This window comes from Podarcis bocagei (genome assembly GCF_964188305.1).
Source record: "Podarcis bocagei genome assembly, chromosome: 3".
In the NCBI taxonomy this organism is placed as follows: Eukaryota; Metazoa; Chordata; class Lepidosauria; order Squamata; family Lacertidae; genus Podarcis; species Podarcis bocagei.
Genome location: NC_138127.1, coordinates 30,360,183 through 30,504,361, shown reverse-complemented (window position 1 = coordinate 30,504,361; position 144,179 = coordinate 30,360,183).

Sequence of the window (144,179 nt, the reverse complement as noted above, 5' to 3'; positions counted from 1 at the left end):
TCCTCTGCAGTTTCATGTCAGCAAGTGGTCCACTGGCACAAGTCTAGTTTGCAGATGGACTATTCCCCATCATTAAGGGAATGGGGGAAGTCCTTGCCTGTGCAGAGAAGCACTGCCTATTATAGCTCCTGAGTGCACACTGGAATTGTTGGCTGAGTGACAGACTGCAATTCACAAACCCACTTATGCAAACAGATTGGTCTCTCTGGAGTCCTTAGGGGTGGGGAACTGCACAGCCATAGAATCTCTTTTGCATCAACCAGTGGATGACATTGCAGACAGTCTAGACATAGATCACAACCAATACAATGTGGCATTTGAGGAGTTGGTAAAGACCTGGTTTTAACAGTGTGTGCACAGATATAAAGGTTTATTTATCTTTTTACCAGGTTGGTGGTTGAAGACCAGGCCCCTCTTTATCTGAGGTGGTTGGCATCACAACAAGCATCAGCTCACCTTAAATCTCAAATTGGATGACAGCAAAATAAAAGCTCTCTCTATATTTATTGGTGAGGGCATTTCCCATAGTAAGCTGCACAGCTACTTTTTGACCAGGCCCCACTGGAAACTGCTTAGATCAGCAGTTCTCAACCTGTGGGTCCCCATATGTTGTTGGACTACAACTCCCATCACCCCTAGATAGCAAGGCCAGAGCTCAAGGATGATGGGAGTTGTAGTCCAACAATATCTGGGGAACCACAGGTTGAGAACCATTGGCTTTGATGTTTTAATGGGAATTGCTACCGCAACTTCCCTTGAAGACTTCCATAGAAATGATTTTATGGCTCACACAAGTAGATGACTAACATATCAGCCAGCTGAGATACTATATTTTATCAACCAGTTCAAGGGTTGCAATCCTATACAGACTTACCTGGAAGTAAATTCCACTGAACTCAATGGGACTTATTTCTGTGTTGACATACACAGGGTTGTGTTCTCATTGTCCTAGGCCAGGGGTCTGCAACCCACGGCTCCGGAGCCGCATGTGGCTCTTTTACATCTTTGCCGCGGCTCCGGGGCGGATACTAGCGAGGGGAGGAGGTGCATTGTGCGCCCTGACACTCCCCACTGTGGCGGGTGCTGTACTGGCTGTGATGTCGCATGGGGGCGGTGCGTGCGTTAGTCACGCACCATCCCGACGTCACCTTCCCGCCAGCTGTCAGATCGCGGCTCCGGAGATATATTTGTTTTAAATGTTGCAATGGTTTTGCGGCTCCCAGTTGTTGTTTTCTTCAAGAACGGGTCCAAGTGGCTCTTTTTGACTTAAAGGTTGCAGACCCCTGTCCTAGGCGAAGGACACCAGGAATGCTTAGCTAAGTAGTGGACTTACCAAAGTTCATCAAAATGTTCCTCAAACTATGGAGACAGTTCTGTGGTTTGTCCAATCTGGTTTCTCCTGTTTTAGTTGCTCAGGATGTGGTGCGTGGGCACTTTTGAATTATGTTTCTAGTCTGGAGATTTTCTCTCTTTTAACAAACAATAGGGCCGATGTTGAATAAGACAATCACGTCTAAGTCAAAAGGCACCAAATGTGATTGTAGCTAGTCTTGTATTACAAAATGGATTTCTGATTCGCTCTTGTTAAATTACACATTAACCAAACATTAGGTCATCTTGTAGCTCTGCTTTTCTTTGCATGTAGGTTACAGACTTGAAAGACCAAGACAGCTCTCTGTCAGGCAAGAACCTTGCCACACATTATTTTTGGCTGGGCTTGCAAGATTTCTTCCCTCTTCTCTCATTCGTCTTCAACCAACACAAATAAAAGAGACATGCCAATATTTATGTTCCTCAATCTCCACCCCTCAAAATGACCAAACTGGTGGGGGTGGGATGAAGGGGAAGACCGCTTGCCCCATGCAGACAATTTATAGAGCTGAGCAGATGTCCGAAACAGCTGACAGGACGTGAACATTTTTAAACAGTAACAATGCAACAAACAAGTGGAACAGAATTTTCTTCCCGGCAACGAGTCTGCTCAGCCAGAAAGTTCAAGGAGTTAACAGCAAAACTGCTGCATATATTTAAACTTTGTGCTAAGGGTCATGTAAACATTCCTTTCCCAGACACTCTGCTGTGAATACAGAATCTCACTGACCCTGCTGTGTCTTCCCCTATAAGATTTACCACAACGCCATAACAAAGCTACACATTGTATATGTCAAAAAGGAAAGGATATTTAAAGGGGGGGGGGAGAGAGACACCATCTTGCTATTTAAAGAAACTGAGCCTGTTTTTTTTTTATCAGTAGCATGTGAAGCAAAACAACTGAGTGACCAATCCTCTATTCAAAACATTTCCCCTCTTTTTAAGTACACATCATGTGGACATTTCTGCAAACTCCAAGCTGTCTTCTATTCTCCAGTGAAAGTGTGCCTTAATATATATGAGTTGTCATGGACTGTTATGTGGGAGCAGCATGTATCACAAGGCTTGTAGGAAAGGAACCATCTTGAACCATTACCAATAAAGTAAATTGTACTGTTAGCTTGTCTGCATGTTCAAGGCAATATATCGCTCTTCAGATGGAAAGCAGGGATGAAGAGGTAGGTGGAGGGAAGGAAAGAAATGGAAGATGATGATTTAAAATTCTAGTCATTTCGCTGTTGTCCTGAAGAGATATGTCATTGTCAGGCACTTCATCCGTCAAACTGTATTCTTGCGTTAGACAGCAGTGGGCCTGTGGGAGATTTCATAGTGTAGGAATTTGGGGCGGGGGTTGTTGTTCTCTTTCCATGGTCAGGCTGCGGTAGCAGCAGGTGCAAAGTCATCACAACTCTATTAGCTCAACCATGGATGGCTATAAAGACATGCTATTGTCCTCAAATTGCATGTCAGCTCATTACCGGGGGAAGCGACTTGTTTCAGGCTTTGCCCTTTCTCTAGGAAAGTTGCATGTCCCTGCCAGGTCTCTTTCACAAAAGACCTCAACACAGAGAGAGAAAGAGAGAGAGACAGAGAGAAGAAGAGAGACATCAAACACTTAGCTGGATTCCAACCACATTCCACTCCTCTAGCCTCATAGAGAGGACCTGAAAGGCTCTTCTGCTCTTATTTCACTCCTGACAAAAGCTGAACAATGGAGTGGCTGTTGGCAAGGCCCCCTTTCTTCCCCCTGTTAAGAGCTATATGCATTATCTCAGGAATCTCCATTCATATTAAGATAATGCCCAGTCACTCTCCCCTTGTTTAGATTACAGCTCAGCCTATCCCAGACCACCTCTCATTTTCTTTTCTTGCCTGATAATCCTAGGCTTTAGCCACTGAGCTACCCCAGAACTAAACAGCCTAAATGGGAAGATAATTGCAGTAAAACTAATGCAGCAAAGCCCTACACACAGATGTTGTGCCTTTCTCCTGCCTTCTGATCCTAAGCTACAGATTTGGTTAGCCTTCCCAGAATGCATCAGTGAATACCGTCCTGGATCCAAGGAAGGAAAAGGTTTTATCGAGAGCACCATTAACTATTCCCAAAGTGAGAATTCTTAATAATCAGCCTGTCTAGTGATCAGCTTCAAATGAATACTTGCATACTAACCATTTATCCTTATTCTTACTGTGAAGGATTGGCAACCTAGTTTGGCTGGAGAAGCCCAGTTTAGCACAGGCTTTTCTAAGTCATTATGAAACTGGGGTGGGGGTGGGGACTGACACTATGTATGGGGGGCCAGTTGTTGAGAAAGGCCATGGTTTGCCACTTGAATTTACATGTCTTGAATTAAAAAGAAAGGAAGAAGAAAGAAGGAAGTAAACAAAGATTTCTGGATACAAATAAACAAAATATAACAACATACTTTGTTTGGGTTTCACATAATCCCAATAGGATTTCATTTGTAAACCTTAAATGCCAAGGCATTATGGTGGTGACATCACTTCATTCCAGTTGAGGAGAAGTTAAAAATGTGTACTTGATTTCTTAGAATTCAAATGGAATAAAATACATAAACAGTGCAGTCCTATACATGCCTACTCAGAAGTAAGTCTAATTGAGTTCAATGACACTTGCTTCTAGGTGAGTATAAGATTGCAACCTAAGAGAGAAATAAAATTGCCTTTTAATTTAACATTGAAAATGCAAAAAAGTGCTTATTTAAATCATAGAAATACCTATTATAAATGAGAACTCTGGCTTGTCATAGAGGAGGAAAAATGTAAATCATTTCCTACATAGTACGTGCAGAAGGATACAATCTACTTCCAGCATCTGACGTGTTAGTAAATAACGTCAGCAGAGTCTATGCGATGCGGTTTGCAATCATTTACTTAATTACAAAAATATGTGCCACAGTTGCCGAACTTCGCTACTGTCATAACTTTCCTTGAAGTTCAACCAGCCAATGACAGTAAAGCTGTCAGGTAGATTAAAGAGGGCTGCTTGTCATTGCTTCTGGCATTTATGTGTAATATGCAAAATGCAAACAAGCATGTCGAATTATTAGCCATATTATTAGTGTTATCCCTGCACATCTTGGACATCTGCCTTTGCAATATGGGAGAGAAACTAGATAGCCATATTGACATTGATGAGACATAACTGCTCAGGTTCAGTTACTAGCTTTATTCGGGTGCCATTTCCTCCATGTAATAAGATCAAATGGTGAGAGAGCAGAGCTGACTTCATGGAACATTCACATGGAGAGAGACAAAGAGGTGTGGTCTTGGTAGGTAGATCCTTTCATGGATCACTGCCTTGCCGTGGCGAAGGGGCTTGAATAACTCAGGGAAGCTATGAACTATACCGAGCAGGGCACCCAAGATAAACAGGTCATAGTGGAGAGTTTTGACCAAACGTGATCCACCTGGAGGAGGAACCAGCAAGCCACTCCAGTATCCCTGCCAAGAAAACTCCATGGACAAAGACAACAGGTAGTGTGTACCAAGGCACAAACAGATGAATGACCAAAGTATTCTCAGCTTAGATTTTTAGTATTATGCATTGTATTCAGTGAAGTTTTACTCAGAGTAGACCCACTCTCAGGAGTGTGGAACCTGTCCCCCTCCCAGTGATGTTCTTTCTGACAAGGCACCCAAGGCAGTCCACAAATTTAAAGTATTAAAATAAAATACAGATATAATAAAACTTGCAAAGTTGGCTGGGCAATGGAGGTGAAGGGACAGTCTGAATGGAGCAGATCCTTATGTGGTCTTTGCTTCTGTCGCTCTCTTCTTCCATTTCACAAACCAGATGGTGTATGCTGGCTCTTTGTTGGCGAGAAGTGGGCAGTCTGACTGGAGCAGGCTCTGGTGCTGTTCTTATCTCCCTCGCTCATTCCTTTCCTTCCAATGCTGCCTATTGGCCCTGTGAGAGGGGTGCAGTTTGACTACAGCAGGTTCTGATGTTGCCTCTGCCTCCTTCCCTCACTCTCTTCTTCCTTCTCACAAGGTAGATGGCATCCATTAACTCTGTAGTGGGGCTGGGGAACCATCTTGGTGGAGCAGGTCTTGGTGTTGCCTTTGCCTGCTTCCCTTGCTCTCTTCCACAGGGGATGATGCAAATGGGAGTCCAGCAACATCTGGGGCCCCCAAAATTCCTCACACCTTTATTTATTACAAAATAAAAGGTGTCTAGGTGGAGACCACCCAGCAGGTGCATCTAATTCTTCACCATGAGCCAGGCAATGCCAACGAAGAAATGGGGGTGGGGAGAGTTCTGCAATAAGTATGGTTGCTAGGTTTCTTGGTCTTCAGTATACAGATACATTGCAAATAATAGACCTCCATTTTGTCATGTAACTGAAAGTAGCCATTTTTGGTCTAGCTTTTCTTAATTATATTTTAAAATAAATTGGAATAGATATGTACTAGCAAGGATTTGCTGGCTCCCCCCCCCAAAAAAAAAATCATTATTAGAGTTTCTCCATGTACCACCATTCTAATCCTTGAGGGGAGAAATGGAATTTTGATGATTGCTTTCTATTAGATCCCGAATATGTCTTTCTACAGGCTATGCCTTTATAAAGCTTATGGAAATACTTAAACCAGTATGTGCAGTGGTTTCATCGGCAAATGGCATAAGTAGCTGTACGGTGCATTAAATAGTGAGCATAAGACTGATTGATGTCTGCATTGGCTTCCCTGAGCTTGACAGTAGTTTTTGTGTTATATTTTAGTTCCCCGTGAGACAACTTTCTCTCTCTCTCTGCCTTAGAAGAGTGTCTCTCCAGATCCCACACCATGAATTTGGAGCTTGACGGGGGAGTGAACTGATGTCTTAACAGTAAATTGTGACAGAAAACACAGTAAACTCTTGACCCCGGCAGCTCTTATCACAGGCAAGTGGAAGGAGGTGTTTTATTTTTATAGTTACAAGCAAGTTATCTGAAATCTCAATAGGGCTGAAAAGGGAAATGGATACTAAATTATTTTGGATTTAAACTGGCCATGATTCTACGTTATTGTGTAGGCTTAGATCATTTGCCTTTGCAAAGCAAAAGTGTGGGATGCTGAAGAATTGGGATGGGAACTAATGTCACAGTAGTGGCTGCCAAAAGCAGCTGACTGTCTCCTTCTCATTTCCTCGCCCTGGTAACATTTAGTAAGACAAAATGCATGACATGTTCCAAATATGCTTCAACTTGACACCACTGAGTGTCACTTGTGGGGAGCTCACCATGGTGTTCTTGCTGTTGCCATACTAAACTTTGTGGGGAAAATAGGAGGCATGCTATCTACTGGGATAGAGGAAGGAGAAAAGAGGCAGAAATGATACTGACAGCCCTGTTGTGTTGAATGTTGGGGTGCACAAGATGGCTGTAACATCTAGTTTCAACCTAGGACCTCTTTATATTGCAGTGCAGCCTCTCCAAACCTGGCGCACTGCAGATGGTTTGGACTCCAACTCCCATAAGCAAAATGGAATGATGGGAGTTGGGAATGATGGGAGTCCAACAATATCTGGAGGGAACCCTGTTGGGAAAGGCTGCTGCATTGTGATATTGTTCAGTTATACACAGTCTAAGATTGTGCATGTTTCCTGGAGAATGTAGAACCCCTATCAAGATATACAGATTACTCAAAGCCTGTTGGAGATTATGCTTATTTGCGTGTCGAGGTCCCCAAGCCACCCCCCAAATAACTCACAACGCACACTTAATTTTTGTTTAAGGTTTTTGGCATAATTTTGGCCAAAACTTTATTTAAATACAAAACCGTGAGTGGTTGTTTAGGCATTGGTTAAGACTATCTGTCCCCCCGCCTGGGGACAAAACTGATTTCCGGGCACCACCGAAAGACAGTGCGGGGGAAAGCAAGTCGGGGAGAAATGGAGCTGAGTCACAGACCCTCACCTCTCACCCGCCTGCTCCCCGAAGGCTTGCCGGCCCTAGTCCCATTCCAGGGATTGGACGAAAAGATGGCAAGCCCCAGGATTCCTTTAACGGAATTCCCTTTCCGCAGCAACCATGGAGGGGCAGGCCCAGCCTATCCTAACCCCTCCATGGAGGGGCAGGCCCAGCCTATCCTAACCCCTCCTCCACCAATTTATAACCAATGCCTAACCGCAACCTTACAAGTTGTGACGATTTGCTACGCAGTAGGCAAAAACCAAATGGCCCAGCCAATCAGCCAGATGGACAAAATTCCTACCAGGCCCCTGCCCCAACGGCAGACGACCCCATGACAGGCATAGCAAGGTCAATGCAACAACCCCTTACTCAAGGGCGGGTGGGCGGGTGATCCGTTGCACGCAGCAAAGAGAAAGCTCCAGGTTGCGTGCAGAGTACTTAAACATTTTACCCCTCCCACCAAAATTGCAACATAACTTTTACCCCAGCAACCCAGTGAACCTATCACTGCCCCAGGCCATCTTTAGAGACCCTGCCTGGTAACAGAGGGGTGGCTCAGCAGACCCCACCGCAACACGTGCTCTCCATGAAGGAGAACACGCTTTCCTGGAGAATGTACAATATGCATTGGTCTGTTGGGCTGTATGTATACCAGCCAGGAAAAGAGCCCAATTCCTTCTTTGAGGAAGGTTGTACTATAATGTGCATGTTTTCCGGACAATATGCATTGTTTCTAAGAAACAGTCCCTTGGTTTCTGTCTCTAGTTCACAGAGTCTTTTCAAGACTCCGGCACTGGATGTAAGGCCAGTAAGAAATCCCTTTAGCTAGCACAGTCTCATAAGTGAAGCCAGAAAATGTGAATTTATATTTATTTATTTTTAAAGCAAAAAGGGCAATTTTGAACAGCAGTGGCAGAATGATCTCTTTTGTCTTATATTTTTAGATCATTTTCAAAAACTATAATGGAAACCTATATGTGAAAAAAGAAGCTGGCCAAACAAAATAGAGTTGTGCATTCCCACTGGGGATGGGGAATGTGATGTTTCCAATTGCTAAGAGCCAAAAGTACTAATGGGGGTAAATCGTAAAGCTACTAACATAGAAAGCCTTGACTTTCGTTGACATGTTTGATGTGCGTTTTCACATGACCTTTTGTGGAACAGGTCTCAAACTTAAGCAGTTTTACAAACAGGGAGAAAGAAAAGAGGCGTGTAGAAGAACAAAGCAGAAGAGTAAACAGAGGGAACAAAGATATTTGAATCTGAATATCCAGTTAATGATTCAATTAGTTTTGCACTTTGTTAAACCAGGGTAATCCTTCTTTACCACCTCCCCATACTGAATACTGCTGAATGGAAGAATGCAAAGGTTCCTAAGAAAAACCATCCTATAAAAGTAAAATCTTTTGTAAAGTATTACAGCCCCCCAACCAAAGGTTGTTTTTTGTTAGCTGAAACTGATTATAGCAGATAGATAGCTAGATAGATACAGGGGTACAAATACATTATTCAGTCTCATCTAAATTCCTTTCACTATAAGCTGTTGAATGAACGCAGTTCATTTTAGGATTAGAGAGTGGGGAGCGAGCAATATCGCTTCCCCCTTGAAAGATATGTAAGAACCTCATAACCTCTGCTCAGAGCTTCTCCTATTGCCTTTTATCTATCAGTTATACATAATACCTAAGCATTTTTCTTCAGTTTTCTTTTTCTTTCTTTTAGTTTTCTTGCCTCATCCTCAGAACAAGGACTAGATTCTGCAAGTACTGTTTAAATTTGGGCTCACCGTAAACATGTGGAGAATACTCTGGGTGGGTTAGACACATGCTTCCCTTTCCATAATTTTTGGATTCCTTCTATTCAGGCCAAAAACAAAGACTCTGCAGAAGCTGTTACTAAGGGAAAGGGAGAGAAGTGGGTGAATTTAATTTTTTTTTATTTGCTGGGTTCCTGATTCTGCCTACCCTCCCACCCCCCACCCCCCCAAAAAAAATAATAATCAAGAAGGTGATCTAACTGCCTGGAGCAGGCTTTTAGTGGGCTATAGGAGAACCAGCCCCCTTCTTCTAGAGGAACATCTCATGAACAGAGTTCTCCACCACGAGTGGAGGATCCACTCTGGATCCAACCCACTAAAATGACAAATTTATGGACAGCTGTGACAAGCTCCTTGTTTCCCAAGGGCAAGTCTCACAAAAGAGTTTCTCATAAAAGTTTCTTGGAAGGTTGGGAAGCAATGCAAGAATAAATAAATAACCAATTTGCTATAAATGAAATATCATGAAAGCAATAATGACGATGAATAAATCAGGAAGAAATGAAATTTGTCGCTGTTAATATTATAAAATAATAATAGTGCATAAATCAAAAATCAATTTGCTATGAATGAAATATATCATTATTATTGATTGCTGTTGTTGCTACAGCAGTGACCAGAGAAGGAATGGCCATTGGGAGCAGCACAGAAAGAATAAACACCATGTTGTACCTGTAGCAATGAAACACATTTATCTGCCCCACCTGCAATAAAAAAAAATGTCTCTCCTGTATTGGTCTCACAGCAGGCGCTGTAACTCTCCAGGGGTTTGACATTATCCCCAAACATGTATTCTACCATTTGCTCTCGAGAAAGGTGGATGCAAAGTCCAATTAAAAACAACAGCAATACCAATAAAAATGTAACAGTTGTCTGCAGACTCATTGGCTGTCCAGTGCGTTGCACTGACTAGTGGAGATCAGTGCAGGATTGGGTTTGAGGTAAGCTCAGGGTGACATGACCATTTCTGAAGAATGCTGCCTGCTGACTGTGAGATAAAGTAAACCTTGTCAGGCCAGGAAGGAAGCCCAAATCTGATGCATCTTAAGTATAGCCAAGGTTATTTTATACAAGGCTATGATGGCTGCTAAGTTGAGAGTTAACACCGCTCATTTGTATAACCACTAAGTAATGACACTGAGCAATTATTAAATCATAAGTGATGAGACAAAGTTAATGAATAGGTAGGTGTATGTAATGAAACAACTTGCTTATGTTAATGGATTACAAGACTACATCTCTAGAAATAATTAGATTAGTTTTCATGTCCTGTATTGGCAATATTTCTTTGCTTCACAGTCCCATCACTCCAAGCCTTGTCAATGATACCATAGCAGAATTCATTACACCGATAAAGTACACCGTAAGTCCAGTCTAGCTGCTATGCTTGATAAGGGTAGCTCACTGGACTAACGGCATTTAGTGCAACTACCCAAGTTTGATCTGCATGCTCAGTGCAAATGACATTAGACGTTTGGGAGCTTGTTAGAGAAAACAATTGCCAGAACGTAATTAGTAATGGTGAAACTTTCAGTGGTGTTTAATTGATAGAGAGTGCGGGCCACAAATAGCTCTGACAACTCTGCTTCCAATTAAACAGTCTTAATGAATGTCTGATTAAGTGTTTTGTGGATCACACTGAAAGGAGAGGAAACTCTACAAAGCAGATACATCTGGCAGTGAATGGAGTCCTGTATGTCTCCCATAGACTCATCCTTGTGCTTTATGTTTATGACAAAGATGGGTAGCGTACTAGTTCAAATGGGCTTTTTATAGTTGGTTTAAGTGCTTTTGCTACATGAGAGTTTAAATTGTATTTGTACATTCTTAATGTTACTTTAAACCGCTCAGAGAAATAAGTATTACAACTTGAACAAACAAATATTAGCTTTTAAGGATTGGTAAGAACTGAACATCTTGTTTTGGTCTTTGCTTAATGGCACCCTTCTATTGAAAAGGAATCCAGTGTTCTACAGCTCCCAGTTACAAATGGAATCTAGAATGGGGCTAAGCACTGTGCAAGAGCACATACATTGCATGCAGAGGATCCCAGGTTCAATATCACACATTTCCAGCTTAGGACCGAGAGCTGGGAAAGATCTCTATAAGACACCATTGAAATCTGATGCAAGGCAGCACTGAGATATATGGTTCAATGGTCAGACTTAGCCAATATAAGGCAACTTCATACGGGCCAAATATGTTTTGCATTTAGAACCTAAAAGAGCCTGCTGGATCAGATCAAAGGCGTATCTAGGCAAGCATCATGTCCTCACATTGGCAAACCAGATGCCTATGGGGAGTCCACAAGCAGGACCTGAGTAGAAAAACACTCCCTGCATGGAATTCCCAGCCACAAATATTCAAAGGCATACTGTCTCTGAAAGTAGAACACAGCCATTGATAGCTATGAATTTGTGCTCTGCACTGCTTGTCGTGTTTGTCTTAAACATCATATTTCTGTATCCCTCACCCTTTTGTTTTCTTTCCTCTTGTGTTACAGTTTTCCTCTTCTTGCTTTTCTGTGTATACTAGTAGGTGTTTTCCAAATGCTGTATATGCAAACTTATTAATAAACAAGAATTCTTTAAAATGAGCACAAAAACAATCAAGATTTCACTGAAATGAGGAAAAGCAGAGCTTCATTTTGCACAGGACAGTCCAGGAGCCAAAATGCAGATCAAACAACTCCATGATGGATCAGATATTTAAAGGGACGGGGAAGAAATCAAATCAGTTTGCATTTAAAGGTGAATATCTCATTTGTACTTTTGGAGACAATACACAAACCTAAACTCTGATTTCCATAAAATTCACACTTCTGAGTTTTGCAATGCAGTTCTCCAGCCAAGTAATGTGTACAAAACAGCATACACTATGGTAAAGTATGAATAAAACACACTTTACCATAGGCAATAAGACATTAGTAATCTCTCTCTCTTGAAAGTTTGAAAGCTATTTGGAATTAACTCCACTAATGAAATCATTCTACAGCATAAAATCCCTGCCCTGTGTTGATAGTGGATTAATTCAAGTGCCTAATACACTTGTGAGCTATTATTAAATAAAACACCAACAATGGCAAACAAGAGCCGTACAGGAAATCACTAGCTCCTTGTCTCACATTGTCATTGGGGGTCTGAGTTTTTCAGCCCAATTTAACAGCACCAAAGTGAATGCCTCACAGAAAGGAGCTTCTCTTTTCCTGCCGTCTTGTTTCTTAAAGCTGCAATTGTCTGATATTTGGTGCAGTAATGCTTTACATGCAAATGGCAGTTCACAAATGCTGGCAAATGCGACTAAATGCTTCTGACCCATTTTTAAATGCCTTTTGGTGCACTGCAGCATAGATAATTTAGACCCGAGCTGTTCTAAGTGCATACAATTAGATTTGATTTAGGTCAGCCACCCTACTGTAGGCCAATGAAACATTTTCACTTTAAATCAAAACAGAATAACCTCTGGTGCCAAACCTGTCATCATAATGCGGATGCGCTGTAATTCCTTTGTTTGTGATATGGGGGGAAAAAGAGAGATTTGGATCTATCAATCCTGGAGCAATTGTCTGGATTCCGTACTTTCCTGCCTTATTTACTGCAAAATTGCCTCTGTGATTAGGTTCTTCTCTTGCCCTATAATCTTTTGGTTATATCCTCAGGATCCTTGTCACTACTAAACTGGATTAAGTCCTTGATTCCAGATGAGATAAAGACTAAGAAGCTTGAGGATATAAAGATAAACATGTAGTCGTGTGTGTGTGTGTGTGTGTGTGTGTGTGTGTGTGTGTGTGTTTCAGAAGGTGAAATGTGTGAAGCTTTAAGCACACAGAGATGTGGGACAAATATAGCTTGGCAGCTGTGTTAAGCTTGTAAAGACTGACAGAATCCAGTAAAGGAAGTAAGCCTTTTAACTGGTGGTTTGGACCATTTATATAGCACTGGATAATTTTTTTTTATCTTTTCCTGTGCCTTAAGGACAATGACCTTGGCTGATAGAATGAGCCAAGCAACACAGCTCTGGCACTTTTCCTAAAATCCTTCTACAAAGTGACAGCCTGGTTAAAAGCAGAATCAGGAGGCGGGAGAGGAAGCAGCAGCAGCAACTACCAAGAAAAGGGCAAAGATCATCTACCCATTCCATATTCATAGTTTTGTTTCTATATCCCTTTTGTCACCACATTTGCACATACACAACAACAGAGTTTGGGATAAATGACAACGGCAAGAACATGCAAATGCAAGGAGAGTCCTGCTTGATCACGCTAAAGGACCATCCACTCCAGAATCCTGTTTTCCTAGTAGCTAAACAGATGCCTGTGAAAAGCCTGGAAGCAGGACAAGCAAGACTTTCCTGAGCACGATCCTAAGCAACTGCACTTTCCAATAGTGGAAGTAGCACATAGCCACCACGACAAGCAGCCATTTGGCTCACCCTCCGGGAATCTGTCTAATCTCTTTCTGCTTTTGTTGTTGTTTTTGTTTAGTCGTTTAGTCGTGTCTGACTCTTCGTGACCCCATGGACCAGAGCACGCCAGGCCCTCCTGTCTTCCACTGCCTCCCGCAGTTTGGTCAGACTCATGTTTGTAGCTTCGAGAACACTGTCCAACCATCTCGTCCTCTGTCGAACCCTTCTCCTTGTGCCCTCAACCTTTCCCAACATCAGGGTCTTTTCCAGGAAGTCTTCTCTTCTCATGAGGTGGCCAATGTATTGGAGCCTCAGCTTCACGATCTGTCCTTCCAGTGAGCACTCAGGGCTAATTTCCTTAAGAATGGATGCGTTTGATCTTCTTGCAGTCCATGGGACTCTCAAGAGTCTCCTCCAGCACCATAATTCAAAAGCATCAATTCTTCAGCGATCAGCCTTCTTTATGGTTCTTTTCTGCTTTTACCCAGGGAATATTATAGTGAGACAAGAAACCCACAAGGACATGAAGAAATACCTTACAGCCCCTTGCTGACCAACTTGAATTATTCATATGTTGTTGTGGGCTAATTAATACATGTAAGGTGTAATCCTAACCATCACTAGCTTGGGTACTGCATGTAGAAAGCCAATGAGTGAATCTGTTGCCATCCAACTGTTATTGTTTGTATTCCGGCAGCATCATTCATTAATGTAAGAGAAGATAGGTGATTTTTGCTGATCCCCTTGAAGACTGGGAGCCTTCCTCCCTCCCCCCCCAAAAAAACCCCAGGATGGAAGAGGGCAAGGGGGGCATTCAGAGCGAGAGGAATTTGTGGAACTTGCTTATGTTAGCAGGCACTTCCATGGGATCGAAAGCTATTCAATGAGCAGAACAGCAGCACCAGATTTCACCCATAGTATCAAGATACTTATCATTGAACAGTACAGAAGGTCACATCTGCTTGTGAAGTTGGTTATAAAATCATTTTACAGATTAGCCTGTAGGTATCTCCTACCTTGCAAAGATTTAAATGCCTAATGGTTAATTATAAAACATTATTTTGTGCACATTAAAAATAGCATGTAATTTATAGTCTTGTACTATTGGAATAGGGCCAAAAAGTCATAAACCTCCAAGAACGTTTGGGATAGCAGTCAAAGTGAAAGGCACATTTTGTGATTAGATGGGCCGAAGCTTCCAACTTCTTGTCATTCTAGAGAATAAAAGGGAAATGCAAAGAAAAAGAAGGCACAGATTAGGTAATTCTTATTCTTAAAGCGATGGCATCTAGTTTATGCATGGAAATTCAGCAAAGCTACATCTGTGCATGCTTGATTTTGCATGCTTGATTTTACATTGTTTCCTATTCAGCTGTATATGCTTTAGCCTAATGTTTCTATGGAATATAGTTGTAGATTCTACTTTATCTACAAATTCTTTGATTTAGGTCCATTTTATTCCACCAAGACCATTGAACTACAGTCATACCTTGGTTTTCAAACAGCTTAGTTCTCAAATGTTTTGGCTCCCGAACGCCGCAAACGTGGAAGTGACTGTTTCAGTTTGCAAACTATTTTGGGAAGCTGAACATCCAATGGGGTTTCTGTGGCTTATGATGGGCTGCAGAAGCTTTTTGCAGCGAATCAGAAGCCATGCTTTGGTTTCTGAATATTTTGGAAGTCGAACGGACTTTCGGAACAGATTCCGTTCGACTTTCAAGGTATGACTGTAATGGAAACTCTCCGAAGTGCAACATAACAGCAAAGTATAACATATCAATACTGGTATGGCAACATTCCCATTGGATCCACAGGTTTACGACCCCTGGAAGCAGCAATGAAGCTTTTTGATTTTACAAGTTACCGAAAAGCAGACCTATTGCTGGCCTCTGCCACCTTGCACTAATCAGATAACCCTCTAAGCAGCCTACTCCCCCAAAACAGTATTAAGAAATTTACCCAAACACAAAAATTCATTTTATGTCCACCGGATATTGCTCGCTCTAGAAAAGCAGGGGGCTCTTTTAGCTGAGACTTAGTTTCAGCCCAAATGTTTACTTAGGACTCAGGACTGTTTCTCTTTACCTCTCCACCCACAGTTAGATCTAGTCACTGGACCATGAAATATTTTGGTAGGTACTTGCTCCTATAGTACTTATCAATTCTAAAGTTGTTTTAACCAATCCATGCTCAACTTAGACAATTCTCTGCATTTTCCTGGCCCCTAAAGCACAAGAGGCCATTCTTTTGGAATATAGTGAAACTTTTGGAATTGTCCTGGACTGACAGTTCTAGTATCAGGGAATCTCCCTCTCTTCGTCAGGTTGATAGCAATTCCTAAATATCAGCAAAGATTGGGGTGACGGTAGCAATGGGTTATTTCTGCATGGCACCTCCCTGCTTTGATAGGCACAAAATGATGTAGACAGATTCAACATGGCAGCTTAATTTTATATGTCAGCTCTTCTCATGTGACTGACATACAAACTGGGAGTTGTTCAAATAATCAAACATTGGACTAATAAGGAAATAACAATGCACTACAAAATTCAGTAACCATATAAAATATTCCACAGAATATTCATTTGTGTTTTGAGATTGTTTCTTACAATCAAGTGGTAGAATAATTATAATGAAATAAAAATAAGCTTGGCCTTAAGAACATTGTATGATTTGCCTGCCCTTAAGAGGTCTATCTAGTCTGCTAATAGCAAGCGGTAATGGACTCCTTTTGATAAAGACAATGTGCACACATTTCTTATTTAAAACCCATAATCCCTTGAACTTGGGCTCACAGTGAGAGAAAGTGTTGCACTTGGGTTCATTTGAAAAGAAGCACTGAAATAATCTGCCTTGTTTCTGGATTCAGAAGCACTTGATGGACGTGTGTATACCCAAGTTTACTGCAAGTGCACACAGGACTGCAACCCTAGTTAATTAAAAACTCACACAAACATGAATTCTTCCCACCAACATGAACCCCCCGACCCCATTTCTTGCCACAAAAACAGCAAAGAATACTTTTGCTGTTCAGGTTAATCAGTATGTTTTTATGAGATGAACATTTCAAAGCCCTCCCAGAAAACCTTTTAAGCAGATGCTTGGAAATTTACTAGCATACTTTCTTTTGGAAAGTAGTAAAATATTGGTGGGTTAAAAAAAAAAAAGAATAAACTACAAGTCTTAACACCAAGATTGCTTCTTAATTTTATGTTTGTGCTTGGGTCTGCTTCCTAATTCCTAGTGGTCTCATTGGATTCTGCCCCCCACCACTACCCCAGCTTTAGTGTTATAAACTATCAAAGCAAAAGGTACAATTTGAAACCATTAAATCAGTATGAGGTACAGCACTGATTTTAACAACACATGGCTTACACCTAAACTGCCTAAGAATTAATGACACTACTTACGTTTCAGTCTTACATAATCCAAATAAATTACTTTTGCGTATTGTATTAAAACCTTGCTTTTCAACATAACTGGTGTGTGTGTGTGTTTGTATGTGTGTGTGTTTATATGATTTCCCAAATTGTAGTCAAATATATTATTACTACTTGAAATTAAGGAACTATTTTTAGATCTATAGTAGGTCAACATCCATAGGTGTGAGCAGGTTGACATCATCTTGATTACAATGTGCTTTGCCTTTGTGGAAAGAAACAAGTCTATCTAAAAATAGATGATAAAGTCTAGGAGTATCCTCCCCCCGGAAGTTCAGTGGCGCAGTAGACTTAAGCCCTATTCAAGCATTCAGCTTGATCATGTAAAGATACATGTAGGCCACCCTTGAACTCAGTGCTTCCCTCCATTCCTTGTCTTTAGTGCAAGAGTCCAAAGAGGGCTTCTAATATGAATATGGCTAGAAGCCCCTACAGAACTTTGTGCGGAACACACAAAGGATGGGGTGGAAGGGGTGGAAGGGGTGTGCTCAGCACAGAGGATGAGGAGAGCAGCACATGCGCACATGGCCCTGTACACACAATCAACTCTCTTGCGATCAGGCTGAATGAGAGATTCAGGTTAGGGGTTATTTTTATGCACAAAGGGAAAGGAATAACCCACTCTGACAACAGTCCCAATCCAAATCCCTCCCCTCACACTCCTCTAAAGGAGTGTGACCATTAGGTCCCCTGACCATTAGGTCCAGTCGTGGCTGACTCTGGGGTTGCGGCGCTCATCTCGCTTTACTGGCCGAGGGAGCCGGCATACAGCTTCCGGGTCATGTGGCCAGCATGACTAAGCCACTTCTGGCGAACCAGAGCAGCGCACGGAAATGCCGTTTACCTTCGAGCCGGAGCGGTACCTATTTATCTAATTGCACTTTGACGTGCTTTCAAACTGCTAGGTTAGCAGGAGCAGGGACCGAGCAACGGGAGCTCACCCCGTCGTGGGGATTTGAACTGCTGACCTTCTGATTGGCAAGCCCTAGGCTCAGTGGTTTAACCCACAGCGCCACCCGCGTCCCTGTCACAGTCCTCTAGCAAGCTTTTAAAACAGTAGGAGACCAAATCCCAGATCTCTCACAATCCCCTCTAGTTGCACCCTCAAAAATGAATCTTTGCTGATGGCCTTGGGTCAGCCACTGTCTCTCAACCTAACTATCTGAAACAGTCCTTGTAAAGATAAAACGGGCAAGGAGAGTTAATGGATTATAAAACTGGCAGCAAATGCAGATGAATTATGTGCAGTCTGAAAGACAGTGGGATACTTTCCTTCTTTCTGTATCCCATAATCTCCTTTTGGGAGAAACCAGGATATGGCATGGAGCTCTTGTAAATGGCAAAAACAAAAGAGTATAATTTCTTATGCCCATTTTACCCACAGATACTTTAACACCTTAATTTAAAGAAGCTGCACTTTAAAAAACAACAACCAAGAGGATCTCTGTGTCTCATCCATGAAATAACGTTGTTTCCCATGAATCTGAGCTAATGGTTCAGCCTGCATCATCTGTTCTGCTCCAGAGTAACCCTCTTCACTATGTAAATAATATCCATGAACTTTGGAAATGAATTGTGTTACTGGTTCCATTTCCTATGTTCTGGGCCAAATGAAAACACAGGCTTCTTATAATGTAAACATTGGCTTGTAATAAATGTGCAACATTGTTTTAGTTTATCCATTTCTGAAGTAGCCTCCTTCAACTTCATCATCCTGCAAGGAAAAGTGAATTGGCAGAGATGCAATTAAGCAACTGGCACAGAAGATAAGTACTACACATCCTCTAGAAAGTCTGCTCCTGCTCATTGTCCTGAACCCCTGGCCAACTTGGAAGCAAGTAGTACATCATGTCCAAAGTCCAAAGTCTGGGGGTCAAGCCACACAAGCAAGTCCCAAGACCAAAATCCAAGAAATGCAGTCAAAAGTCAAACCAAGTAGCCAAGTCTGAAGTCTAGCAGTAAGAATATATTCCAGTGTCAAACCCAAAGTACAATCTCATAGAGGTCCAGGAACATCCAAGCTGAGGTCCACCAACATGGGTAGTTGAGCAGACACAGCACCTCAGCTCTGCTTCCCTTTTGTACATTACATGCTGATTGCAGCATCTGGGCTTGATGAGGCATGTGACCCTCACCTGTTCCAAGTCTACTCCAGCTGAGGAATCACTTCCCCCTACAGAGTTAGTGAGTACTACCTGGCTAGCTAGGGAGTTGGGATGTGGGCCCTTGTTTGCCTCAGTCTCCTAGAGCACCCCTCCCACTGCTCCCTATGCTTCAGAGCCTGCAGTGTTCATAGGGACAGGGGATCCTCTGGTGATGGGTCCTGCTGCTCTGGTCCCCATGCATTGACCCAGTGGCGTAGCGTGGGGGGTGCAGGGGGGGCCGGCCACACCGGGCGCAACATCTGGGGGTTAGGGTTAGGGGGCGCAAATCCACGGGTTAGGGGGCGCAAATCCACGGGTTAGGGGGCGCAAATTACTTGCCTTGCCCCGGGTGCTGACAACCCACGCTACGCCACTGCATTGACCTCCATCCCATTGCCATCCTCCATCACCCTGTATTTCCTTCCCCATCCTCTGCTTGCCCCAGTGTGTCCCAGTCCTGGCTACACCCTCGCTGGTATCCTCTTCATCTTCCCCATCTCCGTCATCCTGCCAGTTCATGACACTCATTAGGATTCCTTTTTCTTCTTCTCCCTCTAAGATACTCTCCTGTTCCAGCCTCCTTCCACTACTGCTCCACACCAACACATCCACTACTGTCTCAAAACACCATATTTTGTGGAGATCCAACATACAGCCTATTATTTTTGAAGCTCTCCAATGTGACAAATGTGTGTGTGTGGTGTTTAACAATCTGAAATAGACTGCAGATTCATCACTCAAGTGCTGTCATACAATAACTGGCACATTCAGGGCAGGTTGCAAAGAGCTTATTTTAACAATGGAACATACAAGTACTACAGCTATCTACTGATAAAATGTAATTAAGGACTTGTCCTTAAAACACATCCTGAAGCATAATAGAAGAGTTCAAGGCTGACTGGGCTGTTCCAAGCTTGCAGCTCCAGTAGCTCACTGTATTTATGCTAGCAGAACATTGGCTAAGCCTGAAGATGGAAGATAGGGTTTTGTTTTGTTTTTTTAAAAGAACTGAAGGTGCCATGATAAAACTATCATTGATCATTATATGCACACTTTTTTTTGGTCATCTTACCAGCATATGCTCCAGTTGAATCTATTTGCCAGGGCCATTCCTTTTATCTTCTCATTCCTGTCCATGGTAAATTACTGTTTGTAAAAGGATTTATGAATGCCTTTTGAAAATGTTAGTGTGCACACAGGACTTGATATTTGTGCAGAGTAAATAAGAACAGTTTGCATCAGAGAGAACATAATAAGAGTCTCCTGGATCGGGCACAGCCAGCATGCCTAGGAGCCAGCGATAGCTTTATCCTCCAATCCTGATTTTTCTCTCTCCTCTTTTAAAGTCCTCCAACTTGGTGGCCATCACTACCTCTTATTGGAGAGAATGCCAAAGTTTAACTATACTATGCATGGAGAAGTATTTCCTTTTTTCTGTCCTGAATATGTCATCATTAAGCTTCATTGGCTGTCCATGTCTTCTAGTGTCATGAGAGAGGGATAACCCTAATCTCTATCCACTTTCCCTACGCCATGCATAACATTATATACCTCTACAATGTCCCTCTTGCTCACTTTTTAGTTTAGAGAAAGTCCCAAATACTGCAACCTCTGCTCATAGGGGAGTAACCCCATCCCCTTGATAATCTTGGTTGCCCTTTTCTGAGCCTTACTTATGTCCATTGATTTCAGTGGATCTACTCTGAGTATGACTAACACCCGATATCATCTGTTGGGTGGTAGTCAAGCAATTTATATTCAGGGTAGACACGTTGAGATTATGGGCCTAAGTTACCCATGTCCATTACTTTCAGTGGGTCTCCTTTGGGTATGACCAGCACTGGACACAACCTATAATTTATTGGGGGAGGATGGAAATGTGTGTACACAGCCCTTTTTCAATGTGTTTCTTGGGATATTCTCTGCTGTTTCTGAAATTTTATTAATTTAAATAGTTCTATCTTTCACCTGCCCTTGATCATAAAGATCCTAGGGGAGGATACAGCAATAAAATTTGAGAAGCTATTTGAGAAGGCTGGCTCCTCCCCGATGAATTCTTAAATGAACTAAAAACTGGGCACATTTGAGAAAACAATACTATCTCTTCATACCTAGATCAGATGAAGAGAGGACAAAAGAGCAATGTGAACCAAATTATATTCTTTTAAAAATATGTATAATATGACATTGGTCTCTATTTGATCTGCATATTGAATGATATTAATCATGTCAATAATCGACAGCTTAATGCTAATAAGCAGGTAAAAAATAATAACTAGCATTTGTGATGAGGTATTTAGAGACAGTATTCAGTCTCCAGTAGTGATGGTAGAGCATAGCCATTGGGCCTAGTAGCCACTGATAGTCTTATCCTCCATTTTGTATTTTGTGCATGCGCGCACACACACACACACACACACAAATGGATAAACACAGCAGCCTGCATTTTTTCACTGTCCTTGGGGGCTATCATGAGGAACCCCTGCACTTCAAAATTTACTACTACACCATGGCTGTGGGAGTTTTGGCCAGCTATATATTACTGAACTCCAACTCCCATCAGCCCCATTCAGTATGTCCAGTGACTAGGGATGATGGGTGATGGGAACTGTAGTGGAGGAGTGAAGGTTGCCCAGCCCAGAACTACATCATTGGCTTTTATTCTACTTTTGTAGTTTATGAGCATCTACATATCTGAGATTAGGAGTAAGGAATCCAGGACAGAGACTATTATTTTAATTTGGGCTAGAGTCCTGACACCAAATATTATCCACTAGACATATACTGAAAAATAGTCAATGGGAATGATCTAGTACTCTCTTAGGCAGTAAACCTATGCATGGACTGTACAACTTCAGATGCAGGTTGGTTCTCATTCTCTCCCCCCCCCCCAAACACAAATACTCCCTGCACACAGAAAACTAGAATACATTGACATGCTGCTTTTCTATTTTCAGGGATTCATTTTTAGTGTCATATGAAGCAACATTATATAATGTGAATCAGGTATCTTGTGAAAAGTTATAAACCAATGTAAGGCGTTAAAAAAATGAATTTAAACATTTTCCCATGTCAAGGTAGAACGTATTGATGGAAGGCATATGCTATGTTTTGTAAAGCAGCAATGTTTTATGTAAATCATCCAAAGCTTTCATTCTTATCTCCACTCAGTCTCTGTGTGAGTTACCGGTACACAGTTTCGTTAGCTCATTAATCTATGATTAAGCAAGAGCTTCAATATATAGGTGGTCTCCTTCACATAAAACAGCCAAGGTTTTCTAAGGGATGGTTTGTATATGTCCAGCTTTAGGATTAAGTGGTCAAATCTTCTTAATGTACAGATAGTATTCTTATTATACACTAGCCTGCTCTGGGAAAGTTTGTTAGTTAGTTTGTTTTGAAAGAAGGATCTAATCCTTAAAATCCTTATACAGGACAGATATACTTTGTTCTAACATATGGTGGTAACACATTACAAATGGCTTTTTTCAGATAATTACTGAGATAGGGGCTTAAGGCTTCTTCCACATATCACCTCAAGCCTTAGAGCTTGTGTGGTAGAAAAAGAACGGTGCTTTCATCTGTGGAAAGCAATCTCCTGCTTAAGGTCTTGCACAAGGTCTCAAGATACATGGTAGCACAAGGCCATGCACAATCTCTTGTCACACAATCTCATCTACTAGCTCTAGCACATCTGTTAAGGGAACAACACAGCTGCCAGAATTTCTTCATCTATGGCATAACAACCCATAACACACTCATAAATCACACACTCACACGCCACCTCTACAATGCTAGAGAGGTCCTTTTGCTATTCTGTATCCAGCCATTAACTTGAAATCAATTCTTTTCCTGGACACTTCATAAACAGGTTGCCTGGAAATCTCTCCCATAGTTGACCGCAACTGAATGATCAGTTTCTGTATCTTTTTGCTCACAAAAGTGGACATTTGTCCATTATTAATTTCCCCCTCTTGTGCGACTTGTAGCACTTTGTTGTAGTAATCAGTCTTCCTTGTCTCAGACTTTCTGCTTTATTTTCTAACTCAGGAGTGTGATGTCCTAATGGTAAAATTACTCTAAAGGCTTGGAGTAATTTTCCTGCCCTGGGCTTGTTCCAGTCAAACCACTTAAGGAATCCAAACCTTTTATTCTGAAAGGAAGAAGTGTTATGGCATCACAGATACTAAATAGTATAATGTGCTTCTCAAAACAACGGTCTTCCTGTGAAGCAGACTTTATTTTGAGAGGCTTGACTCTGGCTCTTTGAGCAGTAATAAGCTCATTTGGCCAACGTAAATCATTGACACCAGCAGATTTTTAAAAATCTGGCTTTGTTCTGATATTTTCAGTTTCTGTTTACTTAGGGTGATAGTCAGCTAATTCAGAATAGACCCACTGAAATCAATGGAATTAAAGTTTCTTGTCTATTAAGTCCAATAGGTCTACTTAGTTATGATCTTTAGGATGTGTGTGTGTTTGTGTGTGTGTGTGTGTGTGTGTGTGTGACAGAGAGAGAAGGGAGAGAGAGAGCAAGAAGAAAAGGGAAGAAATTTAATATAGAAAAGGAAAAATGAACATGACTGGGAGAATAAGAAGACAGACACATTATTTCAGTCTCTACCTGACAACAGTCTGGCCTACACATGCATGAGTAGTGAGGGCAAAAGAAAAATAACAGGAGAGAGATGATCTATAATTGTACTCTAGATACCAGGAACGAACAGGAACTATGTTAACTATCCTCTGAGATTTGAGTAATTGCCTGCTTATTGCTTAAGATAGAAGAGAGTGAAGTGCACTGCTATCGTAACGGAAAGAAATAGAAACCAAGGAGGCAATGTGTACTGCTGCAAAGGGGCCTAAATTATCATTATACCCATGGCAAACAGCTATTTCTATTTTTATTTGTCGGTTCCTTCCTAGTAACATGACGGTTTCTGCTCTTTCCATTGCTCAGTTAATTTCTGCCAGATTCTTAGGATCCAACCTGCATAATTAATGGATGAACTATTTTGGATACTGTAGTTAATGGATAATTTCATTTGTGTAAATCTCCATCACCTTGCACAGGAAATGAATATTAGAAAACGGAAAGTATTTCCCCAAAACCTCTGGATCCAGGGAGAAACTCTTTTAAGAATAGCCTCTTTCAAGGTGGAGAGCACAGCTCCCTCCCACAAACCAATTCAGTCAACCCCCTGCCACTACATTCTACCAGCCATAATCAAGAGGACACATTGTTGGCCTCACCACTGCAAGCAACCTGGCCAAATCCTTGCACTGTGGATCCTATAATAGCCCTAGAAATCCATGTCATCTTCTGACATAAGACAATACAGCACACTTCACAAAGGTCATAAAACTCATAACAGTTTGCCACAGATGGCAACAGCTTACACCAGGGGTAAGCAATGTAGTGCCCTCCAGATGTTGGGGAACTCCGATTCCCATCGTGCCTGACTATTGACGATAATGTCTGGGGCTGATGGGAATGGTAGTCCAACAATTTTTGGAGGGAGCCAAGTTGGCTACCCTTGGTCTGGATAGTTTTTCAACCACAATATATTAAATGTAGGTTAAAATAAGGCCTCCATAAATATAGAGGGTCAATGTGTTGTGGTGTGAAGGTGAGCACAGACAAAAAAGTCTTTATGAGTGGCATTGCCAGTAACTACTACATGTTTAATGAAAGAGGTGTGAATATTCAGTGTGAGAAAGGGTATATCCAATTACTAATTTATAGGCGCAAAGGGACATGAATGACAGGATTATGTGGTTAGTGTGCCAGTGGGCCCCAATTAGTGTGGTGAAATGAGCCTAAGAATTAACTTAGGCAGAGAATGTGACATATTCATGCGGACGAACAGATTGTGAGAACATGCAAGGAACAGAAGAAGGTTCATAGAGCTGCACCCTCTATAGTGCCCCACCTCACATCAAAGTTGTGCAAGAAACAGTCACCAATATATATGCCTTATTTTATATGCAGGCACAGGAGTCTTCACAGATGAGGAATTACACAGATGATGTCAGAGTGTGCTATACAATTAAGGAAAAGTTGGAAGATAGTTTTGTAATACATCCTTAAATCTCACAAGTTTTTGCTATCGCAGAAAGGACGACAAAGTCACCTTTGTCTACAGAGTAAGCTGTTGGCAGGAAACTACTCAAAAAGATTTGGCCTTCTGTATTACAGTTGGAACTTCCTGACAATTGCAGAATAATGGGGAGTAAATATCAAGTTTAAGTACTCTGTAAAATGTTGTTCATTGATTTTCCCCCCTTCTGAGCATAAACCTTGAAGACTCAATAACAGTTCAAAGGGCTGAACATCTAAGAATTAAGTACACTCATAATTACTCCTGGCAGGGGTGTGAAAAAAGTCATGCTGTTTCTCCTGAAGTGGAAATTAACCTCCTGCCTTCATTTTATTTTCCCAACTTTATGAAAGCTATCGGTTTGAGAAAGGGGGTGAAAAAACCCTACAGTGGACACTAGAAAAAAGAGTTACATTTGAGAATGTGGTTTAAAATATTCTGAATAGAAGTGTTTTAGGCAGGGACTCACAAGTGGTCTTTGCTCCAATGTAAGGCGGATCAAGTCTGGGTTGCCACCACAATTTTTGTTGTTTATTTAGCCTCCCCCCCCCTCAAAAAATAAAGTGAGTGGAGGGAGAAGAAAGACGGTCATGTAGCAAGGAGACACAGAGAAGTAACAAAGAAGTAAAAGGGATCCCCATATTGGATTCAAAGGTCATGGTTCTGAAAAGTCTTGAAGACTATTGTTAGACAAGCTTCTGATCAATCTGCAGTCAAGTTCAAATGATGACATCTTTTTCTGACTACAATATCTTACATTTATTATTATTACCATCATCACCACTGATGCATTAATCACCTTCTACACCTACATACTCATCCAATACATTTAAAACAAAATTTAAAACAATACAAAATAGATACATTAATATCCATTGTAGTTGAGTAACATGTTACAGACCTACAGAGAGGAAAATATGGAGAGTTTGAGTCCTACAATAAAAGGGCAGCATTGGAAAATTCAGAAAAGTGTGAATTCTGAAGAATGTGTTTAGATCAATGATTTTCAAAGGGTGTGACAGTAGAGGATGGCAAATGTGGCAGGAAGATTCAAGGACAATTATATTATATTTTGGGAATGGTTCATGTTCTTATGTACCTGCACTGTTTTATACTATCAGGGTGTCCTGTGATTATATTATAAAGTAGTTGTGTTCTATATTATGAATCAAGCACTGTTAGGAGTTTTCTTTTTCCATGTATTTCTTATCAATAAAAAAATCAGTGTGGTGCGAGCAAATTCTGAAAGTATGACCCAGAGGAAAAAGGTTTGAAAACCACTGGTTTAGATTCAAATTTGGTAACTTTGCCTCTAAATGTGAACTGAATCCAAATTCTCTCCCATCTCTATGTATAGTATTGGACATGATATGAAGGGATATGTGAAGACATGATGGGTTGGATCCAGACTCACAGCACAATGCTATGTGTATCTAGTCAGAAGTAAGTTCCATTGACTTCAGTGAGACTTATTCTCAGGTAACTGTGCATGGAAGAAAAGCCTTCATTATGCTAAGAGTAGACCCATTCAAATCAGTGAAACAAGTTTCATTTCAACAGATACTAAATCAGGGGTCAGCAAACTTTTTCAGCAGGGGGTCGGTCCACTGTCCCTCAGACCTTGTGGGGGGCTGGACTATCATTTTTTGGGGGGATGCCCCACAAGGACGCGGGTGGCGCTGTGGGTAAAACCTCAGCGCCTAGGACTTGCCGATCGCATGGTCGGCGGTTCGAATCCCCGCGGCGGGGTGAGCTCCCGTCGTTCGGTCCTAGCTCCTGCCCACCTAGCAGTTCGAAAGCACCCTTAAGTGCAAGTAGATAAATAGGGACCGCTTTATAGCGGGAAGGTAAACGGCGTTTCCGTGTGCTGCGCTGGTGCTGGCTTGCCAGAGCAGCTTCGTCACGCTGGCCACGTGACCCAGAAGTGTCTGCAGACAGCGCTGGCTCCCAGCCTATAGAGTGAGATGAGCGCACAACCCTAGAGTCTGTCAAGACTGGCCTGTACAGGCAGGGGTACCTTTACCTTTTTTAATGCCCCACAAATAACCCAGAGATGCATTTTAAATAAAAGAACACATTCTACTCATGTAAAAACACTAGGCAGGCACCACAAATACCCCAGAGATGCATTTTAAATAAATAGTAATAATTTTTAATAATTTATTATTTATACCCTGCCCATCTGGCTGGGCTTCTCCAGCCACCCTGGGCTGCTTCCAACAAAATATTAAAATACCGTAATACATCAAACATTAAAAGCACACATTCTGCTCATGTAAAAACATGCTGATTCCCGGACCGTCCGTGGGCCGGATTTAGAAGGCGATTGGGCCAGATCCGGTCCCTGGGCCTTAGTTTGCCTACCCATGGCCAAAATGTATGATTCTGTGATAATACAGTATAAGATTAGACATACAACAACAGAAATGTATGCACACAATGACTCATAAAGGACGTGGCATTTCAAATCCCCATAGCACTGCACTCTGACAATGGAGTAGTCTTGGAAGTCCAATAGAGTTAACATAGATCAAACTTAGAGGGGAGAATGTTTAACTGAGCCATATCATCTGCTCACCTTCCTAGAAACACACAGACATTTACTCCAATAATCTATGAGATCAAAAAACAATGAAAATGGTAAAATAGGGATCATTTGCTTTCTAATTAAATTGTTACAAAGTATGTTGTCACAATTCAGTTAGGAGCAGAGAAATAATTAATAGCTTTTAACTAGATTCTGGGAGCAGGCTAATTATCACCACAGCTTCCAGGCTGGGAATGAATTGGATTTACACCATATTAACATGGGTGTCATTCTGTTTACTTCACTGGTTTCTGATTTACACTGCTGCTTCCAGTGGTATAGATGGATAATTTGAAACAAATTAATTTCTTTATGGGCCAGTGTTTTGCAGAGCAAAACGTGCAGTGTTAACTGCAGAAAATCCAAGCCTTGAGATTTCATATTTCCCATAAACCATAATTTTTAATATAAAGTTCAAGCATCATTATCATCTCAGTCTCTTTATAGCAAAATAAAACCCCAAGGTGCTGTACATTTTTTTTTTAATCACACATGCTCTGACCTCATGTTTCCCTTCTAAAATAAAAAAGGCCACGTCATCTATGGATCTAGGATTTTGCCTGAGATTTGGGTCAAGCGTTGCTAACGGCTCTATTACTGGCTAGACCAGCATCAATTGAAGTAGTCAAGCAGTTCAACCAACCAGGGTTGCTCTAGGCCTTTCTTTGTCTGCTTTGAGGCCTCTAGCACCCTGAGTAAGCACTGCATTTTCATAACAGTCACACAACCTGCTGGGGGGGGGCACTAGTTCTAGGCTGGGTCCATATTGGCTCTGATCCAGTCGGAGTCATGGCTGCAGCCTTGATTTTGGTTGTAGTGGAAGTCTACTCCATCCCTAATATCTGCTTGTGTTTTGCAAACATTCGGCAGGTATCTTAGGGACAACATCAGCTTCTTCCTCTATGAGGCTGTTTTGGTGGCTTTCATGGTGACCATCTCATCTGTCTGAAGGAAATTTGATTCATGGTTTCCGAGTGTTAAGCACTGGCTAAACTGCCTTAGCAAAGTATTTTTTGTGGGCCCAGCCAAGCACAAAGAATATGAAAGAGCTTAGGGGAGAAGGGAGACATCAGCCTGAAAGAAAAAGAAGTGGAAAACCCATGTGTTGGAGATGGAGTGGCCTTAGACTCACTACTGTCTGGGGTAGAGGGGGGATGCTGTTTGAGGAAAAAGTGTAATTTTTTTTTAAGGAAAATAGCTGGGCAAAAGGCTAGTTTAGAAAATAATTGTTTTAATTTTTTATTTTTTTTGTGGTTGAGTTTTGAAAAATGAACTGTGGCAAAGTTTCCAAAAAAAGAAAAAAAATGTACCGGTGAGTTAAGACTAACAATTACCCACATGCTTTACATAGAACATATTAAAAAGGCAGGTTTTCAGTTATACTGATAAGTAGGGAAGCCGAGAGGTGAGTATACAAGTACTGATGCCCGAGGCCCATAGCCAGCAATGGGGTGGGGTGGGGCAGGCTGTGATATTTATTTCTTCTCTTTAAAAGATGAATTATCTATCCCCACTAAAAAGAAAGGTATGAAGCAAAATGTGCATTTACCCTTCTAAGCTGCTCCCACCTTCCAATGTTTTTATCCAATGAATGAAGTCAGAGCTGTGATGGACAAATGAACCGTTTGAACAACATGTAACGTAGATTGGTTTGGACAACCAATGATGAGTTGATATTAAAATGTGAAGCAGCATGTGCTCAGAGTGCTGCATGTTGTTGCTTATTGAGGTTGGAAGACCAGTTTTGTTTTGCTGTAAAGTATTAGGAGTGAATTTAGCAATCAATGTCTTAATTAATCAGCTTAGATGTCCACCTTGTCCCTGGTCTTCCATAAGCATATTAGAACAGAACATACAGTGCATGCAAAACTGGGAAATCCAAGGGATATTGCAGCAGGTCTATTCTTTTGGAGAATACCCAGAATGCTGCAACACTAATTCCCTAAAAGATTTTGGTTCATGAGCTAGGTAGAATCCAGAGGTGTATCTATCAACCTCTCCAACAACAAATGTGCTTCAGGTAAAAGGGTTTCATAGCCTGCTTGTATCAGCCTAGCTACTGTTAGAAATAGAATGTTGGTCTAGACAGACTCTGGGTCTGATCCAATAGGGCAGAGCTTATGAAGTAAATAGCTTCAGAGTGGCTTCTCAAAACCTAGAATAATGCCCCATGACAAAGTTGCCTTTAAATTCTCTGTAAGAAATGACAACAAAGGACTAAACCCACCTTACTTTCGGATCATTTAATGGTTTCATTGAGCATTCGTGTCTCAAAAATGACACAGACGATCTGTGCTTTGAATTATCCAGACGAGTGATGTCTTTTTGGCTTAAGCAAGGAGCAGTAGATACTGTACGTAAGAGTTGTACCATTTGCCGCCAGCTAAGCATGAGCCAATTTCTACCTCTTTTAGGTAGATCATAAATCGCTATGAATTCAACAGCCTTATTTGTCTTTGTATGCCACGTTATATGGCAAGCCGTCGCTTGCCACTGTGAACTACATCATTTTTATAAGGAAAATCCCTGCAGATTCATATGGATTTCTAAAATGACCAGGTGTATCCATCATCAAAACCCATATTTAACTGGAGTGCTGAATAGTTCATCTGCTTTTTGATGATAGATGATTTTTAATTATATGTCGTACCACAGCCTTGTGTCAGTTTGCAATCATTCTTCTTTTATTTAAGGCCACTGTATCTCTTCTATTCATGTAATATAACTAAGAACTGGTAGGGGAAAATACTTTATATTAACTGTGACTATAAGGGTGCTTTAATATAGAATAATCTGCTAGAAAAACACTACTGGGCATCAGACTAACATATGCTAAAAGGATTTAAACATGCATGGTCAGGCTGAATTCAGAGGGCGCACTAGTCACAAGATTTGACTTCCATCTGTAAATGGAGGTTTGGAAAGCAGCTCAGTCTGTTTCAGAGCTGCTCAATGTCTTCCCTATTTTATTCTCTGTTCATCATTTGATCTGTTAAAATGGAAACTTTATTTTCTCCAAGTTCACTATACTGTAATGGGGAATCTAAAAATGGCCACAACTTTCCTTTTCACAGAAGTGGACAGACTTGGATGAAATTTGCAGGCTTGGTCACCCCTTTGAAGGAGAAGATGGGACTATAAATTAAGATTTCCAAAACACATTAGTGAGATGCCCTGTATATGTGATATGTCTTTATTCAAGACATGGTTTCATCTTTTGAACTTCAAGAAAAGCTCCCTTAACCATTTGTTCTGTATGGTTTCCAACTAGTGTGTCTCAACTCAAGCCAATGTATCCCACAAGCTAGAAATAGCTGCTTTTAAAATAATTGACACCTATTAATACACTCCCTCCCCCCCAAAAAATCTTCTGAGCTTCAAAGGAGAAGAGTGACATACTGATTTTCTAAGCATCATAACATGTTGCCAAATTCCATTCCTCCTCTATTGGGGGGGGGGTTGTACTTGCCACACACCCCTCCCCTGAAAGAAGAGGAGAGTTGCTGTCTCCCACAGGGAGTGATGTGGCTTGTCAAATGGGGCATGTCTGATTGAGCAAATGGGTTCAGTTTGGTTGATCTGCAGATCTTCTAGTTTGTTATATATATATATTTAAATAGCATATTTTAAACCCACAAAACATGTCTTCTTTCTGGTGTTATGACAAATTAATGCTCTAGAGTGGTTTACATGGAGCATTGCTAAAGTAGAATCATTCGAATCCTGTGTGTTATCAGAGACACCTTAAAGATGATGCATACAAGTTGCGTTTGCAAGCACTTTATTTTGAGAATCAACATTTAAATTGCTAAAACGGTGTAAATTGTTCTTAGTTTAAATATTAATCACAACTAAAATGAGAAAACAGGACACAAATATAGAAGCCTACCCAGCATAAGTGCAGAACAAACTTAAATGGGGGGGGGGGGAGTGAGATTTTAAAACAACACAAAAGTGTTAGTTTCTAAATAAGCATTTAAACAATCTTATCCTCTGGCACAATAACTGTGTGTGGACCTTTGATTCATCTCTATTTGGGAACAATTTGCAACTCTGAATTTAATCCTTTTAAGAAGTTATTTGTTTCTATACTTATTCAGCGTTTTTGTTTTTATTTTTACATTTACAGGAACGATTTTACTCTAGGTCAGTTTGAATGTATTTTGCTTTAGGTCAGCCTGAAGTACAAATAGCTTCTTAAGATTACTCTGTCAACTATTATTTATTTTATGTGTGTATGTACTGTAGGTTTGTTTTCTTCATTATTGTTTATAGCATCCTTTCAGATGCTCTAAAACAAAATGTTGCTGCTTCAGATTTGATATTTTTTCAATTTACTGTAACAGACTGCTAACCTCCCCTGCCTTCCTCTACTCTTTACTGTAAGAGCAGAAACATCTTTGGCTGGGCAGCTTTAAAGAGAGCCTGGGGGAAGATTCATTCATTTATTTAATGCTTTAACAGCTTGATTGTTATGCCAGCACATAAACATTTGGTGGGGAGGAGGAAGGGATGCTAACAGCTATGGCGGTGTAGCATCCACCAAAGATGATGCTGGGATAGCATTTTGGCAAGATTTATGCCAGCATTTGCAGCTAGATACGTCAACACAAATGTTTCTGATCAGGATGCAAACCTAGTTCGGAATCACAGTTGCAGGATAGCGATTTCTCAGAGAAGAGAGTGCAGGCTTTCAAGTGTCTTAGTAAATCCTTCTGTAAAGGTAAAAGACCCCCGACAGTTAAGTCTAGTCACAGACGACTCTGGGGTTGCGGCGCTCATCTCGCTTTATTGGCTGAGGGAGCCGGCATACAGCTTCCGGGTCATGTGGCCAGCATGACTAAGCTACTTCTCGCGAAACCAGAGCAGTGCATGGAAATGCTGTTTACCTTCCCGCCGGAGTGGTACCTATTTATCTACTTGCACTTTGACATTCTTTCAAACTGCTAGGTTGGCAGGAAATCCCAGGGCACAAAACTGAATCATTAACACAGGCTTCTTGTGGGTGTCACAGATTTTTGGAAAACTTCGTGATTGCATTTAAGCAGCTTTCTACAAAGATGTTGACATTTCTGGGTTTATCAGAAATGAGACAAATTTAGGTCACACTAGCTGTTTGTTAAATATGTAGTATAATGTTTTATGCACCTCTGGTTTTCTTACTGGGGTGGGGCTGCCATTCTAATTGTTCTGGGTTGGGAAAAGATAAGCCTCCTCTCCCCACATGCTGCCTTCCGGTCAGGATCTTGCACTCTCACATACAGTGCTTAGCAAAAATCTGGTTTGATCTTAAGTACATTAAAGATTTTAACTATTGTTTGCATAACCCATATTATCTTCTCTTCATAATGAAAATGGTGTCTTCTCTATGTATAGGATCCAATAGCAATAAAGACCTTCAGCCTCTGGCCCATGGGCCTAAAAAGTCCTGCCAGGCTTCCTCATTTGACCCATTTTGGGCAAGTCACACCCATCTGACGTCATCTATTATGTCAAGTGTTGAGGGGAGGTAAAAACAGGCTTGGGCCAAAGGGGAGGGTACAGGCTGTGCAGCTGATCACTGGGTTTGTGAAGCACTGTGCTTGTGATTTCACAAGTGCTGACAAGCTTGTAAAGCCCTGTGCATGGTGTAGGGCTATGTCTTTGATTTATTACTGTACAGGCAAAAATGGGTCAGCAGATCTCATTAGAACATATTATATGCTTAATGGTTGAAGACAGGAGGATATGGATTTATATATGTGTATGCGTTTATATATGGCATGTACAACCAGTCGCGCGTGTGTGTGTGTGTGTGTGTGTGTGACTGGTTGTACATGCCATATATATCTGAGACTGGTTGTACATACCTATGCAAACATTCTGGATTTTACAGTCAATTCCTTTTGGATTTTACAGTCAATTCTTCCAACCCAGATGCTAAATGGTAAGAGGTCCATAGAATACATGCCAGTATATGATTGTGGATTTGCAAAATGGTTGTTGTTTTCCCTATGCTTTCTCTACTAGTACTTTTGGACAAGAAGAAACTAGCACCAGATTTATGGATGCTGCTGTCAAGCTCACCTGTAGTCTATAAAGTTTCTGAGAACATTGATGGCAAGTCAATGTGGAGGAGATATGAAGCTTTTGCTTCCACTGTCAGCCAAGTGCAGCTTTCCGCTATGTCCAAGTCAGGACAAATTGTACACAGCTTTAACTATGTCTTGTCCAAATAAGTCAACATAAAACCATGTTTTATGATCCTGCCTCATTCAGATAAACCACAGTTAAAACTGAACACAATTTCCAGTTTAGACAAGATTATAAATTGTAGTTTGTTTAAAATAGAAGTGGATAATAAGTTCTGATTTCCTCCTCACAGCTATTCAAGAGGAAGAAAAGGGAAGAAAACCCAGTACTAACTATGGTTCAGCATTACTTCTGAACAAGGTCAATGTCTGGAAGTCCGTCATCTTTTTGAGGAGTGGCAGCTGAAGATGAGAAGAAATTATATAAATTGTCAGGGAGTTCTTTATGGAAAGGGATTCTTAGGTCGAGGTTTTGTTCTTGTGCAAGTTTTCTATGAACCAGAACATAATTACTTTCCAAACAAAATGGGGGTGGGGGCAAGATTCCTATCTAGACTTCATACCAGAACTTTTATTAAGTCTTCAAAACAATAAGAAAAGAAAGGAAAAACAAAGGAAGGAAAATAAAAGGTACCTTAGTTTGAGAAACAATTAGACATTTTAAAACAAAAAGCTTCACTGGTGTGGACAAGAGGTCAAAACAGGAGGCAGGCTGCTTTATCTGCCCCAGTCTGAAATGCAGTATTCATTAGTTATCAAAATCCCTTTCGATTGCTTAGATCAAGTATGGTTTAAAAGTGGTCTTTCAAGTGCATTTGAATCCCTGCAGGTTTTACCTTTACTATGATGTTTTATTTAAAAAAGAGACAGAGAAACTTTGCTTTTATATTTCTGTTGCATTTAATCCTTTTATTTAGAAAAAGAAAGGCAAGGAAAATGGTCTTGACAAAGCAGGCATATAGAACACCTGCATAAATTCCACATTGGAGGCAATATGGGTTGCATGTTGTTTAAAGCAGTAATAGCCCCTCACTGTGATCCTTAGCAGGTAATGATTCACTTGTGCAACGACCCCTGATAGCAAAATGTAAAGGTAAAATTAGAATCCAAGGGTGCTGGGATCTGACATCCCATTGGAGTCTGATCCTAAGCAAATCTGCTCATAGGTAAACCTCACCGAGCTCAATAAAATGTGTTTCCTAGTACCTATGCTTTAACATCACAGCCTACAGCATGTAACTTTACACTTAGTTGCAATCCTATGTACCGTATTTTTCGCCCTATAGGACGCACTTTATCCCCTACAAAAATGAAGGGGAAATGTGTGTGCGTCCTATGGGGTGAATGCAGGCTTTCGCTGAAGCCTGGAGAGCGAGGGGGGTCAGTGTGCACCGACCGCTCTCGCTATCCAGGCTTCAGGAAGCTATCCGCTAGCCGTGGGAGACGCAGTTCTCCCACGGCTAGCGGAGAGCTTGCTGGCACCCAGAAGCTTGGGGCGCGCTGAGCTTCGGGCTTCGCGCAGCGCTCTGCTAGCCGTGGGAGAGCAGCGCGAAGTCGCGCAGCTCTCCCACGGCTTGCGGATAGCAGCCTGTTCTGGGGGCTGAGGTCGGGGGAAGCTCAGGCTTCCCCCACCCCAGCCCCGCACCTGGGGGGGGGGATATTTTTTTTTTCATTATTTCCCCCCAAAAAAACTAGGTGCATCCTATGGGCTGGTGCGTCCTATGGGGCGAAAAATATGGTACACTTGGTAGTATGCCTAATTGTACTTAACTGAATATACTTCTGCATATAGATGCATAGGACTGCACTGTTAGATTTTATTGTACTTTGCTTTCCACATGTGGGTTCAAGACTTTGGAAATTACACTCTGAGGAGCATGAAAGTTTATGACAGTAGATGCACTGTGCCTTTTTGTTCATCTTTTTCCTAGGAAGTCTACCTTCATCTTTCTACCATGCAGAATATTTTTATACCACAATCACCAAACTCTTGCTTGCCCACCACCACCACCACAAGCAAACAAACATCTATGATAATCTGGGCCAAAATGCCCATTAAATATGTGCATGCAGGGAAGTGCTTAAAATTACTTTGAAGAGTTTTCCTATGGAGTGTGCTTTGATAGAAGATATAGCACGTTCAGGTTCCTTTCTTAGATCTGACAGACACATTTATTTACTGTGAATGATGCTTTTAAAACTGCAAGCTAGATTGCTCAGTATTATAGGGAACAGCATTCTATGGCGCAACCAAGCATAAAGAAAACAAATATAATGAAAGTAAAAAGCTGCCCAGCGCAGCATTGCACAGCTAGCCTAAAGAGGACAAATAGTTTTTTTTGGAATATTGGAAGACTTTGGAAACAAAGGAAAATCAGTCCAACCATCCAATTCTTTTACTTTTGGTGTAAAAAATTTAAACACTGGGAGGTTATTCTGCTATATCTGTTGGGATGAGATGTTATTCATCCGTATTGATCACAACATTTCAATTTTAACACTGGTATTATTTTCTACATGACTTTTAAAATTGACTCTCAACTAGTGGTTAGAGAGCTGAGAGATGCGGTATTTTATCTAAACACACTATCAAATTTTGATATTGCCTGGCTGAAATATCTTCTGAAAGCTACAGCAACAGCCCTACCGTGGTCTGAATTATTCATAGTGTTAGTGGTTATGCCAGGGGTGGCAACCACGCTGAATGCGGCCCTCATGTCTGTCTCTGGTCCCCAGAAGCTTTCCCCAAGCTGCACATCCTCCAGTCACACCTCTCATCGTGCCTTCCTTGCACATTTTTCCCTGGCTGGAATGTGTCCTTGACTTCTGATGTCTCTTTTTTGCCTTAAGATACAGGGGCGTGTAGGTGTAGAAAATTCCTAATGTACAAGGGTAAAAACTATATACATTGCTCCACCCCGGAAAGTGGTCCAGAAGGAATTACTACTGAAAAAGATTCCCTACCGCTGGACTATACCTTCTGACTTTTTAAAACACAGACTATTTCAGATTACCATAAAGGACCACACATCCTGTGGACTTAACCCATTGACTTAACTCACAATGATAATAAAGCCAAGAAGTCTAGAACTGAACTTTTTCAGTTGTGCAGTCATTCATATATCTGCAAACTTTTCCTTGTGAAACCAAAGTATTTGGATTATTCAGTTCTTTTCTTTTCTTCTCCAGTGATTTTAGCTCTCATTCCATGACTATATCAATAAGGTTTCAAAAGGAATTTGATGTTCTATCCACTGGGAATAAACCATGGTTGAGAAATGCAGTGGGAAAAGACCCAGTGGAGGAAACAGAAAGAGTTAAAATTCATTTAAGGGATTTTTTGTTTTGTTTCTTTTGCCGCAAAGCCTGGGATGAAAACGAGATAATGTTGACATCTCAAATGCACCAAGACCATTGAAACATCTGAAACCAGAAAACAGAGGTAGAACGCAACCACAGTAAAGGTTTATGTTTCACAATTGTTTCTTGAAGTCTCTGCTGACTTTGCTCACTACATTCCTGTGTTCTTGGTGATTTTCTCCCCCATTATAGATTTTTTTAAAGGAAGTTTATTCCCCCAGGCCATGGATTCTGAATACTCCGTTTCCTTATGAATCTGGCCTGCTTCTACAGTGCAGCCTCAGACTCCAGATGGGAATAACATTTAACACCCATTACTTTTAATATACTGATGAGTTCATACCAGCAGGAAATTTGCACAACTTCTGGAATACCTTTACTCAAATTCAACTACTAATGAAGGAATGTTTATGGATGTGGTTTCTCAACTGTGAAAACAGCACTGGACCCCGGAAACAAAAATCAAAGACCATGCTCTGTGCCAGAGTATAAATTTGTCCTACTGTTTCCAAACCCTAGTTATCCAAATGAATAACAATTAAACAGGAAATACTGAATGTACTGCATATTCGGTAAGGCACATTAGGCTATAGTCAGCTGGCTTTCCCCTCCAACCCCTTTTCCTTTTGTGCTGTCCCGTCTAGATTTTACACTTAAGGACAAAGTGTGTATTCATTACAGATATTTTTAAGTTGCTCTGAAACCCTCTTTTTTTGGGGGGGGGGGTGAACAGTGGGATAAAAATACTTTAAATAAATAACTACAGGGGTACCTCGGGTTACATAAGCTTCAGATTACATACGCTTCAGGTTACATACGCTTCAGGTTACAGACTCCGCTAACCCAGAAATAGTACCTCGGGTTAAGAACTTTGCTTCAGGATGAGAACAGAAATTGTGCTCCAGCGGCGCGGCGGCAACAGGAGGCCCCATTAGCTAAAGTGGTGCTTCAGGTTAAGAACAGTTTCAGGTTAAGAACAGACCTCTGGAATGAATTAAGTACTTAACCTGAGGTACCACTGTACACTGTGCCTGACGTGCTCTGGTCCATGGGGGTTACAAAGAGTCGGACACGACTAAACGACTAAACAACTAAACAACAACAACCACTGTACAAATGATAATATTATGCAAGGGCAGGCAGAGTGGTTCAGATTCTAAACTTTCAAAATTGCCTGGTCCAGACCCTAAATTAAAAGCCAGAACCAAAGTAACTGGTAACCAACACCACATATTTTAAAGCAAATAACAGATAAAATTGATTTCAGTTATTACTATTTTTTAAAGTCCTAGGAATATACAAAGAGAGAGAGAGAGAGAGAGAGAGAGAGAGAGAGAGAGAGAGAGAATTCAATCAGTAGAGCATGACACTCTTAATGTCAAGGTAGTGGGTTCAAGCTCCACATTGGACAAAAGATTTCTGCATTGCAGGGGCCTGGACAAGATGACCCTTGTGGTGCCTTCCATCTCTACAATTCTATGATTGTATGATCTTCACCTAATACAAAAACTGTTTTGGACAGCAGGCGTGCCTTCTAGGGTAGAGACCTTGGAGACCAGGGTTCAAATACCTGACTCTCAGCCTCTCATGGTTGTTGCGAAGATGAAATGGGGAAAGAGCAAACCATGTATACCTCTTTGAGCTTTTTTGGAAGAAAGATGAGATATAAATGTAAGGATGGAATGCAATAAGCAGTCAAAAATATCCTTTCACAAGCTGTCTGATGGCACCTGGAAATGACCCTTTTGAGGATGATGCATGGGCAGGTAATGTGGGAGAGGATGTGGTCCTTGAGACAGCTAGGTCCCAAGCTGTATAGGGCACACTTCCACAATGCATGCATTCCACAGTCTCCCATACTCTTCTCCTGGTGTTCTCTAAAACACTTCAGGACAATGGTTGGCTGAAAAAAGAATATACAATGATTCTAGTTAAAGGAAAAGTCATATTAGGTTGTCTAGATTATGAGAACCTCTGCAAGAGATAGATTTTAGAAAATGCAGTAGAATGTAGGGGCAGTGAGAATGGGAGAACAGCCAGTAATATGTCACAAGCAGCTGATTTAGAAGTTGTTAGCACATGGAGGACTTAATAAATCTGAGCAATGAAATATGAATCTCTCAGCAAAGTGGCTATGACTGGTATGTCTAAACCTGAAAACACTTGCCCTTAGGACATTGGTCTGTTGCTCTGCACTTTAATGCATCCTTAACAGCTCTTTAACTACATCACACCAAACTACAAATGATAGTTGTAAAATAGCAGTGATTAGAGAGTCTCCTATTAATACAATTTTGTGTGCCAGTAAAAGGATAAAAAAAAACCACCCTTATTGGTTTGCTTGTTCCTTTCAGTCTAGGCTTGTTTGAGGTGAACAGTTAATGCTATAAGAAATATGAGCCTGGGAGGATAATTTTATCATTAAAAAAGGGTGGTCAGATTATTCTTCTGATAAAGATTATCTTTGTAAGGCCAACATTATTAAACAGTAATTCACATAAAACTGTTCAAAGTAATCTTATTAAATATATTTCGGAGCATTAGGAAAGCCTTCTTAATAATTTACTTTAATGCTGAAGAAATTAATGGCACCATTTAAAGGCTCTTTGGCTAACAAATCGTAATTGGCACACGCAGCACGTATTGTGGCGTGCCAAAAACTTTGCAGTGTTAACATGCTCTTAACATCTGTATAATACATTATAATCAAAGAGCTTGCACAAAAATCCCAGGATTTCTCCTGGGTTTTTAAAGTAATACTAAGAGAAGACGACTCATCAGGCTGGCATCAGCAGAGTGATGAGTGAGTGAAGAGTGAGTGACTTAAGAGTTTTTCCATATCACATGCCTATGATATGAAGCATTGTGGCCTTTAGCTTTCAAAGGTGGTCAAGTGTTTTCACATGGAGGAAGACATGCTGGAAGATGGTAAGGTGCAGAGTGAACCTTTGGTATGCAGCATGCTCTCTCCCCCATGCCTATACTTGGAAGGGAGATAATCTTCGGTCTTCTACTTATGCACGGGAGAGACAAAAAACATTTTTTATGACTAGTTAAAATGATCATGCAGTAAACTATACAACTGCAGCATTTTTTGCCATTGAACAAAATCAATGCAATGAGAACGTTGCTCTCTAGGAAATTGGGGTGGCTGGAATCTGGTGCTGAGCTCTGCAGGTGTCTATTTGCCACCTGACTTGGTTTCTGCATGGCCAATGCATCATATGCTGACAGTGCAATCCTATACATGTCTTCTCAGAAATCCAATATGGCTTGCTCCTAAGCATGCTTAGGTTTGTACTGCAAATTGTGTCTCACCATGTGGACCATGTATATTTGTAAAGCATGCATGTGCCCATTTTATATATTTGGGTATTTTAAAATTGTAAAGGTACACAGCTTTGCTTAGCACCAAAGAGAAACTAAACATGATTACCGCTGCTGTTTTAAATGTATGTTTAATTTGGTTTTTCCAATAACAAACCAAACATCAAGGATATCAATGGGTCATTCTCACAAGTGCCTTGAAGAAGGTTACTGAATAAATGATCATCTGCCCAGAACATCCCTCCATAGTGGTCCAATCAGTCTCAGGCAATTTTCTAGTCCCATCCTGCATAGCCATATGCATGATAACAAAGTTCCTTATGTCAACAATCTATTGTTCAGGTGTTACTCTAGCTGAGCAACTTTGAGGCCCCTGAGCTGCCTTCTTATGGGTAGTTTCTTCAAATCTTTAAACCAGACTAGGGAGCCCTTCAAATGGAGGACTTCTTCAAATAGAGGAGGAGAGCACAAATCTGAGCTGCAGTGAGACCCTGAAAGAACCTGGGGAATTTCAAGATTCTGTCCTTTAAAAGAAGTTGCAACCACCCTGCATTGGTAAGCAACAATATGTATTGGATCCCTTTGGATAAACCAGTCCCCACTATGAAGAAGCTACTATTTTTTTTGGAGAAGCTACTGATGAAACCATCAAACAAACTGTACATACAATCTAATGCCAGGTACAAAGCAGCTGCAATAAAAACTGATGCTCAAGGTTTGTGATCTTTAATATATTTGTGTGTTTAACTCAACATTTTCCATTTTAAAATGTCACTGGAAGGGAATTTATTAATCGACCACTGTAATAGAAAGCTTGCATATTGCCTAACATTAGCTTCAATATAAGGCAAGAGATAGGTCACTTTTCATTTACAAGCCACTGAGTGATGTGATACGAGAATTGTGAATCAACTCTTACTTCCTATTCTATTCCTATACTCTGGTTTCATCTCAGATTGTATAAATCTTTCGCCTTTTACTTCCTATTCTAAATATATTTAGAAACAGAGCTTAAGATGTGCACGGACCAGGGTATTTACCGGTACATGTTTTGCAAAGGAAGCAGTACACAGTAACCCTCTTTGAACCATTTCCATTGGGAACTGGGAGGAGGCTAGAATGCTTACCGTAATAGCGTGGAAATAATTGTAATATTATTATTATTTTTTTGGTCATTTTGTTGCCCCAGCAACATTATGGACATGAGAACATAAGAAGGGTCCTGCTGGATCAGAACAAAGGATCATCTAGTCCAGCAGGCTGTCCTCACAGTGGCCTCTGAGAAACAGAACATAAGTGCAATAATACTGTCCCACTCATGACCACCAACAATGGATATTCAGAGGCATAACAACTCTGATACTGGAGGCAATATATAGCCATTGATAGCCTCGTTCTTAATGAATTTGTCTAATCACTTTTTTAAACCATCCAAGTTGAGTGGCAGAGCCAAGCAGAATAGGATCCCTCCCCCAACAGTGAAGAAAGAAATCCAACACACACACACACACACACACACACACACACCCTTACTGTTTGTGATAGGAAGAATGATGTTAAGATGAATGAATGAATATTGTGAGGTTAATCGATGCCATTTGAACACTAAGTGGCAACCTGATTAAAGAAATTAGAGCTAATTAAAGGTAAAATGTTTCCTCCTAAATTTCATTTCATGCATCTGATAATGTGAGATGTGCCACTCAGGGAATGTATTTCACCCATAAAGCCTAGATTTTATGGCTTGTGTGTAATGCTTGTAATCGTTCGCTTAATATGTTTGGATATTATTAAGCATAACTCATCTTCCAATATTATTTTTACTTGGATAAATGTGTGATGATTTTGCAAACTGCCTACTACAGTTGATATTACCAAGATAGACCGATTTTATAGCAGATGTTAAACCCAGACTTATTATCATTATTTTCAAACTGATGAAGCAAATTAGATGGTCTGCTAACAGAGGCCACAAAGTACATAAGAAGTGCCGATGAATTTTGTAGATTGTGGCAGATAAGAAATTAAGGCTTAAAACTATTGCTATGGGCTACAGAGCAACAATTAACTTTGCTATGAACCTAGGGCAAGATCAAATACTTTAGCCTGTGACAAAATAGATGGCTGTAACCCAATGGCAATGCTAGGCTGCTCCAGGGACCCCCTTGACCTAATACATATAAAAATAAATCATTTCTTTCTCGTTTTAGTTAACTATCTACTGATTTAAAAGATGTAGACAGTGCCCTTCAGCAAAGCTTTGAGGGTGGTATACAAACAAAATGAGATAATAGGCATAGATAGAATAAATAACAGCATGGTTAAAAATACATTTTTAAGTGTCTTTGTCTAACCTCAAAAAGCTAGTGCTAGATGCTAAGCATCCATGTTCCACTCTTCCACAAACAGGCACCATCAAGGAGAATTCTCTCTCTTCCCCCTCTCCCTTCTTGAGTTGCCATTCACCTGAATTCAGATGGCAGGGATCACCTGGAACAGAATACCAGAAGATTGCCTCAGAACATGGGCACCTTAGTTATGAGAGCAGGTGTTTATCCAGGTACATGGGCCCTAAGCCTATAGATTTTTCAAGTAAGCATCATCACCTTGAAATATGTCCAAAAATAGACCAGAAGTTCTGGCAAGATCATGCTAGATCAGACCTAAGACCCATCTAATACACCATTCCACCTCCAACACTGGCCAACCAGATGCCTATAGGAAGTCCATGAACAGGACAGGAGAACAATGTTCCTACCACCTGGCCCTAGCCAACATCTACCAGAAGTATTTTGAACTAACTGCAGCTTCACATTACACTAGTCAATCCCAGATGTTAACATCTTCATTCCATCTGTTGTTTCCTTCTTTGCCTGTTTTTGCCTATTCGACTCTTGTCAAGTGCCATATAAATTGTTCTTATAGGAGAATGGAAAGATTATTTTGGTTTAAGCAAGAACACCTTTGTGCTGTTTGAAACTGCCTGCCCACAATATCCAATGTAAGTGTGTCATAGTTTTCTTCATCTGTTGTTTTATTAACCAAATGAAGAGACCTATTTTTTAAAAAAAATGTGTATGCAAGTCTAATAATGTCTAAAATAAGATTCATATAATATATACATTGCAAATTCAGCCTGCATATACGGTATATATTTCTGATTCCTAATGGAAATCTCTATCTCCTAGTCCAGGGGTGGGCCACATCCCCCCAGGGATAATCTGTTCAGGGCCACATGACAGTGGTAGACAAAGCCACTGTCAAAACTTTCTCTCTTTGCCACCTCCTTCTCTTTATTTCACGTTGACCTCACCCAGAAATCTGCAGGAGAGGAACAGACCACTCTTGGTCTGATAGCATCTAGAGGGCTTTTAAAATGAAGCTAAGGGCCTTGTGCAATTAGATTGAGGGTCATATGGCTGTTCCTGCCCTAATCCAAGGATGATTAAAACTGTTTGACAGTGCAATTCTCTGCATTTAAACTCAGAATTAAGTCCAACTGAGTTACTCTCACAGTTACTCTGTCTACAGGTAGTAGCCACAGTTATTATGTGTTGTTTTTGTTGTTGTTGTTTGCTATTACAAAATATACTGCACTTTGCATCCTGTGTTCCCATTTTCATACATTTCTAGTCATCAGGATTATTTTTTTACGGTGCTTGTGTGCACCACATATCAGCTTTCTATCTCTTATGTAGATCTTAGGCAAAGCATCTGAGCCAAAATATCTTCATATGTATATGATATACATCCATATTTATCTATCTGCCACCGGAAGGGAAATAATAACTCCAGATTCCAGATGTGCTGCAGAGATAAGTGTAGCGAGAATGAGGTAATAATAGTTGTTTTTAGAAAGAATGTATCGTGTCTGTTGTCTGGAATGTTCAAATGGATGGCCAGGGAAGCGTAATTTTCCATTAAAGGCATTAAGGTCAAAACAGTACACATATTTCCACTGTCGTTACTATTAGTGTGGTAGTTTATTCTCTTTCTTTTTCAGTCCCTTCTGATTTCTCAAGTAAAAGAGCATGGTGGCACTTAAATAAGCAGAAATGAGGACAGCATGACACAACTATTCTTTGACTTTGAGACAGTCTAAATAGCACTGGAGGAGCTTAAAGAAACATGAATTATTTGTATTGGGACGTTAGCAGCAACCGAAAGCATAAACATCATGACAAAAAAGAAACTGTGAGGAAAGCCATTAAAAAAAGTAGGGATTTTTAGTAAGCAAATTGAAGGTCTGAAAAGGGACATCTACTTATAGTGTTGCCACCCTTGGTCAGGACCAGGGAGGGTTTCTCGCATTTGGCCTCCTGTCTCCCTCACCACCCCCAATTTCCCCCTCAACTCACGTAGATGGGAATGGGCCACTGGAAGAAACAGTTCTGATGTTCATCAGAAATGAGGCCCATGAGCCTGCAAGGGAGGGGCTGTTTGTGGTGAAATGAGGCAGCCCCATTCCTACCCAGAAGAGATGATGGCTGCATGCTTGGAGCCAGCTGGGAGGCAAGCCTGGCAATGGCTCCAGCCACTGCAAGACTGGAGGTCATATTATCGCAAAGCCTGAGACCTGTGTGATCTCAGCAGGGCCTCTTTGGGGCTGAAGCAGCAGTGTGGCACACTCATCCACCTTACCGTTTGGGCTAAGGTTTGTCAGACTTTTCCAGGGCTAAGGTTGAGGGAAGGATTTTTTCATGCTCTCCAGATTGGCCATAGACATGGTTTTCACCTTTTTTGGGGAGGTTCTTGAAGTGGGGGTATTGTACATAGTTTGGCTTGGCTACTGTTGTCACAACTGAAGCAGGTGAGGGGAATGAGGCACAAGGAAGCTAAATTATTATTATTATTATTATTATTATTATTATTATTATTATTATTTCTGTAGGCAAAGGTAGGGGCTGTGTGGGGATCACTGAGGATATTTCGAGCCAACTGCAAGTTGGGAACCACTTTGGCCAAGTGGCTCTCCCATAAGGTTCTTACCACAACAACTTAGGTGGAAGTTCAGGCATGCTGGGGGGGCAAGACACAGCATGGGCAGCCCCGCGAGCTCCACTAAGCATGAACGATCAAGAACAGACCTCCTACTCATACTTCTTTCTTCCTTGCCCAGTTCAAGGCTATGAACATGCATGTAAGTAAATAAAGTTGTGACCTAATTTCACCCAAAGCATTGTGCTTGTCCCTTTCCTCCTACCATAAAAGTGCCATAAAAAATTGCTTGCCTTGTTTTTGCTGCAAGAGATCAACCACAGCTGCCCACCTGAGTCCCATTAATTTAACCTTGTGCAACATTTGCAAGCCTAATTGAGATAGTGACAAGTGACTGGCACTGCTGCTGAATATATGGTTGTTGTTGTTGTGACTAAAGCACTATTACTGTGACACTGAGTTTGAATTCTGCAGGACTCTGTGGCAGCACAGTGGCTGAAAGTGTTAGGCCATAAACCAGCCATTTTTTCTTCATTTACCAGCATCCCGGTTTTCAGAGGACTTTCTGACATTATCTTCACAAAGCATCTCCCTACATCTTGAAAGGTATGGTGGAAACCATCCTAGGCTTTGTAGGAATAGTCTGGGGAATGTTTTCCATTCAGAGGCTGGATCCTTGGTTTTCACGCACCTAACAGGGCACCCTGACAGGTGGAAGAGGGGCAACCATCTGCCAGTCACCTGACATCACCATGAATTTGAGCTTCTATGCCGACCGAAGATGATTCAAGTGCAGCTTGAAATCTGTTATTGGTGCTGACTTCAAATGTTGCTTTCAGCCCATTGGGAACTCTGTAAGTCAGCTGATTTCATGTCTTGATTTCAATAGGAAACTCCACAGCACAGCCATTGCAGTGGGTTTAGCTGCCCAAGTCGTGACTCTTATCGTCCCCAGTGTTGTGATTCCTGGAAATTGGGGAACATTTGCATCAGAAAGAGCAATGTCAAGGATTGCTCCCATGCAATTGAAGGTTTCTGAGAGTCTGACATTTCATGGTGGAAGAAGGAACAGTATGCAGGTAACATCATGAAAGTAACCCATAACAATGTAATTTGCTTCATCTTCCTGCAATTATTTTTGGAAAAATTTACACGAGCCATCACCACTTACTGAAGAATTACGATTATTATGATTAACATTATTGCTATCTGTTACATGATGAGGTGAATTGTAGGGTAATTCTATTTGGGTTCTAACAGCATGGTACAGTCTTCTTAAAAGACCAATAACTCTGGTTTCCAAGGGATATGTTAATCTTTATCAAGAAATTTTTAAATCCAAACAAATACAGTGGATCAATGTATTTCAGTGGCCTCATAAAGTGAGTATGTTATATTATATACTGTTCAAAGGTATCTACACCATCATACTTTTAATTAGCACCCCCTGCAAGTTTCTCAGAAGAGACCAAGGAAAGAACGGTTTCAGATAATAGATATATATAAATCCTGTAACAAATAATGCCTTTGTCTCCTTTATCATCCAGATCATTCTGAAAATCCCTGATAACTTGGCTCTTTGACATCTTTGATGCAAATTAATATACTTAATAATACTGTAGGATTTACAGTGGCACTATATTGCTTTAATGTGAACATTATAAACACTATAGTAATGGACAGTGGCAAAAATGTCTATGTGTTACTCAGTTTAACCAGAGATTATATTTCCTGCTAACTTTCCTGATGCTGATGACCTGCTGGGACAGTCGACTTGTGACTGTAGTGAAGTGGTAAATTTTGAGCTCATCGTCACAGTTCTCATAGCCATATGCTCAAAGTCAGTCCAGAATTTAGGCATCAGTGTCAATATATTTATATATACACATGCACAAACATGCACCAAACAGCTACAGTGCATAGCATACTGCCTAGTTTATTAAGATCATAAACCTGTTGACTGTGGAACTGGAAAACGGTCTTATATTGGTAGGCAAGTTGGACTTTAGACAGGGGTACACTTGGCTGATCAACCAAGAAATCTTATGACCACATACGTTCAACTTGTAAAACATAATGAGCTTTAACAAATAAAAGCTAGTGGAAATGAAAGTCTTTAATTTTCAATTAGAAACATAAACCCCTTTTTGGAGCAAGTATAACTATTTACCTAGCCTCTGTTTGAATATGTTGCCCATTCTCTGACTTCCTATTGTCACAAGCCATGCCAATCTCCAAGCAGTGCAAGAAACCCATAGTTTGATTTCCTTGGAATGAGGGGCAGCGGGGACTGTGGTGTCTTTATGATATATGGTTTGTTTACACATCTATACAGCCTGAGCCCAAGATGGAAGAGTTTCCAGCATTAACATGCCAAGAGGGTTCTGCTTCTGTCATTGCCACAGCCTTGGATTCAAGCAGAAATCAAGCATCACTGTGTCTCTCCAGTTGCTGTTTGCATCTAGCCCAGCTATCATGCACAACTCTCTGGCCCTTGTCTTTCTTACCAACAGCCAGGTGATGAAGGGACCCACCTATTTGCCTTCTGGCACAATGCCACTTCTTTTGTTACTGTAACAACCCATACTTAGGGGGCCATTAACCAGCATCTAGCCTGGCTACTTCAGCAATTGAATCCTCCATCAGATGCTAGGCCTTGCTGGATCCAGGAATTACAAGGGTCTCAGGCATACAACCTATCCCCTCCCTCAACTCACAACAATATGGGTAACCTGTCACAAATGCTAGTAAAACCCGAAAGCCTTGTTATCACCTCATTCACTTGAGAGAGTAAGGAAGGTACAGTCAATTACTCTGGTGCTTTGATAGATAACATCATCACTTCTTGCTAAACTGGGAGGATGTGCTTCTTCTTAAAGCCAAAGTATATCTGGAAGCATGTGAGGTGAGTTCCTACAAGCCTCCCTGAAGCCAGTAATTAAGCTGGGAGCTGTACATTGCTGCCTGCTGAATATTGGCAGAGCTCAACAGGGATCTCATTTGCTTCCTACCAGCTTTTCAAAGCTGCTCTTTAGCTATGGCATGCAGCTCTGCTTTTAGGCCAGGATTTGGGGAAGATGCACAAGAATCTGGGCTGTTACCAGTTTGAAAAACAGACTTCAAAAAGGCCTAGCCCGTTATAAGATGAGACCAGACTCTTCCTTCTTTGAGCCTGTTTCTACCGAGATCAACTTTTTACTAAAAATATTTTCAAAGAATACAAAGATACCATAACATGCCTCCCAAAGGAATAGCTACTAAAAGTGTTTATCCACCAGCAATATTGGCTTTCCCCATTCCACTCCTACCAGCTAGTCCTGCCTGTCTGTCACAGGGCACCCTATCCTGTCAACCACTACAAACTCTTACATTGCAGTCAACCAGGACAACAACATAATCCCCAATTCAAGAGGCTATGGAAAATGTATAACTCTGGAGCTTCATTTGGGTGTTCTAAGCCCCCATGTGATTAGAAACATGTGAGGCAGAACAGGGATGACTGTGCTAGTTACCCTGCCCCACCCCAAACTGGAAGCAAATAGCTACACAGCCCCCTCCATTCATGTAAGCCCCCTGCACGATTTTAAATCCTGGAAGATCAAGGTTTTAAATAATGCAGGATGCCTACACAAGTCCACGGGACTTTCTGCTTCAGAATAAGCTACCCTTTCAACTTGTGAAGGGTGATGTGAATGGCAATGGGTGAGCAGAACAAGCACACTTGTCCCCACTGCTTTGCATTGTGTGAGGCATTAAACCATCTGAATAGAGCTTGGCCTGCGCAAGACCCGTAGCTCGGTGGCAGAGCAACTGATTTGCATGTAGAAGGTCCTAGGCTCAACCCTCAGCATCTCCTGCTTGAAACCCTGGGGAGCCATCCCCAGTCAATGTAGATAATGCTGATCAAGATGGCCCAATGGTATGAGGCAGCTTCCTATGCTCCTATGATGGAAGAACTACATTTCTCAAGAACACCACTCCATGGAGTGCCTGGGAAGGAGGAATCTTGTAGGGGTCTTCAGAAAAGATTTGCCATGGCCACTGCCACTCCTGCTAGGATGCAACTTTGTACAAAGGGATAAGGGAAATGGAAAGTGTTAGAGGGGATGAGAGAATCGCAGAGCAGTTGGCTAAGGAAGGTGTTCAGAAACTGTTGTTTTCCCAATGGCATCTTCAGGAGCGCAGCTGGGTTTCTGAATTCAAAATTGAGCTTTGGAATGAAGCTTCACAATGAAGCTATTTTCCAAGCCCAATTCTGAATTGAGATCACCCTTCAGTAATCGTGAGTGATGACTTGTGCCATATATGGTAGTTATAGTTCAGATTCATGCTGTCAACACACTTCCAAAGCTGATTAAACAGACTTCAAGCCTCCCATTTCTTCAGCCCAAACATAAAGGCTCATCTCTGTGAAAGCCACAGCGAAGACTGCATAGAAGAAACACAGCAGTCTGACAAGGGCAAGCAGTGACAGTTAAAGTAAAGAAAACAATGGAGACTTCATTCTTTTCAGGCTGAGCTAATGTTTAGAATCCACATGCCATAACTACAGACTATGGGAGCTTTTGAGGTACAGTTATATGAGACGATCAAACTGACAATTATGTGTACCACAAAACTAGGAATGGTTGAAATAATGACAGCCAACTTGTTTTACATCAGAGATTACTAGGATTTGACCCTATACAATAAAAAATGAAAGGATGAGGGAAATAAACAGACTATATCACACCTGCAATGAATATTTAGGCCAGGGACATGAGGACATTTCCACCCAAAAAATTACAAGAAGTTATTTTTCTGCAAAGCAGGGCTTTGCATTCTGCAAAGAAGGCCAACTCCCTGAATATATCTATTCATTATTGTAGTGTACTTACTATTGTAACTAATATTGTAGTATACTTACTATTAAATGAGACATTTCTCATAATTCATAACACTGTGGTGCTTGATAAAGAGCTTGGAATCTAGCCTCTATGCCTGTAATTGCAAAAGGAAATGCCTTTCAAGTTTTTGACACACTTTAAAAAAAAAAGTAAGCATGGCACTTTCCATGATGCATACATATGTGCATGTGGCAACTGTTTAGCACATGCAATTGCATCCAGTAACATGCCTCAAATAACATGCTAAAACACGTGTATTATTTTATCATGTTACTGGAAATAAATGCTTTGCATGTGAACATCTATGCATGGTGAGAGTGAGTGTAGGATGGAAGCAACACATTTGCAAAGACAATACAGTCTGGGACACCACCCTTGAGTTGGTCCTCCCTTATTCTGAGCTCCGTGGTCCCAACTAGCTTGGGGCTAGGGTGGCAGTTGCTGTCTGATGAGGTAGAAGAGGATGACGACACAGAGGATGCCATAAATGGGGCGCAGCCTGAGAGGTAGGATGGGGCCCCTGCCGCTTTGCCTTTAGAGGCTGGGATAGAAATGTTGGGGCATATTCATTGTCACTGAGGGATGTGTGGCTTGCCCTGTGCATCCCCAGTTGCCCCTTCACATGGTCATAGCGAATGCCTGAAGAAGGCATTGGTGTTAGCACGATTGCATATAATTTTATTATATAAATCAGGGGACAATGTTTTCGCCTGGGTGGGTGGGTGGAATTTATCTGAAAGTGTATGGTTTTATTGGGGGGGGGGCGTTGTTGTGTGCCTTGCTGGCTGTCACCAGGAAGTGTGGCTGATGATCAATTGTGAGACATCCTCATGCAATATTCTGGCAGCCAGTTCCTGGAATAGATTCCATGAAAGTGATACAATGTGATGTGACATCAATCCTAAGTCATTCCAGGAAGTGTGAGAGGCAGGAAGTTCCCAAGAACCTTGCATCTTGGTAAGTACCTGGAGGGCTTCCAGAAAAAGTTTTTGAAAGAGAACAACAAAAAAGATCCTCTAGCAATCCTTAGCTGCTTCATAAGATTTAAGAGAAATTTCCTTCCCCCCTCTCCAATCTTTCAGAAAGATTTCCTTTTGCCCATACCCAACATATGGTAAATGAGGAATCGTAATTTTCGGCACTGCTCTAATTTATAGAGACAAAAAAACCAAGAAAACTAGTCACAGGCAATTATTTCTATTAACTTTTCAGTGCCTGCTGAAGACATTCCTTCGCCAACAATACTTTTAAGTGGATACATAAAATCTCTTTCTATATCTGTATTAGACACCATGCCACTCTGCTTGGTTGCTAAGCAATACCTTCACCACCACCTCTTGGTTAGCTGGCTTACTGATAACCAAATTAACCTTTACATTATAAACTGAATGATCTCTGCTCTTGAACTTCCAACAGTAAGATGGTGGTGGGCACAACATTGATGGCTGATTTGAAACAGACTACCAGCCTCCGTTTTCCCAGGCATCTGGGCAGCACCAATACAGATCTTATCAAGCTACAACAAAATTGGGAGTACCATGCTCAGTTTTGGTCACTGAACCTCAAAACAGACACAGTAGAGCTGGAAAAGGTACACAAAAGGGCAATGAAATTTATCAAGTGGATGTTTTTAATTGCTTTCAAGGCAATATCTTGTAATTGCATCAGGTAGAGGGAAACTATCGTCATCAATAACAACAACATTTATTGTTGTTACATAAAACTGGGATGATTAACTAAAACATAAACTATTAAAACTTCTTCAGTAGTAAGCAAATTGAATTAATGATTCCACTTGATGGGCATTGCCGTCTCATTGATATCAATGTGCCCTAAATGTGTATGATCACCCTACCATCTTATGAGAGGGCAGCTTATAGGTACACACCTATATAACTGGAAACATTATAGCCAAAATTACAACAGTGCACTGATTCAATGCAAAGCCAGCAATGTACTGTATATTGCTTCTATAATAAAAACAAAATAATAAAGAATGGAAAGGAAAAAATACTGAGTTATGAAGTCAAAAGTCAATGAAATTATCTCATTAAAATGAGATGGCAATGCTACAGGACTCATACCCCGCCCCGCCCCCCGCAAAAGAGCAGGTTGATCTTACGTAAGGTTTGCCTTCTCCCTCCCTCCCTTCTAACAGATCAATCTTACTCTCAGAGACTGAAAACATGTGGTATATATATCCTCCCAATAAAGATTTCAGATCTGAGCTTTGAAAAAGAATGTGTATTTAGCTGGCTTATTTCCAGCATTTCAAGAAGCTTGAAGCTTTTGATAGGAACAACACCGAACAGCCTAGTAGACAGCTAATGATTTGCCTCCCAGACAAATAAATCCATTTGGGAGCTGGGAGGGGGGGACAAAACAAACTCTCTTTGAACAGCTTCCCACAGTGTGGGTCAGTATACTATGTCTAATGAAAAGGTCATCCCTTAAGCAAGGATATACTGAAAAAAGCAAGGGCCATCTACCTTTTCCGACTTCCTATCATTCCGCTGAAATGGACCGCAAACTAACCTGAAGGAGATGGCTCAGTCCAGCTAAATTGTTACATATCCTACTTCTCTGACTGGATAGGCTCGGATTTAGCTTTATCACACACTGGAGCAGAGGTCACAGCAACATAAGGTGTAAACGTTCTCTTCTAATTTACCTTTCACTAGGACAGAAGGATCCCCCGCTGAAGCAATGAATTGGCTAGAAGTAGGACAAGTTAAACGGTGCAGATAAGTTTCTATTCTTCTTCTTCTTCTTCTTCTTCTTCTTCTTCTTCTTCTTCTTCTTCTTCTTCTTCTTCTGCACAATGTCAGTTATTCTCCATCACACACATGTAAGGTCGGCTTGTGTTATTGTCTCAGTCTTGCAGATGAGTGATGCATATATAGAGTGGCATATGTGCATAAGGTGGTATAGTGAGCTTGAGGCTGAAATGAGATTTAAACCACCACCCCGTCTCAGTTTCCTCACAGTGGTCAGCCACAAAAGTTGGCTTGGCTATTCTTTAGTTTCCCACAACGTTGCCTCAGGATGATTACCAGCATTATTATACAGACTAAAAATACAAAATGAAAACACAAAGTACATTATAAAAGCCTCCCCCCAAACCCCAAACCAATAACCCTTCAAATCAATAGTATATTCCCGCTACCTTCTTTACCACTGCCTTTATTTCCCATGACTGACAGTTTTGACTAATGATCATTAGGACTTGAAACTATTTCAGCCTTGCACAAAATGCAGTTTGAAGCAGGTATGTGGGGACGAGATGAGGGACAGCAACCCAAGTCAATTAGGTGGGAAGCAAAAACAAACAAACCTCAAACTGAGGCTTAAGGAGGGATCAGTCACCATTTCACAGAATCATGGAGTCAAGGAATAATAGAATTGTAGAGTTGGGACTATGAAGGCCAGCTAGTTCAGCTCCCTGCAATGCAGGAATATTTTGCCCAATGTGGGGCTTAAACCCACAACCCTGAAATTAAAGGGGTTGGGTTGTTTTTTTGCTTCTCCCACACCAATAGCTTGTCACACAACAGAGCAGTCACCAGTCTTATACCTCTATAGTGTAACCTCTATAGTGATGCAGGAAAGGGTCTTCTCCATGGTGACCCCCTTGTCCAGAGGTAGCATTATTATAAATTTATGATGGGATGGAAGGTTTGCAGACTATGAAGGACTTGCACACAGATTTATTGACAGCTGCATGAGTTATTATAGCTAGGAAGTGGAAGGGGCAAGGTGAATATAAAATGGAAGAATGGTATAAAGAGGTGTGGGATATTGCTGTTGATGATAAATTAACATGTGTTGTTAAGGTAAGATGGGGAATAGGCAGGAGAAAGTATTTTAAGGAGATTTGGAAGGTGTTTGTGGAATTTGTTCTGTTAAAATAGAAACCATTGCAAGAGGTGTTGAAATTTTGGGGGGTTCGATAGTTACAATGGAATGGTCTTGGGGTGGGGTGCACATTTTTACTCTTATTTATTTATTATTATCACTTTGTCAAAAAATAATAATTCCCTTTTCCTTTCCTTGTATTAGACAAAAATTGGGTATTGTTGGCTTCTTCTCCTTATAGCCATTTTATTTCATTTCATATTATGGTTCACTATTTCACTGTGCAGTTTTTTTCTTCTTTTAATCATTCTGTCCTACTCTTCTCCCTGCCTATGTTCTACTTGCCTCATCAATAATTTCTAGTTTGTTGTTCTTGTGAATCATGAACATTTATGCGGTGCTAAACAGTTTGCATAACAATACCTTGAGTAATTAACCAAAAGAGTTTCACAGATAATATTCCAATTTTTTGTGCTGTGTTGGTCAGTCTTGTCATATGGAAGCAGGGAGATCAAAGCACCAGTGGTAAGAAGCAAATGCTATAACTGAATATCCAATTATGTTTCTAGGTATATTCTAACACAGATGATCCTATTGCTTCTTTCCTAGAAGAAAACCCCAACAAACGAAGTGGGACTTATTGCCAAGTAAGCATGCTGTCAAGAATCCAGGATTCATGGATGGTTTTCCCATGTGGTGGCCTATTGAACTTCAGGTGGCAGGTAAGTTGGAGACTCCCGGAGAGGAACAACTAGCAGAGGCTCCATTAGGGATGCTATAACGCTGGAATTTCTTTAGCTTTGAGCAGGAGGTTAGACGTGAAGGTCTACGAAGTCCTCTGTATGTTCCTATGATCAGCAACAACAAAAATGTGTATTCTACACCAGGAGTGGAAAAACTATAGATATTTGCTGCATCTCTATTGAGCTTAGGATCAAATTACCGTAACTTATGACTTTGATTTTTTTAAAAGAGGTACATGGATAAGAAACATCTCCTTTTGGCTCGTTTCCCCAGCACTGTTTTAATTCCTCCCATCATGATGTTCAGACATGTGATTTGTTTGCAGGATGATGTGGAAGTGGTGGGCTGCCTTCCCATAATATGTGTGTGGATATGTTTTTAAATGAAGATTGGGCAGGCCTTTCTCAGATGTAGAAAGGGAGGAAACATCTCATTATTATATTGAGGTGTATCATGGCTTGTTAGTGCCTTTCATTTACAGCTGAACTTGGATCAGAGACCTAACATTGGAAAGTTTGACCAGTTTTGAATGCATGCCACGTGTCTTATCTGTTCATCCTTCAAGACAAAAATGAACACACAGGGAACAGAATCCAGACATTTTAATAGACGTTTTAAGGCACCAAACACCTCTCCCTGATTGAAGCAAATAGTTGTCTGCATTCTTCAGATTCACAGACATCCCTGCCCACCTCTTTTGTTCACATCTATACTTTTATTTCACCTAAGCCTATGAACCAACAACATTTGATCCATCGAGTTGGCTGTTCCCAAGGAGATGCCAAGCGATGGTGATTCTCCAGTTTCTACCTGGAAAGACCTGGCTCTTTTAGGTGGTTATTTGAGTCTGCTTTTGCACAAAGATCTCTCAACCATAATATTACTCACGGGCTACCTCCTTCTTCCTTTGAGACCAACCTGGCAATCTTATTTGGCATTGTTTTTAAAGTGTAACTCAGGAAGGAACCCATGTGTCTTTCAGGCCGAATACTGACATAGCCATTTTTATTTTTTTATTTTTCAGAGCACTTCTGAGATCTGTGAGTATTATTAGTGCTGATAACAGGGGAAGTAGGAAATAATGGTTCATTGGAAAAACCAGGTTGTATTTAATCCTTATCTCTTTGTCTATAAGTTGTGAATATTGGCCCATGATAGTTAGTTTAATAGTATTGTTTTAGCAGATTTCTGCATCAAGTCTCTTGTCTGTTATTGATTTCTTCTGCTGTTGTCAGCATTATAGATTTAAGCCTTCACTCTGCATTATTCTTCAACAATCAATATGTTACTTTATTGATGGAATGATTTACATATTGAGGTTGCCTTCCACAATATGCTGCATGTACATGGCTTTATGGTATAACATGATTCATTTTTTTGTTCAGTTGTTTGAAAGCAGATTATTTATCATAACCCTTCCCCCCCCCCACCTGCCCCATGATACTAAGAGCTTATTTTATGTTCTTATAACACGCCTTACAGTTTTTGCATCTGAGCTTTGGATGAGTTACTACACACCCAGAAAATGCTTTTAGTGTCTAGTACAATTTTATTATTCCCCCAAAATGTGTCTGCAAAGAATAGGTAGTGAATCACATTTGTGACTTCAAGAATGTATTCTAAGTGTTCCCTCCCAGCCTTAAAACACATGTTTTAGAAATCTGGAATAATATTTTAAAGGATTTCTGTTCCCTGCTACAGCATATCTTCAATGATTTCAGGAAAGGCCAAATGATTCTAAGTCAAATTTTTTTAAGCGAAGATGAAATCAATGGAATTATGGAATGCTTTGGCAAACGTTGTAAGTGTGTGTTACTCTACATCTGGGTTCCACCACTAGAATATCTTTTCCATTCCATAATTTCTACAGAAGGCTTTGATGTTGTAGTTATTGTTGGGATACTGCCAGTTGGGATACTGCTTGTTGGGATACTGCCAGTTATATGTAGCTAATTCTCTGTGAGTGGGACTAATGTGCACCTTGATTAGCTGTATTAGAATATCTTCATAAAATTCACATTAGGTGATCACTTAACTTTGGTTCTGTTCAGATAGCTTTCAAGGATTTTTAACAGAGTTTTAAATATTTCATTGAATTGCTAGGAAGAAATATTTATACTATGCAAGGAGAATGCACTACTCCTTTGTATATATGTTGTTGTATGCAAACTCCAGAAAATGGGGGGGGGGGTCAATAAATCCTAAGACTTTGTGGTATAAGGCTTTAATATATTCCTGTCTTCCTCTATCCACTTTTTCCAGATGCAAAACAAGGAAGAAAACACTAGGCTTCATTGCTGCTAAGAAACCAGACAAAAGAACTTGGACATTTTGATGGGTCTAGCCACTCATGTTTAGGCCATAACTAATTACCATTCATACACCAGTCATTTCTCATCATACAAATTAGTACACAAGAATGGCATCTTTACTGTGGATATTTATTCCCATGGTTTCCAAAAGCCATAGGGAAAGAAGGCAGCAATTTGGAAAAACAAACAATACAGAGGTGAATAAGTTCTATTCTTTTCAAAACAGCTCAAGTAAACATAAAATAAACAACTCCCTCCTTTATTTTGTATTATGGATATCAGAATGTGCTTAGAACATGCTGTTCACCAGGCATACAAATATTTCAGTCCATTACAAGTCTCCAGCAATTTCCAGTATATGAAGACTAAATAAAGACCAAATACATATAAGTGAAACACCACAAAGCAATATGATTTTTTTAAAGGTAGTTGCTGCTGGCTCTTTAGATAAGCCAAGATATATTCATCCTGCCAATCTTACCATAATAATTACAGCACTGCGCAGGTACTCAGGCACAAAGCTCATGCCACCCAGGGTTCCTATAGCAAGTAGTTGTTGGCATTCATCTGTCTCAGGAGACAATGGAAGAGTGCCCCCTTTCGGGATAAAGTCAAACCGTTGGCGAGTTACAGTGCCTGCTATGGATGTAGAGACTGATATGGGAGAGACATGTTTTGTTGCAGCTGGTGCAGATGAAGGCATCTGGTTGTTCTGCAGCAGATGCATCATGGTGTTTCTTCTCTCAGTGCTCATACCAGTGGTCATTCCTCCTCTGGTCACTGCTGTGGACCAAGCACTGTGGCCATCTGCAAGGGATTCCTACACAGCAGGGTAAATGTTGCGAGCCTACATGTCACATTTGTAATGCAGAGTTGGTTTGCCTAGGGGCCTGAAGCCAGCTCCCTGTAGAGCATGTCCTTGGGGCTCCTGCCATATTCCATTCTGTGGGCATTACCAAGCCAGCGTAGACATCACTGAGACAGGAGTATGAACATGCTGAGAATGTGAGCCTGGGAGAGGTCAACTTTCTTTGAGCTCTGCCCTGCCATGTGATGCCTGGTAGACGTTCATCTTGGTATTAATGTTAGCATCATCTTCTCCCATACCCTTTTGGAGAGGTGAGCCATTGTTGTAGCTGCCTTGCTAAAACGCTTGTCCAGCTCAGTGTCAATTGACAAGTTGCTGGTTATGGTGGAACCCAGGTAGATAAAATCATTGACCACCTCACGCGTGTGGTTACCAGTGTTGATACATGGAGTGCTGGTGATGTCTCAAATGTTGGTCTTCATCAGGATGATGGTAAGGCCAAACTCCCTGCAGCCTTTGGCAAAATAGTTGCAGAGTCTCTGCAGAACTTCCAAGGCTGTGTCATCTGCAAACAACATCCATTGGATAAGGACCTGCCACACCTCTGTCATGGTGTGGAGACATGTCAGGTTGAACAGACCCCTGTTGCTTCATGAATGAAAGTACACACTGTCTTCAGTCGAGCTGAAGGCATATGAGAGCACCATATGCAAGAACACAGCCCTGTTTCACACCAGCTTAGGTGGGCATCTTATCTCATTGAGAAGTGTGAAGAGTCATTTTCAGTCTATGATGTACAAGCGGTATGCCTGCTCTCGGCATTTCTCCTGCAGCTGGCGCAGTGAGAAAATCATATGGTCTGCTAACCTCTGAGATCTAAATTTGCACCGTGAACCCGCAAATACCTGGTCAGCAAGTGACTGTGATCTGTAGAGAACCACATGGGTAAAGACTTTCCCCACAGTATTCAGCAGGGAGATTCCACAGTAGTTGTTATTGCCCTTGCAGTCACCTTTGTTCTTGAAGAGGGTCATATTGCTGGAGTCACACATGTCTTGTGGCATGGATCCTTGTTCCCAACACTGCAAAAAGAGGCTGTAGAGATGTGCCATGGGGAGGAATTGAAGCTGGGTTTCAGCACTTCTGCTGGGATGACATCCTTTCCTGGGGCTTTACCACATGCCTGAGTTGATGGTGTTCTTCAGCTCATCAATTTAGGGAAGGAGGAATATCCAGCTCTTCCAAGACAAGCAGAGTCTGAACACTGTTGATGGCTGTGTCAGGGACCATGTTTTCCTGAGAGTACAGTTCTTGATCATGCTCTGCCCATCATTTCATCTGCTTGCTGTGGTCTGTGATGATCTCTCCCAAAAATATTTTCAGTAGTGCAGTTTTCCTGACTGTTTGTTCAAAGGCTATCCTCATGCCTTCATACATTTTGTGAAGGGCAAGATATGAATTTAACAAATGAAAAAATGAACAAACAAACAAAGGGTAGGAATGTGAGCAGAGCTGTGTTGAATAGCTCACCTCTGAAGTCATGCCTACCGCCTTGCACTCTGATGTCTGCATGTATAGCAGTAATGACTGCAGGGAGGAAGATTTTGCACATATATCTGAAGCCTCCCAGCCTACTGACATTCATACCATATTGCTCAGAAAGCAGGAGGTGAAGCTACTTGATCCAACCTGTTACCAACTTTTGGAGGAAGCATGCTTTTGAATACCAACTATTGGAAAATGCAGGAGGGGGCAATGCTGTTACGCTCAGATCCTGCAGCCATGCTTTCTATAGACATCTGGTTGGCCACTGTGAGAATAGGATGCTGGACTAGATGGGGAACTGGCCTGATCCAGCAGGGTTGTCTTATGTTCTTATGCTCATGCACCAGTGTGTGATGGCCTGGGATTCCGATTCGGAGGATGAAACAGAGGAATCCCAGCCTGCACAGGAGTCCCCGCCTCCAGGGCCGGCTGAACTGGGGCAAGGCCTAGAGGCTGAAGAGCCTGCACCTGTGGCAGTACAGCAGGAGCTGGCCCCAGGTGAAGTCCTCCTGGCCCCAGAGGAGCCTGATGACTCAGTGGCCACAGGTGAGCCTCCTCCAGGGCCCAGTAACCCTTCGGCCTCTCCTGATCTGCAGAGGCTTAGGGCAGAGAGGCGAAGGGAACTAGTTGCCCCCAGGAGGAGTGCTCGCCTTAAGGCCAGAGTAGGCGGGGCTCCTGGGGGTCGGGACCGCCCCTGACCTTAGAAGAGGATAAAAGCCCACTCATCCCGGCCCCAGGTTGCGGGAGCAACGTCGTTGTTGGCTTCGGACCTTCCTGTGATCCTGATCCTTGCTCGGCCTCCTGTTCCTGACTAACCGGTACTCCTGTTCCCTGCTCGGCTTCCTGTCCCTGACTATCCAGTACTCCTGTTCCCTGCTCGGCCTCCTGTTCCCGACCCTCCGGTGTTCCTGTTACCTGCTCAGCCTCCTGTTCCAGCGTTCCTGTTCCCCGCCCGTCTCTCTGCATCGGACCTCGCCCCGCTTCGTGTGGACTCTGCTACACTCACGGTAGCTTAGCCCCGGGACCAGCACACAGTGTATGTGAATAGGGCTTATAACATCATAGAGTTTCGTGACAATTTTTATTTCTGCTTGGATTAGTGCTTGGATTCTTAGGTTTTGGCGGCACTGAAAACAGCATTATTCGCATTCCTAATTATTCATATCCATAATAATAATCACTTCCTTAAAATACCTTTTCCTCATTTTTAGTTTAGCATGATAGCACAAAATCAGCCATGGGAAAAGCTTCCTGTCCCATCCCTTATTTTAATTGTAGCAATATTTTCTTTTATATTATTTAAAAGATTTGCAGTGGTTTCTTTGACTAGAATTCAAAAAATTCTTTCAGGTGGGAACAAATCAATGATTTTGGTAATTGACTTTTCTGATACATTGTTCTCTGGCCTATTGTTCCTGTATAGCTCTTTTCTTTACACATTGGGAAGTATTCTTTATTGAGCTGAGCCTAGTTATGCCCTTTTCACGGGTTGATACTTTTAATTTAGTTGAGTTGATGCTATTAATTACACTACCCTGTACAGAAAGGATTAGCAAGGTGCCTTAGGGATATCACTCTTTTAACTCTAATAAAAATTCCTGGTTCATATTTGAAATCTCTCTTGGAGCACAATCTTCTAACTAGACAATGCACTGTGTCCTTTTTGCCCACCATCTTTTCTGAGTTGGGATGTTCCAAGGGTGATCTATTTGTGCCTTACTACGTGTGTTTCAACAGGAACATCCATGCAGACGGAATTGACATTCCATACTCTGTACATAGCTAGAAACAGTGGTACAGGAAACAGACTGCAAAAGATCTGTAGTAATTCTTAGGCTCCTTGAGATATATTATGTGTTTCCAAAAAGTCAGCTACTCATACCACCCTGTGCTTTGTAGCAAATGGTTATTCTCATAGTTCCCTCTCTGTCATATACTCCCCCTCAGTCCAGGGGCTGAATCTAAACAAAACCCAGCGAGTACTTTGCTTCTGCCAATTCTTATTTCTGGCTGAATATGAATCTGAAGGGCTGCAGGTGCTCTGATATTCAAAGTGTATTTGCATAGAACTTAATAATGCTGTTTACAATAATAAGGAAATCTCTGTATACATTCCATATCAGTGCCTGATATATACAAAGTTGGCATCATTACAGTGTTAACCTTATACAGTGCTACTAAGACTTTGTTTATCCTCTAAATATTTTAATGTTTAAATGAGGTCTTGCTTAGTAAATAACACTTTCCCAAAGTATCTTGCAATATTCATTTTCTGCTACTCAGATCATTATGTTCCCATATAGCCCAATCCTAATGTATGTCTAATGTTGTTTTCGGTGAGCTATTTTAACAAGGGAAGCATAACAGCCTCATCTGCTGTGCTTTCAGAATTAGGCTTTAAAATTGGCTCTATTATTAAAGGAAACCTAATGGAATTCTGTGCTGTTGTTTTTGCTTCTGCTCTTTCTCAGTAACTGGTTTGGGCACACTGATGGGGTGTCCAAAGAAGTTGTGGAGAAAACAGAAGGATAACATCAGGATATCATCAGGAAAACATGCATGGTGGCACTGCTTGATCCTGTTGAGATTGACTTGCAGTGCTGAAACTTCTTGCATAGACTTTCTGGTCTCAGCTGGTCTCAGAAGTCATGCAGAGCTCATTGTTTTCTTCATATCAGCAAGTTCAAGCAGCATAGCTTTTGTGCCCTCTATCAGCATCGCTACCCTTGGAAGCATAAGAATATAGGAAGCTGCCTTATATTGAGTCAGACCAGTGGCGTAGCGTGGGTTGCCAGCACCCGGGGCAAGACAAGTAATTTGCGCCCCCCTAACCCGTGGATTTGCGCCCCCTAACCCATGGATTTGCACCCCCTAACCCTAACCCCCAGATGTTGCGCCCGGTGCGGCCGGCCCCCCCTGCACCCCCACGCTACGCCACTGAGTCAGACCACAGGTCCATCCACCTTGGTATTGTTTACAATGAATGGCAGTTGGTTATCCAGGGTTTAAAACTGCAGTGTCTTCATGTCCTACCTGGATATGCCAGGGATTGAACCACAAACCTTCTGCATGCAAAAGATGCTCTGCCAATATGCTACAGCCATTCTCCTCTCCTACCAATTTACACTGCCTGTGATGCAATGTTCTCTGCCCACTGTTTCACTTGTTACTAACACTTTTCAAACACTGCAATAAATCAAAAATTATGGCTCAGCTGAGCTCATGCCAGAAAACTACAGCTGCATAAACCATGTTGATTTTCATAATTTGGAGCACAAAATTTGAGGGAGCTTCAGGGTTGAGAATGTACAAACAGTTCTGCAACCCTGCACACAGTGCAGAGAGAGGCCTTTTGTTGACTTGAGAAAATGGATCCAGTAGAATGGGAATAGAAGACAGAAGAAGTGATTGGTTATTGGTACACACCAAAGTTGGTGGGGTGGCTTGGGTCTGCTTAAACAGCACTCCACTCCATGTTACATGGCAAACTACATTTTAGATTATTGGGGGATTCAGGAGGTGTTTATGACAAATTGGGTGTCTGCTCTTTGAAGAGAAAATAAAATCAACATTCCAAGCCCTTGGAGTACTGAAAAAGCTCTTTGGATCCCAGTCATTGTGGAATTATTTAATAACTCTTTTGGGAAGACCAGGGCTCGTCCACACTTCTGTTTCTCCTGTGATTTCTAGGCATTTCCAGAGGTTTTCCATTTGCCCATCACTTTCCCTGGGAAAAACACATTTTTACCATTGAACATAGGCGCCGACTCCATGGGGCTTGAGGGGGCTCGAGCCCCCTCAAAAAAATTTTTTGGGGGGCTCAGCCCCCCCAATAATCTCGGGCGGGCGCCCTTCCAGCAGAGCGCCGCCGCCGTCTCCCGCCTCCTCCCCACCTGCTCCTTCGCCAGCCAGCCAGCCGCGCGCCCTAATCGGAGAGCCCCGGCCGGAAATCCCGCGAGAACAGGGGAATCCCGACTGGCCACACCTCCCAGCCAGCCAATCGGCTGGCTGGGGGGCGTGGCTTGCCCTATTTAGGGCCGGAGCCACTTTATTTGCATATTCATGAGCTTATTTATTATTCATGAGCTTTCCCGGGCCCCCCCAATATTTTTTCTAAGTCCGCGTCCCTGCCGTTGAATCATAATAAACATTTGCTTGACATGGGGCAATTATAAGAGAGGAATTATATGTCCACAGGGTAAGCCTGGATCAGTCCAATCTATTTTATAAGGCTGTTGTGCGGACAAAGTAAACAGGTGTGTGAACTGCTTGAGCTCCTTTGGAAAAGTGAAGGATGAAAAGATAATATTACTACTAATAATGTTGTGACATAAGGTTTGTTACATGCAGACTGCCCTGCCTCTTCATTTCCGGCTGAGGCTGCAACAATTGTGCAAGATGTTGAAGCCAGTTGTAAACTAATGTGCTAGTTACATTTCAAACACCAAAAATCTGAAAGATTTGGGGCAAATAAATATAGTTTATAAAGTAGATCTCTTAGCAACTATATTTATTTGCCCCAAATCTTTCAGCTTTATCGAGTGAGTGATGCAATCTCAAAGTATGAATATGAGAATATGGGCTCCAGGTTGCGAGATCTTTTGTTCAAAGTACAAAAACGAGATCTGGCTCGGAGAATTGATGACATTTTCAGAGCCACCTGCACTCTGCAGGAAAGAACAGAGACCCAAATTAAACCTCAACTTCATCAATATGACTGCTTTTCCACGAGGGTGATTGCACTGATAATGTAGGGCAGGCTTCATATATTATTAACTAATTAATTAGATTCTAGGGTATGTGGAAACCCTTTGAAATGAAACACCTCCTTTCTTATTTAAAGATCGCTTAGTGTGCAGATGAAGGGTTATGGAAGATAGCAGACTGGCATTTTCTTTTACTTTCACCATAATTATACAGTACATCGGAGAGAATATTCCTGACTATCACACAACTTAATGCCCACATATCACACAAATATTTTCTGGGGAATTAGCTTTACTTTATAGATTTTACACATTATATTATTAAAGGGTGATGAGGAGTCTATTTTTATTTCACAGACTCAACCAAGTACTCTGAGCAGAACAAATGTAATAAATCATAAATACAAAAACACAATCCAATAACAGTAAGACCCATACTGAGAGTAGCATTGATATAGCCAACACAAAACCATAAAATCAGCACAAAATCAGCATAAAATACATCGTAAAAGGATTACAATGGGAGTGAGGAATAGCGCCAACTGGCCAAAATGTGCTAAAAGCATGTAACTAAAAAAAGCTCAAAGAAATGAAAAAAGTTAGATAGAGGTACATTGAACCCACAGCCTGAAGTATGCAGTCTGTAACAAAGACTTTAAACAAAACATTAGGTTCACTCACTGCCCTGCTGTGTACTTTCTCCTTGTGTCCAGTTATAGATTGCAGCCAGTGTAATAAGTTTACATTGCAATGGAAACTGGAAATATTGTACTTTGCCCAAGACGTTTTCACTGAAATCTTCCATGAGTATGTCCTCTGATGATGCAATGCTCAAGCAGGATTACTTGCATAGACTGTTCCCTGCACATAACAGCTGGCTGCGCCCACATATGAACTAATGATGGATAGCTTTTTCAGGTTTACCGTATTTTTCGCTCTATAAGACGCACTTTTTCCCTCCTAAAAAGTAAGGGGAAATGTGTGTGCATCTTATGGAGCGAATGCAGGCTGCGTAGCTATCCCAGAAGATGCACCAGACCATAAGACGCACCTAGTTTTTGGAGGAGGAAAACAAGAAAAAAGTATTCTGAATCCCAGAAGCCAGAACAGTGAAAGGGATTGCTGTGCAGCGCTCTCTCTTGCTGTTCTAGTTTCTGGCTTAGCTGCGTGAAGCCTCTTCAGGGCAGGGGGAGCCTTCATCCCACTGCCCTGAAGAGGCTTCGTGCGGCTATCCCAGAAGCTAGAACAGCAAGAGGGAGCGCTGCATAGCGATCCCTCTTGCTGTTCTGGCTTCTGGGATTCAGAATACTTTTTTTCTTGTTTTCCTCCTCCAAAAACTAGGTGCATCTTATGGTCTGGTGCATCTTATAGAGCGAAAAATACGGGACTTTGTAAGAAAACTCTTTTTTTAAAAAAAACCCAAGCCCTTGGTTTATTTACTGTGAGGCCCGTTTGAAAGAATGTTGATGCTTCCCCACAAATGATTTTTGTTAGCAATGTATGAAACAAACTTATTCTTGAGAAGGGTAGGGAATTCACAGCAGGAAGGAGCATGCTTGGTAATGTAGGTTGGCACCTGGGTGAATAGAGACAGCTGTTTCCAATGCCTTCTGCCTAATGGACAATCCTGAGCATTTAGAAGGACAACTGTAAAGTCACATAGCCCTTTGCTTTAAGATGTACTCTTGGCACAAAAGATGATCATGATAATACTTTATAACTAACTAACTCAAACAAACAAACATTAGGCATGAAGTGAAGCCCACCAGAAATCTATGTCCTCAGCTGCCTCTGGGTTTAGTTTCTAGAGCTCTTGTGCAAGACCTGGACTGGAACTACTTCAGACTTTGGTGGACTGGAACCCACCTAAAACATGGACTGGGCTCCCCAACATCACATTCACTAGAATAAGTTGACTTGGGAAATGGGGTCTCTAGCTGGGAGGGCTACCTGATGATGAGACCATTCAGAGCTACCCAAACATCTATAAAAAGGGAGTGCTGGACTAGATAGTCCTTTAGTTTGATTCAGCAGGGCTCTTCTCTTCTTATGCTAATTCTAGGAGTGATATAGCAACTGTGAAAAAATGGTATAATAACAAATGAGCATATGTAGCATTTTCTTGATAGGCTGGACACGGCTGTGAAATATGACAGCAACAGTGACAGCAATGCTGTGTTTTGTAAATAAAGATCAGTGTAGTACAGTATTGCTGATTTGGAGAGTTAAGAGACAATAAACATGTTAAGAAATATCCGTTCCTTAACTGTGAATCCACCACTTCTATATCTCTAGCCATCTGAAATAAAATATAATATTGCACTGCTTGCTGAACCCCTACAGCTCCTGTGGAAGTGAACTGAAAGCTCATTAAACTGTCGAGAGAGATCTTTTCTTTGTGTTTTAGTTCCTGTGTGATTCAATAGTTTCCTCCACATTTTTATAATCCTAATATAATTGATTTCAATAAGACCTGCTGCAAAGGTGCTCAGTGGGTTTGAAGTACTGATACTGCTTTTGTTTAGGTGCCCAAATATGAATGTCACTACAAAGGAAAAATGAATGGAATAGAGGGGGAGAAAATATGGGAGTGAGTGTGCTAGAAACCTACATTATAAAATAACTTAAATGCGCCCGGGCTGGGGGGGGGGGCGACGACTCATTTGGCTCACATTTTAATGTGAACCTACCTCTCACTTCTCAAACCAACATACAAAGTGAAATGGAGCTGTTGTCTCAAATGTGCACTTCTCCAATTTTTGTGATGCAGTTCTCCAACAACATGTAGATATTATTTGAATTGCTCATGAAAATGTATACAGTGGTACCTCGGGTTACATATGCTTCAGGTTACATACACTTCAGGTTACATACGCTTCAGGTTACAGAATATGCTAACCCAGAAATAGTGCTTCAGGTTAAGAACTTTGCTTCAGGATGAGAACAGAAATTGTGCTCCAGCGGTGCAGCAGCAGCAGGAGGCCCCATTAGCTAAAGTGGTGCTTCAGGTTAAGAACAGTTTCAGGTTAAGAACGGACCTCCGAAACGAATTAAGTACTTAACCTGAGGTACCACTGTATTACGAATTTATTTATTTTTTTGAGGCCCCATTGGCTAAAGCGAGCCTTGGCTTACAACCTGTTTTGGTTTACAAACAGACCTCCGGAATGGATTATGGTTGTAAACCAAGGTACCACTGTATTTTTTTTTAATATAGAAATAAACTTAAAATGAGATATTGAAACCAAAGAAAATTAACAGATTAGGGACTAATTTCTGAAGGACTCTACATTGTGTGCGTAACTTCGGAGCTGATGACCTCCAGACAAAAAATTATGAGTTGTATGAAAAAAGCAATAGGCCCGGTGTTTGTAACCGTGGTGAATTTCAAAAGCCCAAAGCAAATGAAAGAGGACTGATGTGGTCTCACACAGAACTATGCTTAGATATGATGACAAGCATTCTAAAATGGTTATGATTGGACTAGGAACAATAGGACAATAGAACAATTGCAGTAGGAACATTACAGCAAATGGAGTGGCTTGCAATATGGTAGCTGTGTTACTTATTTTAGCAAACCCAAAGAAGCAAAACAATTCATTGGAAATTCAGTATTTGAAAAGAAAAATCTCAATTTGTCTTGTGCAATTCCCCAGAAGAGGAAATATAGGTGAACAAAGGGTGTGGGAGGTTCAATATTCTTCTTGTTTTGCATATTTAGCAATACCTAGGATGGGACTGCCACAAACAAAGGAATAAAAGTAATGCAAAACAGCTGAATGTGTGTTCAAGCAGGAGCAAACAATAAAAGATTATGTTCGTTTCTTTGTGCAAAGTCTATTTTCTGATGCTTTAAACACAATATTTGCATTTTCATTTGGGTGTTGCAGATAAAAAGGCGTACAATTGGCATGTGGCAACTCAAGCTGAGTCTGTTTCTTTCAGCTTTTATACTTTAGATAGGTTTTATTGAGCGCAAGTGTTCATAGCCAATCAGTCCTCAGAATCCCCTGTGGTTTCAGATTCAGAGGGATGTGGAGGATTGATCTCTGTGTGTATAGACATCTATGTAGCATCACACTCCCTTGGTCACAAAAGATCTGCCTTTCCTGAATGATTTGCAGCACGGACATCTAAACAGAACTTGTGATTACCCCAGGGATCTGTGATACTATGTTCACAGTACAATACACTACAATGGACAGTCAGTCTCATTTGATTGATCAATGTGATAAGCTGTTGAATGCTAAAAGCAATGTAAGGTTGAAACCTTGCCCTGTTTTGCAAGAAATGCTAAGAAATTCTGCCTTTTCCGCTAAGATATATTTTCTGTGAAGTTAGAGAATGCAGAATGATTTTTTCAAAACATCTATTTTTAATTTGAATGATAATTCCTAGAGATGTGATGTAATTACAGTTCACTGGTAGTTGTATTCCAGCCTTCCCCAACATGGTGGCTTCCAGATGTTTTGGACTACAACTCCCATCATCCCTAACCAGCATGGCTTATAATGAGGGATGCTGGGAGTTGTGGTCCATCTGGAAGGCACTATGCTGGTCAAGGCAGGCATATGGTATCTTGCCTCTTTCCTGTATATTACATCTATAACATGTTTTGAAAAATATCCTGTTCTGTACAGTAGCCCAACTGTACAATGTGAATCACGTCCTTCAAGATGTCACCCGCTACTACCAAGAATGCTGTTGTTTTTGTGCTCTCTGTGTGTGTGAGAGAGAGACGTGGTGATGGTAGGCTGGTTGGAGTCTCTATGAAACAGGGAAGATCAAAGCACTTCACACAAAGCAGATACACATTACAGTTGTGTTGAGCACATTTGTTATTTGTAATAGATATACTAGCCTTTAGAGTCATTTCTAGAATTACCGTTGCAATAGGGTGGTCCTGCTGCTGTGTGGCTCCTTTTGGTACCTCACAGTAACGTTGGAAGCCTGAGGTCATGTGAAAACAAGTCAACTGCATGGCTTCTTCTGAACCTGCTGCAGTCTTCAAGAGGAATTATGATGGCATGGGAAGGAGCCATGGTGTGGACTCCTCCTATGCTGCTTTGGGCTTCTTACCATGCCAAACGAAGGCGCCAAGATACAGCAAGTTCCATGTCACTAAAGCTAACACTGGATGACCAGAGCCGGATTTACGTATAAGCTAAACAAGCTATAGCTTAGGGCCCCACTCTCTTGAGGGGCCCATAAAAAAGGAAAAAAACCTGGATGTACATTTCCAAAATATAAGATAAAAACAAATAAAATGGCTTTAGATACCATAAATTACAATGCAGCATATATTCAACACAAAAAACAGTGACAATTTGTTGTTGACAAAGGACTGTGTGTGTGTGTGTGTGTGTGTGTGTAACCTTTTTAACCTTTAAAAGAAAGGTCCTATGCTCTTGTCGCAGTGGGAGGTTCTCTGGGGCTGTTCCGTCCACCTACACTTCACAGACCAGTTTCAAAGCAAAACAGCACAATACGATATTGTGTTGCTCCAGAAGCACTCCAGGAAGTGTTGTTAGCTACTTGCTTCCTGGCACACTTCCTGGAGTGGTGTGACAGAGCGATGTCACATGTTGCGTATTGCAAGGCGTTGTTCTAAAGCCCTTCTAGGAAGTGTAGGAATGTGACATTGTGAGCAGAGCAAGATCCTTCTTTTGAAAGTTATTTAAAAAGCAAAACAACCCTTGCCAGCTCATCTATTTAAGGTAGGATTGTATCATCCTGAGTAGAACCCCACCCCAATATTTGCTCCTGTAGGGAGTCCCACAGACCTGGAAATGTGTCTGGATTAGGCAAGAGCAGGTAAGATGAGGCAAGCAATGGTTGCTATTCATGAATGATATATGCTCCGTCAAGTATCAGAAGCACCATGCTGAATACCTGTCACTGAGAGTAACAGCAGGAGAGGGTTCATGACCTGATTTTCTGCTTCCAGGGGCATCTAGTTGACCATTGTGGGAAACAAAATGGTGGATTAGATAGACAAATGGTCTGATCCTCTTCCGCCATCACCTCCTCCTCTTCTTTTCCCCCCTTGCCCTTCTCCTTGCTAGCAAAAGAGTTTGCTTCTTTTTGGTCATTTAGGCATTCAAATCCTTGACCTTTCCTCTCATCTCCAAATATTTAAGAGGTGCTCTTATGAAATGCTTCCATCTGTACATGAATTTGGACAGTCCATATTTCCTAGAGTGATTTCCTAACAGATTTCTGTAATAGCTGCTTTCAGAAGACCTTGACGGATTAGGGTTTCCAAAAATACGTCAGTGTCAATAGCAACCTGTCAAGCTACCATACTTTTTTAGCTGTTCAGGAAAAAAAGCCCTTCTACTTTGCACACAAATGGACATTTTTCAAAGACTGTCGGAAGTCAGTCTAAATCTATTACAGTGGTACCTCGCAAGACGAATGCCTCGCAAGACGAATGCCTCGCAAGACGAAAGAGTTTTCCGTTTTTTGAGTCGTTCCGCAAGACGAATTTCCCTATGGGCTTGCTTCGCAAGACGAAACGTCTTGCGAGTTCTTGCGAGTTTGTTTCCTTTTTCTTAAAGCCACTAAGCCGTTAATAGCCGCTAAGCCGCTAAGCCGTTAATAGCCTCTAAGCCGCTAATAGCTGTGCTTCGCAAAACGAAAAAACCGCAAGACGAAGAGACTCGCGGAACGGATTAATTTCGTCTTGCGAGGCACCACTGTAGTTCCTCATCTGTAAGAAAACAAAAACAAAAGTGAAAGCCCTTTTATGTTACTATTTTTAAATGCTATTTCTAGATAAATTTGGGCACCCATTCTCCATGTAATCCTAATCTTAGGCTCTAGCCTTGCAAACACTTGCCTGTGCATTGTTATTTGCACCAGTACCTCAGAACTGCATCAAACAACAAATGGTTCACCATTATCCAAAGTTTCCAGTAGTTTTAGGAGGTATGTAGCCACACCATTTGTAAGCAATGGCTGCTCTTTTGGCTGTGGGATGGGGCTGGAGAATAATCAGCAACTGAATCATGCAGAGGAAAGCCAATTTCCCGCTCAGTGTGAAATACAGCACTACTAAAAACAGTTTGGCACAGAAGTCTCCACATACATTGTTGGTGGAAACGTGTCTGGCGCTGTTATTGAAAATGATTGCACCTACAACCACTATTGTATCTATTGTCTTTTAGCAGAAAGTTTGCTCATTTCTTAGGTGACAACATGAATAGGTGCAGCCAGCAATGCTGTGTTACAGCTTTCCCACAGAGATTGCCACGGCTCCTTATACCTCTTTAAAGGTATGGCCCTGATTTGCACCTGCTCCAGTCCCTCTCTGATGTCAGCAGGGTTGGCAAACCTATGCATAGCAAGAACAAGAGACAGCATAAAAACACAATTATCTGCTCTTGAACTAATGTGAGAGCAGAGAGATTCCTGCCCTTTAAATTACTGCATAGATAGCATTTTTCACCCAACAGGTTGAACTGGATATGGCATTAAAATCGCCTGGGGAAGAGAATGCTACTACCTCTCTTATATCAAATGCTCAGACAGTTTTAACTCCAAACAGATACTGGCTGTCATTGCCAGTTCAAATGTACTTAGGAATGCATCATTTTTAATAAAGCATGAGATTTACTAATAAGACATCAACTGAACGTAGTGCACTATTAAATTCCAATCAAATTAGTGCATCTTGTGACACATTAATTAATTAGTTTATTAATAGAATAAAAGATTGGTAATATGACATAAAATTAGATAGCATGGTGAGAGGGAAAATTACTAGTACAATGAGTCTGTCAATTTTTATTATCAAATTCTGAAGGGTTTTTTTGTAATATAAGATAACTTCTGTCAAAACAATAATATATTAAAAGATTTGTATTCTACTAAATGCATTTTATGAGTTTGGGGTGTCTTATTACTGCACTAATAGCGTTTCATTTTTTACAGAAGAAATACAATAATACTTATGCATCATGATGCTTTGTCTCTTATGCTACCATGCAGCGCAATAATAAAGCAGTATTTGAGGGGATGGAAGAACACAGAACTTCTCTCCAATGCAGAGTGGAGAACTTGTAGTGCTCCAGATGTAGTTGGACTCCAACTCCCATCACCCCCAGTCAGCTGTGGCCAATGGTCAAGGATGATGGGAGTTGTAATCCAGCAATGTCAGCCAAGGCCACAAATTCCTCAGTCCTGCTCTGATGGGTCAAAGCAGACAGCAGCACAGAACTACAGTCAAGGCCTCTTTGCTGAGTGTATTTGGGAAACATAAGGGAAAGATGCAGCAGAGCACTTTAAGGTATCGGGTACAAAAGAAGGAAAGAGTCTAGTGAGAAAATTTGTTGGGTATCTCAGGTCATTTGGTTCGTAAAAATTATTATTATGATTTCAGGTTTCTGGAAGTATATACTGTGCATTTTGCAAAACCTACTTCTTCCCCACACCTTACATGGCCAAAGGAATTCTGTGTGAAGTTGTTTCCTGGGTTATTTGAAGAGATGGCAAGTTCTTTGTAGCAAAAATAATTGTACACAGAGCTACTTCCTCCACTGACGCCTACGGGAATATCTTGGATAAGGGAGCTTCATGTCTGCATTGAAACCCCCTGTGTCTGCAATAAATCATTGAACACATTACATTCATATGCTTATTCAAGATAAATAACGTCGGTCATCAAGGCTATGGATTGTGCTGCATCTTATATTAAAAGAAAATACCTTGTTATATGTTTATTACAGCTACACATCCCATTTAAAAACAAAGCTGCATCAATGTGGAGTATTTTTTAGACATAATTATTTCTAACTTGCAGATTATATTCAACTTTTTTATTTTGCTCTATCTTTAATTTTGATGCTGGAAGCTCAATTTTTAATTAACCCCTCTTAGTACATATTAGAACGACTTCTGGATTAGTTTAATGATTGCTCCCAACTTAGCCATTCTCAGAAACATGGTGCAAGCTTTTCTACCTATTGTTGAAAGTAATTTAAAAGTAGTATTAATTGTGTGTTGTGCTAATGCATTTTTGGAGCCCCAGTCAGGGATTAAAAGCTTTTTAACAAGGTGCTGTCTAGACATGTGTTAGAAACAACATTTTCAACCAAAGAAGCTTAAGAGCAACAAGGGTGGTATCTCCTGATTCAACATTAGGTACAATGAAATTCCCTAGATGCATGTGCATAGCATTAGAAAAGGGAATTAGTAAAAAAAAAGTGGACAAAAAATGTGCCTGCTTTGCATTAATTAAGTTGCATTCTCATTGTATGCATTTTTTTTATTTTAAAAAATACTTTTTCTATCCGTATTATTTCAGAGGAAATTTTATCATTGTCATCAGCACTGAGAAAAACAAGTTTTCCTTAAAATAAAAAAACTACTCAGAAGCTTTACAAGAAAACCACAAAAATTCATTATATAAATATCTGCCAAATAAATGTGCTGTCATGATGAACAACAGTTTTCTTATAATACAAACAAAGCTATTGCTTATTTGTAAAATACCACATTTCCCATAACCTCAGTAGTTCCCATCTTACAACAGAGAGCCGAGTTCCAATCCCAAGTGGAGCCCATGGACAGTCAATATAATAAATCCCAAAAGGAAAAGGAACCATCAATATAGAAAGTTTCTACTCAAGGCTGAACCCTAATAAAACAGAAAAAAACCACAGAGAGTTCAGGAAAGGTGACAAAAACTGACACATCATATTAAAGGCTCAACAGGCATTCAGAATCTTCATCAATATTGAAAAATAGAAGAGTGCAAAACCTGGTCAAACAATCACAATCTGAAATGAGGTATTTAGTTCTGGTCATGTCACTGCTGAGCTAAAGTAAACAGAAACCAAAGCAAAGGAGGAGGCAAAACTGCTGAAAGGAGATCTACTCACCTTCGGCTTTCATTCTCTGACATTATGTGGGGCCACTCACAGGGGCAATGGTAAAGAGGCGGCAATAATCTTTCTGCAAATTCGGCAAATATCCCATCAAACTTTGACATTAGCCACAGTAGCACATCTCGCTCTTAAGGGCAGAAGGAGCACATGCGGTTGGCTTACACAATCCAAATATGCTTTTACAGCAGCTTTTTTCTTTGTTCCTTTACTCAGATTCGTGAAGAGTCAAAGTCAAATGAAAAACAGCTGAGGGGGAAGTTGTTTATGTCTTTGCCACAAGTTTTGCCACACTTCAGCCCACTGATCCCTGGACAGCGACATGTTTACTTGGAGAGCCATTTTGAAAATGCAGACAGAGAAGGAGGCCCAGGGCCCAAATTCCAGCCCATAGCTGATTGCTGACAAGTCCTATCCCCTTATATTGCAGCCTTTCCACAAACTGCTTTTGTCTCTGGCTTGGAAGCTGAAGGACAGGCTTCCTCAGAGGCCTGGTTTTGCTCCAGGAGTCTAGCATAGAACCAAAGCTGGAAAATGTGTGCTGGATAATCAATAATGTTACCCTTAAGTTTGGGGCTAGCTCAGGGCGGCTATTTTTCTAGAAAAAGGTGCTGGAACTTTCCATGAACACCTCCCTCCCTCTCTTAGAATAGCAATGGTGCCCACCTGAGAGGTGCTGGAACTTAGTTCCGGCTAGAAAAAAAGCCCTGGGCTAGCTATGCATTAGGAAACGCTACATGAAACTCTGGAGAGTGGTGCCAGTCATTCAAGCTTGGCTAAAAATGCAGACCAAGTCTTTCTTTAGGGATGTGCATTTATCATGGAAAAAGAAAAAAAAGAAACTGTTCTGAATTAAGCCCGAAATTATAAACAAGCTTGATTTTTTTACAGCTAGCTAGCAAGGAGTCTCGGATTGTAGGATTTCTTTTGGTGCTGTGGTGTTAGCACTGCTTTAAAGACTACATCTGCCTGTCTAGGTTTCTGTTTCTTGCCCCTCATCATCTTGTGTATTTTAAAGAAAGTAAATACGCACAGATATTATTTAAAAAATAAACCATGAATCTCACAAGGAGATTGACCCTGTCTGTAATACCTGTTCTTGGAACCTCAAAACAGGTCAGGGAAGTGGAGAAAATGAAACAACACAGAACATTTTTTCCCTGGAATTTTAACACAAGCTGACTGGTATAAAAGCTAAATGCACTCTGAACAGCGGTCTTCTAGCTAATTCCTTTCTTCGTATGGCTATGAAACATCTCCAGCCATTTGGAAGAAGGCAAGAGATTAATGGCAAATTTCAAGCTTGCTCATTTTTATCAGGACGTCAGTGGCTCCTAAAGTAGGTGTGTGTGTGTGTGTGTGTGTGTGTGTGTGTGTGTGTGTGTGTGTGTGTGTGTAGGCACATGAAGGAACACACATCAATATTTGTGAAGATAAGAGTGGGCAGAATGTTGCATCCAGTCAGTTATTTGTTTTCCCTTGGACTCTGCGTGGTTTTTTGTTCTTGTGGTTTTTTTGTGTGTGTTTTTATTTTGCAGTGGGGTATTTTGTAGTAGTATTGTGTATTTTACAAGGGAAGGGAAAGGAAGTGAGACAGTGAAAGCAGAAAAGGAAAGAGAAGAAGACAAAAACAAAGAAGAAAGAGTAAGAGAACAGGATGGAGGCTTGGAGAATATAAATGATACTTTTTAAAAATACACCCTGCTGCATCCTCCTTATGTGAATAATATGCAAAATACAGATATGATAAAATACACTACCTTCCCTTTGCTGCACATTGTGCAAATTGTGGTTCAGAATCAAATGGGTCCCGTTCCTTCCAATAAGCTGTTTTGTTCAGAGATCATGAAAAATTTCTGCAGGTTGGGCTCCTGTGAAGCACTGCAGCTGAATAACCACGGAAATAACCAAAAACGGATGGCAGGAGATGCAGCCCAATAGAGAGGAGAGCTCATGGAGCTACTAGAGACAGCAGGACACAGATCTTAAGGGGAATGGGATGGCAAAGATACATATGAGCAAATCTGTTCTCTGTTCCTTGAAAGCCCTGGGGAAGGCCATGCTCTGAAATACGTACTCCTTGTATTCCCTATTTTGATTTTTATTGTTGCGCCTTCTCTCTCTTTCTCCCTTCATTGTATAGCAGACAACTGCAAGAGCTCTTGCACTCAAAAACATCGAGTGAAACAGAGGTGCCGAGAATTTGTGGATAGGATAATAAAAGGGTTTATCCTAAGGCTTGCTATGGTAAATGCTTGTCACAGCAGGTGTAATTTTGACCAAAGACATAATGCTATAATGTGTTTTTTATCTGTAAACATTTATTGTTAAGCCAATATTGTTAATAGCAAAAAGAGTGGCTGCAAATATTTCATTATTGAACTGAAAATGTCACATATTGATTCAGATTTGCAAGCATATCCTTCCAAAAATGTGAAAATATTTCCCTCAGGTAATATGTTCGTGACGGAGCCTCAAGAACATCTTATAGGACGCTTATGAAAGCCTATGAGATGGCTATGAAAGCTGCTAAGAAATCTTACTTTGCAGCTTCCATTGCATCCGCTAGCTCTCGCCCGGCACAACTTTTTAGAATAATTAGGTCAATAACGTCCTTAGGAGGACAACCAAATTTAAGCACAAATTCGACCCACAGCTGTGAGGCATTCGCGAGCTTTTTTGCGGAGAAAGTCCTGTTGCTCCGCCGTGACCTCCCTGCCAATTTAGATACAGTGACTGAACTGGAGGCCCCTCGACTGACTTCAGGTCCAGTGTTGGACCATTTCGATCGGATACTCCCTACTGATGTGGATAGATTCCTCCAAGTTGGTAGGCCCACCACCTGCCTCCTTGATCCGTGCCCGTCTTGGCTGATTAGGGAGTGTCCAGATGTTGCGCGGACCCCCCTGGTTGAAATTATCAATTTGTCCCTTGACACGGGGACATTCCCAGGGGAACTGAAGGAAGCAGTGGTGCGTCCACTCCTAAAGAAAACTTCATTAGATCCCTTAGACCTATCCAATTACCGCCCAGTTTCAAATCTTCCATACCTGGGTAAGGTAATTGAGAGAGCGGTTGCTGAACAGCTTGGTAGGTTTCTGGAGGAAACATCGGCATTAGATCCATTTCAGTCCGGTTTCCGTCCTGGTTTTGGGACGGAGACGGCTCTGGTTGCCCTAACAGATGATATCCGTAGACAACTGGATCGAGGCGGGTCAGGACTGCTGATCCTTTTAGATTTGTCAGCAGCTTTTGACATGGTCGATCATGATCTTCTGGACCATCGCCTTGCAGACGTGGGGATACAGGGCATAGCCCGTAACTGGTTGTGCTCTTTTATCTCTGGTCGGGGACACAGGGTGGCACTAGGGAGGGAAATGTCGTCACGCCACTCCTTGGTGTGTGGAGTGCCGCAGGGCGCAATTCTCTCCCCAATGCTGTTTAACATCTTTATGCGCCCCCTTGCTCAGATTATCCGGAGCTTTGGGCTGGGCTGTCATCAATATGCTGATGACACTCAGCTCTATCTACTGATGGATGGCCACACCAACTCGGCCCCTTACACACTGACCAGATGCTTGGAAGCTGTGGCTGGATGGTTTCGTGGGAGCCGATTGAAACTAAATCCTTCAAAGACAGAGGTCCTATGGCTAGGTCGGGATAGCATGGGGATGAGGGACCAACTCCCTTCTCTTGCGGGGGCCCAATTAGTGCCATTACCTTCCGTTAAGAGTTTGGGTGTAATCCTTGACGCCTCCCTTTCCATGGAGGCGCAAGTCACAGCAACAGCCAAGGCGACATTTTTCCACCTTCGCCGCATCAAGCAGTTGGTCCCTTACCTTTCCCGCCCCGACCTGGCCACAGTGATCCATGCGACAGTCATCTCCAGGCTTGACTACTGTAACTCGCTCTACGCGGGGCTGCCCTTGAAGCTGTCCCAGAAACTCCAGCGGGTACAGAATGCTGCAGCGAGGCTCCTCACAGGGTCTCTGCCATGGGAGCATATTCATCCAGTGCTTTTCAAGCTGCACTGGCTCCCGGTGGAGTACAGGGTCAGATTTAAGGTGCTGCTTTTGACCTTTAAAGCCCTTCACGGCCTAGGACCCTCGTACCTACGGGACCGCCTCGCCTGGTATGCCCCACGGAGAGCCTCAAGGTCCATAAATAACAACACCCTAGTGGTCCCAGGCCCTAAGGAAGTTAGATTGGCTTCAACCAGAGCCAGGGCCTTTTCAGCACTGGCCCCAACTTGGTGGAACGCTCTGTCTCATGAGACCAGGGCCCTGCAGGATCTGATCTCTTTCCGCAGGGCCTGTAAGACAGAGTTGTTCCGCCTGGCCTTTGGATTGGAGCCAATTTGATTCCCTCCACCCCCTTTTTCTTTTTTCTTTTCCTTCTCCTGCAATGAGGCTCCATTTTAATATTTTAATGTTCCATTATTTTAATGTTGTATTTTATTTTTGTTTTTAAGTTGTAATCACTCATCTTGTTTTTATTATTGCTTGTAAGCCGCTCTGAGCCCGGCCTTGGCTGGGGAGGGCGGGGTATAAATAAAAAATTATTATTATTATTATTATTATTATTATTATCAGGTAGACGAGATTCAACTATATAGAGTTGGAACACTTTGCCCAGATCAAAAAGTCAAGCGCTTCTTAAGGACACAAGAAGATGAACCCATCTGGTCCAGCACCCTGTTTTCACCATGTCCAACCAGATACCTACTGGAATCCTGAAAGCAAGACCTGAGCACAACATTACTCTCTCTGTTTGTGAATCCCAGCAACTGACATTTTGAGATATAGTGCCTCTGACAGTCTCTTTACATATTCAAGTATTTGGTGCCTATGTATTTGGAAACCACACACAGGAAAGAAGGGAGTTGCCACCTTCTCACCAGTATCATGCCTGCCGGCCATGTCCCAAGGTGACACACGGTAGGCATTTCTACTGTACTATCAACCTTATGAGCTGACCTAAGAGGTAAACATGATTTAAATATCTAATAAATAAATAATGTAAGGTTATGGGACAGTTATACCTGCAAATGCTCACTTAAAAAAAAATCTTTGTGAGCCTTCCCAATCACACCTGGGCTTAAACCATTCCAGAAATTTCAGCAGAGTATATCCACACAGTGCCTAGTCCAACAAATTGCATTGCATTTATCCATATGATGGCCTCTGCAGTGTGGTCAGGAGAAGTCCTCTGGAGAAAGGAACCTTGCATGCATCAACCAGTCCTACTAGTATAAAGAAACATAAATATATACAAGGCGTGGTCAAAATCCATTTGGTCATTTCTAAAAGAAATTCTGGAAGTAATGTTGTAGATCTCATTTGAGAACAAACTGTTAAAAAGCACCTGCCAAAGTTTAGGAAGGGTGACATGTAAAGGTTTATGCATGTAGATTTATATATTACAAGGCTGGTAACAATTGAAATATCCCTCCATTGTGGAGCATGTCATTAATCTGTAAATATTAATTGGCTTGACAGTGATTGTGATTAATTGATCTACTTTCCACATGTTTTCTACTCTAATCTATCATGACTTAATCCCCATTTAAACTATAATGTTGCTATTATTCATTATACATCATCTCAATGAGTGACCGTCATCCTTTTATAAAGGTGATTTGTGAACTCTGAATCGTACCATATTAATTTTATTGCATAAGCTAAAACTGATTATATACACCCACTTTAGAAGGGGGGGGGAAGCCTACACATTGCTGTTATCTGCTACCCTCTAATTTTCCTTTGCTACTTTCTAATTTAGAATTTGATAACATAGCATAAGATGCAGAAAAATGAAAAGCTATGAATAGCCCCCATGTTAAATCAGAAAAAAGTGAGATGTTAAAACTAAGATCACATCGTGGAAAAACCTAAAACATTCCTATCACTCTTGTCCTTCATAAGTCTTTGTTGCTTAAACTGTTTACAATACTGTTAACAACTATCAACAAATTAGACAGTACAACTGGGATAAATAGCAGTAAAAGTGATATCCAAGTAGAAGGGGATATTGCTAAATTATGTCACAGTAGGCTCCCTTTACCTTAACCTATGTTTGGTTTAAAAAGTAATAATAATGATGACTCTCTGGGATCTGATGGTTACTTATATTTATTTGTAAGAGCCCTCCACTTCTTTTTAGTAGTTGTTACTATTATCTGTTTGACCCAAAATATAATGAACTTCAAGGCTTCTCGGATCAGGCAACCGCTGTGTCCTGCTCATTGACATCACTTTGTGAAACGGGGGGGGGGGGTGTGTGTGCTTTTTTGTTTTTGTTTTTCAGTTGATTAATGGTCAGAAAGTATAAAGGTTGCTATAACTGATGACACTGGTTGCTGCTTGTCAAAATCAATCATCCCAATTAAAAGAAAATATAAAATTCAAATAATTAAAAGATTCATGACCTTTTAAGAAGGAAGGACTGGATATGTAGTCATGATTGACTGGATAGCTCAGTTGGCTAGAGCATATTGCTGATAAGGCCAAGGTTGCAGGTTTGATCTCTGTATGGGACAGCTGCCTATTCCTGCATTGCAGAGGGTTGGACTACCTTCCCACTGCAGCAGTACCTATAGGGATGCGGGTGGCATTGTGGTCTAAACCACCAAGCCTTTTGGGCTTGCTGATTGTAAGGTCGGCAGTTTGAATCCGCACAATGGATTGTTTTGCAAATTTATTGTTTGTTACCCTGGACTCCTTTGGGAATAAGGGCAGGGTAGAAATTGCATAAATAAATAAAACAAATACTTTCATACCTTGTCCATCCCTCAGTTAAGAAAATCTTTCGTAGATCTACATGGTATACTATATAAGTATACCATGGCAGAAACAGAAATGTGTTCTTGAATGTGAGCATGTTGGAAATTTTGTACACTATCCGTTCATCTGTCCTTTATACGCTGAAGCAAGGGAGAAATGTTTATCAGATATTCTCCCTGTAATCAGGTAAACTGCAACAAGATATTGTGATATAAACAATAGGCAAGTGTTGCTATATCAGGTGATGCTGTTTGCTGCACTAAGAAATTATGTGCAAGTTTTTTCAAGGGAAACATTAATGGTTTAATTAAATTATACATTGATACATTCAACTGCAGTTATGGATTCAATTGTGATGGATTCAATGGGTATTGTAAATTACGAGTAGGGAATACAGGCACTCCAGGCCTCTCTGTCTGTCCCTCAGGACTATCCCTGGGCCATACTCCTCATCCGCTTGGCAACCTGCCCAGTGCTTTTGCCTGGCTGGAATGTCCTTGAATTGCGATAATGCCTCATACTTGCTTAGATGGCAAAATGTGGGTATGTAGAAATCTTTGACTTTTGTGTGGCTAGAATGTAGCCTATTGTGCAAAGTCATATCCATTGCTCTGCTCACTTTTTGCCTTTGGTCCTGCTGGGGAAGTTCTCCATGGGGGAATGTGGCTGGTGGGTTGAAAAAATGCCCCCAGCTTCTGTTGTAAATGCACATTTATATCAGGGAGACAATGTATTTTTTTATTTTGTAAGGTTCTTTGGTTATGTGAAATAAAGTTCATCTGGAGATTAAAGTTCATGCTATGCATTGCTCGAGTCTTTTCCAAATCCTCTTTGTGTTAGTATCTTTCCCACATTTTCTATGGATGATAGAGAGACTGAGTATCTGATACTTAGGGGGCGTCCTTCTTTAACATTATAAAGTACCTGTTTGTCACCCATGACAAAACTAATCAGAATCTGCTTCTTATGAAATCTTACGTGTTCTTTCAAATTAAAGCCATTCTCTGTTTTTCTCCATACATACATGGTTTATGTACATTTTTGCAGACACAATGCCTCAAATATCTTTATTTTACTGATCAGTCTTGAAGCAACCTGTCTAATTAATCACTACAGCTATAAACTATTTGGAACTGCTGCCAATTAGAAAATGAATATTCTATCAGCCACATGTTTTCTATTGGAACTCTCAGATAGCCAGAAATATTCTGAAATATCTAGACTAAGACAATGGAAAGAGATGATCAGCCAGATTAGTAGAGCACATAACAAATGAGATGGTAAAGTATTTAGTGGGAAGATTTATCACAACACATCATAAATAAATATGATGGCATACCATTACTTGTAATGTTTGTAATCATGGAGATATTAATATCAGCAAACACAGAGAATCCTTGAATCTGCTCTGGATATATAAATATAACCTTGTTACTATGATAGCTGTCTCTATGGGCTGCAGTCATTGCTAGTCCTATTAAAGTTAATGAACATAACAAGCATGGATTCATTCATTTCAATGGGTCTACTCTGAGAAGGTCTAGCATTGGATACAACTCCCTCTCCATATGGACACACATGCACAGCGTACTATCTACTGGGGTTTCACCTGCATGAGTCTCATAGAAATGTGGGCCTTAGCAGGAGAACCCAGTGGTTTGTAGACACAGTATTTATTTAATTACAAATTTCCTACACATTTATGAAATGGAAAAAAAGGAAAGTGACAGCCAAGTAATAGCACAATCCTAACTATACTCAGAAGTAAGTCTGACCAAATTCAGTGTGGCTTACTTCCAGTCAAATGGGTCAGGGCTGTAGCTGAAGTCATATGCAGAGTAGAGCACATGACTAACTTACTGTAGGTCTGTTCCAGTTCTAAATCCTTTACCCAATCAATGCTTCTTGCACTGCTGCCTGTCTATAGAGGTTGTCCTGACTAATTGCCATATATACTAAAAGAATATACTCCAAGATATGTACTTCAGGACCTTACTAGACTGCCAGACCCAAAGAACACAAGGTTTGGATGTATCTCACCAAAGTCTCCCTTTCAGGCCAGCATTCCATCTCTTGCCATGGCCAGACAGCTGTTTCCTGAAACCTCATGAACACAGCACAGGGGTGACACATGCACCCGCACACACACTACTGCCTCTTGTTTAAGTGACCTAGGAAAGCAGCACAGCCTGTATCAGAAACACAAAGCCCAGACTAAACAGGTGGCACACTGGATAAGTGCAACCCAAGGATCCTGTATCAGACCATCCCACCATGCTCCATGAAATATTTGCCAGTTAATTTATTGGCTTTTCTACAGGCGTTATCAACTCTGGCAGGGTTAATCGTAATCACTTCTTTCCAGACTCCTCTGTCAAGTATTTCTGACCAGCCTCTGTTTGTTATTTCTCCCCCCCCCCCACTTGTGGTTAAAGTTTCAATCGGTTTCATACATTGTGCCAGAAACAGCAAACAACTGGAGTTACTGCTAAGATATAACTTGAAAGATATGCCATATCTTTACATATTAATGGGGTCCTAGTTCGAAAGGTATCTCCCTTGCATATTCTGTCTTGACCTTTTAAACTGCACCAGACAGGAGGTTTCAATGCCAAAAAAATGTTCAGATACTAATTTGACTGTATTCCAAAGAACACTAGTTACCAGAATCCCTCCTTGAAATACAAGGAGCGGTGTGGAACAATTGCTGTGCAGTAATGTTTAATAAGTGAAAATATCCAGTCCCCTACGGAGAGATGCCATAATTTTCCTCAACATTATCAAACATCTTTGATGAAGACCAAATTTCCAGCGTATGCAGAATCGTCCTTGAAAAGGGAAAGAATGCCTGACACACACGTTTGAACATTTTAAACTGCTAAGGAAAAACCTGCTTAATCCAAGATGTCCACATTCAAAATATAATATTTATATCATTTTAAATAAACAATATGCATGCTTAGCCTTCTCATTCTTTCCTCATCAAGAAACCTAATAAGTGTGATTCTCCTTCCTTTTCTATATATTAAAAAAGCTGGCTTGCCAGCAGCGATATAAAGCATTCCATGACTTCATCGGCTGCAGCCGTAGTATTATGTGCATGACTGGTCAGAGGAGAAAAGTTCTGCTTTCCAACTTAGTTTTCAAAGCAGCAGCATTATAAATTAAATAGCAAGCCGTTTGTGTTGGATTTTAACATCAGGGTCACTTCTCAGAACCCCAGCTGCATGCCAAAATGGCTCCTGACTGAGATGGGGTCTGTGGTGAAGCATTTGACTGTTTCATCCAGCTCATCTTCCATTCACTGCTCAGTGCAAGAGCATGAACTGCTGCAAAGTGTTTATGGGACAGTAAATGAGCAGGAAAGCAAGCAAGCAAAGTCCTGCTTTTCATCCAGCCATATTCAGCACAGATCTCATTTGTATTTTTAGCACATGACACGAATCCTAAGCAATAAGGAATTCATTACTTTTATTCTATTATTTTGGCCAAATGTCACTTAATTTTGATTGTCGGGGAGCAGTGCGGACATCATTTTCTTTTTAATTTATTGCATTTCTATCCCACCTTTCTTTCTGAGGAGCTTAAGATGGCGTACCTGGCTCTCCCCTTTACCAGGGTTCAGATCCCCACTTGGTCGTGGAACTTTTACTGGGTGAAATTGGCCCTGTCACTGCCTCTCAACTTAACCTACCTCTTATGGGGGAAGAGGAGGCAAAGAACACTGAGCTCCTTAGAGGAAAAGGTGGGATATAAATTAAAATTAATTAATCCTCACAACAACTCTGTGAGGTAGGCTAGACTGAAAGGGAATGTAGGTAGGTTAGGCTGAGACAAAAGTGTTTCAAAGATTCCCACACCTGCCTTCCCCAGTCCTCATATTTCTTAAAGGTATTTCTTTCCCCCCATTTTTTCATATCTGGAACGTCACTTTTCAGCCTTCCAGAGGAGAAAACCTGGCTGAATTCAGCTTACTTACAAACCCTTCCAGACAATCTATACTCTGGTTGGATTTTTGCTACCTACCTTTTTCTTTTACTTTTACATCAATGAATAGCCAAAGGGTTGTTTTTGTGTGTGTCATTATAAGGTTTCTACAGTCATACCTCGGGTTGAATGTGCTTCGGGATGAGCGCGTTCGAGTTGCGCTCCACGGCAACCCAGAAGTAATGGAGCGCGTTACTTCCGGGTTTCGCCGCTTGCACATGCGCAGATGCTCAAAATGACATCACGCACATGCGCAGAAGCGCCGAAATGTGACATGCACACGCGCAGACACGTGGACACAGGTTACATTTGCTTCTAGATGCGAACGGGGCTCCGGAACGGATCCCATTCGCATCTAGAGGTACCACTGTATAATACACCAGCCTCTCGTCTACCATTTTTCAAATGATGCTTTCCTCGTACCTTCTATCTTGGGCACTCATCTGACAATCACTAAGTGTCCTTGATGAAAGATCTTAAGAACACTATCAATAATTTTCACAGTGGCTAAGAAATATAGTAAAATATTTTCCACTATGCAAACTCTGTCATTGCAAGTTCTTTAGTTCTTGCTTTGTTCGCAATTGAAAATACTTCTCTCCAATGCTTCTTTAGTGATACCACTATTACTACTGTAAAATGAACATGAAAACGTAAAAATTGTCCATCTAGCTCAGTACTGTCTACACTGGGTGGCAGCAGCTCTCCAGGGTTTCAGGCAGGGTTTTAGGTCTCTCCCAGCCCTACTTGAAGATGCCAATGGGACTGAACATGGGGCCTTCTACCACTGAGCTATGCTGATTTATCCTAACATATTTGAAATATATATGAAGAAGCTATTACAGAGACCGCTTATTTACTGTATCCTACATTGTAGGGATATCACGGAGTTGGGAGTGGGGTCCGGAGGGAGACACTTTCCCACCAGCAGGCAGCCACAATCTGCCTGCACGCGTGACCCTGGGGTGCGGGATGCATCCCCCCCCCTGACAAGCCACAGCGGTCTGGAACATCGTTCCCTCGGTCTGACCTTTTGCCGTCTCAGTAGTTGGCGGTGTCCTGTCTGTAACCTTTGTCCCTGAGACCTTTTGTCTCCTTCGTCATACACTGTGCAAGGGGAAAATGACGCTGCGGAAACAGGTGCCAAAATAACTTTGTACCACCCCACGATCTCAGGACGGAAGATGTGTAAAGGTCACAGCCCAAAATGTATCTGCCTAGCTTGCATATTTGTCTCAATAAAAGGAGGCTCCACAGGAATAGTCAACAGCTCGCTTCAGCCCACCTGTGCGCAGCTCACATGAAGATAAACTCTTGTCTTGTGCCTTCACTTCACTACATAACCCCCATTTTGCAGCCTGTTGAGCTACATGTTATTTAGTGATCAAATTATATATCTCATGGGGGAAAGGTTTTCATGTGGACTTGCATTGGGCTCCATTAAGACATCAGTAGTGGTGGAAAGGTCATCAGAAAACTGGGGAGTAAGTTCACCATCGAACTTTCCACCAGCATATTTCCTGACCCTACCAAAAAGAGATGAACCAAATTGTTATACAGTAATAGGTTGCAAGTTGCCTTAGGGATCATTTGATCAAAAGGCAGAGTAAAAAATAAATAACATTTGTTTCACTCTATTTAGTCGAAAAGTGCTTCAGAGTCAACATCTTTATGCCATCTGCCCTCAGATTCCCATAAAAATAAACTGCTGTTATTCACATTTTATAAAGATGCGGATCAGCAGAGCTGGAATGAAGCCAAGTTTCCCTGGTTCCATTTGGTACACAATACTGCCTCACCCTCTCAGCACTGTGAAAACTTTGGTTGGCTTAATAAAGGCAAATTTCAGGCACAGAAAAGGCTTTGCAGGTTTACTAAATCTGGGAATTTAATAATGGCTTAATTATTCAAGAGAATACAGAGGCTTTGTGATCATGACTGAGTATTCTGCAAACTCCCTTTGCTGAGCATTCCTATTGCCCTGAGTTGAACATCCATTTCATTACTGAAGATTGCTACAGCTCCCTCATTTGGATAGGAGGCTACCATAATGCTGGGCTTGCATCATTTGACAGAACAAAACAAAGCTCAAGAGACTCTAGCAAAAATTAACATTGATTGGGGTCTTGTTATTGACTAAAGGTCACCATAACAGAACTTAAAAAAAGTGAAAGCTATTTCCCATTGTAGGGGAAATAGTACCTAATTCTAACCAAAATAATAATCAGAGCCCATAAAAGACATTCCCTGAGAATAATGTGCAGTATAATTTCCAAAAGGCAGATGTGTCTGACTTTAATTACCTTGATCCTATTGAGAGATTATCTCCATAGTATAAAGGCAGAGAGAACAAAGGGGGAAAAGATAATTAAGAAAAAATAATGTTGAAATGCAGAATGCATCATATGTTTTAAATAGGTATAGAATGCCCTGTAAAAGTAGCGAACTCTGAGGCCTCAATCCTAAATGCACATGTAATTTCTATAGAAATCACATACTGTTCAGTGGAATTTGCCCAAGGGCTGCACAACTTGTGAGCCATTAAGCTGAATGCAGAGAGCCATCTGCCCTACCAGGGGTTTGAGCATCCAAGAGCTAAGGAACCCCCATTCATTTAAAGATAATCTGTCAGTAGATTGTGCTCCATGTTGAATTGCTTGATCAAAACAACACCAGGGTACCATTTTAACATCCTGACTTTAACAACAAAAATATTGGGTTTGTCCTGTCCCTTCATGGGCACTGATGTAGTGTGCAGGGGACTGAACTGATTAAGGACCATCCATACAAAAACCTCCCAGCTTTAGCTGCAAATAATTATTTATCTACCAATGTGCCCAAAATGATATTGCTGTTCCAATCCATTTCTTTCCCAGCAGCCCTCATGCTATGTCCTTGATTTCTGAGGGGCACCGGGAATGTATTTCCGTCACTTGCATTATTCTCATAATGTAAATAAGTCCGAGTATATTCTAAGTGCCATATTATGTCTTTAAAAACATACCGTTTCTAGCATTATCACCTTCATTCAGTCCACACTAGTCTGTTTACAGCTGGCCTTGCAACACATGAGCAGCAAATTATATATGTTTCAATATAATAAACCATACTGCTACTGGAAAGTTTGATGTAATAGTTACTGCATTACAAACTGTTCAGATTATGATCTGAAATTATTCTATCTAAATTTATTTTAAAAAAGAAAGAAAGACTTGAAGGTGAAAGCAGGTGCAACCTTAACATGAAGCAAACACTAGAAGATTAAAAACATGTGCCAATCCCCCCTAGCACTGCCAGCTTTTATTTTGACAGCGTTCCTGCATCCTTAATAACTGTTACATGCATACATTCAGCAGGTATAATTTTTCCCATCACAGCAGCTACATACCATTGAAACCTTTGCCTGATTAATTTCTGCTTGCCATGCATCTGTTAAACATACAGATATCTGGCCAGAAAAATATTGACTTTTATTGAACCTAGAACTAGCAAATCCATGGCAAGCGTCACCAACATGGTGCCCATGAGTTCTTAAGTGCCAGTGCAGAGGCCTTCAGTGATGCACCTAGAACCACCAACCTACCTTCTCTTCCTCGCTGCTGAAATTAGGCTTAACAAAATTCCACTGTAGGCAATAGAAAAGGTTGTGGTGTGTGTATCATGCCCATAACAGTTTTCCCCCCAGTTTTTAAAAATACCCAGGAACCCCTTATCTGCTACATATTGGCTGGAGTCTGACAACTTAGTACCTCTAGTATAAAGAAAGGTTCACAACATGCCACAAAAAAACCACTCTGTGCCATTGCGGATCACACTTTGCACCTCTGTGCATATTCATAATGTCCTAGATTCTGGTAGAAGTATCTTGTAGCATTACTCTATTCTGCTTGGTCAGTCCAATTCTAGGCAACACTGTTTAAGAAGGATACTGACAAGCAGGAATGTGTGCAGAGGAGGGCGACCAAGATTATCAAGGATCCGGAAACTAAGCCTTATGAAGAACAGTTGAGGGGGAAAAGGAAACTGAAAGGAGATATGATAGGCATCTTCAAATATCTAAAAGGCTGTCACATGGAGGATGGAGCAAGCATGTTTTCTCCTCTTTTGGAGGAGATCAATGGCTTCAAATGACAAGAAAGGAGATTCTAACTAAAAATTAGGAAAAGTTTTCTGAATGTAAGGTTGGATGGCCATTTGTCAGGAATTCTTTAGTTGTGCTTCCCACATTGCAGGGGGTTAGACCAGAAGATCCAACTCTAAGATTCTTTGTTTCTATGATACATGCCAGCATTGGAAGTCTTTGAAGAACTGCTCTGCTCCCATTGAATGCAGGCATTCCACAGATGCACACACTGTTATCAAAATGCCTAATAAAGAAACAGGATGCACAACTCCCAAAGCTACAGATTGAGACTTTATCATGTGGACTACTTTGTCCTTCCCACAATTTTTCTACTTATATTCCAAGACAGCTAGTTAAAAGACCTATACTGTATGTGTTTGTGGCCCATCCGTTGTTATTTAGCTTCTTAGATTCCAAGCAATGCTACACAAAAGGCAAGAGATAGGCTACGTGTTGCAAACTATCACAGCATGACCCTTCAGAGACTAATCAGCCATGCTCACAGGGAAGAAGACTGTGGATGATAAATCTTTCCCCAATTTAAGTAGAGGTTTTGGAGTCTCTAGAACAGAAAACATTGCGGGAGTGACTGTATTTGTCAATAAATTGGAGACTGTGGCCTAAGGCAAATCAATGTGTCTGTCTGATCATCACTACAATCCTGTTTCGGCTTCAAATGATGCATCTGCAGGATCTGAAGTGTACCACTGGCATTGATGTATGCCAATAAAGTTTTAACTGTGCATCTAAACAGCTAAATTATGAGCAGTAGAACTTTAAATAGTGCCATCTTGGCTCCCCACGTCATCTCATCTAAGATAGCAAGAGACTGTGTATTTTCCGGGCTATAAAGTTTATTTATAATTGGGAATCCATTCTGAATCATTTCCAAAGTGCTATGGTGTAGGGCAACTGGGAGTATAAAGAGACAGTGATTGTATCATGTATAATCAAGCGCAGATTTGTTAACTGCCATTGAAGTATATTTCTAATTAGAGACTGAGCAAATAATTTAGAGCACAAACATGTGCAGGTGAAGCCTACCCGTCTTAAAATTCTTATGCATGCACACTTACTTGGGAGTAAATACTATTGAACTCAATGGAACTTGGGGGCTGATGTTATTTTTTGTTAGTGGTTGAGAAACCTAAAAACAAACAAGGCACTTTTCTTTGACTAGCAAGCAGTGGCTCATTCCCAGAAATGAAAAGCAATTACCGTGGAATAAACCACTGATGTCCTATCATGCTGTAAAGTGTATAGCTCAATTTGGCTTCTGCTGTTAGCGTTGTTTATAGATGATGGCTCCAATCCTAAACCCACTTATTAGGAGGTCAGCCCCATTGAACTACAAGTAGTTATGCATAGGATCACACTAAATCATTATTTCTTAAAGAAACATACAAGGAGATAATTATAGCAAGAACTCATTGTAGTCTCATCCTCAGCACTGATCTCCTTTTTTTCCTGATCACTTTGCCATTCTTGACAGTTGGGGAGGGCAGCTAAAATGAAACATGTTTTCTCTTTGTCCTGTTCATATTAAATACTAAAGACCTGGGACCTTTGCTGACACACCAATAGCAAGAGCTTGTCAGAAAAAGCTCACTTAGGGGCCAAATATCTCCTAGGAATTAAAAACTGAAATATGATATAAGCTACAAAGGTAACTGTTTACTCATCAGCAATTATGGTAGGCTGTTTCAGCAAAAGGTATTGCTTAAATTAATTAAATTGCGAAGGTAAGGTTTGTAAGTAAAAGAATGGAAAAAGCTACTAACCCAAGCAGTGCTGTGGCCCTCCAGATATTACACAAACTCACATCAGCCCCAGCTAGCATTGCCACAGGTTCCCCATCCTTCACCTAAAGACTCCTTCTTCTGATCAATAGCTTGCTGATGCAAAACAAGGTGAAACCAACAGCTGGGTAGGGTGAAGGAAAGACCACACAAATAAAGAAATTGCTGTCCAGCTGTACATTTCATACTGCAGGTAGGTCAACTTCATTTTGAACACCTCTTCCATCACCCCCACCCCACAAAAACCACCTCTGCAATATGACGAGAGAGTCAGCTTAGCTTTCTTCATAGTAGATGTTTTTCCTGTGAGGGAACATTCAAATATGCATGATTGCTTCTTTCTGCTCTATGACAAGCTCCATATGGTCTTTGAAGTGAGGGTCTGTTATTAATAAGATAAAACAGAGCTTGTTATTGTTTTCGAAAGATTGTGCTTAATCCTGTAACTGAGATTTAATGTAAGGTACACTGGAAGGGTCTAAGACCACTTGTTAATGGCCCTTACTAATCAATCTGTGTAGACTGAACCAAACTAGATGTGAAATTATCCAGGCAGTTAGAAACTGTGTGATTATAATTATTTTTTTAAAAAAAGAAAGTAAACAGGAGACATGAGGTCCCTGATCCAGATCAGTACTCCAGGTTGTCCTCCAAACAGACTGTTTGCTTCTTTAATTAAAATAGCACACACAATGACTCAGTGAGTAACATCTCATTGAGTTTGGCCCTGAATGTGTAGGAGGTCCCAGGTTTCAAGCAAGTGGGTATGCTTGTTTGTGCAATCAGTAGTTGTTGTGGAAAAGTGCAGAAACAAAGCATGACTTTTTGTGTGCAAACATTGTGCTCCAAAATGGCTGTTCATGGCTTAGTGCCACAAGCACTATTTAGTGTAAGTGAAGTTTTGTTTGTTTGGCGGGGCACCTTTCCAAAATTATTATCATCATCATCATTATTATCATCATCTCTACTGATCACTGCCTTCCTCAGTAGAGTTGCCTTCTGAATAAATATTAACCTTTCATATTTTGCAACTTGCCTAGAGTTGTGGAGGTTAGGTTGGAATGAAGGACGATCTGTTGCTGGAATCGAGCCAATGATGGAGACAGAAGTCTGAGTCATAGTGGCTGTCAGGAGTTTTGGAAGGCTCCAAGGACATGTCATTCTCTTTGTGGGCAGAAGGGACACACACAACTTGATGCTGCTTTAAAGACAAGTCCTTCCTGTCTATTTCTTGCTTCCTTCATCTGCTCAGTTTGTGCATCTCTAAATAAACAGAGTAGGAGTGAAATCCTATACACAGTTTACTCAGAAGTCTCACTGAGTTCAATAGTATGTTACATAGAATTTTTTTTAAAAAATATATTATTATTATAAAACAAATGTCATACTGCTTACAAGAGACTTCTACAAAGTTTATAGCTTATGTCTCCGGTACTCCTCCCTCACAAGGAAACAGACCCCCTAAAATTAACCTTAAATCTCCTTTCCGTACAAGGAAAGTGTGAAGTGCATTTGGACAGCATGGCACTATAAGCCAACCTTTGTTGGGTCAGAATATCTATTTTAAAGCGATTCATTACTGCATAGTTTTCTGACTTTATTTATCAAAACATCCCAGACTTTTACATGGAGGGCTGCATGCATATGAAGAGCCTTAGAGCCTTAGAGTGATTCTGGAAGTTTACTTAAATTAATACTGAAGAAGGAAACTTCCTTTGGAAAGCTTTGAAGTGAAAAGAGGTCAGGGACTCGGCTGAAGAGTGTCTCTGTGTATTCATGCCAAGCACCAGCTTTTCAAATTGCCTTTCAAAGAGAGGGTAAACCTGAATTTTGATTATGGAAAACTGCAGCATTGGTTTAGTCCTGGGTGAGTAGACTCAGGAGTGCTTTCACTTATGAAAACACTTCCCTTTCTCTGGCAGATGTTCAAACTTTTGGCCAGTGTCTAACCCTTGCTAAGCCTGCTTGGCATGGCTCCAGCTTCAGAAAGCAGTTCAAAAGTGTAAGTGGCCAGAGGAGGGTTCCTACTGCAAACAAAATATGCAAATAAATGATAGGAGCATGTGCCAGAAACAGTTCATTACTCCAAGAGTTTTCAAACTTCCTTAGTGGGCATCCCAAAGTCAAGTGGAAACGAAAGCTCTCCAGATGCCTGCATTACGAATGTGTAGCTAGACATTGCAAAGGTGGCCATTCAATTCTGCTGAGGTCTGCAGACTGGCTGATAAAAAGAAAAAGGAAGAAACAAGACCATATAACTCCTCAGAAACTTTTATGGTGTACTGCCAGAGAGGGCTTAGCAGAAGCAAGACAGTTGGATAGAACATATTTACTGCTCAGGACGTGGCCATGAATTAAGCAACACAAGTGAAGGGTGAGAAGTCTTCATCCTCAATCTCCATATTCTGGTCCAGTAAACAGATGAGATGAGATGACGGGAAGGCGGAAAATGAGGCAGAATGGCTGGCGCAGCAGTAACTTAGACTGCAATCCACGCCCCCTCCAAGCCGCCCGGTTGGGCGCTTACCTGTGGGCGTGGTGTGCCAGCCCGGTGAGTGGGTGACGCAGAAATCGCGTCCCGCCCACAACACCTCCCCTCTTGGAGGGAGGAGAGGCTTTCTGGTCCAGTAAACAGATGAGAAAAAATTACACTAAGGAGAAGAGTCAGAAAAGTAGTTTATACCTCTGTGTTGCAAGTTGAAGAAAGTTATTTTAAAAGCCCACATTGGGTTGTCATATGTCATCTTTTTCCAGGACACGTCCTCTTTTTCATGGGTAGAGTTGCCATAGCAATCCATAGTTAAAAGTAGAAGTCGGCAAATGTGTCTTCTTTTTTGCTCTTCAAAATATGGCAAGTCTACTAGAAACTTCACTGAGAATGTTGATCTTCATTTACTAGGCACACTGCCATAGTTCATGAAGAAACACCATAGCTTAGTGATAATGCCCATAATTTTCATACCAAAGGCCCCAGGTTCAGCAGCTGGCATTTCCAGGAAAGGCTGAGAAATACTCCTGCCTAAATCCCTGGAGAACAGTGCTTACTATGTTACACATAGTTGAAGCTCTTCAGAAGCCTGAGCTGTTGCATTTTGAAGCCAGTCCATTTATGCCACCTCCTGCAAGCTTCACTGTTGACCCACTCCCATTAAACCATTTGCTGCTGTTGACTACAGGCCAGTAGCAGTGTGATGGCTGGGAAACACCACCATTTTTAGAACAGAGGTTGCTAACTCTAAAGTGCCTTTGCCACTTTGCTCCAAGCCTGGTTGTACATACATCCATGGTACTGTTTGAAAAACCTGCTACATTGTTTAAGAACTGGTGAGACGCTTCTATAGTTAGTCCTCATCTATCACCTGTGTTTGGTACTAATTGAAGTTTCTGAGAAGTGTTCAAAGGAAGCCCCAGATTTACCCCACTTGCAATAGTTCAGTGTAGAGATTATCAGGGAATGGGTAATTGTGGCTAGGTTGTCTCTTGGCATAGGAAGGCCACAGCTGGCAAACCATCCTAGCCAGAATGTAGATGGAAGGAATGTAATTCAGTCTAGAAAAGGTTGAAGCTGTTTCCTGATCTCATAATGACTACTTATGACTTACAATGACCTGTTATATTTTTAAAAGGCACTTTACAACCATTTATTGACTTCAGCCAAACAACAGCCTATTATTTAATACCGTTTCCATTTTGGAGATGGAAAACTGAGGCATGAGGCGATAGCTTTTCCAATGAGTCAATGGGAGGTTGCATTTGGAATCAGGTCCCTGATATTCATGTCTAAGTCCCTCATCTCATATTGGGATGTATGAGCAGTTTGTGTGCTATAAAACCATGCTGAGTAGATAATGGCTTTACTCTGCTGTTTTATTCCAGCTTTCCATACAAACTGTTAATATGCTGGTCAGACATCGCCATGCATGATAAACGACTCTAGGCTCTTTTTTGATTCAAAGAAATGTGCTGGTGGGTTGGAACTTAGCATCTTACCCTGACAGATGGGCATTTTATGTCGCATTTTTTGCCATATGCACCTCTTTTCCATCACTTTATTTCCTCTTAACCTTAAAAATATAGTTTTAAAAGTATTCAGAACAATTGCATAATACATTTTTTCCCCTAAAGTTATCCAGGCTTGTACTCACAATTCCTAATTACTCAGTGTGACATTTAACTTAGCTTCCCTCACAATTATATAGTTATGATGTGGCATTCAAATTGGCCACAGAAGGCATTTCACATTTTGACCTCCTAGGGCTTTTGGGTTTGGGTTATTCTTTTTTGCTCTTTTTGCAATCTGCCCTTCTAGCAACATTCTTCTTGTTCTTTGATGCCAATTAGTCAAATTATCTGACTGTTGAAATATGTCTTCAGGGAAATGGGTCAGTATATAGTAATAAATCCTCTCCCTTCTCTCCTTGGTCCTTCCAGTCAACAGAAATATAAATCAACATTGCCCACCTCTCCCTCCGTCCTCCCTCTTACCAGTTTTTGGTAGTAGTGGGGGAAATCAGATTTCACCATTAGGATTACAAAATGCCACTACTTTTTAAAGGTCTAAAAGTCATTTTATTCTGACCCTGAATATTTGGAAAGCCAGAAGGACTGGGGACTGAGGAGGAATATAATGGGGGGGGGGTATCCATCAATGCAGCAGTGGGTAGAAGTCTTGAGGCTTTTGCTATAACTCACAGGCAGCTACAGCTTGGTCACTTGTGTATGTATTTAGTATCCCTCACTGTGTTCCCTCCCTGCATAGGTTTGCAGCATTAGGCACTCTTCATGCTCATTGAAATCAGTGGGATTGAAATGTACAATTAAGAAATTAAACCAAACTAATTTCTATGATGGGACGCGGGTGGCGCTGTGGGTTAAACCACAGAGCCTAGGACTTGCCGATCAGAAGGTCGGCAGTTCGAATCCCCACGATGGGGTGAGCTCCTGTTGCTCGGTCCCTGCTCCTGCCAACCTAGCAGTTCGAAAGCACGTCAAAGTGCAAGTAGATAAATAGGTACCGCTCCGGCGGGAAGGTAAACGGCGTTTCCATGCGCTGCTCTGGTTCGCCAGAAGCAGCTTAGTCCTGCTGGCCACATGACCTGGAAGCTCTACACTGGCTCCCTTGACCAATAAAGCGAGATTAGCGTCGCAACCCCAAAGTCGGCCACGACTGGACCTAATAGTTAGGGGGTCCCTTTACCCTTTACTAATTTCTATGATGAACAGTGCAGCATGCCAAAATTTTATCCATATCTGTATAAAGAAACTAAATTCAGCAGCTGTGAACATAGACTCGAAGGAAGGAGCTTAGATATCTGACTTAATTCACTCTTCCTTTTCACACTTATAGGGGACTGTCTAATGACTGTAGGGAGGTAGCAGGCAGAAGGCTCTGCTGCTATGGGAAGGTCCACAGCTTAGTAACTGGGCACATGCTTTTTGTGCAGAAAGGTCTCAATTTCAGTCCCTGGCATCTCCAGGTAGTGATGGGAAAGATTTCTCTCAGAAACTCTGAAACAGCTTCCCATCAGCATTGACAATACTAAGCTAGATAGATGAACCGTCTGACCTGATATAAGGCAGCTTTTCATATTGCTATGTCCTCCTCAGACGTGTCTTAGTGGCAGCAGCATTGACTGCTAAAGACTTTAGTCAATATTCAATCTCCATCCCCAGTTCTTGCAAGTGCTCTCTTGTCCCTTATCCAGAGCAATCCAGAATGTGGCAGGGAAGCAGTGGTGTGGTGGATGCAAAGTCACATCACAAGTTCTGTTTGCTCATGTTGGTCAGGATGAAAGATGGAGGCAAACCATTCTCTCCCCCCCCCCCGCTACACACACACTATAGATAGAGTTTGGGTGTAATCCTTGACGCCTCCCTTTCCATGGAGGCGCAAGTCACAGCAACAGCCAAGGCGACATTTTTCCACCTTCGCCGCATCAAGCAGTTGGTCCCTTACCTTTCCCGCCCCGACCTGGCCACAGTGATCCATGCGACAGTCATCTCCAGGCTTGACTACTGTAACTCGCTCTACGCGGGGCTGCCCTTGAAGCTGTCCCAGAAACTCCAGCGGGTACAGAATGCTGCAGCGAGGCTCCTCACAGGGTCTCTGCCATGGGAGCATATTCATCCAGTGCTTTTCAAGCTGCACTGGCTCCCGGTGGAGTACAGGGTCAGATTTAAGGTGCTGCTTTTGACCTTTAAAGCCCTTCACGGCCTAGGACCCTCGTACCTACGGGACCGCCTCGCCTGGTATGCCCCACGGAGAGCCTCAAGGTCCATAAATAACAACACCCTAGTGGTCCCAGGCCCTAAGGAAGTTAGATTGGCTTCAACCAGAGCCAGGGCCTTTTCAGCACTGGCCCCAACTTGGTGGAACGCTCTGTCTCATGAGACCAGGGCCCTGCAGGATCTGATCTCTTTCCGCAGGGCCTGTAAGACAGAGTTGTTCCGCCTGGCCTTTGGATTGGAGCCAATTTGATTCCCTCCGCCCCCTTTTTCTTTTTTCTTTTCCTTCTCCTGCAATGAGGCTCCATTTTAATATTTTAATGTTCCATTATTTTAATGTTGTATTTTATTTTTGTTTTTAAGTTGTAATCACTCATCTTGTTTTTATTATTGCTTGTAAGCCGCTCTGAGCCCGGCCTTGGCTGGGGAGGGCGGGGTATAAATAAAAAATTATTATTATTATTATTATATAGATATAGATAGATTCTCAGAGTGACAGACTTGAAGAGACTAGGCCCTCTGAGGGTTCATGAGGCTTTAGATTCAGCATAGGGGGTGCAACCAGGCATCTCCATGGCAGGTTCCCTCATTGAGGCAGGAGCCACGAGGAGGCAAGCCGTACCCGAGCCGTGCCTTTGGAGCTGGGTGAAGTGATGCTCACACATGCCACGCCCCTGGGCTAGCTGAGAGGGAGGGACAGGGAGGAAATGTGCCACCACCCACCGAGGAGGGAGGAAGAGGAAGGCGGGAAAGTACTGCTGGAGCCACATGCATTGCCCAGAGTGCCTTGCTATAAGGACAGGAAGGCAAGGCAGCACAGCAGCTTTCTTGGCTTCGTATTTCTCTGCTTTATCTCTGCTTCCAAGTTGGGGCTATTTTCTAAAGAGACTCCCTTGATTAGATGCTGGCTGGTGAAGAGACTGACTGCTACCCAGTCCACCAGGAGAGTGCAACAATTGCCCCACCCCCAGAGCAGGCAACCCACGCTACAGCCCTGCTGAAATTCTGTTTTAAGACTTCTTTCTTTCTTTCTTTTCGCTGTAGTTGGCAGCTTTCCTCCTGCAGCAAAAATGGCAGGTCTCCACAACACTACATCAACACTGGGTGTGCAGGAATCAGGATCATGTTCTTAAAGTAACAATAATAAGAGGTAATATATTCCTTTTTGTTGAGTGAATTTAATTTTTTTTCTTAAAAGGCTATATAAATTCTCAGATAAAAGAATAAAACTACACTAGCTTGACCATGGCATGACACTTTCATGTTTATTACTCCATCAAAACAGCACAGTTGTGTATGTACATATGCGACTTTTAATAGCTGCTGGCAAGAGCTGCAGAGATTTACAATCCTTGGAATGCCAATTTTTTCCCCTTTGCGGCGACAGTTACTTAGGTGAAATTTACTATCAGACGTTCAGTGGAAACTCATCTTCCTCTCTAGCGAAACCTTCCTGAATGGGTTGTTTCCCCTTCCCCTATTTTTCCTTATTGCTTAAATGTTGGAGTAACTCTTGTGTTGTACTTCACTGCAATCTTTTAACCCAGTGGTTTTCAACCAGTGTGTCGTGGCACCCTGCGGTGCCTTGAAAGATGGTAAGGGGTGCTGCGGGCAACACTGGCCTCTGCTCCTCTTTCTTTCCCTCCCTTGTGTCTCTGCCTCCCAAACGGTTGTGTTGCAGCAGCCCTGGCTACAAGTTCCCAAGGTGAATGGTGCCTCTGGGGCTGGCCAGGGGGAGCTAGTTGCCAGGAGCTGAGGCAGCCTTGGAGTAAGCAAGCAAGCAAGCAAGCGGGTGAGGGAGTCCAGCCAGCCAGTCCACCAGCCCTTGCTGTTGGGAATGGACAGACAAGTGGGAGGCCAGGCAGGCAGGCGCTGCACTGGCCTTCCTTGTGCTTGCTGTGTGTAAGAACTTCCTGGGATCTGAACTTGTCTGGCACTGAAAGAGGGCCTTCCACCATGCAGCCCCAGCAGCACCCACTGCTGCCACCCATGGGAAGATGCTGGCCTCATGTTCACCTTTTGCCAATCTCCATTGGGCCCCCAAGGCTGGGGGCATCCCCTCCCAGACCCCTGTGGGGCAGCCTGAGGAAGCACTTCTCTTTGGAGCAGGGGGGAGCAGCTCAGAGACCAGGGGTGACAGCGCCAGCTGCCCAGGACTCCCAAGGAGAGGGAAGAGGACAGGTGGCTGAGGGAACAATCTGGGAACAATCCACAAGGGATCGTTCCCTCAGCATGAAAAAGGGTCTGCAGGCAAGGGGTGTCATAACTGGGCTGCTGAGCCCCACAGAGGTGCCACAGAAAGAAGGTAGCTGGTCAAGGGAGCTGTGGACTCAAAAAGTTTGAAAATCTCTGTTCTAACCTGATCCTAAAAATGTGCATAGAGAAGTGTTGCTTGCTAGGAATATACAAGCAGTTCCAATGTTATGGCTCCCAGTTAAGGCAAATTATTTTCAGTCTGTGCCGCCATGTTCAATTGGAGATGGGCGAGAAATGTGATTTTGTTTGCACTTGAATGATATCCTCTGAATTTCACACTTCTCCAAATTTTGCAATGCAATTCTCCCATCAATGTGTACAAAAAAAGCATATATTAAGATGTGAGCGTAAGTAAAAAAATATATACACAAATCTACTCTATTCGGTGAAGTTTTTCCTAGTATGTTTATATCAGGAGACATCACTACTAAAAATTTCGTGAGGATTAAAAAAGAAAAAGAAAATAATGTAGAAACATGAAGAATGAATTTAAGAATGGAAAAATGAGATCCTGAGAGAAACTGAAGTTGACTTATTTGTTCATTCCTATATTCAGTGTACAGGGATTTAATCAGTGAATTGATCATCTTTGTTCTTCATCACAAGGCCAAGTCAGCAATGAGCTATGTAAAGATTCTCACTTCTTTTCCAGGTAAGAATCTGGATTCTCATTGTGAAATTCTCAGGTAGTTTATTCACCAGTTAGGGAATGGAGTAAAAGCAATTCCAGTCACATACAGACCACTCGGGAGCCATGCCAATAAATGGTATGTGTCCGTTGGAATGAAACTGATCTATAGGAACCGTTTGTAACTGGCTATTTAAATCTCAGTGCCATGGTCTTTATAAACCTCCATTTATAAGGATGATTTTGTTCCCTAAAGAGTTATTGTCACACAAGTCAAGGAAGTTAAAGTCTTGGCGTAGAAAAAACTATGAAGGATGAATTGTATAGGAGGTTTTTGTTTTTTTTAAAAAAATAATCTTTAGAAATTAAGAGCTACAGTCATATAGAAGGTCATTGACACTGTTGATAAATTCCTTATGCCCAGTACTAAATTGCTTCTTATGCCTTCTTTAAAAAGTCACTGAATCAAAGAAGAGCTTATAGGAATGACATACTAATGCTGGAACTGTTGATTGGCTATGCTATGATATAGGTTGCTGAGGAAACCTTTTAATTTCACAGAGCAGCAACTGGATGAGTATTTTGAGGATACAATTGAGCATTCATACGAAAGCTTATCTGTGACTGTGCTGCTTAACAATAGTACTAGGCTCTTGACATTCAGTTCTTGGAAAGGAACTGAGCTTTCCAAAGCGACTTTCATACAAAGTTAAAAAATAAATAAATAAATCTTAAACTGTTAGTGTTGGATTGCATTTAAAAAAGCACATTAATTGTTAAGAAAGTAAGTGATAGTTTTGGTTATATTGTTCCTTCCCCACTTACTGTGTTCAATCTTCATTCATAGCAAGGATGGGGAAGTATTAAAAAAAGAAGAGTCTTTAAAATTTGTTGTTTTTTTTTAATAAATTTTTATTGGTTTTACAGCATTTTTTTAAAAAGAACAAACAAACACAAAACAAAACAAACATACAAAATGCTTTCAAAGATATTTTCATAAACCTCTTTTCTTGGACTTCCCCATACCCCCCCTCTCTGCATCCCAGTGTCCATATTTGAACTAGCAACTCCCAGTTGTTACTTTCTAATCTCTGTCATCTTAGTCCTCCTTTATTATCTAACCTTGTATCCCTGTACCCTGTTACTTCTAGCAACCACAACATTTTAACATTCGTTGAGTTTGTAGTAGTCCTTAAGATAGCTCTTAAATTTTTTCCATTCTTCTTCCACCATCTCTTTACGTTGGTCACGGATTCTGCCTGTCATCTCTGCCAGTGTCATATAGTCCATCACTTTCATCTGCCATTCTTCCAGAGTAGGTAAATCTTGTGTCTTCCAATACTTTGCGATGAGTATTCTTGCTGCTGTTGTGGCATACATAAAGAAATTTCTATCTTTCTTTGTCACCAATTGGCCGACAATGCCCAAGAGAAAGGCCTCTGGTTTTTTGGAAAATGTACATTTAAGTACCTTTTTCATTTCATTATAGATCATTTCCCAGAAGGCCTTTATCTTCGGGCATGTCCACCAAAGGTGGTAAAAAGTACCTTCAGTCTCTTTACATTTCCAACATTTATTATCGGGCAAATGATAGATTTTTGCCAGCTTGACTGGGGTCATGTACCACCTGTATACCATTTTCATAATGTTTTCCTTTAAGGCATTACATGCCGTAAATTTGATACCGGTGTTCCATAACCATTCCCAGTCATCTGACATAATGTTGTGTCCAACATCCTGCGCCCACTTAATCATAGCAGATTTAACTGTTTCATCCTGTGTGTTCCATTTCAACAGCAAGTTATACATTCTAGATAAATTCTTAGTATTGGGTTCTAGCAATTCGGTCTCTAGTTTTGATTTCTCCACTTGGAAACCGATTTTCCTATCCTGTTTAAAAATTTCCATTATTTGGCGATATTGAAACCAATTTTCTACTTTGTGCTTCAATTTCTCCTGACTTTGTAGTTTAACCTTGTCTCCATCCTGTTCTAAAATTTCCCAATACTTCGGCCATCCGACCTCCATATTGAGTTTCTTCACTGCTTTAGCCTCCACTGGTGACACCCATCTAGGGGTTTTATTTTCCAATAAGTCTTTGTATCTTATCCAGACATTAAATAATGCTTTTCTAACAATGTGATTTTTAAAGGTACTGTTAACCTTGTCATACCAAAGATATGCATGCCAACCAAAAGCATTATTGAAGCCTTCCAGATCCAAGATATCTGTATTCTCGAGGAGCATCCATTCTTTCAGCCAGCAAAACGCTGCTGCCTCATAGTACAATTTTAGGTCCGGCAGGGCGAAGCCCCCTCTTTCTTTAGCGTCAGTCAGTATTTTGAATTTAATTCGGGGCTTTTTGCCCTGCCAGACAAATTTCGAAATGTCTTTGTGCCACCTCTTAAAACACTCCATCTTATCAAGAATCTGCAAGGTCTGAAACAAAAATAACATTCTAGGCAATACATTCATTTTAATTACTGCAATTCGACCTAACATTGACAGTTTCAGATTTGACCATATTTCTAGATCTTTTTTAATCTCTGACCAACATTTTTCATAATTGTCCTTATACAAATTAACATTCTTAGGTGTTAAATAAACCCCTAGGTATTTGACTTTCTTAGCCACTGTCAAACCTGTTTCCTCCTGAAACTTCTCCTTTTCCATATCTGTTAGGTTTTTCCATAAGACTTTAGTTTTTTGCTTATTCAACTTAAATCCAGCCACCTGGCCAAATTGTTGAATTATTTCTAAAACCCTTTTCGTACTAGTGTTTGGCTCTTGCAAAGTCAATACTAGGTCATCTGCATACGCTCTTAACTTGTAGTGTTTAGCTCCGACCTGCACACCTTTGACCTGCTGGTCATTTCTTATCATATTCAGCAACACCTCCAGAACCGAAATGAAAAGTAATGGGGAAATTGGGCACCCCTGCCGAGTTCCTTTTTCTATCTTAAGTTCCTCAGTCACAACATTATTTACAATCAGCTTAGCTTTTTGTTCGGAATATATTGCAGCCATACCATTCTCAAAACCCTGGCCTACCCCCATCCCATGAAGATTCTTCCTCATAAAACTCCAAGAGATATTATCAAAGGCTTTCTCCGCGTCCACAAAGATCAATACTGCTTTAGTGTTTATATTCACCTCCAGCTTTTCCAAAATGTCTATTACATTCCTTACATTGTCCGCTAGGTGTCTTTTAGGGAGAAAGCCTGCTTGGTCTTTATGAATCTTCTCCATCAAAACTCTTTTAAATCTTTTTGCCAAAATGTCTGCAAAAATTTTGTAATCCACATTAAGGAGTGATATCGGGCGGTAGTTCTTGAGTTGGGTCTTTTCAGTCTCTGACTTTGGTATGAGTGAGATATATGCCTCTTTCCACGATTCAGGTGCCCTTTTTCCTTCAAGGATCTCATTACAAACTTCTCTTAATGGTTGAATCAACCATTCCTTCAACGATTTGTAGTATCTAGAAGTCAGTCCATCTGGTCCCGGAGATTTGCCCAATTGCGTATTCTGAATGGCAGCCTCTACCTCTTGTTCTGAGATTCTCTGGTTCAAGTCCATCTTACTTTGCTGAGAGATATTTTGTAATCCATATCTTCCAAGGAATTTGTCTATATCTTCTTCATTTTGCGGGCCTTGGGTGTAAAGTTTTTTGAAGTAACTTAGAAAGCAATTTCTAATTTCATTAGGTTTAGATATACTCTTTCCATCAACCTCTAGGCTTGTAACTGTATTTAGTTTCTGCCTTTTCTTCAATTGCCATGCCAAAAGTTTACCGCATTTATTTGCTGATTCAAAAGTCTTTTGTTTCATTTGCTTTATCTTCCATTCAATCTCTTGGTTCATCAATTCCATATATTGAGTTTGATATAACTTAATCTCTCTTAAAATGTCCTGAGACTTTGGTTTTGTTCTTAATTTCCTCTCTCCTTCCTTTATCATTTCCAAGATCTTCTCTTTTTTCTCATTTTGTTTTTTCCTCTTTATTGAATTTTGTTGAATCAAAAATCCTCTCATAACAGCTTTACTTGCGTCCCAGATCACTCTTTTCTCCACGTCAGTCCTCAAATTTATTTCAAAATAGTCTTTTAAGGTCTTTTGGGCCTTCGTGAGAATCTCCTTATCTCGAAAGAGGGTGTCATTCATTCTCCATCTAAATTGACCGGTTATTGTGAGTTTCATCTCCATCTTCACGGCGTTATGGTCGGAGCAAGTTTTTGGGCAGATTTCCACTTTCTTAATCTTTGGAGCCAATCCACTGGTAACCCAGATTTGGTCAATTCTGGTCCAGGTCATCATTGCTTGGGAGAAGAAGGTTCCCTCTCTCTCCAGAGGGTTCCTTGTTCTCCAAATGTCTATCAAGTCCATGTTTTCTGTCATTTCGAAAAAAGTCTTGGGGAGTCTCCCTTCTTTAGTGACTGTTAGTCTTTGTGCCTTGTCCATATTAGTGGAGACCACGCCATTCATGTCTCCCATGATTATCATATTATAATCCAGATAGTCCGTCAAAGTTTCATGAAGTCCCTTAAAGAAGTCAGATTTGCCTTCATTTGGTGCATAAATTCCAACAACTAAGAGTTTTTCTCCTTGTACTTGTATCTCCACAGCCAGATATCTCCCTTGTTCATCTTTAAATATCATTTTTGGAGCCCATTTCTCCTTCACATATATTACCACTCCCCTCTTCTTAACTTTGTCTGATGAGACAAATTCTTGTCCTAACCTTTTATTTGTGAGTAATCTCCTGTGGGCTCTAGTTATGTGAGTTTCTTGTAAACATATCAAATCCAATTGTTCTCTGTTCAAAATATGAAATACTTGTCTTCTCTTCAAAGGCCCATTCAGTCCATTACAATTCCAACTAAGGAATTGCAGAGCCATCTTGTTATTTTCTTAAGGCTCCTCCAACAGCTCCAAGTTGTTGCTCTTCTTCTGACGGTGGTGGTTTTTGTCCAAACGAGAGATTCAGGATATCCAGTGCTCTCCTCTGTTCTGCAAGTACGTCCACAGTCCCCTTCTGTAGGTCCTCCTGATATCTTGCCAGAAATTTGTCTTTATCTTGAATTGTCTTTATTTTCACTTTCTTTGCCTTGTAGTCGAATGACAGTCCTTGTGGGAATTCCCACCTGAAGCGGATCTGATTTTTCTTTAACAAAAGCACCAAATCCTTGTAGAAGTTTCTTAAGTCCAAGATATATTTTGGTATGTCTTTAAAGATCTGTACTGCTGAATTTCCAATTTGGAGGGCTTTTCCAAAGTGTAGTCCTAAAATTTTATCTCTTTCCTCCTTAGATCTGAGTGTGATCAAACAATCTCTTGGTGTCTTTCTATCTTGCTTTTTGCCGAGTCTAAAGGCAGTTGTGATTTTAAAATCGTCTTCCTCCAAGTCCCAGCAATCCGCAAACTCCCGTGTCAAATATTCCACAAGGTTGTCACTTTCATTCTCCGGAATCAGTCTTAATTTTAAGTTTCTCTCTTTCCTCTGTAACTCCCACAAGGCCAAGGTTGCATCATGCTCATAGACCTTCTTGGCAAGTGGCTCTAATTTCTCCTGCGTCTCTCCAGCTGTAGCTTTGGCCTCTTCGGCAATTTGACGCGTGGTGGCATTTTCCTCGACCAATTTATTTATAGATTCTGTATTCTGGTTTAATCTTGTTGATATTTCTGTTAATTTTTGTGTGTTCTCTGAAGTCTGTTTTGTCAAAGACTCCAGAGTCTGGTTTATCTTAAGCAAAGCTTCTGTCACAGCTTCCATAGAAACGGCTGCTCCTTTGTCCTGTCCTGTTGTTCCAGCTAGTCCGGCTGTTACGCCTAAGATCGAACCTCTTCTCTTTGCTTGTTGCAGCTGCAGCTGTTGCTGTTGTTGTTGCTTGGTCTTGGCTCTTGTAGTTATCTCTTCTTGTGGCCCACTCATGTCAAGGTCAATTCCCACGGGATTTATTCTCCCTTGGAAAATTCCACTGTCTTAGGCCGTGCTGGACTTCACTTTATCCTCTAGAGGGAGCAAATCAAAATGGCCATAGAAGGAAATTTCAAAATACATGAACAAAGGAGACCATCCAAGATGTAGAAAGAAAGGAGATTAACCCAGTCAAAATCAATGTTACTAAAGTCTTATAGCTTCCAATTGCCACAGTTGCCCAGTATACTGTTTATACTGTTTCTTCTTAAAATGTACAAAAGTCAGGCACTGTGGAAACTTTGTATCAAGGTGTCACTTCACAGGGAAAAGTCAGCTCAATGTACTAAGAAGGCAGACCGTTTCAGACTTTCAAGTAGATGAGATAGCAGAGGTTTTTTCCTTCAAATAAGTCATGCAGTTAATGGTCAAATTCGCCTCCCCTCTGCCCTGCTTGCTAGAGGGGAGATCAAAGGTTTAAATGTCCGGTTTAGCTGATCAAAGGATGAATTTAAACGGATGCAGGTTTAGAGCTCCGTTGCTTTCACTTTCATGCGGTCGGGGGGAGGCAGACTTCCTTTGTTTAAATCTCCCCCGTTTTTAGCCCAATTTTTAAAATTAAGAAAAGTCCCAGTTATTTTTCAGTTCTTACTCACGGGGAATCAGTCCGAATTTCTTTTCAGGAAGGAATCGGCGCTCTCCGCTTATGGCGACGCGGCTTCACTTCGCAGGCTGGGTAGCGACTCTCAGCACCGCGCTCACTCCCGATGTCGATCCGTAGCCTTTAAAAAGGCTCTTTCACGGTACCGGGGGGCGCAAAGGTGCCCACCGAGTCTCCTTGTTCTCAGGCTTCAGCGCCTGGGATTTTAGGGGTCCCCCGCTTGCCGTAGCGGGTAAGACCCGAACTTGCGAAGCAGTCCTTCTCCGGAGCTCGGAGGTAGGACCGCCATTAAGCGCTGGCACCGACCGGAAGTTAAAATTTGAATCCTAATGTTTAAATATTACTGGCCATCATGACTAGGGTTTTGAAAATGTGCATACTAAATGATAGAATTACAGAAATCACCATAGTCGCCTCAAATGCCCCTACTGGTCATTCCATCACCAGTGGACAGTGTGGAAGTGGACCTTCTGGGTAATAGCACCCACCCTCTGGAATGCCTTCCCTTGTGTGAGACAAAATTGATCTTTAAACGCCTCTTTAAACCATCTCTGCTTAGCTGTGGCTGTCCTGGACTCTGCCTCTTTGTTTTTAATACTGTTTTGTGCACTGCTCACTGTGGTGCATAGTTTTATTCTGTTTTTACCTACCTTTTAGGAATTGTATTGAATATTACAATTTGCACTTATATTATTCTTATATTATATTTTACAGTGTAAAAGTATAGACAAATGCAATCTTGTATAGACCTTGTATAGACTGGACACCCTTCAAACAACTGGAAGAAACAAATCTGCAAAATGACTCCAGGCTTTGGATCTTGAGTTCCCATCCTGCTTAATATCCTTTCCAAGCTCTGACAGGTGGGCTGTCCTGCCCAACTATCAGAATCAGAGCTTGAAATCTGGATGCTTTGGGTCATTACTTCCCCTTTCCTCTTAAGGTGCTTGCCTAAACCCTTTCTTCCTCAAATGGCATTATGTTCTTGTAGTAGCCACTTCATAAGTCCCTGAGTGGCCATGCTCAGACTTTTCACATGCTCATTTTCATCAACTGAAGCCAGAACACTGGCATTTATTTAATAAATAAAGGGTTCCCATATCTTGAAGCACAAAAAAAGAGGACAGCCCGAGCCCGCTGCCAACCCAAGCCCTGGCTCGGGCTAGCAGCAGTTGCAGCAGGCAGAGTAGCCTGAGCCCAAGCTGCCCGCGCCCAAGCCCAAACCAACTTCTATAAATAAATAAATCCCCCCAAAACTGGGCTTTTCCTTTAAAATGTAAAAATCCCCCAGATGGGCATGTTGCCCCCCCCCAAGGACATGTCTAGGATTTCCTGGATGTATGGCAACCCTATGCCCTCCCTATCTCATTGATGACACTCAGCTTTTTGTGAGTTGGGGAACCTTTACTTTATTTTTTCAACCCTGGCCCAGTCAATCTATGAAGGAATGGGCAAGTGTCACACATACCCTGTTACAAGCCCCTACTGGAAAATAGATTTTACTGTTGGCTGGCTTTAGCTTTATTTTACACACACACACACACACACACACAAGTACAATTTATTAGGTCACAACTTGCCTACATTTTTACCTGTCACACCGGTTCCTCCAGCTCTAGCAGCAGTAGTGGGTGTGACTGACAAAGGGATAATTAAGCAACAAGACATGACAGCATGTGAATTATGTGGCAATAATTCATATCTTACATGTTCTTAGTACGGCTGAGTGCTATTGAATTATTGTGGTGTGGTTCAACCAATGAAGAGAGTGTGAGTGGGATTAGGAAATTGTGTTGTACAACAGGTAGTTAAATGAAAAAAGATCTAGTTTTATTTAGAGAGAAGTGTGTTTTTTTAAAAAGCAGGCACATCACTGACTCTGCCTAAATAAAATACTTCAGCAGTATTCATATCTAGGAATATTGTAGGTATCCTGGGCCTAACATCATGGGTTATATGTGAAAGCTTACTTCTACTTGACTTCCATGACATTCCCATCCTGTCAACATGAAGAGAACAATTTTCACACCCCTTGCTTTCCTGTTGGGCTTTAAACTGATCCCATCCATAAAGTGGATAGCCTTAAAATTTCCAGGGAAATGTCATTCCTCTCTCCCCTTCCCTCTTTCTATACAACTTACATGTACATGTAGCAATAATTCTTTCTTCACTCTTGCCTTCATTTATAAAAGATAAAGGTACCCCTGACCATTAGGTCCAGTCGTGGATGACTCTGGGGTTGCGCGCTCATCTTGCTCTATAGGCTGAGGGAGCCAACATTTGTCCGCAGAGAGCTTCCGGGTCATGTGGCGAGCATGACTAAGCCGCTTCTGGCGTACCAGAGCAGTGCACAGAAATGCCGTTTACCTTCCCGACGGAGCGGTACCTATTTATCTATTTGCACTTTGACGTGCTTTCGAACTGCTAGGTTGGCAGGAGCTGGGACCAAGCAACAGGAGCTCACCCCGTCACGGGGATTTGAACCACCAACCTTCCAATCGGCGTCCCATGCCTTCATTTATATCTCTCTTTAAAATCACATTGCTATCCTGATTTTTCTAAGCATCATAGGTTGGTGCATATGCAGTTCCCTCAAATTTCTCTTCACCAACAGCCGTGTGAGGTAGGTTAAACTGTATGGCTGGCCTCTGCTCTCTCACGAGCTTAACAGCAGAGCAGGAATTTCTCCTTGCACCTCCTCAGCCCAGCACACTGTCTACTTCTACACTGCCTCTCCTCTTAATGACATTCCTAGCCCAGATGCACTTCAAGTTAAAAACTATCTTACCCACAATCCATTCTCCCATCTTTCAAAAACACTAACAAACTGAGGAAGACACATATGTTGTCCACCTGCCTGCATCCTACCAGACTCATTATCCATTTTTTTTAAAAAAAATCATCATCAGTATACCTGATACTCCCTGTCCAATTCAACATACAGTCTATATCTTTCCATAGGCACAAGCAAAACTGATGTTGCCTTTGAGTTAACGAATACAGAAATTAGGAAACTTACTTCACAGAGTTATTTTTGTCTGAGAAAGGATGTCAAGATCTTATCCAAATTATTTGCTTAAAATTAAATGCAAATGATGCTGAATTAAAATAGACTAAAAATAGATTTTTATTTTTTTAAAGTACAAAGTCAATTCCTCCTGGCAGGATACAAGTGGTTTTAAAACCTACTGCTGACTTTAGCAGAAAAGCCAGTCTAGAACATGTCATTTTCTTTCCCTTTCTCATTGCTTGCTGAGGCACTCCACAGAGCTATAGAGCAGACTGATCTTCTGAAGATTTAAAACTCCTAATTTACCTTCTTAAATGAAAGGAAAAGCTTGAAAGCTGCCCAGCTGACTCTGAGGAACAGTAGAGCACAATGGTCGGAATGGAATGGGAACAAACTGTGCTGTCCTTTGAAATGTTGTGCATGTGACTGTCAAGTAGCTGAACTTCAAAAGCAAGACACCCTCTTTCTCCTCCACCACCTACCTATGCATTGCTTGAGCCACACTTTAGGAAGCTGCAGGGATGCTTTCAAGTCAACATTCGTATTTTAAAAGCAAGTACAGGAACGCTGACTGACTCCCAATTTTCCATTAAAAAAATAAAAATATAACAACATATATAAATCAAAAGTAACCCTGTTCTGCTTCCCCTGTTTATATAGGTTCGCCATCAGTGTTGACTCAGGTAGACAACTTTTAACTTTTTGAAAGTGAAAACTCCAAAATCCCAAAGTGCCAGCCATAAATTTATGGATTTAGGTGTAGGATAAATAGACAAGTGTATTGTGACCTGAAGCCTAATCCTATGCATTTTTACTCAGAAACAAGTACACTTAGGTCTGCCTCCTCCTAAGAAAGATTTGATAGGATGGTAGCCTTAATAATTCTTACCTTTTTGGTTCAATAAAAAGTAATTGCTGATTGCGTCAATTCATGGACTTGCTGTGTCACTGTATCAGCTGAGGAGAGAACTACAGGAAGACTTGGAGTCTAGCTCGAGTATATGTTCTATCTTTGCTACTAAATTCCCAATCCAATACTCTAGGAATGTAGAGAAAACCAAGCTTAAGGAATTACTATTATATTCTCTTACTGTGTTGTGTTGTGTGTGTGTGTGTGTGTGTGTCATATGTTCCAGCTGTCCTTATTTACTAGAAACAGCATCTCCCCCCCCCCCCCCGGAACCAGTTTGTTAATCATTCCTGGGAATGCCTTGTTAAAGTTGTAGCCGGAGTTCTTCAAGGTTCAACTCACTCCACAGCATCTCTAGGAGTGCATTTATTATTTTATTTATGAGATCTATGCCTACATATGCAATAAATCTCTGACTAAAATATGTTTCCATCCCATCATTTTTCATGTTCCTCAGCTTATATTGGGTTGGTGGGCCAACTATAAAGGCTCCATTGATGAATGAATGTTTCTATTCTTTCTTAGGCATTGGAAAAGAAACTCCATTTGCATTTTCCAAAATACAGTACCACAAATGGCATATCCAGCTAAGCCGTACTCAGAGTACATCCACTGAAATCAATAAATTTGTTAGTTGTGACTTTAAATCCATTTATTTCAAATCTACACTGGGTATGATTTAGTTGAATCCAGTCCCACTTCTTGGTTGGGAGGGGCATTATTTAGAGAAAATATTTTGCCGATTAGATACCATTGGTTGTGCCAATATGTTATTGAAAGCGGAAAACTTTAAACGTTGAGTAAATGGTTATTTGGCTGCTAGTACTCTGAACTGCATGAAGACAGTTTGAATTCCCAGTTTACAAGAGGTGAAAATAGAGGATTTAATATTTTTAATGCACATTTTATGGTACTTTAGGTTCTCAGTTACAATTTATAGCTAGACAAATGTAGTTTCCACTTAAATCACATGGGAGGGATTGTATTTATCAGACAATTAGCACAGAGCTTTGTTTTTTTTTTTGCAGCTGTATATTATAAGCATAGATAGTGGTTTTGTACATCTGAAATGCTCCAATAATGATGTTTCATTAGGCTTCTGCTTTGCAACTATAAATAGGCTTATTTCTGATGATAGACTGTGTGGCAACTAAATGACCTCATTTGTCCTTGTCTCAAGGCAGCTTTGCCAAAGGGGAAATGAGGAAATGCCAGAATTCTCTCGGAAATCTTTTACCTTTAATCTATGCCTTTAAATTTAATGTTTCTCATTTATTTAAAGCTCTCCCTTGGAGAATGCTGAGAAACATTTCAGTCTTATTTCTGACATTATTCTTATTCTTTACCTACTGGATTGCAGCCCTATATTCATCTTTGCATGATAGCTGCTATTTTCCTGTTTAGAGGGCATTTCCATGATTTCCTTTTACAGCCACCAGCATTAACTTATGTAACCCCCATTTGATTCACCAAGTACTATAAGCCTCTTGGTATTATTATCATTGCTACAGCACACTGGTCCCCGGTGGAGTCTTTGAAAAGAGAAGAGAAACAGTCAAGGAACCCGTTAAGTCAATGCAGGAAAGATGGTTGTATAATGTAAGCATCCTCCCAAGGCTGTGAGCTGGGCTATGTAAGGCAAGAAACCCCCCAAAAAACACTGTTAAACTGAACCAGATGTTTGCCACGGTATGTGTGGAATAAAGAAGCAGACATGGGTACAAGTATTAAAAAGGCTATGATGCTAATTGAGAGACATGACCTACAAAATTAAATTGAATGAGACTAATCTGGAAAGAAATTCTCTCAGCAAGGATGCCTTCCTGGAGAGGGTCTGCAGAAGGGACACATGACTGCTAACAGTTTCTGCAGGGCCAACGCCCTTTCCTCACAGCCCCATAATTCTTACCTACATTCTTAAGGCGCTCTCCGGCATCCCAATCCCTTCCAGTTTAAGACTGTCATTTCATTGTGGATACAAAGGGCCTATTGTTCAACTCAAGGGGGTGGTAGTGCTGATTGCATCATAGGGGATGTGTGGAAAATTTGGGGGTGTAGTCTTTGCAAACATTTTGCACCCTACAAAAAGTGGAACCAACAGAGGAAAGAAGTGAGGGTATCAGAAGCAAGGATGAGGGCAACAGGGCTCAAAGATGCACAAAGGCAATTTCTTACATAGCCCTCTAGGATTACGAATCTTCCACTCAGGGGTGACTCCCGTTTGGCTGTTTAAAAGAGAAACCAAAACTGTCTCCTGTTGACAACAGTTTGGGTTTCTCTTCGGAGGTAATGAATCAGCATCACCACTGAGAGTGTTTTAATACTCAAAATGTTCTTTGCAATACATTGCTCTCTTTAGGCCACATGAAAAGTGTCCCCATTGGTTCTGATTATTTTTTGAGGGAGAACAGGGATTGCAGAGCTCCTCACATCCTGATGCCCGTTGTGAGGAAGAACAAGAAGCATTGTCCTCCCTTTGAACAGATGTTGGAAGGAGCACTGTAAGCATTGTGTGGCTGCACGGAGAACAAATCTGATAGAATCCACAGGGTGCCGTAATGAAACAACTGAGACAAAGGTAATAATAACCATATTTATATGGCAGTATCAGTAGATCTTTGATGTCCTATTGATTTCTCCCCTCACAGAAGGAGTGAATGGTGGGCTTCCCACAACTTACAAATTTTAAAAAAGGAATCCTAATCCTAATTTAGAGCCCACAGCATTACCATTAATCATACTGGCTGGGACTGTTGGTTGATGGAGTTCCACATGTGGCCTCAGGTTTCTGACTGATGTAAGAATGACAGAGAAAGTTAATCCATGACACATAGGACTAGAATTCTAACTGAGGTTTGTAAGCCGACTCTCACTTTCAGTGGTAATTTCACTGCTTTCTGAAGATACAAGATGCCTTTAAGTCTTATATTTAGGAATGGATAGAACTGTGTGGGTACAGTGTGTTCTCCACAGGAAACTTTTGTTCTCTAATGTGCTGCTGAGAATTATTGGTTAACCGTGGTAAATGTTTTTTTTACTTGTAAGGAATATCCTTTGGCTGGTTTTTTCTAGGGCTAAGTAGCCCCAGGGGTTGGGCTCAGTCTATTATTTGAAGAATGACAGCTTTAAAAAACATTAGCAGTATATCATATTTGACCACTCCTCATTATGTACTGCCTGGAATTCTCAATAGATAGCTCTGGACACCCTGTGAGTTATTTAATGCTAGTCTTAAATATTCTTGATAATGTCTGCTATGAAAAGATGTCTGCTGGGCAGATAGCCTAAGCACTGAAATTATCATGAAAATCAGTATTTGCAATCTGCCTCCACCAATTATTGAAAATATAATTTTTTTGAATATGAAGGTGCCATTTAACAGCACCAAAAAATGTTCCCTGTGAAATTCCAACTTCAGCTGCAGGCTTATGCAGTATTACTGCAGTAGTTTGCTGCTATGCCACACAGTTATAAGAGGAAAAACCAACTTTAGCACTTCATATTCGCCTGCAAGATCTTAAACACACTTACTCCGAGATAATTGTGACGAATCTGGTCTGGCTCAGAACTGCTTCAGACTGCATTTAGCAAATGTGTTCAGAATCAAGTTTTAAATACAACTGATCTAAGCATTCTCAGAGGCTTCCAGAAGGCATGGGGGCAAATTTAAATTTCTGTGAGCAATGTTGTTGGAAAAACATGGTGGCGGCCATGCACCAAGAAGCATAATTCTAATGTGTAAAGCTTGAGTGAGCAGTGGAAAGTACAATTTAGGTTCAGGAACCAATGATGCAACTAAATCACTCTATACAAATTCCATGTAACTTTTCATGGTAGTTGGGTTTTCTCCCCGTGGTAGTTCTTTGTGTGCAAGGAGATTTATCCACAGAGGGTTCTTCAAATATGCAGCTGCCCATTCGTAAAACCTGAAATGTCTTGGAATAAGCAACAGCTTTTAATTAATACCCACTGTACTGAGATAAAATGAACCATGAAGTGGTTAATGCATCTAGGAACAGAAAGTTGCCTTCCTGAGTCCTCCGTTTACTTTCCCTTGCACTTTCTTGCTTGCTTTTGCTGTATCCAGAAATGGCTGATGATGTTAAGTCAAATATACAGTTTAAAGTTTATGATCATATCTGTCTTCAGTGTGGTGAGTTAAAAACCTATTCTGCAACAGGTTATGGGCCTAGTTTTGTTTATCTGTGTGTATGGCTGGGGGGGGCAAATCAGCTGTCAGGGACTGGCTGGAGGAGGAGTGGTGGGAGGCCCTTTCCATTTAAAGCAATATCTTACCTGGATAGCTCAGCTGGTTAGAGCATGGTGCTGATAATGCCAAGGTTGCAGGTTCGATCCCTGTATGGGACAGCTGCATATTCTTGCATTGCAGGATGTTGGACTAGATGATCCTAAGGGTCCCTTTCCAACTCTACAATCCTAGCAAAGCAGAGATTTGTTAGGAAATCCCTTTTTCCTCTCAGAGGGGTCTCCTAATGACTCTCAGCACCTTTAACAGATGACAGTTTCCCAGGATTCTTTCAGGGAACCCATAACTATTTCAAGTGGTATGTGTGCTTTGCTACCCATTCCAGCAATCTAGAAGGGCTCAGTAGATCACAATCACTCACGGTAGAGGGTGTCACAGTAGCCATTCTGAGGATTCTGTAATCTATTCTAGAGTTTGGGGTGCTTCCCACCCAATTTTTGGTGAATTCATTTCATTCATTGAGTTCATTTCCTCCAGCAACTTCTACTCTCTGCCAAAGCTCAGTAAAACAGAACCCCACCAATCCAAAATACATCAAAAGTTGGTGACTTTCTGATGGCCACCCAAGAAGTCAGCAAAGGTTTCAAACCAGGGCAGAGAGAATCCTTGCCATCAGTACATTCGCCAAAAGCCCTACGGACACCGACAAATGTACAATAATTGAAGAACAATAATATACACACATTCTTCAGAAAAGCATTTTAGAGAGGCTTTCATGTGTGTATTTGTCACATTTGTGGCAAAGCGGGGGGGGGGGGATATGGTTTAAAGGAAAAAGTGCAAATGGAACCATGAAAAGCAAAATGTGTATTTATGGAATAGGATTCAAGTAACTGGCAGGAACATAATAATACCAGTGGTACTATTTCCATTGCTTTTGATACAGTGAAATGAATAAATATTTCCTTCATATAGATCTGATTCACATTTTGCTGAGACTCTGGAACAGTGTCATTCGCTCAAACATACTTTTCTCTCAGCTGATTCTGTCATTTTTTTGCCATCTTGTATTTCATAAATTCTGTCATCAATATCATTGTCCACTAGAAACTTTTTTGCAGAGCAAGGGAAAGTGGTGAAGGATGAAACTGTGATAGACTGACCTTGATAGAAAGCTAAAAGAAAAAACCCCAAACACTCAGAATTAACTCAGCTCCTGGGGCACTTATTTCTTCCTGGTGGGTAAATGACTACCACTATGGTCTTAACCAGAAAGATTTTTTTTCCAGGAGGGGGATGTCTCCAATCTTGTCTCAAAGGTGATAAAGCATCAAAGTGCCTCCAAAGCATTTTCTCTCTCTTTCTCTTGTCACGGGGTCGCTGAAAAACAGACTAATGTCCTGATCTTAACCTGTGCCCACTGATTTCAGTTTCCTTGCTTTTCTCTCGGATTCCTTTAAATGTTTGAGTGGTAGGTGTGACTGTTCTCAAAGTTAAGAACATACTTAATGCTCTAGATGGGGGTTTTAGATGCACTGGAATGTGTGTTGGCTGTTAGCACATCCATCCTTAACTCTCAGCATACGGTATAGCTCCTTTAAAACAACTTAATATTCTTTTATTCCCACCACATATACCAGTTCAACCAGCCTTTGTTCAGATGAGAGGTGCTAGGCAAGGGTGCTGCTGGGTATTGCTAATCTGCCCCTTGGGGGCAAGGTTCTTAAGTAAGTGGTGGCAAACCAGGTTTATTCTCTTTTGACTACCTCTCTCCTCATATGAACCAACCTGGACCCTGCAATCATCATCTGAGGTGCTTCTTTGTGTGCCTCCTCTGTGGGAGGTCCAGAGGGTGACAACACAAGACGGGGTCTTTTCAGTGTTGGTTCCCTGTTTGTGACTTTCCCAGGGATGCTTGCCTGATGTCATTATATATATTTAGGCACCAGGAAAAGCCTTCCTCTAAATCCAGGCCTTCTAACTGCCTGTGACCATTAGAAGTGAGTGAGATATTTTTAATGAACTCCCCACACCACCCCAGTTTATTATCTCTGTGGGTGCTTTAGTTTTGGTCGTAAGTCGCTCTGAGTTGGGTTGAGTGAGATAAAGTGACTAACACATATTATTTCACCTGAAGACCCCAGGGTGGGTTACAACAATTTATAATGCACAATTGGTAATTCAAGTGTCAGGGTATAGGCCCTGCATAATATTAGCATGTGCTGATTTGTATGTGAATATATGGGTTTAGGTCTTTGAGCAAATTGAGATGACTGGGGTCTTATGACTACTGTACTTTGCAACATGCCTAGCCAGCCTGTAAGCAAAGTGTAAAAATAAAATAAGTGGTAAGGAGGAGGAGATCTGAGGCTCAGTGCAAAACCCCCAACATAACCAGTAGGGTGCTTGTCACACACATAAACCCAACAATGCCTTTTGCATGGACAGGCGGAGTCCCCCCAACACCAGGCGACCCCTGAGCGGAATAATGACTCAAGACAACTTGCTATGGGATTAAAATTGGCCACAACTTTATTAAATTTCAGATGTTAGGGATACCTTGGCTCAGGCATTGGGCATTTATCCTTCCCAGTCCCCAGCCGGGGATCTGGGAGGCATGAGGGTTATCCAGAATGTGTGGGGATTGGGCTGGCTCTGGAGAACATATGTTCAAGCAGAGAGCCCACTCCCCGTTTAGCCGCCATTGGAAGGGAAAGCGAAGACAACCTCTTGGCGTATGGCCAAGACCCCTTTAACGGGGAACACTGGGATCACCACTGCAAGGGGGGGTGTGGGTCACTGCTTCATGCCCCTCCCCCATTTAGGAAGATAGACTAAAGGATTCCGCCCAAGGCCGGAAATTACCAAAGTTGTGATGTTTTGCTATGGGAAAGGCAAAGCCTGCCAATGCAGGAAAATTCCTTTCCGGCCCTTCAACAGCGACCATGACGTAGCAGCGCCCGCATACCTGTGGAGAAGATATCAACCTGCAAAAGAAGACTTAACTGAGAGAGGGCAGTGTGGGAGAAGCTCTGGAGCCAACTGACGCTTTGCAGGTAAAATTCACCTTCTGTTGTGTGGGCAGGGCGGTCCCTCCTCCCACCTGGCTGATCCCCTGGCAATGCCTCCCCAGGCGGGATTGGGCGATTGGCTGAGGTAGGCAGAGACCTCCAGGTATCCAGCCTGGGGAGGGTGAAGCCAGCCCAAACTACTGGGAGCCGAACTGGGATCTGGGGGCCTGCGTGTAAACATTTGATATGAGGAGCGGTCATTATTGTAGGAATGTACCTGGTACCAGAAGCCACATGTTGATGAAAAGCCACATGTTTGGTACATATTTAGAGCAATGAATCCAAAGAATCAGTCTTCTTTTTTTAAAGGGGTTTTGGAAGGCACAAAATATTGACTAGTTTTTTTTGGGGGGGGGGTAGGTAAGAGTGTAGAGCTGCTATTAGAGTGTGCAGGTGACCAGTGCTGAGGTTCTGCAGCAGTCCAAAAAATGTGAGTGGGAGACTCATAATAGTCATTTCAGCCAAGTTAGAAACGAAAATAAAATAGCTATTATTCCCTGCTACGTGGTAGACCAAATTCCACAATGCTTCTAGTCTATTACACTAACAGTCAGTGAATTGTTACTTTTATGATTTTGGCACATATGATTAGTCCACGATCACACAGGGAATGTTTAAAATAGGGACTATTAATAGGGTGAAATTCACCTCTTTTTTTGTAAGACTGTAAGCAAACAGGTTTTGTGCTATGAACTGTGATATGGAATGGGTCCTCAGGAATGTAATTTTAGACAAATGTAACACGCTAATGCAGCCGTTCCTTCAGTGTGCCTGCCCCCTGCATCAGTGATACATTAAATGACTTCCACATTACTTGCTCAAAACCAGGGACAGAACTCCTTGTGATTCCGGTACTGCACATTAAACCTCTAAAAGAAAAATGGACTCTTGGGTCAGTCTTATAAACATTAGAAGCTATGCAGAATAGTAGTAACCATCTGTTTTGCATGCAGATTGCCCCAGTTTCAATCCCCAGCAACTCTAGATAGAGCTGGGAACGTCCTCTCTCCAAAACCCTGGAGAGATGCTGCCAGTCAGCATAGACAATACTGAACAAGATGGACCAATCGTCTGACTGTTTCTAGTGATTTCATTTGCTATTTTCCCAGCAAACATGGGAATGTCTGTAGCTATTTCTGGTAAAGGCCCATCCAAAATAAAGTTCATAGTCATATACCCCAGTATTCTGCCTGTTGAGAAACTATATAGAACTTGTTTTTGTGAACCTATCTACAGATTTAAATACTGAATCACCAAGAGTTCAAAAGACCTGGAAAATTTTATATCTATTTCCTCTAAAACCTGTGTCATTTGTCTCACTATCAGCTGTGGCCAAAACTAGCCATTAATTACATAATCAATTTCAGTGCATTGCAATGGAAGGGAAACATCAAAAATATAGCAAGAAAAAAATTAAGTAGCATTTGAGAACTGAAAAAAAACAATAGTGAATATTGCTTATATTCACCTGCATGATTACTGCTGCTGGTTTCCAGCAAGCATGCAAATTGCAACAATTTCTCCTCCAGTTTCCATTTCTGACAGAATTCTCTGACATCCCTAATTTCAGTAATTCAGTTTACACAATACACTCGTTTTAGGCAGTTTCTGCAGTCATAAGAATCATAACTAGAGATTATTCTGCTTTAGTGAGATGTGTTCATCATGTGTCCAGAAGTAGAAAAACAGATATTCAGCAATAGCAACTTCTGTAATCTCTAGATCAATACCATTCTGCCTTTCAAATTAGGAAAGCTGGCACAGCTGAGATCTGGGATCTCTCTGCTCACATGTTACACTGCTCATGTTCAAATAGACCACTTAGTCCCCCCCCCCCTGAAAAATATGTAACATATGAAGCTGAAATTGACTGAAATTTGCTTTGCAGGAATTGCTACCTCAGTCTCTCTTAAAATGCAGTTATTTTAGCAGAAGCATAGGCTTTTCATATACAAGTGGAAGAAGATACACATATAAAAGTAGTGTGGACATGTTCAGACATCCAGTTACGCTGTCAAGAGATTGGAAAGCTAATCTTAATCATTTTACTGTCCAACAGTCTACTCGGAGTGCTGGAAATGAGACATATAAGATAAAATGGACAACTTTAGCATTTTTGCTGATATTAGCTAAAAGTAAAGTCTGTCCATGTGTTCAACTCTTACTGTACAGCAGTGGAGATCAAATGCGCAGAAACAGGCTATGACAACATTAATGGTACGCTTTGATGAGGAAAAAAGTACTATTGCTCTTAAAGCCCCATTAAAGTGGCATCAGACTTGCGTATACTAGTTTTTCTCCAAATCTTAACAGACTCTCCAGGTGTCCCTATTTTCCAGGGACAGTCCCAGATTTAAAGAAGCTGTTCCAGTTTCTGATTTGATTCCAGAATGTTCCACTTTTCTTTAGGACATCCCTATTTTCATCAGAGAAATGTTGGAGGGTATATCTTAATATGTATTATGTAATTGTATTTTCTGTTAATAGTAAAACATTTATTTTTAAAAAGATAGACTTAAAAATAAAGTGTTTACCATATTTTTCGCCCTATAGGACACACTTTTTTCCCTCCAAAAATGAAGGGGAAATGTGTGTGTGTCCTATGGGGTGAATGCAGGCTTCCCCTGAAGCCTGGAGAGCGAGAGGCGTTGGTGCGCACCGACCCCTCTTGCTCTCCAGGCTTCAGGAAGCTATCTGCAAGCCTTGTAAGCCCGGGGGAGTTCCCGCGGGCTTGCAAGGCTTGCGGGCAGCAGCCTGCAGCCCGAAGCATGGGGCGCCCTCTGGAGGACGCCCCGTGCTTCACGCAGGTGTCCGCAAGCCTTGCGTGCCCGGGGGGATTTCCCACGGGCTCGCAAGGCTTGCAGGTGGCAACCTGCAGCCCAAAGCACGGGGCACCCTCCAGAGGATGCCCTGTGCTTCACGCAGGTGTCCGCAAGACTTGCAAGCCCGGTGGGAGTTGCCGCCGGGCTTGCAAGGCTTGCGGATAGCAGCCTGTTCTGGGGGCTGGGGTTAAATAAATTTTTTTTATTCATTTCCCTCCCAAAAAATGAGGTGTGTCCTATGGGCCAATGCGCCCTATAGGGTGAAAAACACGGTACTTACTGTATAATCATGCATTACCAGATGATCACAATGATCCTGCTTCTGGACTGATTGACAGGAATCTTTCTGAATCATATTCTAGTGCTCTTCATTTGACAACCCCATAATAAATAAAATTCTAACACAGTAACACACTATCTGAGAGAAACTAAAACAACACCATGAGGCAAAAATGACAGTTGTTCTCTCTAACTGAACTTAACTGAACACCAAAGAGAGGGGCTGATTCCAGAGCACAACACAAAAGCCCCGCCCACCAGATGCCAGACCTTCTACTAATCAAATTAGGCCCCAATGTTTTTCTTACAGATATCAGCAGGTTATGGGGGTGGACCCCTAGTTTTGCAGGTGTACAGAAATGGTCTAATGAAAAAGCCCTATGGGGAAGGAACTCCACAAACAATCTAATGAAGAACAGTTTAAAGAAGAGCAAATGTTTATCATGTGCTCTACCCTGAGGTCCTAGGCTACAAACCCATTCAGTTGCCTGACACCGTTCGATGGGAGAGATTCTTCTTCTGACTCTTCTTGATCAAGGGTCCACAATTATATGCACAATTGCCTTGGACTGAGGCCCACTGAATTCAGTGTGGCCTACTTTCGAGTAACCATACCTAGGCCCAGTGTCTGATCACGCTCAGAGTTGACTCCATTGGCCTTTAGAAAGTGAGCATGCATTATCCTTTGCTTGGTCCCATGCCTCAAGAGAGTATAATAAAAATTGTTTTAATTCCACACTGCAGGGGATTGCTTTGTGTGTTAATCACTTCTTGGTCGGCTATGATTTTTTTACTCCTGGATGGAGAAAATAACTAAACGTATCCTGCAGGGTAAAGACAGGCTCAATTTTATTGTTGTTCTTGTTATTATGACCCTATAATATCATGCTAAAACTTTCAATCCTGTCCACAGCTTAGCTGCCAGCATGCTGGGAGGAAAGCAGTGCAAACTAGAAGATATAAGAGGCTTTGCCAGGCAATCAGGGATTCCCCACTGGAACCGTATGTCACATATATATTTGCAGACTTGGTAGGACTGCAATTTCCCTTGTCTTCCTAATGTGAATTACGTATATTTACTTGTGTAAGAATATCAACTGTCTTAATTTCTGGGTATATTTAATAGTGTTTAGTCTCTACTGATCTTTGGAATGGGCCATATATTCCTTTTCTAGAGTACCCCAAGCATCAATTAACTTATTGACCATGGTGGTGATTATATTAGGTATGCAGATCTCAATTTAATCGGAGTGTCCTGTTTATTATTTTGTGGTTTCTAGTCGCTCTGAGGAAGCCAGCTCTCTGCCTTTATAAATTATGTAGATCTTTTGCTCTGCCACATTATTTCTGTTATTTTTAACCATGTTAAAATTTTACTTGCCTACTCAAGCTCCATTTCCCTAATGTTTCCTGCTCTTTTTTCATTATTCTTAAGGCTGAAATTCTATACCTAGTTACCTAGAAGTAAATCCTACTGAATTCAGCAAAACTTACTTCTCAGTAGTCATGAATAAGATCCTCCCCCCTCTCTTTCACTTTCTCTCTTTCAGTTCACAACAAATAAATAGCAGAAAAAAATGCCCTTCCCCCTGCCTCTATTCTGACCCTCTCCCAATCCTACTGGACAGAAATAAAATTGACTAGTGCTATAATATAAGCCATTTAATAAGCCTCTGTCTTATGTATAAAATATGAACGCCAAAGGCAAAAATCTCAGTACTGAAGAAGAGTGATGGGCAGAGCAGTCCACCCCACACTATACTCCATGCTGATGTGTATTGTATTGAATGAGGTGAAGTGTCCCTTCTTTCAGCTCTCCCACGTAAACTGCAGAAGGTCTGCAGGTAGGAGCCCACCTGGTATGAGCCAATAGAAACCCCCGAAATGTCAGCACGGGGAGCAGGGAGGTTCTGAGGCTGGAGTTGTGCTGGGCCATCTTACTGCTATTGTGCAAGGGCATCAGGCTGATCCAGTCATTCTGCCTTCCCACCTTCCATCGCGGGATTATGGGAGTATGTAGTGTTGTCACTTGCTCTTGCCATTATGAATATTATTATGCAGAAATTACGGCATGCTCACAACTCTCATTTCAGGCTCAGCACATTGTCAGACAAGCCTGTCTAGTGAGCACTCTGCATTCCTGCTTCCCAAAGGTTAAGTGCTTGGAGTAAAATGGGAGCAGCGTAAAACACTACCTGGGATTTCATGAGCTTTCCTGTATCATGTGACAAACAAAACAAGTGTTTTAAGTATGCGATAGGAATGTTTTCCAAACCTTGTTTTGAGGCAAATGGGGGTGGTAGTTTCCATATACTGTGACTGGGGGTGGGGGGTGGGAATGGCTCCAGTTATAAAGAGGCACAAAAAGGGAACCAGATTAATTGCAAATATTCCCAAGAGAGGATTGCAAAAAAATATGCTGGAATCATTCCACCCATCCGGAATCCAAAATGGCACCCCTTCTAGCAACATTTTAAAATAATTATAGGGTGACATCCAGTTGTGTTGATCTGCAAGCAGAGCACCAATGATAAAATGCACATTTGGTACCATCCAGGTGCACATTACAAACCAGGAGGTTACTTGGAAACCATAACCTTTCCCCCTAATGTTCACTGAGAAATCAAGCCGATTCTGAAACAAGCTCAGAGTTTGCCCGTCACTAGAACAAAGACGTTTGGTGCAATGCAACTACAGCAACGGTTCTTATCTGAAATTTGTTGAAATTAACATATCAAAAGAAACCTCGCTTGAACCGAGAAAAGGAATATCTCCTTGATTGCTTCCCATCCTGTCACCTCATGTTCTCTACCATTCCATCTTCCCACATCAGTGCAGGATGCAACAAGATTCAGTATAAGACTACATGACAGTTAAAAATGTGAATGTGAACAAAGCCTTCATTGGATATTTGCAGCCTGTCTTGTAATAGACAGCTGGTTAGAAATCAATGCTTGCTAGATCTAGACAAGAACCATTCGCAAATGCCCCAGCGTTTCCTGGTTTGACAAGGAGGACAGGTACGGCCAGGATATCTCAGTACATCCCACTGCATGCAAGAGGAAGCCAGGCAGCATGGAAATAATTAAGCATTGATAGGTTTTTGAATATCAAGACTTGCAAGTCTAAGTTTATCTGATTGATTTGTCTTGTTTCCCACCCCTTGCTCCTTCATTCTTCCATGCCTGCTTATTCTTTAAAAGAAAACTTCCACTTGGTGAAACTGAGATGGGAAATTGTAAAACATTGACATTGCACTCTTCATAGTTTCATGATTTTGCTATGCAGGGTACTTACATACGAGTAAGTAATTGCAGAAGATGATGGGAAGTTTCTTAAAGAGACATTTTAAAAATATAATAATAAAATAATAATAATTGCAGAAATCCACTTTTCAGATTTTTAGAGACAGACTTTTTTTAAGTTATAAAATTGGCTAGCTGTTCATTACAAATGTTGGACTGTGCCTGGCATTCAGTGAACAATGGGAGACCCTCCAGAATAATGTGGGAGGTTGAGTGAGATGGAGCGGGCAAGGAGGAATTGGTGAAAATTGCATCCTACCTTTTCAGTTTGCAGATGCCACCACTGGATCCAGTCCTCTTCCATTTCAGGGAAGTTCACCATTGGACCCAACCCAGTGTTTCAGATTTCAAACCGTCCTAGTTGCCTTGGTTGATAACCTCTGTTGAGAGGCAGGGGAGTGCAACCTTGTTGATTCTCTTGGATCTCTCAGTGACTTTTGATACCATAGACCACTGCTCTGGAGCAGCTTTGAGACGTGGGGACTAGAGGCACATCAATACAGTGGTTTATCTCTTTCCTACAGGGCCGCTTCCCCTAACATTCCTCTCGGTCCTTTGGCAATTCAGATAGGTACCATCTCATCCCCCATTGTCCCAAACCCCTGGCTTACCTGACAGCAAGTCAGTATGCCAAGTTGAAAGTCCAAAGGTCAGGAAACTCAGTCCATGGTTAATCCAAAGTGCTAAGTGTCAAGTCCAACAGTTAGGATACAGTGCAGAGTCCAACTCGAAGCACAATCACATTGAGGTCCATCAGCATGAGCAGTTAAGCAGACACGGCACCTCAGCTCTGTCTCTCTTCTGTACTTTGCATGCTAATTGTAGCACCTGGGCTTGATGAGGCATATGGTCACCACCTGTTCCAAGCCTACTTCAGCTGAGGAATCACACACTTGCTGCCAGAGCTAGCAAGCCCCACCTGGTCACCTAAGGAGCTAGGCTGTGGGCCCTTGCCTGCCTCAGCCTTCTAGAGCACTGCTGCTCCCTATGCCTCAGAGCCTTCTGTGTTCCTCAGGACAGGGGCCCCTCTGGTTCCTGTCCATTGACCTCCATCTCCTCACCATCTTCTGTCTCCCTGTAAGTATTTCCTTTCCCATCCCCTGCTTGCCCTGGTGTGTCCCAGTTGCAACTACACTCCTCCCCAGGATCTGCTTCCTCCTTTTCCTCTTCCTTGTCATCCTGCCAGTTCATGACACTCATGCTTTTTAAAATCTAAATGAAGTCATCCATGATTTTGGGGGAGGCACTGCTATTTTTCAGGGGATACTCAGGGGTAAGCAGTACTGGCACCTCTTTTTTGTTGTTAAAAAGTGTGGCACTTACTGTAAAAACTTCATGGTGAGTACCGGCACCTATTTTTGTAGGAAAAAAGGATCACTTTAAGAAGGAAACTTTGTAGTTGTGGGTTGCCGTCACCTGTAACTAAAATCAATACTGCACCTGTCTATACAGTGGTACCTTGGGTTACAGACGCTTCAGGTTACAGACTCTGCTAACCCAGAAATAGTACCTCGGGTTAAGAATTTTACCTCAGGATGTGAACACAAATCGCATGCTGGCAGAGGCAGCGGGAGGTCCCATTAGCTAAAGTGGTGCTTCACGTTAAGAACAGTTTCAGGTTAAGAACGGACATCCGGAACGAATTAAGTTCTTAACCCGAGGTACCACTGTATAACCTTACATTGTAACAGTTGTTGTTCACTGCAAGAAACCACCATGTCATAGGTTCCATTATCTTGATATTCTGCATACGGTATGTACATATATGGTATAATTGTTTATATTATTCCCATTTGTTATAATATGTTGAAATACGTTATTATATATATTTATATTGTTTAGAATATGTACAACTGATGAAGCCCAGGAGGGCGAAACAAGGCATTATTCCGGAAATCCTTGACAAGATTCTGTGGAACTGTAGTAAGCTCCCATTTGGATTTCATGAACATACAAAGACATACATGGAACAGAAACTAGCAGATATTTGGACTTTATGAATGAACTGATCTATTGGGACTTCCGTTTATATTGTTGTACTTTATGTGTTGATTTTGTGCAAGAGAAATATTTGATACTATGATAAAAATACAGAAGAGAATTGTTTATGTGAATGCACAGCCGGTTACGTTTAGAGGCAGTTATGGTCTTGCCTACCACAGAGGTGCGGCAACTGGATCCATCTATAAGTCCAGGTTTTTAATCTTTGCTAGCCCCACCCCTACTCTCTGTGGGCCAACTTTGACAAGACAAAATTCGAAGGAGGTCTCTACAACAGCAGATCTGCCACAGATCTACAATTAATAATGCTATAATAATGATACTTTCCTTGTAGGGTGGCTGGCATGCTGCACAGTGTAGTTTCAATGAGACATCAGTCAGTTCAGTCCTATATCATCCACTGACAGAGGCAGAATGCTTCTGAATACTGTTTACTGGAAGCCATAGGAAAGGAGAACGCTTTTGTGTTCAGGTCCATCTTGAACCACAGGCATCTGGTTGGCTACTGTGAGAATAGGATGCTGGCCTAGATGGTCCACTGGTCTGATCCAATATACACCATACGTTTAAAGAATGTTTGTACCATACATTTACAAGAATATTGTTGTTTACTCCCAACAGAGCTACAATTTCCAGGGCTCTTAATGTGCTTTAAATGTATAGTGTTTACGTAGCCATGCATGTAAGTTTGTCTCATGGGCTTCTGCCCAGATCCCCTCTAAGCACATAGGATTGCCCCTGATAAGCATAACCACCTTTAGGCCCTCAGAAGATAGATTCCCTAAAAATGTAAGGGGATAAATTCTCTGCTCATCTGTTTTCTTTTCCTTTAAAAAGACTATCTGGAGCATTTTGCTCTTGCTTTTTGCCAATGAGTCACTTGATAGCAAGACAATGTTTTACAACAAGGATTGTCGACTAAATAACCTAATCAAAATATTATTAAACAATTATACTGCAGTAGGCTGTTTAATGAAGTGTTTTCAGTGTGGTTTGAACGTTAATAGCAAGGGTATTAAGCTACTTTGTGCTCTGTGTATCAAACAGCCCCAAGATATGTGAGCCAACCAATTCTGCGCCAGAGAAAACCGCAAAGCACCCTTGACAGGCAATGTGCTTGTGCCAGTCAAACCTTATCGTGTGTCACGATTGACCAGTGAAGTGAGGCAGGAAAAGTTAAGATCTTCCATCATGATAACTGAAGGCCATTGCACATAATGCACAGCAGTAAATGCCAGCAAGGTGTGTGCATGACGAGCTGGTGTGAGTTTGGCTCTCTGAGGAATGAGCACAACCATAAGAAAATGAACAAGTTTGAAAAAGTCATCATAAAGACTAGAGAACCATTTGCTATTCACTTTTATGATATGATAAAGAGCCAACACAAATAGAAGAGTTTATGGGGACAGGACATAGGAGGAGATATATTGTTACGTGCAGTGAATACCTTCAGGGGTGCCAATGCATTTGTTGGGTTGGGTTTCCCTGGAATGAAGGTCACGGTAGACTGGTGTCTTTGTAATATGTGGTTTTATTCTCCTACACCTAGAATAACTGGCCTCCAAAAAGATGAGGAGAGAAGGTTAGGTCTGCCTCCTCCATCTGGAAGTATCAACACACCTGCCATTGACCAACACTTTAGTCACGTAAAAAAATGCTTAGCAGATGCTTAACAGACTTGGTTAGGACCAATTACACATACAGAGCCCATGTAACATTTGTATCTATCCAGGCTCTGAGATTATGACCCACAATGTGATCTATGTAAGGTTAGAATAAGATGCCCCCATGGTTGTGGAACATTATAGAGATGTATCTAGCTTCTGTCTTTGGCACTAGGCAAATAACTTTTAAAGTTTTTTAGGGCATTTAAAATAATTCATATTAACTTTTAAATCTCTGCATTTCATGGTGATTTTAAGATGTGGGTTTTATTTAGTTCCCTGGGATGGTTTCTGACTGTCTGCTATTATGTGAATGTAGCTAAAATTGTGTTAGTCTCTGATCAGATATGGTTGTTTTGTTTTATTGAATTTTTATGCTGCTATTTGATTGGTATTTTATTGAATTTCTGATTTTAATTTAATTATTCACCATCCAGAAAATCCTGGTTCTGGGACAACTAAGAAATAAAAAATAGATACTGTACATGCATAAGTTCCATTCAGAGGCTCAGCTGAATATATTGATATCAGAATGGGATCGCTCCTCCATCCACATGTTAAATATACATGGATATATGCCTATGCATATGTCTATAGTGAGGGTAAATATTTAATTTTTAGGCAGTACTTGCTTTGAGATGTCTTATATGGAAGGAAGAGTGACAAGATTTTGTATGACATAAAAGATCCCTTTTTGACACTGCTCCTAACACAATGCAGACAAGTATAATACAATCACACCTGTATCCACCAGAGAATTAATTGAATTAGCTGAATACTGACATGCAAACAGCTCAAGGCACTAACACGCTGAGTTTAGCTTTGGTGAAAAGCCATAGCCTGCAGACTGGTTCTAGCGCAAACAGAGACTCCTAAATAAGATACTGTTGAGGCATTAGATGGAATTGCTGTATCATTCTCAAACATATCATGCCTAGTTTAGCAACTAGATTTGTTGGTTGGCATTTATTTTATTTATTAGGGGAAATTATAGTCTGATCCTCATTTGAAAGTAAATCCCAGAGTGGGTTAAAATAAATACATAAACAATAATACCAGCCAATATTACCGTACTTAAAAATACAACATCAGTACAACACATTAACAAAACCAGGAAATTTGTGGGGGGGCAGACCACCCAATTTACCAATTAATCCAAAGCCCTGATTGGTAGATATGTTTTCAGCATGCAGAAAAGCCATCAAGGCCTGTGGCAGCCAAATCCGTGGGAAAGAGCATTCCATAATCTGAGAATGCCCCGTCATAAATACATTATACATTGAGAATTTTGAAAGTGATTCCTTTGCTTCTCTACAATGAGAGCTTTATAGAGAGATCTGAAGTGCAAAGAAAAGTTCATTTTCTGGCTACCAAAGGAATGTGAAACTGTGAGTCATGGTCGTTTGCATTATTATTATTATTTCTATACTGCCATCCATCTGAAGATCACAGGGTTGCTTTACAATATAAAAACACATTGTTTTACAATATAAAAAATACATACCATAATAACAACCCAAAGCAGTACACCCTTCCTCCTTCCCAGGTTAAAAGGCCATATTGGCAACCCCTCTCTATGACCTTGGGCAAGTGATCAGCTCTTTTCCACCTCCACCTCCACAATGGAGAAAACATATTCTTTTTGTTGCAGTGTGTTATGAGCTTTAATATATTAAAAACCACACTGATTCTCAGCGGGAAGTTGCTATACAAAGAGCTTAAGATGGTGATTATTATAATGAAAATACATTGCCTGATTAATTATATCTTTCACTTCGTGTGTTGCCTTGTAAAAGTGAAGAGCTGGCAGGCAAGATCCCAGAGGATCTGTGCAATTAAAAGAGAAGGGGGTTTTTATATATAAAAATATGTATTGTAAATCATATTTTTTCCTAAGAAAATTAGGTGCCCTTTGGATCCTGCCACCAGCCAAATGGGAGCCACTTTTCTTGACGTGCACCTTTAAGTTGATTCCAGGGGAAAGATCCATACAGTCAGTCCCAACCATATTACTGCAGCACTCCTACATGAACCTAGCCATGTGGCAGATTATCACCAAAACAGAGATCCGACCTGTGTGTTAATATGTGATATTTTATTAATATCGTTTAGTAAAATAACTATACATATGAAAATAAATATTGCATGGAAAAGAAAGTTCCATTCTTGGACCTACTTAATATCAGAGCTCTCTCCTTTCTTGTCTCCCTCCTCCAAAACAAAGAAGTCGCTGCTGCTATTCTGAGTTTTAAATGTCATTTTCTTCCAGGATCAACAATATTTCCTTCCCATGATGCAACTGTTTCCTAATAGCAGTGAGATTACCCCAGGGGTGGTGGTTACTATGTGATAATTAGATAGCGCTCCGAGGTCTGAGGTACCAGAGATGTGGCCTGGCTGTGTTGTGCATCAAAACACCTCAGAGACATACGGTTGTGTCTGTGGATGTTTCTTCCCTCTATTTATGCCTCATTGCCTCACCGTAGCATATCCCTCTTGTATAGTCTGTGATGGATACTTTTACGTCTGGAACAGTCTATTTTTATTTCACTCTCCAGCACGTGGAGCAGTATGGCAACTTACACACTGTAGGAGGCAAGAGGGGATTGGCTTATTACTTAGCCATGTTTCCATTCAGCATCTGCTTCGCTCTTCTCACTCCTTTCTAATTCTCCATGGGGCCCTCTCAAGTGACAAAGGCTTCTCGAAAATTCCCTCCCTTGTGCTCCCTTGATGAGGAGAGGAAAAAAGAGTGTAGCATCCTCTCTGTTCTCATGGTCCTGCTGATGAACAGGTAGGCTGGAGCAAAGGGGCACGTGCAGGAAGCAGTGATTCCACCTATATCTGCAGCGGTGTGAGACGTCTTATAACATTAAACATGGATTCAGGCCTGATATTGGGTTGCAAATGGCAGAAGCACTGTCTTATTTGCTATTTTATCTGTAAACACAACATTTCTGTACTGCCTTACACAGTCCATCTCAAGGCAGTGTACACATCCAAAGCAGGCCCTGGAGCAACAATTGGACAACTCGGGGCCTCAGGGATCAAAAGGGCTGTTTGCCGGCCTGACCCTGCAAGCTACTCACCCACCTCCTTACCACAAGACCAAGTGTTTTTTCAGTGGTAGCAGTGTGTGATCTCTGCTTCTGAACGGCAACCAAACTCGACTCCTGTCTACAGTGGCAAGTGGTCCTCTGCCTTCCCTTCACTGACTCTCCTGGGCTCTGAGAAAGGGTTCCTTTAGCGATAAGCATTTTGGATAAGGGAGCTGACAAAATACCTGCACTCACTGCCATGGTTTGCCCCAGGCTTTTGAAACACAGGGTGTTTTTTTTTTGCAGGGACAGGAATCAAGCAACCAAACTCTTTATAACTTTCAATTACCAGTATTTTAAAAAGAAGCTTCATACTAATACATAGAAAACTACCAAACAAAATGAAATTGAAAACCATTACAATAGAATTACTAGTAGCTATATCATGTCGCTTGTTGCCAGGCATGCAGAACAAAATAGTAAGTTTGCTCAAATTAGTCTCTGGAGAGTTTTACATGCAGCAGCACACTATTCAGCCACCCTGCAAGAGGTGGGTGCATTCTGATCTGAAAGGAGTAAGAGAGCATAAAATGCTTCCGGTTGTCCTGAGAATTTCTGTAAAAAGGTTTCAGTTAAAGCATATCATGATAAAAGGAGCAATAAAGTTATTTTAAAAATGTAAGTTTAAAATGCCTTGTGTCCACCGTGGCAAAATGGCATTCTCCTTTCCGCCTCTGCTGAAATGTCTGGCTCAGGAAAAGGGCCCCATCTTTCTCAGAACCTAAGCAAGGTGGGGGTGGCAGAGAAACTGCCCACATTTCCAACACAATCACAGTGATGGATAATATAAAAAGGAAAGTAAGAGGGGGCTCGAGGAGTGGAAAAGGAGGAATGGGGTGGCAGCAGTGAAGAGTAGAATGACAGCATTGCTGGCAAAAATCAGAGGATGGGGCAGGATAGGATATAATGGTGGCAGGCTTGGTGCCAGGCCTGCATTGGGCAGCAGTGGCTGCAAGAGGGAGAGCAGGGAACCCCTCCTGGTTTGGGGTGTGTGTGTCCACCAACTGCCTGTAGGGAGCACTGGTGTTAGGTAGCCCCTAAAATCTGCCCCTGACCCTGATTAAAACAATAGAAACATTATTTTCCACGGGTATAATGTTAACTACTACTTAGTTGCCCACTAGCTAGAGAAACTTTTTTTTTTTTTTTTGCATGTGAATGTGGTGATCCCACTCTCCTGTCTATGTGTGTCCACAGTAACACCTAAATAGTGCTTATATTTTCTGTTAAGTGATTGCTGTGCATTCCCCATTGGCATAAGCTTTTGAATGGGTTTAAGTGTGTTGTCTTAGACTGATACCATTCATGCAAATGACTCATCGTTGTCTTCATGGGGACTCTACTCTTGGGCTCACAGCAAGCACAAAAAGGATGCAAGTAGCCAATTCTTCTCTTTACCCATAAATCAACTTAAACATTATAACAGACATGAAGATAATGAGAATATCATTTTTTAAAAAACATAAATCAGAAGTCTATACATATAGATCCATACACACACAAATAATTTATACACACACTATAATTTATAGTGTGGCATTTGTACCACACTCACAAGAAGACACAGTTTTGCGATTGCCTCTCACCCAGAAACTACTTAGAGAAGCCCATAATGGGAAAGTTGTTTATTTCTAGTAACTTTCCACCCTAAAGGCTTGATTTATTTATTTTTTAACACTTCATGTGTTCAGCATTTTGTATACTTTACTGAAACTGTGATGATTACAGTTTCTGCTCCTTTTCGCAGAATGCCACCGGCAATAACTGTTAGTGATAAAGTGAGCCAGTGTGGAGGGATGTGGGAAGTTGTTTATTTTGTTGGGGGAGGTGGATTTTGAATCTATTACTGCAAGTTACTATTTTGCTCTGAAGGAAAAGTTGTTTCTGAAATTGTGCAGCTTACACTATGGGATCTATGCCTATGCTCAGCAACATTTCTGAAGTGCCACATCAAGCGAGTTTTCTGTTTGATTTTTTTCCACCCTTTGGCTGTGGAGCTCTGGCTAAGCTTTTACCATGGCAAAGAAAATCACTGCTATTCCATGATGATTAAATGACAACACGCCACCAGGATGTATCATCCTCTCTGCTGCCTTATTTGCAGCCAGGATGCTTGGGCTCCCAGTGCTTGAGAACGTTGGTGTTTTGCACATGCTCCATGTGAAAGTGTATACTCAGAGGGTTCACCACCTCCACTGCAACCTCCTCCTTTCCCTGCACTCCCGAGCATCCACAGAAATTGCGTATTGGGTGTGAAAGCTGAGGATACTGCAGTTCACCAGCAGAGCATGACAAAGGAGATTCTTATTATGTCCACATTCACACCATACATTTAAAGAGATATGATTCCACAGTCATGGCTTTCCCCCAAAGAATTCTGGGAGCTGTAGTTTCAAAGGGCCCTGAGAGGAGTTGTTGTTTAGTCATTTAGTTGTGTCTGACTCTTCGTGACCCCATGGACCCGAGCACGCCAGGCACTTCTGTCTTCCACTGCCTCCCGCAGTTTGGTCAAACTCATGCTGGTAGCCTCAATCTTTCCCAGCATCAGGGTCTTTTCCAGTGAGTCTTCTCTTCTCATGAGGTGGCCAAAGTATTGGAGTGTGCACTCAGGGCTGATTTCCTTTAGAAAAAGAGAGTTGTTAAGGGCTCCCTATTCCTCTCCCAGGGATACAATTCTTAAGAGTTGCTTGTGAAGGTGGATTGATTGTCAACCTACACTGAGAATTGTAGGAAGAACTGACATGGCATAGCATCACACAGGAACTTTTGGAGGGAAAGGTGTGACTGCTAGCTGATGGCCACTGAAGAAAGTTCTCTGCAAGCAGCCGTTGGTTTAAGCCACTATTGAATTTCATCACCTGAGATTTGCCGGGATATTTCAGTGCTTCATTCTGTTGATGCTTTGCATTAATTGTCTGTGCTTCAGTTATATTGCTTGATTCCTGTCTTGAATTCTTAATTGAAACTATAGGAGGTGGAGGGAAAGAAAAAGGAAACGCTTTATTATGTGATCAATCCATTTTGAACTTTATCTTCCCCAATAACTATGAGTGGAAGAGGTCTGATGCATTTTGGCTTAGGGAATCTCTTTTTATTTAGTTCCATAACTTCCATGTTGATCATGGGTAGCTCCTTATTTTTCTCTGCATTTTTAAAGCTTAAATGGCCCACTTTAGAACGGATGATAAAGAGTGAATTTATTAAATCGCAGGAAGTGTGCAAACTTCAAAAGACCCTGATAGTCTGCCAAACTATTTGCTATAATTATTCTGAGGAAAGGAAAAACTGCCGCCCATTTAGTGGAAGCAAATAATAGCAAAGTGATTTTCCCTCTCCATAGAAAATGATCAGCTGCTCTATATTGCACTTAAAGGGAGAAAAAGAAACATTTTGTACCTGTGTGCTGTCGATATTTTCATGCAATCACTGCAAAATACTACTCTTCTCAGCATTTTTCTTTATATGTTTTTCTTCACTAACAATTGCTTATATTTTTAAAAGTTTACAGAGCAAGACACATCTTCTCTAGACTGCATAAGGCAGGGACTGTACCCATCAAATTTAGCTGATTTAGAAAAAAACATATATTTGAGGTAGCTGTTAGAGGGTTGTGTTTGGATGTGGTTTAGAGCGCTGTTGGCCTATGAATGTAGCTCATTGGATGGCTGTACATATATGGCACCCTCTTTGTAGCTGTTGCCTGTGAGGCTAAAATGATGCTCTGAACTTCAAATAGGACACATTTTTTACAAGTAAGAATTCATCAAATGTTTCTTGCAGTAGTCATCATTGTATCTCTTGTAGATCTTGGAGCCTCATACTATTTTGAAAGGACCAAAAACATTCTCTTCTTGAAGAAATCAGAACCTTTATATTGGTGAAAACTTGGAAAGTGCTTCTATGTAAGTTTTATAATAAATGTGCCCACTCCTGCTGCTTTCAGATTAATTTCATCAGAAGAAGCTAGTCAATTATGAGATGTTTTCTGTGATGAACAGTGTAGCCAAATGGACAGCAGCTGAAGTGTTAGGAACAGCATTAGCTTGAAATTAATCATAGCTGAACTGAACATTAATCTGTCTATCAATCACTCATCACCATCATATTCACCTTATCTGTCATAACTTCAAGCCATAACAAATACAATAGTATTCTGTCTGGAATCTTAAGGTCTCCTATACAGTTTTGTAGGAATTGCATTTGAACTGTTTTAATCACCAAAGGAGGTCTGTGATATATCATTTTTACAGAAGCATTTCCTTATTGTTACATATGCTTCAGAAAAGCTCTTTTTAGTTCACGTCGCAGATGCAGTGGGAGACAGATTACACCCTTATTTTTATTTCTCTCTCCACTCCTGTAAAATCTCTCTTAGACTTCATACAACGTGCATTATGTCTTTAATCACCAATAATGCCAATTAGGACTCACTTAACATGCAACTAATTAGATCTTAATTATATAGAGGGAACTCTGCATTAGCTAATTGTGAAGAATACAAAGAATTTAAATGTGTTGCCGTTATTGGCCCAAGGTCAGGCTGGGATGGGAAAAACCTCGGAACAAGTTGCAATGTGTGCTTTTATACTCAGATGTGGTCAGAGGTACTTATGGTTGCCCTCCTGTCTACAATATGTGGATTTTGCTTCCTGTACTTAAGGAGGAGCCAACATGATGTCTTCCATCTTGTAGTCCAATTATGGACTACAGTTCCCATCAACCATGACATTGGGCATGCTGACTGAGGTTGATAGGACTCGGATTCCAAAACTTTTGGAAGGCACTACATTGGCTACCCACAGTTTACATTATGAACTTTATTTGACTTTGATTCACAAAGAAAGAGCTACTTTTGAATACTGACCTTTTGTTTCAGGCATGATTGATGCTTAGTGTGACATTTTCCTTAATGTCCTTGCTCAGTGTCACAGTCCTACTTGTATGTAGTTCCAGCAATTTTTAATTACTTGTAGCTTGCCTTTTCGCCCTGGAGTTGTTAGTAATTGGGAAGCGAAGGGAGATAAATACCACAGGACACAACCTAGCTCATTTGCAGGATTGCAACGGATGCAGGTACACATATGTAGGCATTCAAAAGCCATTATTGGGAAAAGATCAAGTGTCGACCACTACCTGGAGAAAGGAATTAGAAGGAAAATGAAATGGTAAGGGAAATCAAGGACAGTGAACAACTTGGCTATAGAACTAGAGGTACAGTCTTAAGGCAGGCTTCCTCAACCTCGGCCCTCCAGATGGTTTTGGCCTACAACTCCCATGATCCCTAGCTAGCAGGACCAGTGGTCAGGGATGATGGGAATTGTAGTCTCAAAACATCTGGAGGGCTGAGGTTGAGGAAGCCTGGTCTTAAGGGCTTTCCAACCATTTTGTATGAGTCCAAAGGCCTTGTTCAGCATGCCCCTAAATTCCAAGTAGTACACTGAACTGCGCCTGTGAAATTTAACGTTTAGTACAGGCAACCTAGCACTTCTTTTGAAAATGAAAAAAAACCCTATTGTTTTGTTCCATTTCTAAACGCAAAGAGGAAAAGTCCTGACCCCTTACTGAATAGAAATAATGCCAGGTCGCTAAAGGGTTGCATTGTCTAAATCTGTTCACCTGATCCTGAAATAAAGGGAGGAGGTGAGAGGCAAGTTAGCTTTATCGTCCGTGAATTTGTCTTCAAGTCTATCAGTCTTGGTGGTTACGTACTACTTCCAGCGTCACAGGCAGTGTGCCTGTAAATATCAGGTACTGGGGATCATGATGGGAGCGTGCTGTTATGCTCCTGTCCTGCTTGTGGGCAGCCCTCAGGCATCTTTCTACCTACTGTGAGAAAATAATGTTGGTCTGGATGAGCCTTTGGTCAGCTCCAACAAGGCTTTTCTTTTTCTTCTTTGATAAGTAAGAACCTCTCACTCTGTCAAGACTACAGTGGCTAGTGCCACTTGGGCATAGGTACATCATCACCATCAAATTATTATTTGTATCCTGTACATTGGACTGGGTTGCCTGTGTGGGTAGCCCATCGTTTTATACCCAACTGATCATTAAGCAAGACAGAGAAGATAAATACATTCCATAGACATGGAAATATACCCTTATTCTTCTTATATATATGGTCAATAGGAAGGAACAACTTCAGTCTCATTTCCATGCCCTATCACTAGTATCGGCATGCTCCAGTGGTTTATGAGATGAAACGGTGGTTAGTACCCATAAAATATGTTTGCTCTGCTATGGCCTCCACCTAGACTCTTCACCTATCAGCTGTTCTTCACAGACATGTATTCAGCTTCCCAGTGATTTTAAATATCTAGATTTTAAGTATCTTTGTACTTTGGGAAGTCAGATTCATTTTCTGTCTTTCATTCCATATGGCGTCCATTCTGACAGTATACACTCTCTCCGTGTTGGCGTTTTTTAGCCAATAGTCTGAGAATCCCACAGATACACCACTGGGGATGTGGGAATATGGTCTCTTCTGGCCGAGAGAACCTAGCACCCAGCCATACGTTTAAGTAAGGTGTAGGGAGGTTTAATGTGCACCACAGGGTCACACAAAGCTAAGCATCCCATCCCACGTCCTGTTACAGATGTCTGATTGCACTAAGTGCAGCCATATAAAACGGTTCTGTGTGCAGCTGCAGCTGAAACAGATCAGCATAGGAGGCAGAGAAGAAGATTCAGAAAATGGCATTCAAATGTAGTCAAATGTTCCAAGAACTGAGAGCTATTGTTTAAAATCTAGTGTGACTGTCAAATAAATGAACTGAACTTGTGAAACTTTCGCTCTTCTTTTCATTATTATTCAGTTATATTATACATGGCCTTCCTCTCAAAGGAGCCCGGTCTAGATATCTCAAATTTAGGACTTCATTTGGCCCTTGCTGCCACTTCACAAGCAGGGATGAATAGGATAGACATTCTTCCTTTTCAGCTAGCATTAACAAGAATGGGCTGCTCATTCTAAATGCACAGGTCTCCTCCTGGGATTACTAAGGTCATACGTGGAGTTGCCCTTCAGTCCTGTGTCACCTTAACAACACTCACAAATCTGGTTAAAGTAAAGGGACTTGACCTGCAGCCAGAGACACGGTTCTGTGGATTAATAAATAAATGCTCTTTTATGCTATGCTGTGAAGTGCAGACTGGTATTATTATTTCTATAATGTTTCATGTCTTCTAATAAATTCCTTCCTGCCCATCCTCCCAACTCTTCCCCGACCCCATCAACCCAATTAATATATCATAAGGTACAACCATTGCCCTACCTGGAGAGAGAAAAAATACTCCCAGCCTATCTTTTGGTGCACATCAGAATCAAATACAATAGTTTGCATCATCCCTGTAAGGTGTTGTTGTTTAGTCGTGTCCGACTCTTCGTGACTCCATGGACCAGAGCACGCCAGGCACTTCTGTCTTCCACTGCCTCCCGCAGTTTGGTCAGACTCATGTTTGTAGCTTCGAAGACACTATCCAACCATCTCGTCCTCTGTCGTCCCCTTCTCCTTGTGCCCTCCATCTTTGCCAACATCAGGGTCTTTTCCAGGGAGTCTTCTCTTCTCATGAGGTGGCCAAAGTATTGGAGTCTCAGCTTCACGATCTGTCCTTCCAGTGAGCACTCAGGGCTGATTTCCTTAAGAATGGATCGGTTTGTTCTTCTTGCAGTCCATGGGACTCTCAAGAGTCTCCTCCAGACCATAATTCAAAAGCATCAATTCTTCAGCGATCAGCCTTCTTTATGGTCCAGCTCTCACTTCCATACATCACTACTGGGAAAACCATAGCTTTTACTATACGGACCTTTGTTGGCAAGGTGATGTCTCTACTTTTTAAGATGCTGTCTAGGTTTGTCATTGCTTTCCTCCCAAGAAGCAGGCGTCTCTTAATTTCGTGGCTGCTGTCACCATCTGCAGTGATCATGGAGCCCAAGAAAGTAAAATCTCTCACTGCATCCATTTCTTCTCCTTCTATTTGCCAGGAGGTGATGGGACCAGTGGCCAGGTAGGATGATATTATTGTCTTAGATTGCTGGTGTAGGGTTGCCCACTGTCATTTTGTTGAATACATCCGCTATCTTGAGCCGGAGGAATGAACCTTTTCTAATGGTCTCATGCCCTGATCTACTGGGATCCATCACCTGGTATACCATCCATCCACTTGGGTCTGCTGACTCACCTGGATCTAATTCCTGAACAGGCAAAATGTTGTGTTATTTATTTAAAAATATTTACGAACTGCTTAACCAAGGAGCTGTCTAAGTGGTTTACATAATATCATTGTAGATGCAATGCAGTTAAAATCCACAAAGCTACTTTAAAAATTACTATAGGTCAAATCATCATTAAAACACATATAAAGCTACTAAATTATATTTCTGGGTGCGCTTGCTGAAAATCATTCCTGGATCCACATTCTGATTCATGCCTGATTTTGCCCTGTGATCTAGTATTAAAATAAAATTTACAAAATCACAAACTGGCAACCCTAGGCAGATGAAAGACTGAAAGAAAGTAGCCCAAGCAATAAAAGTAGACATCAAATTCTAGAAGGTGCATGAAGATTTGCTGTAAAATAAAGCTGCATCCTTTTGCGTGTTGAGTTCCGCAGTGCCACCCCCCAAAAATTCACACAGCACACGTTAATTTTTGTTTAAGGTTTTTTTTTTTTTTGGCATAATTTTGGCCACAACTTTATTCAAATACAGAAAATGTGAGTGGTTGCTTAGGCATTGGTTATGACTATCTGTCCTTGCCCCCGAGGACAGGGCTGAAACTTCCGGGCACCACCGGAAGCCAGCGTGGGAAACAAGTATTGGGGAGAAATGAGGCTGGGAACTCAGTCCAACACCTCTCACCCTCATGTTCCGGTGGGGCTTGCACGGCCCAAGCCCGGCACCACGGACAAGGACGAAAGAATGGCAAGCCCCTGGATTCCTTTAACGGAATTCCCATTCGCATCATTTGGAGGGATAGGCACCTTACCCCTCCAAGCACCAATTTAACCAATGCCTAACCGCCATGGAGCCCACGGCTCACCGCCAAACCACTCACAGCCCCAGCCAAGACCTCAGCTTGGCCACCACCGCACCTAACCAAGCCTCATTACCCGAAGCAGAAAGGTGCACGCCATCATCTCGAAAGAAGGATGGCCTCTGAGAGGAAATCTCAGGATGAAAAAATCACATCTCCGCCCAGCTCCAAGATCTTTTTTGACATTGCGGAATTGATGCGTTTTCTGGCTCTCTCAGTGGCGGCTGGGCAACGACTGCCCCTCCAAGCACGCCTTTGTAGCAGCCTTGACCAAAATATTTTCGCTGTTGGCACCATTGCCCGCAGCACCTCCAAGTCCGACAAAATTGCAGCACGCAGGGAAAAAACAGTCCGTAGAAACCAGGTCGTTCTCACCCAGCTGCACCACAATGGCCGATGGGGGTCCTTCCCTTAGCAACTGCCTCCGGATCCGAGGCAGGAGCTCCGGCCAGCGCATTCCCCGTCTGGACAGCCAAGACAACTGAATATGTGGAGGAAGGCCAAGACCTGGACCCTTTTCCGACTGTGACTGCCGTGCTGCTACACCAGCCCAGTGGATGATGCTGCCCCACCATCCAGATGCGGACAGCTGCTAAACCTAAGATAAAACAAGCAAAATTTGTAAGACACCAATAATGTTAACGAACATAACCTTTGAATGTATTCGATTTCCAACGACCTGTATTTTATTTCCACTGCCTTATTAACACGCTTTCCGGCCTTCTCGGTGGCAGTTTGTCTAGGCATAGGTTCCCGACTAGCTGCACCTGACCTCAGCAGGGCAGCACTGACGACTGGGCCCCACCATATCGTCAGTACCAGCAAACATTGTGGGGGAGGAATGAATCCCAAAACAATCACATCCCGCCAGGTGTCATTCCCCATAGGGGAAAGATGCACCCCATCTGCCCTAAAGAGGGCAACAGCCTTGAAGAAAATTAGCAGGGTGCAATATTACAGAACCACCTAAAGCAAGGACCTATTTTATTTTATTTGTTATTTTATTTACTTTATTTATTTTATTCTATTATCCACCGCCTTATTAACATGATTCCTGGCCTGCTCGGTGGTAGTTTGTCTAGGCATTGGTTCCAGACTAGCTGCACCTGACCTCAGCAGGGCAGCACTGACGACTGGGCCCCACCATATCGTCAGTTCCAGTAAACAGCATGGGGGAGCAATGAACCAGGATCAGACTCAAGCTCACCCCAAATGCTCCCAAGGACTCTGGCATGGCCCTACCCCTCGAAAGGGGTCGACAAAAGCATGGTGAAACCTTGAATTCCCTTAATGGAACATCTTTGCGCATTGGAGGGGACAGGTGCTCCAACCCCCCCTCCATACCACCTTGAACCAATGCCTTAAATTATTTTGAGTCCAGGGAGAGCTGCCACCAACTCAATCCAAGCCCTCTTGCATGCAGGAATGCAAACTTATGCTGGAGGAAGACAGCAAACATTCTCGCCCAGCTGTACCACCAGCACTGCGGGAGGACCTGCACAGGTCACACTCGACCGCACCAAAGGAAGGATCTCCTCCCAAAGTATTCCCCATCTGGAGATCCAGTATATGTTCACATGGGCAGGAAGACTGAAATGGCGCCCCAGTCCAAACTTGTCAACATGCTTGCCAGCCTAGTGTACAATGCTGTGGCCCAAATGTGCACAGCTGCTCCTTATGAAAAAAGAAAAGAAAAGAGAGGAGAGAAGAAAAAAAAAAAAAAGAAGGGGGGGAGGAAAAGGAAATAACAGACAAGCATCAGCACAGACATCATTGTGACACTTCCTGATATAACCCTTGTCAGTGTCAGACTTCCAATGGCCCGTATTCACAATCCTGTCTACTGACAGGCCCCCAGTGTGCAGCCTTTGCAGCAGCACCTAATCGTAAGGAATGAGGCGTGTTCAGCGGTAAGCAAGCCGCAGGCCGTAATAACTGGTGCATGACGTAAACACATTGATGTCTGGCTAACAGGAACCCATTTTCATGCACTAGGAGCGGGCCAGCCCCCAGGGAATAAAAAGCCAAATATTCTCTTCTATAACCGGGCAAGGGCCCTCCTCACCTGTGGCGGGAAGCCTGATTGTGGCACTCCTGCCCACTAAGTCTGTTTTAGCGTTCCCAACTCCGATGACAAGCTCCAAAGGGTAAGGAAAAGTCCTGAAGCAATAAGCCTCTGGACTCTCAGCCCCGTGCTGGCTCCAACAACCATTTTCCCAACCCTCAGTGCGAAAATGCAATGGACTACTGAAAGGAGTCTCACCTTGATCTTAACCAGCAAACAAGTTTTAACTTGTTGCAGATACTGCATAGGTAAAAACTGACCGACTTCCTGCCCACTGTCCTATGAGGTTGGAGCCTATTCTAACCTTCCAAGGCCCTGCGCACTGCAAACTTTATACAAGGGTCTCTGAAAAATAAAGCTTCAGTGTAACAGACATTGCAGCGGACTGAATTCTTATAGTTATAACAGCACGCCCCATCTGCAGCAGGTAGACCAAATACTGCAGGATCTGCTCAGAGGATGGGGGCCAATTCATCTGAATGGCCGAGGACTGCCAGCTTAAGGCTAAGAAATCCATCCTTCCCATAAGAGGTAAGAGCAGAAGGGGAAATGGAAGCTGCCGCTCTCTGTAATTACTAATTGTTGTCAAAATGCCACAGGTGGTCTGGAAAAGTCTGGCAATAGCTGAGTCTGGAGCCCAGGATCTGAAGCGCTTCATCTGAAAGTGGGATAGAGTGTCAGCGACATCATTAGAGGATCCCATAATTTGGAGAGTAGAAAGCACAATATTAAACCTTAAGTGGCGCAGCTCAAAAGCATGAGCAGGGCGGCAGAAACTGTGCTAGAGCGTGAGGACTGTTTTGCCAAGATGCTCACCACTACCTGGTTATTAAACCAAAAACCAATCCGATGGTCACTGAACTCCTCGGGCCACATGTGAACTGCTACTACAATGGGGAAAACTCAAGAAAAGTTATGTCACATGATTGCCTCACCACACCGGGCTTGAGGCCCTCGCTTTGCACACCAGCAACCCTTGAAATAAAAACCAAGGGCAAAGATCCAGCAGCACCAGCATGAAGCTGAAAATCCCTGTGCGGGTTCAAGGTATCCTGCCATGGCGAACTACTATTGCATACATGCAGGAATTGCTACCATCGCCTGATATCTGCCTTCACCACACTTGGTAGGCGTACACAAAGGTAAGGGGACCTCAGACAGCCTGGCCTGGTGGGAAGATTAATTAAGTGACCCAGCAAGATCGGATCTGATGAAGCATCACTTGCTACAGAGGAAGTATTACAAAATAACTTCCTTCAAGGCAGACAGCTTCTCCATAGGCAAGTGGTATGTTTTAGAAACAATATCCAACTGGATCCCTAAATAAAATGGGAATATTGGGCAAAAGGTATTGAGCTATTGCTTGCCAGCTTCCAGCCCCCGCTTGGGCAGGGGGCATATTGTGCTGCCATCATGATATGTAAATTTACAGGGCCCACGCTGGCCAGAACCCCTAAAGAATTCCCGACAAAGCTGCAGCCGAGCCAGCTTCCTTTTCAGACACACACTCTGTGCAATGCAAAAAACACACTCCGTGCAGTGCACACACTCTTCATGCAATGCAACTACACCCTCCGTGCAATGCAACTACACCCTCCGTGCAATGCAAAACACGCTCTGTGCAATGCAAGTACACACTCCATGCAATGCACGCACAAACCCTCCGGGCAATGCAACTACACACTCCGTTCAATGCAACTACACACTCCGTGCAATGCAAAACACACTCCCTGCAATGCACACACACTCCATGCAATGCAACTACATTCCATGCAATGCAACTACACACTCCGTGCACTGCACACACCCTCCGTTCAATGCAACTACATACTCCGTGCAATGCACACACACTCTGTGCAATGCAAAAAACACACTCTCTGCAATGCAACTACACCCTCCATGCAATGCACACACCCTCCGTGCAATGCACACACCTTCCGTACAATGCAACAACCCACTTTGTGCAATGCAGCAACCCACTTCGTACAATGCAACAACACACTTCGTGCAATACAACACACTTTGTGCAATGCAACTACACACTCCGTGCAATGCGCACACACCCTCCATGCAATGCACACACCCTCCGTGCAATGCAACTGCAAATCTCTCACGCAATGCAA